Source organism: Dermochelys coriacea, chromosome 7 (assembly GCF_009764565.3).
Source record: "Dermochelys coriacea isolate rDerCor1 chromosome 7, rDerCor1.pri.v4, whole genome shotgun sequence".
NCBI classification, from domain to species: domain Eukaryota; kingdom Metazoa; phylum Chordata; order Testudines; family Dermochelyidae; genus Dermochelys; species Dermochelys coriacea.
The window spans coordinates 52748158-52892336 of record NC_050074.1 but is presented as its reverse complement, the minus strand read 5'-3'; the positions used below and the strand labels follow the sequence as shown (position 1 = coordinate 52892336).

Sequence of the window (144179 nt, the reverse complement as noted above, 5' to 3'; positions counted from 1 at the left end):
ATTAAGAACTATAACATCCAGTGGGGTAAGAACATTGCTTGATCTAAATACTATCTAGTGTGATAAGGCTTAAGATTTAGATTGTGCACATATTTTTATTTTCTTTGGTAACCATCTCTGTCCTTTTATGCCCTTATAATCACTTAAAACCTATCTTTGTGTAATTAATAAACCTATTTTATATTTTACCTATGTAACCATTCTGCTAGGTGGAGCTGGCAGCAAACAGGGCTGGGTTCAATATCTAGGGGTTCCTTTCCATCAGTACCACACAGAACTGGCTCGAGCCCCAATCCAGTAACCTGGGAAAATTACACACCACTCCTGGGTGCCTCTGAGAGGCGATACTTCCCCACTTGGAAGCACAGAGTCTGAGTGTCGAAAAGAAATTTTTAATGAAAGGAGGGAAGTCACCCAACATTAATTAGGGAAAATTCCACAAGCAGGATTCATAACCATAGAACTGTGAGCAGGACACCTACCCCAGAGTGCATGGGGCAGTGCCTTCCACCTCATGTTCTTGAGTTCTACAACTAAAAGTTCCTTTTCTGTGCCCCTCTCTGCTCCCTTGCCATACCTCACTCACAGGGTTCAGAGGCGCATCTATGTGAGTTCACCTCCCACCTGGGGAAGAAGGCACCTTGCTTGCTCCAGCATCTGAGCACTTGCTTTGGCTGGCCTCCCTGACAGCCACTGCTCCTCGCTGCCTGACCACCCCGCCAGCCGTGGTTCCTCTCCGCTGGCCATCCCACCAGCTGCTGTTCCTCTCTGCTGGCTGACCTGCCAGCCGCTCGTTCTCCTCACCAGCCACTCCGCCAGCCGACTGTCAGTCACCTTCTGGTGTCATTTGCCTCTCTGCTGTGACCTCTGCACATCAGTCTCTTAGTAATTTTCAGCTCTTAGCAGGCTGGGTAGAAACACAGTCCCACCACAACTGATTTCAGCTCTGATTGAGCATTTAAAATAACAAAGAGGCTCCTATGAAGCCTGTTTAGCTCTTTCTTTGAACAGTGTGCCGGGGTGGGGTGGGGTGGGGGAGACAGGTTAAACCAGTTCGGGGACCCCTAGAGAAAGAGAAAGAGAGAGAGAGTCCACATCTCCTGACTGGGATACCTGTCCTTACCTCTCTTACTTTCACAGGGCTTTGGCATTTGAGCCCCTGGCTTAACAAGGCCCTTTGAGCTGAGGGTGATCCCTTCATTGGTACCGGTTAAGCACAGTTCTGCTCCCCTTCGTTCATACAATAATGACACCACACTGATTACAGAATTTCACTACCCCTGCATTCAGAAGTGATTTGTAACCCAAAACTAGACAAAACTGATTATTTTGAGCCACTCTATCTGCTGGATATCTAAGCAGAGTAGGTGTGTTTATGTAAATAGAGTTTGTTCCTGAAGTCTCTCCCCCGCCCCCGCCCCAAGCTAGCTGTCAGGGGAGAGTTCATTCAGATCCTGCTTACACCTAAAACAGTGTATTTTGCTTGAAGTGCTTGGTAATTCTCAGATCAGTTACAAAGGCATATGTGTGTCCTCTCCACATGGAGATGGGGCAGACTGCGTTATAAATTTACACCGATCAGGCTCCTGCTCAGTGCAGGATGGTACAGCTCTGGGGTCCTAGGCTGGGAAGCTGGGGGGAATTGGCTGGAGCCTCTCTGTTGTTGGTTCATGAGTGGCTGGGAGAAGCATACATGTAACTCAGGTGGGTGTGTCCCTGCCTATGGATGGCTATATAAGTGCAGGACCTGGAGAGGTTTGTAGTTTGTCACAGCATCACAGTGTGAGAGGGAGCCTCGGTTGGTAAAACAGAGGGCTCAGTGGTACCCAGTTCCAGGTTACACCCTAGGGAACTCCTCACAGTGGCCCAACGAGCAGGGTGAAATGCACAGCTTGTTATTCTAAGGGAGATTTGCACTTCATACACTGGTGTAGAGATTTTAAGAGTGGTCGCTGAGAACAGTCCAAGAGAAGGTTACTGGTTTGTTATTTTCTGTTTGCTTATTTCAGGAAAGGGAAATGGGGACAGAAAAGCAGCAAGATGAGTGAAAGCAGTGAAGCAGTTACAAAGGTAGACCTGTTCAGACTGCAGGCAGCAGAAAAAGAGAGAGACTATGAGCACAAGTTGAGACTGAAAGAACTGGAGGTAAAAGAGAAGGAAGTAGAGGCAGCCGGAGAAGCCAAAGCCCAGAAGCAAGCCAAAGAGGCTGCGGAGATAGCACACCAGAGGACTATGGAACTGAAATGACAAGAAACTGAGGAAAGAGAGAGAGTGAAAGCAACCATTGGACTTAGTAGATAAGCAGAACCAGAACTCTCCCCACCCGCCACAACCACCACTAACTCCCACCTTTCCTAAAATCCACAAATGGGAACAATTGTGTCCTGCATACGCCAAGATCAGCGATATTGCAGATTATTTCACTATCTTTGAAAGGCTGTGTGTGATTCACCAGATTCCTAATGACACAAAAATCCCCACTTTGATTGCCAAGTTAACTGGTAAATCTCTGGATATATTCAATGAAATGCCAATTGAGGATGCTTAAGATTATTGTAAATTCAAAGAAATGGTTTTGAAGCAATTTCAGATTACCCTAAAACATATAAAGTAAAATTTAGAAATCTTAAGGGGGTGCTGACATGAGTAAAAGGGAATATGTAAACAAGATGAAAGATTTGATGGGAAAGTTGGTGAGGGGAAAAGGGGTTACAAGCTTTGAAGGACTATTTGACCCGGTTGCTCAGGAACATTTCCTAAGCATATGTAAAGATGATGTGAAACAGTTTCTATGGGACAAAAATGTGAAAACTGTGGATGAAATGGCTTCTCTAGATGATGCCTTTGAGCAAATATAGGCATCTATTATGGATAAACCACATAAAGGGAGGTTTAAAGGGAGGGAAGCAGGGTTATGTTTTACTCCTTGGAGAAAGAGGGTGCCTGGGAGTCTGGGCACTCACCACCCCAAAACCATCCTCTCTACTCGCTGTCCCAAATCTCCTGTGAAAACAGAGGAGCCCAAAAGGTGCTATCATTGTAATTCTACTGACCACCTGAGGAATAGATGCTCTGTACTAGGAGGAAGCAGGCAACCAATAGCTCATGACAATTCTAGTGTCCTCAACACAGAAAACTCCCAGGTGATTGAGACATATCCTATTGGTTTTGTAAGATTAGCCTCTGCAGAGCCAGAGAGGAAACACATAAAGGCTGTCAGGATTAATGGCAGGGCATATTTTGGGTGGGAATATACAGATGCTGAGATTTCTGTGGTCAAGTGGAGTATAATTCGGAAAGGTGACCTATTACTAGGACAGATGGCAGAGTTTTTATTAGAAGGAGTTTACAGGATTCATTCAGGATGCCTTTGGTGAAAACACACATAGATATTCAGGGGTTTAGAAAGTTTATTGACAGCAGGGGTGGTGGACGATAATCCTATTTTCATACTAATTGGCAATGATTTTTTCTGTGTAGCTCAGGCTGTTAAGGTGTTGGCCTGCAGCAAGAAGGAGCATTCTGCTGGGACCCCAGAGGGAAAGTGTAAAGTCCCAGGAACTGCTGAAGGAATGGGAGAGAGTCTTCTTGATTTCTATGCAGCAGGGGGAAGCAGCATGCTTCCAGGTGTGGGGATGGTTGAGACCAGCTCCTGCACTGTAGCTGAAGGCAACAGCACTTCAGGAAGGGAGGGGGGTATAGTTCCTGTCATTGAGACAACTGTCCAGGCTGTTAGCTATGAGCCCTTCACAGCTGAACAGGGGATAGATCCTACTGTAGAGAACATACAGGAATGTGTCTTAGAGGGGGGCCCAGAGGAGGAAATTGGGGAAGGAATAGTGGGGGTACAAGAATGTCTCCACAATGATCATGGGATGAGGATGCCCAGGACAGAATGGCTGATTCAGCATCTGTACACCCAGGCACCCAGCCTGTGACTCAGGTTTTGAAAGGAAACTGTGTAACTGATCTCCTGGAGGGGAGCAGTCACACAGTTGACCTCTTGGGGACAGAGAAAGGGGTGACAGAGAGTAGCCTAACCCAGGTCTGAATTTTTCAGGACGCTGGTCCTGATAAGCTTTTGGAAAGTAACTGTGTCTCTTTAAATCAAGATGCAACCCTAATGCCTGTGATAACAGAGGGAAGGCTGCTAGGTGCATTTGGGTAGCCACTATTAGCTCAGAGAGCACAAATCATAACCCTTTAGGAAAAGGATGTGGGGAAGGTCCGAGTGCTGGGAGTGGGGATCACAGGGTAACCCCAAGTAGAGAGATGGATTTTTGGCACATGTCCTGGGGTTGGGAGACAGCTCCGCCCCTACTGCCTGCCAGTGCCACTGCCTCATTAACCACTTCTGCCCCATCACCCCCGCTGCCTGATCGGGTCACCTTCCCATTAACCTCTTTCGCCCCATCCTCCCCTCCACTGCCTGCAGGGGCCATTTCCCCATTAACCCCTTCCATGCCATCACCCCTCACTGCCCGCTGGGGCCACCATCCCATTAACCCCTTTTGCCCCATCTCCTGTCCGGTCCACCAGGGCCATCACCCCATTAACCCCTTCTGCACGTTCACACACCCCAGTTCACCAGGGTCATCAAACCATTAACCCCTTCCACCTAGCAGCTACCACTCTGCTCTGACCCACCAGTTGCCATCATACCATTAACCTCTTCCATAGCAAATATAGGCAAATATACACTAGAACAATCAAGGGAATTTGCAGAGCCACAAAGACTTGGGCAATAGATTATGACTCAGAATCTCTCAAGAACATTATTTCTTGCATCAGCAAGGCCCCAATCCTGCAGGCACCTCATAGCAAGGTTGGGGCATGACTCCTAAAATCTCTCTTTATACTAGGCAAAGGCCCAGCACAAGAAACCATGCTAGCTCTATGTTGGGAACAAACAGCCATTACATTAATAGAATCATAGGAAAGTAGGACTGGAAGGGACTTATGCACTGACACATGGTGCAATACAGCTAGACCATCCCTGATCGCTGTTTGTGCCCTACCATTTCCCCCCACGGTACTTCGGACAGTACCATATCAGTGGCCACTGTGAGCCTTCGTGATTGTCACTGTGCTGCACTCCACAGCCACTCAGAACGTCAGTAGCTGCAGGGACAGTGCACAGATCCTCTGACTCCAAACTGTAGACCTTCATCATTTGAATCCATTGGCTAGCTCTAACCATTGTCAGGATCTAGTATCAGTCGAGTTGTTCTCATTCAATCCAGGAGAGGGCAGCAGGACACTTACACATTAGCCAGATCAGTGCAAAAAGCTTAACAACCCCCTTGTGCCTAATACAGCGTAAGATTTTACAAACACCAATCTCCTGAACAAATTGGTTGGTTATACAAACCAACTTTCCCCATGTAAAAAAAAAAGTCAAATAATGACGATGTTGCTGAAATTATGTTGCTGAATAACAAGTCAGCGTTTCTTCACATTTGGATGCCTTCAGTGCATTTGAAGTTGCTTTGCAGTGGTTTGACTAACAAGATGAAAGTGCTGGTGGGCACCAGACTACAACGTCCGTGCTGCACCTACCGCAGCCGTATGAAATGTTCAGCTTTATGAACTCCTCAATCCCCAGTTACTTCATAACATAGGGGTTAACGGTATATAGTTCACAGTATGAACACTTAAACCTAAAACGATTAACACCAGCGATCAAAAGGATTTAAAGATGGCTAATTGCTTGTAATTTCTAGCTCCCCACTGTCAAATAGATACTGCTGAGTATTATTGCTATTAAACTTACCAGAGCTGCTGGAGGAAGAACAAATTTGGTATTAACGAAGGCTCCTTGTGTTCAGCTGCAGCACATTCTTCCCATGCCTCCAGGCCGTCGGGGCAAATCCTGGATGCTGTAATGTAGCTCAGGGAAAGGTGGTAATGCTGCTTTGCCACACATAATTCAGATGCTAACAAGAGAGCCATTTGTCAGGTCTATTGCCCTGGGGTTCTCAGTATGTTACAGAGGAAAGGTTTAAAGGGATGAACCTGAACTTTTAACAAAGACACTGCTCTGTAACTTTCCCAAGAACATTTTATCAACCATGTTGTAGTTTAATAGTTATTTTGGGGGCTCAAATCTCTTTTCCATTTTTCCCATATTTAATGAGTCACCTGAATAGGGGGAACTGCAATACACAAACAACAACAATAATAATAATAATTTAAATGTCTATAGCACCTTTCAATCTGTAAGATCCCAAAGCACTTTCCAAATTCTACCGTTAGAGTACAGCATCACTTTTCTTACTATTGAAATGCAGCCATGTCCAGGGTGGAATGTGGTGGCTGGTGAAGCAACTCCAAACAACAGTTTAGGGCAGGAAGTGAAGATGAAGGTCCAACTGAAACTGCAGGGGAATTTAGGGAAGCTGAATGTAACTGTATGAGTTGATGGCTGTGGCCTTAGGCCCCAATGTTAACAGTTCCTATTTTATGAAAAGGGCCATCAGATCTTTAATGGCCAGAAAATGTAATGACCCAGAACACAGTTTACATCTCATCTGAGAAATAGAATGTCCAGTAAAACATATTATACCCACCACACCACACCCCTCTTTCTCTACACTCACATTATTTTGTAACCTCATCAAAAATAATTTCTGGGACTGCAAGACATGTGCTAAATTTCAACAAAGACTTTGCTTCATGTACTCCCTGCTGCTCTCCCAACCCATTTGTCTAGACATGGATCTCATGCTACACATTCATCTCATTGGCTTCAAGGGAACTATTTGTCCCTGGAAAATGGGGTTTGCAGGTTGAGGCCCTCCAATTGGGAGCTCTTTTGGGCAGGGACATTGTCTTCTTGTAATTGTGGGTAAAATACTAAGAAGCAATAAATGATCAAATAATAGCTAATGAGTAATAGCAATAACACGTTGCTTGTGTACTGCTCATGCACCTCATCTCCATGTAACTTGCAGCAAAAGACTCCCTGTTTTGAGTGTGCCCTTTAGAGAAATATCTCAGGCAAATGCTCCTAGACTGCTTGGCAGTAGGTTGGTACCTGGAGTACACAGCATGATCAGCATTTCACATACCACAAGTGGAAACCTACGAAGGGAGTATGTATCAATTTCATGCCCAATCCTCCAGGCAAGCACACTTAATATACTGGTTTGGTGTATATGATTAAGCCCTCTCCTGCCCCCTGTGAACAGTCCTAGCAAATCATCTGCAGGTTGTAACTTCTACTCAACAAGGTCTCCTTTATAGCAGGTGGTAGGGACTTGATTTTTGGTGCTGAAGGGTCTCTGGTTCAATCCCCACTAATGACCATGATAGCTGTATGTGTGTGGTCACTGTTTTTTATAGGTTTCAGAGTAGCAGCCGGGTTAGTCTGTATTCGCAAAAAGAAAAGGAGTACTTGTGGCACCTTAGAGACTAACAAATTTATTAGAGCATAAGCTTTCGATGAAGTGAGCTGTAGCTCACGAAAGCTTATGCTCTAATAAATTTGTTAGTCTCTAAGGTGCCACAAGTACTCCTTTTCTTTTTACTGTTTTTTATGTTATGGCAAAATGCCAAAGGAGACTTGAGATTGAGGGGAGAGCTCTGACCATTTGAGACCCCATCAAGTACAGTATGCCACCTCCAGTGCCCATTGCCTTATGTTTCAGAGGAAGGTGAAAGGCACTCATAACACACCTAGCTATTTATGCAAGGTGCAGGGCAGGGAACTTGTTAGCAAGGAGAAAATGACAGTAAAGAGGAAGAGATAAAAGTCAGCAACAAGCAAGTACTGTGAACAAAGACACACTTGTTCTCAGGAAAGGCAAATGGGTGCTGCTAAGTCACAAATCTCCCGGATCCTTGTCTTTGAAGTTTGTCTGTCAATCTGATAAATGACACAATGAGAATTTGTGTGTTGCTTCATCATGCTCTTCTAGAACTGGTTTTCCTAGCCAACCATCCATCACCATAGTAGCTACAAACTGCGCTAACTGTGCAAATGAAAAGCTGTGACTTTTCAGCAGGATGATTTTAATGTTGGGAGAGAAATGAGTGAGACAGAATCTTTCTTTCTTGCCTTCTTTATTCACAGGATGGACGCAGACTTTCCTCATCTTGAGCAAAGATGGCCAAACCAGAAAGGTTCCAAAAGGATTTAAAACTCCTGAGCCAGTTCATCACTGGCAGAATTCTATTGGTTTCCATGGAGTCCCTCCCACTTACCACCAAATCTGAGTTTGGCCTACTTTGTATCAACCGTACACCACTAAAATGCAGCCACTTCTGCAGTAGCCATTCTCCCCCAGTAGTGCACCTACTGCCCCTACATTTTCTGTAGCTGGGTGGGGAGCAAGGGCCAGATCATCTCATTTCCCACTGACATCTGGAGGGAGGTCTGACATTTCTTGAGCTGGCTTGAAATTTGCCAAACGTTATCAAGATCAGTGGGTTAGCAGGTTTGATTTAAATCTCCTGTAACTCAGAGCTAAGTATCTACAAAGCCAGGCAAGTCAGCAGAAAAAATCTCAATTGTCTTGGGGGCTCACAAGGTTACCTTGATTTGTTGCAGCGGATTAAGTTTACAGGAGAGGTTCTGTAGCATGTTGTATACACAAGAATAGCTGCACAGTCTCTTAGGAATTACTTTAGCCTTTGGATTAGTGTATGTAGCTTGTAGGCCTGAGTATATAAAGCAGACTCACCTTGTTAGTCAATGACACTGGAATGTGTTTTCTTTGTGTCTGTGTCTCTTTCCATCAGCAAATAGAGCAAGATTTTTTCCAGTTTAGGAGCCAGCGAAGTTGGAGCTGCAGAATATTAAAAAGTGTTGGGAAAAGCTTACTAGGACTTTGCTTATGGTTGAACTGAGACATCTGCCAAATGACAAGGGCACCTCAGCTGTGTAATAAGAGCCTTTACACCTTGTTTCTTGGAGGGGCTGAGCTGTGTCCTTTCACTGTTATCTAATGATACCGTTCTCACAGATGTGTACAGAAAAGGAAATCTATGCAAGATATTGGATCCTATTTATGGCCTTGGTTCAGCAAAGCAGTTAGGCGCATGCAGAACTTTAAGCATGTGCTTAAATCCCATTTAATCCTATCTCCAAATTTTCCCGTGTTTCCTTCTTCCATTCTTAGGGCTGGTCTATACTAGAAAATGAGATTGACCCAGCTACATTACTCAGGGGTATGAAAAATCCACACCCCTGAATGACGTTTTTAAATCCCTGCTTAGACAGCACTAGGTGGATAGAAGAATTATTCTGTTGACCTACTTGCCGCCTATCGTGGACATGGATTAACTACTACAGTAATGGGAGGACGCCTCCTGTCAGCGTAGGTAGTGGCTCCACTACCTACTCCACAGCTGCACCATTTCAAACGTAGGCAAAGCCATTAGCTTTGTGCCTTTTTTATGCCACCCCTATACCTGGAAGAAGCTTCTCACTTCCTAGACATTAGTTCCCCTCCTTTTCTCCATTCAAATCCTTCCTCAAAACTCACTGCTTTTGCAAAACCTTCAATATCACCAGTGATATTTGTGCCCCTGAACTCTTATCCCATATGTTGCATTTGCCTGAGTTAGACTATATGTGCTTTGGGCGAGAAAGACCTTCTCTTTGCGTGTTTTATAAACCACAGTATACATGAGAGAGGAGAATGGACTTATAGCTAAAGCACAGTATTGGGCATCAGGAAATCCTGGTTCTAGCCTTGACTCTGTCATGAACTGAGACCTTAAGCAAGTGATGTAACTATCTTTGCCTCAATTTCTCCATCTGAAAAATGAGGATAATTCCTACCACATAGAGGAGGGTTTATGAGGCTTAATTAAATATTTCTAAAGTTGCTGTAGCTCCTCTGGTGGAAGATGCTGCAAATTGTTATTTATGGTCCAAAATAAAGAACAGTACCCAACATGTCTGAATGTGTCCTGGTACACAGATCACTTCTTCAGCTTCCCAGTTCTTGTCAAAGCACACAGCCTACATGACCAGGGCTGGATGAAGGCTGTCAGGAGTCAGGATTGATGATGTGATGTTGTGTTCCAGTGGGTAGGCTGTTATCCTGGGGCCTTTCAGAGTGTGAAGCTAGGGGATGTGGGCCCCTGGATACTCCCTTAAAATTTGTCGATGAAAATGGCAAACGGTTCACTGTGTTTTCTGTCGCTCCTTTCACCCTGGTCAATACAGAACAGAAGAATTCAGCATTACTAGGACACTCTTTGATGCAAACCTAAGTACCCTGTTTACTCAAGCTGGTTTATTGCTCCATTGGTCATTCTTCTCACTGTGTCTAGATCTGGGTATTATTGTACTTGTTGATAAACCTGAGAACATGAGCACTACATAATGAGGAGAGTCTTGTCCAAATTAATTCCTGGTGTAAACACTTTGATTTTAAGGGAATTGTACCAGACATGAGTTTAGTGCTCTGTGTTCAGGGAGCATAGTAACAAAATCACCTTCAGCTTCTCTGACCATAATTGTGCCTTCCTAATGATGTGTGACTGCATATTCACACAAACACAGAATTGTAAACTGTGGTATGGGAAACAGAACTTATTGGGATACCCTTCTGCTCCAAAACCACAGGCCTCTACCACTTGAGATGAAGAAGGAAGTCTGTCAGCAGCATCAGAGAGTATCGCTTCTTTTCAAGCCATCAAAAGAGGGCAAGACAGTTACCAACCTAGGATCAAGTCTGATTCCATAGAGCAGAGGGTAGAAATATACTCACACATGCCCTCTAGCCCCTAAACAGCAATCATAGTAAATCAGCAATCAAGGATGAGTTTGTCCCTGAGCAGGGCGGCATTGCATGAGTTCAATTCAATAGTCAGGTGCTAATTTATTGGTCTCACGCATACAGCTTTCCGAGTTGTAATCAAAACTGCATACATGCATCAGGAGCAATAGAATTAATGACTTTTACTGCCAGAAAAAAGCCTTTGTTATTGGCACTAAAGCGGGAGCTTTGAAAACTCTCAAATTGTAGTGGCACTTCAGGCCAACCACCAGCATGTGAGAAAACTATAACCTGATCAAAGTTGGAACCATTTCAGAGAGGGCCAGAGTGCACACAATTATGTCTGTACATTAGTTATGCACCAAACATCTGAAACTGTGTGATCTAGTGGACAGAGCATAAGACTGGGAGTCAAGAGTTTGAGTTCTAATCCCGGCTCCAACCCACACTTGGAATCTGACCCAAGGCACATTGAAGTCAATGAGACCCTTGCCATGGGCTTTGGATCAGGCTCTTCTTTTGTACCCTGGGCAACAGGTTTCTTTTAATCATTACAGTCCTGTCAGTCCATGGGATAGTTGGTTTACATCAACTACTAAAGTCTTTTTGCAGTTGTTTCAAAAGGGGAATAAATTAGTAATGTCTAGATTATATAAGAACATAAGAACGGCCATACGGGGTCAGACCAATGGTCCATCTACCTCAGTATCCTGTCTTCTAATAGTGGCCAATGCTAGGTGCTTCAGAGGGAATGAACAGAACATGTAATCATCAAGTGATCCATCCACTATCGCCCATTCCCAGCTTCTGGCAAACAGAGGCTAGGAACACCATCCCTGCCCATCCTGACTAATAGCCATTGATGGACCTATCCTCCATGAACTTATCTAGTTCTTTTTTGAACCATATTATAGTCTTGGCTTTCACAACATCCTCTGGCAAAGAGTTCCACAGGTTGACTGTGCATTGTGTGAAGAAATACTTCCTTTTATTTGTTTTAAACCTGCTGCCTCTTAATTTCATTTGCTGACCCCTCTAGTTCTTGTGTTATAAGAAGGAGTAAATAACACTTCCTTATTTACTTTTTCCACACCAGTCATGATTTTATAGACCTCTATCATATCCCCCCTTAGTCATCTTTTTTCCAAACTGAAAAATCCCAGTCGTATTAATTTCTCCTCATATGGAAGCTGTTCCATACTCCTAATTGTTGTTGCCCTTCTCTGTAGTTTTTCCAATTCCAATATATCTTTTTTGAGGTGGGGAGATCAGATCTGCAGACAATACAGTATTCAAAATGTGGATGTACCATGGATTTAGATAGAGCCATTATGGTATTTTCTGTCTTATTATCTATCCCTTTCTTAATGGTTCCTAACATTCTGTTAGCTTTTCTGACTGCCGCTGCACACTGAGTGGATGTTTTCAGAGAACTATCCACAATGACTCCAAGATCTCTTTCTTGAGTGGTAACAGCGAATTTAGACCCAATAATTTTATATAAATAGTTGGGATTATGTTTTCCAATGTGCATTACTTTGCATTGATCAACATTGAATTTCATCAGCCATTTTGTTGCCATATAATGGAAGGTAAATCTATACACCCTCATCTTCTATATTTTTTTGCCCATTGATGGTTTTTACAAACATTTCCCAGTAGAGCTGTCAATGTTTGAAAATTGTGGAGCCTTAAAGGACCAAGGATCCTGAAATATACCTAGGGACTGATTCTTATTTACACTAAGGTCTCTTTACATTACTCACAGTGCTAGAGCAGCATAAATGGCCTTAAGGAGAATCAGGTGCCCGGGTTATAACTTTGTTCTCTAACATGCTTTTTCTGGCCCAAGAGGAAAAGATAAACCTTGTTCTAACACAGTCTGGCCACAACCATGTTTATAAATATGATTTTGGGCAGGGTAGACAGGACCTAAAATTTACTTCATTCACACAAATAGGAAGCCAATAAAGGCGAGCCACCACCTTGTTTAAAATTCCATTCCTTTTGATCCCTCCCTCCCTAGCATTCTAGTGATTCACCGGGACGGGAGGGGGGGCGGACATGGGAGGAGGTTCAATGTTACAATAATTTGATACACTTCCATTCAACAATGTAATTCACAGATAAATGCCAAATTCTCTGGTCTGCTAACTCCACTTCGTGCCACTAAAGTGGCAGCGTGGAATCAGGTAGCTGCAGCTGGCTTCCTGCAGCTGCCCCCTCCACTCTGTCTGAGAAGAGGTTGGGTGGGGTGAAGAATCCAGCCCATAATAGAAATTTTTTCAAAATCTTCTGATGAATGAAACATGCATCCCTCACACTCACCTCAGCACGAAGGCACTTTGAACTCTGACAATGGTATGCAAATAAGCAAGCTCTTTTCTAATAATAATAACAAATGAGGAATTCAACATATTTGGTCCGTTGGGCGCCAGGGGGAAGATGATTAATTACCAAAGAGGGAGTGACTGAAAAGTGCAAGCCAGCATCTCTAGATAATTTGTTTTTGTTCTCTCTCTTTTTTAAGCAAATCTTTATTGGATAGGACTCTAGTGTAAATAATTCCAAGAGCTTTGGAATCTTCTCTGAAGTCAAGGGCTGCCACGTTTTCTGCCAGTGTTCAGACACTACGCGTGGGAGAGCCTTCCTTCAGGATTGGACAAAGAGCATTGCTGTGCAGGAGTCATGATGCGTGTAATAGAGTCATAACACGCACTATAAAGTTTTGGTGTGATATCCTGGCCCCACTGGAGACCAAGATATCACCCTAGATATTTATCTCAATCTCTGGAGCCTGCTGTTTTGTAATGGAAACTTCTGCTGAGATCCCATCAGACTGCCCAAGCCAAGCATGACTGAGATAGGTTAGTATGTGGATGGAAGACCACTGAGGCAGTGTATTACAGCAAGTGATGCTGGTAGTAACTCAGTGGCACTCTTCTATCTAAGTCAGTGTTGAGCTAATTGTCCTAGGCGGTGCCATCCTTGGGTTTAAATGTAAGTCTGAAGTCCTAACACATGCATAGTCATTAAGGATCTGATGATATTTATTGGAAGAGAGGAGATGTTAAGCTTGGAATCCTGGCCAAATTCCATCTCAGATTACTAACTTCTGTCTTCCTAAATATGCCTTACAGTTTCATAGAATCATAGAAGATTAGGGTTGGAAGAGACCTCAGGAGGTCATCTAGTCCAACCCCCAGCTCAAAGCAGGACCAACCCCAACTAAATCATCCCAGCCAGGGCTTTGTCAAGTCGGGTCTTAAAAACCTCTAAGGATGGAGATTCCATTACTTTCCTAGGTAACCCATTCCAGTGCTTCACCACGCTCCTAGTGAAATAGTTTTTCCTAATATCTAACCTACACCTCCCCCACTGCAACTTCAGGCCATTGCTTCTTGTTCTGTCATCTGCCACCACTGAGAACAGCCTAGCTCCATCCTCTTTGGAACCCCATTTCAGATAGTTGAAGGCTGCTATCAAATCCCACCTCACTCTACTCTTCTGCAGACTAAATAAGCCCAATTCCCTCAGCCTCTCCTCATAAGTCATGTGCCCCAGCCCCCTGATCATTTCCATTGCCCTCTCCTGGACTCTCTCCAATTTGTCCACATCCTTTCTGTAGTGGGGGGGGGGGACTAAAACTGGATGCAATATTCCAAATGTGGCCTCACCATTGCTAAATAGAGGGGAATAATCACTTCCCTCGATCTGCTGGCAATGCTCCTACTAATGCAGCCCAATATGCCGTTAGCCTTCTTGGCAACAAGGGCACACTGTTGACTCATATCCAGCTTCTGAAGAACTGCCGCTTAGCCAGTCAGTCCACAGCCTGTAGAAGTGCATGGGATTCTTCCATCCTAAGTGCAGGATGTCCTCTGCACTTGTCCTTGTTGAACCACATCTGATTTCTTTGGGCCCAATCCTCCAATTTGTCTAGGTCACTTTGGACCCCATCCCTACCCTCCAGCATATCTACCTCTCCCCCCAGCTTAGTGTCATTCACAAACTTGCTGAGGGTGCAATCCATCCCATTATCCAGATCATTAATGAAAATGTTGAACAAAACCAGCCCCAGGACCGACCCTTGGGGCACTCTGCTTGATACCAGCTGCCAACTAGACATTGAGCTGTTGAAAACTACCCGTTGAGCCCAACAATCTAGCCAGCTTTCTATCTACCTTATAGCCCATTCATCCAATCCATACTTCTTTAACTTGCTGGCAAGAATACTGTGCGAGACCGTATCAAAAGCTTTCATAAAGTCAAGTTATATCACATCCACCGCTTTCCCCATATCCATAGAGCCAGTTATCTCATCATAGAAGGCAGTCAGGTTGGTCAGGCATGACTTGCCCTTGGTGAATCCATGTTGACTGTTCCTGATCACCTTCCTCTCCTCCAAGTGCTTCAAAATGGATTTCTTGAGGACCTGCTCCATGATTTTTCCAGGGACAGAGGTGAGGCTGAATGGTCTGTAGTTCCCCCAATTCTCCTTCTTCCCTTTTTTAAAGATCAGCACTATATTTGCCTTTTTCCAATTATCTGGGATCTCCCGTTTGCCATGAGTTTTCAAAGATGTTGATCAATGACTCTGCAATCACATCAGCCAACTCCCTCAGCACCTTTGGATGCATTGCATCCAGCCTCATAGACTTGTGCATGTCCAATTTTTCTAAAGAGTCCTTAACCTGTTCTTTCACCACCGAGGGCTGCTCACCTCCTCCCCATATCATGCTGCCCAGTGCAGCAATCTGGGAGCTGACCTTGTCTGTGAAGACCAAGGCAAAAAAAGCATTGAGTACTTCAGCTTTTTCCATAACATCTGTCACTAGGTTGTCTCCCCCATTCAGTAAGGGTCCCACACTTTCCCTGACCTTCTTCTTGTTGCTAACATACCTGTAGAAACCCTTCATTACCCTTCACATCCCTTGCTAGCTGCAACTCCAATTGTGCTTTGGCCTTCCTGATTATACCCCTGCATGCTTAAGCAATATTTTATACTCCTCCCTAGTCATCTGTTCAAGTTTCCACTTCTCATAAGCTTCCTTTTTGTGTTTAAGCTCATTGAATATTTTACTGTTAAGCCAAGCTGGTCACCTGGCATGTTTGCTATTCTTTCTGCACATTGGGATGGTGTGTGTTCCTGCTCCCTCAATAAGGCTTCTTTAAAATACACCTGGCTCTCCTGGACTTCTTTCCCCCTCAGATTAGCCTCCTAGGGGATCCTACCCATCAGATCCCTGAGGGAGTCAAAGTCTGCTTTTCTGAAGTCCAGGGTCCATATTCTGCTGCTCTCCTTTCTTCCTTTTGTCAGGATCCTGAACTCGACCATCTCATGGTCACTGATGCCCAGGTTGCCACCCACTTCTACTTCCCCTACCAATTCTTTCCTGTTTGTGAGTAGCAGGTCAAGAGGAGCATGGCCCCTAGTTGGTTCCTGCAGCACTTGCACCAGGAAGTGGTCCCCAACACTCTCCAAAAACTTCCTGGATTGTCTGTGCACTGCTGTATTGCTCTCCCAGCAGATGTAAGTGTGATTGAAGTTCCTCGTGGGAACCAGGGCCTATGATCTGGAAACTTCTGTTGTCCGAAGAAAGCCTCGTCTACCTCATCCTGGTGGTCTGTAGCAGACGCCCACCATGACACCACCCTTGTTGCTCTCATCTCTAAACTTAACCCAAAGACTCTCAACAGGCTTTTCTCCAGTTCATACTGTAGCTCTGAGCAATCATGCTGCTCTCTCACATACACTGCAACTCCTACACCTTTTCTCCTCTGCCTGTCCTTCCTGAACAGTTTATACACATCCATGACAGTGCTCCAGTCATGTAAGTTACCCCACCAAGTCTCTGTTATTCCAATCACATCATAGTTCCTTGGCTGTGCCAGGACTTCCAATTCTTTCTGCTTGTTTCACAGGCTTCTTGCATTTGTGTACAGGCACCTAAGATAATTAGCTGATTGTCCTACTTTCTCAGCATGAATCAGGAGGCCTCCCCTGTTGCACCCTCTCCTTGTGTTTCCTCCTGGTATCCCACTTCCCCACTTACCTCAGGGTTTAGGTCTCCATCCTCCCGGCGAACGTAGTTTAAAGCCCTCCTCACTAAGTTAGCAAGTCTGCCTGCGAAGATGCTCTTCCCAGTCTTCCTTAGGTGGATCCCATCTCTTCCTAGCAATCTTTCTTTCTGGAACAACATCCCATGGTCAAAGAATCCAAAGCCCTCTCTCTGACACCACCTGCGTAACCACACATTTACCTCCACAATTCGATGGTCCCTACCTGGACCTTCTCCTTCAACAGGGAGGATGGACGAGAACTGGATACTGTATAAAGTTCCTCCCTTCCTGTCCTAATCTATTGACTGGTATTGATATATGCTGTTAAAAAGCTGCTGCCTTTGACCCAAGAGCTGCATGGCTTGTAAAGCACTTTGGGATAGCAGGGGATGACAGGTGCACCATAAATGTGAGATACTAAATTTCCTAAGATTCCCAACACTTCCTGCTTCTAGTGAGGCCAGAAAAAAACACTTTTCTCAGGTTATTTAGTGCTTTCACTTCTGACTTGGTCTGCAAAGGACAAAAACATCAACAAAGGAAAGTTCAGCTTTTTCAGCTTTTAAGAACAACTGAGGTTTAGTTCACATTTTGAGTGAGTGTTTTGGTCTGGGTCTTATATTATTGAAACATTTTTTTATATTATCTACAACTGTCTCTAGAGTAAAATATCTCCTCTCTACTTTTTTCTATTGATGCCCCATACAGCTCTCCCAATTGGAGCTGTGCAAATAATGGATTTTTCAATTCACTGGGAATTCTGGGAACAAAATAAACAACACCCCTACACATTTCAGGTGGACATGAAAATGGTAATTTTTCAAAAATTTGGGGGGCAATTAAAAAGTTGGGAAAAAATCATTTTGGATCAAACGAACGGTTTTGCTCAACCCGAAAGAAAATGGTTCATTAGAGTGAGCATTTCTTAATATTTTTATTTTGTAAAAATAAAATTAAAATACATTTCAAAATGGAAGGTCATTTTGAATAGGAAAAAGTAAATATTTAAAATGTCAAAAATAAACATTTAAATTATTTTGGGTTTTTGTTTTGCAACTGAAACAATTCAGCAAAATGACACACATTTTGAAGTGTTTCAGGTGACCCAACTTTGCATTTTTCACTGAAAAAATGTTTTGGTCAAAAATTTTGCCCAGCTTTACTACCAACAGCATCTATAGAAACCCCTTGCATAGCCTGAGCACAGAACTTGCTGTGGAGAGTGACAGCATGGAGAACAGATTCCCTAGTACAGATCAAAGTAAATGTTTGAGTGTATATATCATAACAACCTGTGGCTATTTAGGATTTTGCAATTACAGGTATACTGCACTGCTACTGGGAACATAGTAACTGCAGGGCTAGAACTCAGGTCCTCCAGCTCCAGGAGGACAGACCACTACCCCATGAGCTGAAGAAGAATTGCCTTTAGCTGGCACCAGTATAGAGTCTATGACACACAACTGAACAGTCTCACACACACAAACACACACTCAGTGCACATGGAAACAACACAAGATAATTAGATTTGGCTTCAAGTAGAAACCAGGGAAACATGTTTAGGGGCCAGACAGGAGGGCTCAGGATGAAGTGCACAGAATATTTGTAAAAACATGTTCCTGGAATTCTGAGCCCATAAATAATGTTTGTTAGAAGTTATTCAGTATCTTCCCTCAGGGTTGGCAGGGAACAGAAATAAGCAGACCAGAAGGAGCTTAGGCACATTCCAATTTGGGGAGGAGAAAGAGGCTGCAAAGACATCTCCAACTGACTTATTATAGTTCCTTTATGGTACTTTTGCTTTTGCTTTACCCAGAGGGTAGAAAAAACCTGAAAACAAACCCAGTGATTCCTCTCTGACAATGGCTCAGCCATGAAACTCTTGCCTGCTCTGATCCGCCCCTTGAAAGGTATCTTGAGCTAGACTGACACTAGCCAGAGGCTATTCTAGCAATTGCCCATATCGCATGGAAGTGACATTTATGTGAAGCAATTAGATCATTTTAAGCTTTGGAGAAAACGAGTAGCAACAAAGTGGAAGCTGTTTCGGTCTGTGCAAAGGTATCAGCATTTGTTTTGTCCATATTTACACAGTCAATCCAAGGTAAAACGTCATCATTTCTACTGAAGCAAAGAAATAGAAGACAGAAGGGACTGAGGTCCACAGATGTTCCCACTGTGATCCTATAGAAGATTCCCACTGTGATCCTACAGAAGTTCCCACAGTAAAAGGAAATGTATCATGATAAGTGATATGCCCATCAGCTTCTAGTCCTAATGCACCCTGCTCAATAGGTCCAGAAAAAGGACTACCTCCACTCCGTGTCCCTCCTCCTCCCCCAACACTCCTTCCTCAAATTCAAGGGCTCACTGAATAGTCCAAGAGAGAAAATATTCACTCAGCCCCATATTCAGTGATCAGTTTAATCCTGTGCATGTGAGCTGGGATTAGTGTCAACAGAACTAAACTGCATCATATCTCCCTACAATACCACTGGGTTCATTTTCATTCTTGACTCAATTCTGACAATAGAGGTGTTAACCCAGGACCTCTGTCCAGACTATTATTTGGAATAATTAAATTCTGCCTTCCTAAAATTTCCCCAGCCATGTGAATTAGCTACACTGTGGTATTCTTCCTGTGCTAAACTGTCCCTGTCCACTGCTAAACAGCTGCTGGGTTCCACCCCATAAGCAGCTGCATTTCACTGATAGATGAACTAAAGTCTTCATATAGTTCAGTATCTTTTGTTAGGAAAAAGAAAAGGAGTACTTGTGGCACCTTAGAGACTAACAAATTTATTAGAGCATAAGCTTTCGTGAGCCACAGCTCACTTCATCGGATGCATCTGAAACCTCTGAAACCTGTCATTTTGTTAGGAAAGGTACTATATCAATATTTATTATTATTTTCCTCCTTGTGGGGGCAGACAATTGCAAATATCTAGCAGGTGCTGGACAAGCAGACCCAGCCCTGCATTTAATCAAAACCTGGTTTTGCTTTAGTTATAATTATTTCCATCCAATGAACAAACCAGACAATCACTACGCTCTCAAATGAACTCAGACAGGAAAATAATAAAAGACAAAAACACTCTATCACCAGCAGGCAAACACTCTTCCCAAAGCCATCACTCCATATCTGACCTCTCAGTCATCATCCACAAAGGAAAACTTCACAACACAAAAAATCATGGACTGAATAGAGACACTGGTTGTATGGCTCATTACAACAACCTGTAATCCACTAACCCTCCCTTGTCCTATGACTACAGAGTTGTTAACCACCCACTTCACCTCTTATATGTTAACTCCTTATGCTAAACAATCTGTTCCCTCTTGTAGTTAGCTGTGACACTCGGAGTACCTTTCCCAACCTGAGAAAGAGCTCTGTGTAGCTTGAAAGAAAAGCTACAATAAAAGATCTTACCTCATCCATCTTGTGTAACTAAAGATTTTAGTAACAGTAATGCCAACAATTCCCCACCATAGGCAAAAAGCTGAGAATTCTTGTCAGTTTTCTTGCCCCATCTATAAATAAATAAACAAATACAAACCCTCCACATTTCCACAGAGAAACTGGCCTAATTTCACAGACTTGTGTGGAAATATGATTATATTTGGGTTCTGGTAGTCCGTGATTGGGCCCCAGGCACTATACATACATATAATGTTGCCCTCTACCAAAAATCTGCTGAAATAATTGAACCACCAACTTTATTTTTTCCACAAACCCCTAAAAACATGATTGATTTGATTAGGAGTCTATGATTGAGGCAGTGTGGCCTAGTGGAGAGGTCTCTGGACTGAGACCCAGATTTCATTCCCAGCTCTGCCACTGACCTGCTGGATTACCGTGAGAAATTCACTTCACCTCTGTTGTAAAATGGGAATAATTACACTGACTTCCTTTGGAAGATCTGCTGATGGAAAGTGCTAAATAACAGCTAGGTATTGTTATTTATTTGCCAGTTTCATTAGTCACAAGACTTTTCCCCCACAGCTCTCTGAAGACAGCAGAAACCCCAACTGTCTTTTCCCAGCTAGATTATGCCAAACATCCTCTCCAAGTATAATACCAATCAACTGAGCTGCTTCATTACATAGCAAAGTGCTTAGTTTATGGGGCTAGTCTGCAGCAAGGCATTCAGTACTGCAGGATTCTTCACTTGAAAGCAACATGGGGCTTGTCTACACTACTGCATGGGGTCAATCTAAGCACTGGTCTACATTGGGTGGGAGGGAAAGGGAAATCGATTTAAGTTACACAACTTCAGCTACGTGAATAATGAAGCTGAAGTCGACATACTTAGATCGACTTACTGTGGTGTCTTCACCGCGGTAAGTTGACTGCTGCCACTCTCCGGTCAACTCTGCCTGCGCCTCTCGTGGCGCTGGAGTACAGGAGTCGACAGGAGAGCACTCGGGGGTCGATTTATCGCGTCTAGACTAGATGCGATAAATCGATCCACGCTGGAGGGATCGCTGCCCACCGATTTGGTGGGTAGTGAAGACATACCCTTAGATCAGTGGTTCCCAAACTGGGGTTTGTGAACCCCAGGGGGTTCGCGAAATGTTACAGGGGGTTCTCAGGAAAAAATTCCCTAATGGCGGACAGAGCTGTCCCTAGGGACCCTGGGCAGCACCGGGCCAGCAACCTGGAGCCCCTGGATTTCCAAGAGCTAGGCAGATCAAAGCAAGCATATCTATCACACTGAAGAGATTTAAACTTCAAGACTCCTTATAGGAAATGGAAAGGGAGGTGGATATTTTTTTCTGTTTTTAAAATTAAATAGGCAGCTAGTATTGTTTTTAAAATTATTATGAAGAACAAGTTTAAGCTTTGTTGTAATGTGCATTGTTTGCCTGGACTGCTCAAGACCTGAATACTTGTGTAGGAGGAACTCTTTGAGAAGGCTTCTTAAATATCTTCATGCTGTTTCACATCTGATACTCCTTGATGAAACATAGGAGCCTTGTCTTATAACAGGATCATTCAAAGTGATACAAGCTACGAAAGTGAGATCTTGGAAGAGTGTTGCCGTTTTCATAATGTAAAAAATACTGTAATGATGATTAATAATAAGTAGTGTGTAATAAGCATGTCATAAAAACAAATTTTATATTTCCAAGTTTCAGAGTAGCAGCCGTGTTAGTCTGTATTCGCAAAAAGAAAAGGAGTACTTGTGGCACCTTAGAGACTAACAAATTTATTAGAGCATAAGCTTTCGTGAGCTACAGCTCACTTCATCGGATGCATTTGGTGGAAAAAACAGAGGAGAGATTTATATACACACACACAGAGAACATGAAACAATGCATTTATCATACACACTGTAAGGAGAGTGATCACTTAAGATAAGCCATCACCAGCAGCAGGGGGGGGGGGGAAAGGAGGAAAACCTTTCATGGTGACAAGCAAGGTAGGCTAATTCCAGCAGTTAACAAGAATATCAGAGGAACAGTGGGGGTGGGGTGGGAGGGAGAAATAACATGGGGAAATAGTTTTACTTTGTGTAATGACTCATCCATTCCCAGTCTCTATTCAAGCCTAAGTTAATTGTATCCAGTTTGCAAATTAATTCCAATTCAGCAGTCTCTCGTTGGAGTCTGTTTTTGAAGCTTTTTTGTTGAAGTATAGCCACTCTTAGGTCTGTGATCGAGTGACCAGAGAGATTGAAGTGTTCTCCAACTGGTTTTTGAATGTTATAATTCTTGACGTCTGATTTGTGTCCATTCATTCTTTTACATAGAGACTGTCCAGTTTGGCCAATGTACAGGGCAGAGGGGCATTGCTGGCACATGATGGCATATATCACATTGGTAGATGCGCAGGTGAACGAGCCCCTGATAGTGTGGCTGATGTGATTAGGCCCTATGATGGTGTCCCCTGAATAGATATGTGGACAGAGTTGGCAACGGGCTTTGTTGCAAGGATAGGTTCCTGGGTTAGTGGTTCTGTTGTGTGGTGTGTGGTTGCTGGTGAGTATTTGCTTCAGATTGGGGGGCTGTCTGTAAGCAAGGACTGGTCTGTCTCCCAAGATCTGTGAGAGTGATGGCTCGTCCTTCAGGATAGGTTGTAGATCCTTGCTTCAACACCAAATTAGGTGCATGGTACCTCAGGCTCCCTGTTGTCATGTAAACTAGTTGGGCCACAGTTCATATGATGGCCCAGTCCTCTCCATATTGTTACTAGAATGGGGTCACAGCTTTACTCCTGAGACATGCAAGCTAATTAGTGCTAGTACCAGACCCCAGTTCTTTTTACGACCCACAGGATAGACTAGCTCACTCCTCCCTGTGCCAAGATGATGTTACAGGCTCCCTTGCTCTCCACACATACATTCAGTCTGGCCTTACACATTACCTCTGGAGCTTTCAATAATACCTAGAGATGGGGCTGAGCTACAAGGTTTGGGCCTGGATCCACACTTCCCCAAAGTTCAGGGTGTCCACATCTAGGGCTTTGGTTTAGTTAATCTCTAGGAGTAACCAGATTATTAGACTCTCTGATTTGGAGAAAACAAGTGAGTCACTAAGGGTCATCCCATACCTGCAGCACTTGGGGTTTTCCTTAATGGGTTCCCATCCAAATGCTCAGCAGACCCAACCATGCTTAGTTTAGAAGCTCTGAAGATGCCAGCCCATTTAAATAGCCAAGGAGACTACAGCCAGAATAGGTATTCTTCCATACAGCACATCAAACCAGCAAGAGCAATTTGAATGTGAAGTGAGAGGTCATGAAGGTTCAGAATTAAAGACCATTTCCACTCTGTTTAAAATACACAAACTAACATATGAATGCACCTGTGAAGCCTCTAGTTAAGGAAGGACATTCACACAGGGATAAACTCCATTGGCTGACTTTGGCTAGCTGGAATTTAGGAATATTGGTGCCCATAATTGCTGATGCATAATGTTTTAGGGTTGTTTTAAAAGAGTCTGTGGTTGAGGTACCTCATTGAATCCGAGTCTCTTGTGGGGCTGATCTACGGGCTATAATTGGTTAATTTAAAACATTGTTTAACCTTAAGAATACATCAGAGCTCCGAAGAGCAGCCCTTGTTCCATGTGTGTATTGAGTATCACCAGATTTCCATAAGAAGGCGGTTTTTCAAGGGCTCAGCATCCACCATCAAGGCCAGATTTTCAAAGGCACCCAACATACTGAGGTCACTTGCAAATTTGGCCCTTATTTAGGTGCCTAAATGGGAACAGAGCTGTAGTGGCCTTCTGAAAATTCCAGCCAGGGTGCACAGATACTTCATTTTCTTGACACACCTACAACATCTAACCCTTGCTTTCTTTTCACTTCCTGGTTTGTAGAAGATTTTCTATTGTCCTTTTGTTGCAAAATGTGCTCCCAGAGATTTGGGTGAGGACAGCATTAGGACAAATGAGGGAGTGATAGTTCCCATGTTTCAGCCTTGCTGTTACAGTAGGAAATTACATTTTTACAGCTATGTGGCTCAGACAAGGTCATTTGAGGAGGTACCAGAAATAAACAAGTACAATAATACAATCTCCAGCTTCACAGAGATTATGGACACAGACTGTTCTTGCTAATACAATCAGTGGCAGAATTTGGTGGGAGCGATGCGTTCAGAAGACAATTGGCTCTGAAGAATTTATGACTCAGCTTCTACCAAGAAACAAGGGCTTTCCATGGAATAGCAAGTGTAGTCATTTGACCAGGCATTTGGATTTCCTGATGCTTAGCATATACTTATGACATACGTGGCACTTCTATGCCTGGGTAACATTTTAAGTGCTTCCACCCATTTATGCTCGGATCAGGAACTTAAAACACAAGGAAGCCCACACTAAATTCCTCTTATTCTTAACATCAGTGGTAGCTGGTGCCCAAAAGAAGGGGTGGGGCTCCTGGCAGCAGGTTGATATTTTCAAAGTGAAAGACTGGGACACTGTAGTGGGAGTTGTCATGGGGAAGTGTTTGGTGGGGGGGATGTGTGAGGAAAGAAAAAAGGACTCTTTTCGCCTTTCAGAATGCAAAACTGGGACACTTGACTGTGAAAGGCAGGTGGTGAGAACACATCCTTTACCCATTTGTGGCCCCTTTATGGTTCTCTCCAATTCCCAGCCTCTCCCACTCCAAGCTAGCTCTTACCCTACCAGCCCTTCCCTGCTCTCCTCTTCACTCTGATTCTCAAATATCAGCTCACCACTGAGCATGTCTCTCCCGCTGCCCCCGACTCCCTGCCCCTAATATATAGAGAGGGAGGAAAAGGAGGACAAAGACAAGGGAAGTTACTTCCCTCCCCACATTTCCTCCCACATCAGCCATGATCCTTCTTCCTCCTCCCTCTCCCTTTTCTTTTCACATTTTATCCATTCCTCAAATTGCCCACTGTATTGTGAGTCTCTTTTGGGCATGCTTGGAAAGCACAGATCAGGAATTCCACACAAGCTTCCAATCATTCCTATCAGTTCTGAGCCACAGTTATTCATATCTAAGACCTTTGGCTTCAGGACAGCTGCCCCTAAACTGCTCTGGGGAAGTACACACAGCCTCACACCCACAGAGCTGCTTGGGATATCTGCAAGTTACATGACCCAGGACTGTATATAGTATCAGGTAGCTACTCTACTTTATTCCCTTGTTCCTGATGTAACACAATAATTTCCTTACATTCACCTGCATTTATGCCCCACTGTTTTTGTTTTGTGACATTCTTATTTCACCTAACACTGCAAATTGACATCCTCAGCTGCTACCATGTTTACATGGAATAAGGGTCAGGGTTTCAAAACAGCTCACAGCCACAATTGCAGCCAGATTTCTGAAAGCACTAAACACTTATTAGGACACCAAAATGAGTGGATAGATTTTTCCAGAGAGCTTGGCACGTTGGGTACTGAGCTGCTCTGAAAATCTAGCCATAAGCGTAACCTCCCCTTTCCTCCCTGGGTTACTCGGGAGCAGGCAACACTCACCTGTGTGCCTGGGCACCTGATGTTATTGACATTATAGGAGATTCTGAGTATCCCAGTGGCGATGTTGGATAGGTGGGAGTCCTCTATCCATCGCTCTGCTGCAGTCCCTTTACTCCTAAAGGAATTTAAAATTGGGGGTGCCTTTACCTGACTGGCCCCTGTACACACTCAGTGGTGTGCTTTGGGAACCTCCAGGAATAAACCTCTTCTGATAATAATAATGATCTGTGACATGGGTCGCACACAAAAATACCAATTATAAATAGTATACATCCAATATACTTAAATTAGAGTTAACACACCTTTACTTAACAATTTAAAGAAACAGGGTATAACAGACTAAGATTATATGTCACTACTAATTTAAATCCACAGGGGGCAGTTGAAAAAATCAATTAACAAATATAGTATACAGTAATAAATTAAACTTATCTAACTGGCATTTACGACACCCCATCGTGGCCACTCCTCTGGATTTCAGAGTCATAGAATATCAGGGTTGGAAGGGACCTCAGGAGGTCATCTAGTCCAACCCCCTGCTCAAATCAGGACCAATCCCCAATTTTTTCCCCAGATTCCTAAATGGCCCCCTCAAGGGCTGAACTCACAACTCTGGGTTTAGCAGGCCAATGCTCAAACCACTGAACTATCCCTCCCCCTAGACACTTGTTTGTGTGGGCACACTTGAAGATCTGAAGCTGGAGACAGCACTTTGTTGGTTCTGTGTATCAGTCCAGTCAACACAACAAGCTGCACAACCCCTCTGACAATTGGAGCTGCCCCCCAAAAATGTCAGCAGCTCTGGGTCCTGGTTCAATGGGATGATCATTCTGCCTCTCCTCAGACTCAGTCTCTCTGCTGTGCCCCTTCCCTTGCAAGTACTTTCCCAAACAAGAATGGGGGTTACTCTCAGTTCCTTCACTGCAGGCCCAAGTCAGCTCTAGGTACAGTCATAGTCTCTGCCCTGGCTCCAGTGAAGCCACCAACCATCTCTGAAGCTCCCTGCCTGATCAAAACCCTAGCAAGCTCCCAGCAGCATAGTCTGTTATGGACAGAGGTACACACCAGCAATCTCACTCGTTTCCCAAAATGGAGCCCACTCCTCACAAGAGGAAGTCTTTTGCTCTTTCTCCAAGGCATCGTGGGAGTTCTGGTCTCTAAAGCTAGATTGCAGCACACAAGATCTTCCCAACTGGAACACTCCCAATAAAGTTCAGAGTGAGGCCCCTCTAGGAAAGTGGGCCTACATAAGCATAACAGGAGTAGCTGTGTGCTTGTCACTTTTGAAAATCTGACTCTTATGCAGGTACCTAAATGGGAACTGATACTATTTGAAAATCTGCCCCCTAATCGTTTAGAGCTATTTTCTGGTGCAGTCTCTTCATCTAAACCTGCAGGAACTTGGGTTGTTGGGATAAAATGAAGTCTCAAATCAAACTAATTCTGATTTTGAAAAACCAAAGCACAATTAACCATGGTTTTGAAAAACCAAACCCATGTTCATGTAAGGGGACCCTTGGCTCCTTACTAAAACTCAGGGAAGTTTTTTTTTCAGTTGGCTAGCTCCCAGTACCAAAAGAAAGGGGAAGGGTTGATGGGAAATCAGGACCCTGAGACTGACAGTCCCCAGGGGCAATGGGGAAAGGCCAGTGCTCCAGGTCAGCCTGATTGATAGGGTGGGCAGGCTAATGAGGGAGTCAGGACTCCAGGGGATGGGGGATGAGGTCCCGTCCTCCTCTGTGTGAGCTGGAAATTGCCTGAAACAGAGTGGAATTGAGCTAAGGAGAGAGCAGGGGCCTGAGTAAGATTGCCAGGTTTGGTTGGACATATTCCTGGAGGTTTCATCACATGACATACTTGTTAATTAAAGATTAATTTTTAATTCCTGGAGACTCCAGGACAATCCTGGTGGGTTGGCAAAACCCTAGGCCTGAGCGAGAGAGACCAGAAAAGCAGCCCAGGAAGCAGATCTGTGCTGGGATGTGAGCTGCAGCAACCAGAGCCAGAAGGGCCAGAGAAGTAGCCCAGGGAGTCGCACTGGGAGCAGAGCTGCAGCAGCAGAGTGGAGACACAGTGGAACTGGAGCTGGGGCTGGAGCAGTCTGGAGTCATTTGCAGTGAGCAACTGGGGAGAACGAGGGAGGGATCCTGGGCAGAGGGCTTACCACAGTGAGATGCCCCAACCAAGATTTGGAGGGGGATCATAACCCTAACTGGGAGGGTGGGGGCAAGGGGCTGACGCTGGGAAGAAGAGTCCTACCAGCCACCTAGAGCCTGAGGGTGTGTGGCCACTGCCAGAGCAAGTGTTCGACCTGCAGCATCCCTGCAGCACAGCCAGGGCCTGAGAAGGAGACCTGAGATGTGTGAGGAAGATACTGTGAACTGCCCTGACATTCCAGAGACAGCTGTTTGTGATGTCCCCGTGCCACAGAGCAGGGTTATAAGAACATAAGAACGGCCCTACTGGATCAGACCAAAGGTCCATCTAGCCCAGTATCCGGTCTTCCAACAGTGGCCAGTGCCAGGTGCCCCAGAGGGAATGAACAGAGCAGGTAATCAACAAGTGATCCATCCCCTGTCACCCATTCCCAGCTTCTGGCAAACAGAGGTTAGGGACACCATCCCGGCCATCCTGGCTAATAGCCATTGATGGGCCTATCCTCCATTAACTTATCTAGTTCTTTTTGAACCCTGTTATAGTCTTGGCCTTCACAAAATCCTCTGGCAAAGAGTTCCACATACTGAATATGCATTGTGTGAAAAAATAACTCCTTTTGTTTGTTTTAAACCTGCTGCCTATTAATTTCATTTGGTGACCCTCAGTTCTTGTGTTATGAGAAGAAGTAAATAACACTTCCTTATTTACTTTTTCCACTCCTGTCACGATTTTATAGACCTCAATCATATCCCCCCTTAGTCATCTCTTTTCCAAGCTGAAAAGTCCTAGTCTTATTAATCGCTCCTTGTACAGAAGCCGTTCCATACCGCTAATCATTTTTGTTGCCCTTTTCTGAACCTTTTCCAATTCCAATATATCTTTTTTGTGATGGGGTGACCACATCTGCACACAGTATTCAAGATGCGGGTGTACCATGGATTTATATAGAGGCAATATGATATTTTCTGTCTTATTATCTACCCCTTTCTTGATGATTCCCAACATTCTGTTTGCTTTTTTGACTGCCGCTGGACATTGTGTGGATGTTTTCAGAGAACTATCCACAATGACTCCAAGATGGGGGTTGGACTAGATGGGGGTTGGACTAGATGACCTCCTGAGGTCCCTTCCAACCCTGATATTCTATGATTCTATGATCTCTTTCTTAAGTGATAACATCTAATATAGACCCCATCATTTTATATGTATAGTTGGGATTATGTTTTCCAATGTGCATTACTTTGCATTTATTATCATTGAATTTCATCTGCCATTTTATTGCCCAGTCACCCAGTTTTGTGAGATCCTTTTGTAGCTCTTCGCACTCTGCCTGGGACTTAACTATCTTGAGTAGTTTTGTATCATCTGCAAATTTTGCCACCTCCCTGTTTATCCCTTTTTCCAGATCATTTATGAATATGTTGAATAGGACTGGAGCCAGTACAGACCCCTGGGGGATACCACTGTTTACCGCTCTCCATTCTGAAAACTAACCATTTATTCCTACCCTTTGTTTCCTGCCTTATAACCAGTTACCAATCCATGAGAGGACCTTCCCTCTTATCCCATGACAGCTTACTTTGCTTAAGAGCCTTGGTGAGGGACCTTGTCAAAGGCTTTCTGAAAATCTAAGTACACTATATCCACTGAATCCCCCTTGTCCACATGCTTGTTGACCCCCTCAAAGAATTCTAGTAGATTGGTCTGGGTGGATTTGATTGAAATCAAATTGATTTAAATCACTAGTCAGGAAGACTCGATTTAATCATGGTTTTCTACATAAAAGTGCATTCTTGTTGGTTGTTATAACCTTAATACATATTCTTCACAATTCAGAGATAGATGTAGGTTTCATTTTTAGAAGGTACATACTATACATTTTTAAACAGTGATTTATTTTGAAAACTTTTCAGTTTAATTTTACAGTTATATCAGAAAATGAATTATTGTTTGGCTATTTCATTTACCAAAGGTAATTGAAGCAGATATTTATGAAGTCATTGGGAGGTGAACTATCTTCAGTTGAACAGGTTAATCATTAATATTTGAAGGATTTTCTTGCCATGCTGTATTAGGAGGAGAACATCATCAGACAGACATTTAAATTGTTTTAGTTAACTAAAACAACAATATTAAGTATTCTGGATTTTTTTCTTCAACAGCAAACATATAATATTTTAACAAAACAAGCATATGTCCCTCGCCTCTCACATTTATCTCCAGACTTCTTCTCCTTGTCCTGATCTATTCTGCCCCCAACAATCTTCTATTCATTGAACTTTTTGAAACTTTGCACTTTTAGAGAGAGGTAAGGGATTGACTCTGCATACACAAATTTGCAGAGGGACAATAGAGTTGAGGTCTGTTATTTCTCACCTCTTATACATTATTTATTTATTTTAAAACATTTTTGTGGTTAACAAGCATGAAGTCAGAACATGTAGGGACAAAGTGAGAAAGGCCAAAAGCCATGTAGAGTTGGACCTTGCAAAGGGAATTAAAACCAATAGTACAAGGTTCTATAGCCATATAGATATGAAGAAAATAAAGAAAGAAAAAGTGGGACTGCTAAACACTGAGGAGGGAGTAAAGGTTAAGGATAATCTAGGCATGGCCCAATATCTAAACAAATACTTTGCCTCAGTCTTTAATGAGGCTAATGAGGAGCTTAGGGATAATGGTAGGATGACAAATGGGAATGAGGATATGGAGGTAGATATTACCACATCCGAGGTAGAAGCCAAACTTGAACAGCTTAATGCGACTAAATCGGAGGACCCATCCAAGAATATTGAAGGAACTGGCACATGAAATTGTAAGCCCATTAGCAAGAATTTTTAATGAATCTGTAAACTCAGGGGTTGTACTGTATGACTGGAGAATTGCTAACATAGTTCCTATTTTTAAGAAAGGAAAAAAAGGTGATCTGGATAACTACAGGCCTGTTCGTTTGACATCTGTAGTATGCAAGGTCTTGGAAAAATTTTTGAAGGAGAAAGTAGTTAAGGACATTGAGGTCAATGGTAATTGAGACAAAATACAACATGATTTTACAAAAGGTAGATCATGCCAAACCAACCTGATCTCCTTCTTTGAGAAGTTAACAGATTTTTTAGACAAAGGAAATGCAATGGATCTAATTTACCTCGATTTGATATGGTTCCACATGGAGAATTATTGCTAAATTGGAAAAGATGTGGATCAATATTAAAATTGAAAGGTGGATAAGGAACTGGTTAAAGGAGAGACTACAACAGGTCATACTGAAAGGTGAACTGTCAGGCTGGAAGGAGGTTACTAGTGGAGTTCCTCAGGGATCGGTTTTGGGAGCAATTTTATTTAATCTTTTTATTATTGACCTTGGCACAAAAAGTGAGAATGTGCTAATCAAGTTTGTGGATGACATGAAGCTGGGAGGTATTGCCAATACAGAGAGGGACCGGGATATCATTTTACAAGATCTGGATGACCTTGTAAACTGGAGTAATAGTAATAGGATGAAATTTAAGAGTGAAAAGTGCAAGGTCATGCATTTAGGGATTAATAACAAGAATTTTTGTTATAAACTGGGGACGCATCACTTGGAAGTAACAGAGGAGGAGAAGGACCACCGAATATTGGTTGATCAGAGGATGACTATGAGCTGCCAATGTGATATGGCTGTGAAAAAAGCTAATGCGGTCTTGGGATGCATCATGCAAGGTATTTCCAGTAGAGATAAGGAGGTGTTAGTACCGTTATACAAGGCACTGGTGAGACCTCATCTGGAATATTGTGTGCAGTTCTGGTCTCCCATGTTTAAGAAGGATGAATTCAAACTGGAACAGGTACAGAAAAGGGCTACTAGGAATGAGCTGAGGAATGGAAAACCTGTCTTACGAAAGGAGACTCAAAGAACTTGGCTTGTTTAGCCTAACCAAAAGAAGGCTCAGGGGAGATATGATTGCTCTCAATAAATATATCAGAGGGATAAATACCAGGGAGGGAGAGGAATTATTTAAGCTCAGTACCAGTGTGGACACAAGAACAAATAGATATAAACTGGTCATTGGGAAGTTTAGACTTGAAATTAGACAAAGTTTTCTAACCATCAGAGGAGTGAAGTTCTGGAATATCCTTCCAAGGGGAACAGTGGAAGCAAAAGACATATCTGGCTTCAAGACTAAGTTTGATAAATTTATGGAGGGGATGGTATGATGGGATAGCCTAATTTTGGCAATTAATTGATCTTTGACTATTAGTGGTAAATATGCCCAATGGCCTGTGATGGGACACTAGATAGGGTGGGATCTGAGTTACTAGAGAGAATGCTTTCCTGGGTGTCTGGCTGGTGAGTCTTGCCCACATGCTCAGGGTTTAGCTGATCGCCATATTTGGGGTTGGGAAGGAATTTTCCTCCAGGGCAGATTGGCAGAGGCCCTGGGGGGTTTTCGCCTTCCTCTGTAGCATGGGGCACGGGTCACTTGCTGGATGATTCTCTGCACCTTGAAGTCTTTAAACCACAATTTGAGGACTTCAGTATCTCAGACATAGGTCAGGGGTTTGTTACAGGAGTGGGTGGCTGAGATTCGGTGGCCTGCATTGTGCAGGTGGTCAGACTAGACGATCATAATGGTCCCTTCTGACCTTAAAGTCTATGATTCTATGGTTCTGTGTTACCTCTGGAGACACAAATCCACAGTTTGAGAACTACAAAACTAAGCATCTCTGATGGTATCTTCTAGACTGAGCATGAGTCCAATTGGGTAGATAGAAAGATTAACCTAAATAATCTATACCGAAGCCTGTGGAACCCCATAAAATTCGGTCCCTAATCCATGAACTATTGGAGCTCATTTACAAAACTTTTCTTAAACATTACATGAATATTTTGTCTCATATTATAGAATTAGAATTTATAATCCCTATTTCATGATGATATATCTTTGAGCTATAATGTACCTTAATTAAAACTATCTTTAGATAGGTTTTTCCTCAAAAAGCATTATATAAAAAAATCCGATTTAAATTTAAAAATCAGATTTTTTTTTAAAAAATAATTGATTTTTATCCACCCTGAAATTGGTGAGGCATGATTTCCATTTACAAAAACCATGTTGACTCTTCCCCAACAAATTATATTAATCTATGTGTCTGACAATTTTGTTCTTTACTATAGTTTTTAATATGTGTTTTCCTTTAACTTTTCCCATTTTATTCTTATTTTTTAAAAAATTGATTGCTCTTTAATACATTGTATTTGCTTTGAACTGTATGTAATTATCAGTAGGTCAGGGAAGTGTCCAGTGTGCAGAAAGCACCCCAGAGTAGGGACACCTTAGCCCCTGTCCTAAGTGATCATGACAAGGTTGGAGTTCAGCGCCCCAGGAATCTTGGGCCCAGTCTTGTTGGGGTTACGAGGACTTAGCCACAAAGGAGAGTGGAAGGGGAGCCCTCGAGGTCAGGCAGGTCTCTGGGTAAAGGAAGTGGGAGCAAGGACTGAGATCTTTTCGCTAGCCCATTTTACGGGGGTAATTTATAAGCCAGAAGGGTTCCCCAATTTTGGGACCATTCCCCCACTTACATTCATCTTCTCTTTCACTGTCCTTTGTCTTAGAACCAAAGAACTGGGAGTGAGGAAACGGTACTAGTGCAATTGCAAATCATTGAGAGTCTAAGCTGGGTCATTTGCAGGTCAATATTTTCTCTCCCTTTTTTTTTTTAAAGCACTGCCAGGAATTGTTTTGGAAGGCACTAAAGGAAGCTGTCTTGATGCAAATCCAGTTTAAAATACCACATATTTCAATTTTTTTTAATTTATTTTTTAAGTTGACACAGGAAAAGTAGCTGCCTTGAACACAGCGGTTATCTTATTGGCAGTGAATTTGGGTCACCTTGTAGGATCAATCTGTCACACCGACTATTTGTGTGCTACAGCGTTATGGCACTGTGTTTGTGTATCACAAGGCAACGTCATGCAGTGCTACTTGTTCTTTTGGGATGGGTAAGTATCTCACCAGATGTGCATGTAAAATGGGTTTTTGGCATGAGTGAACTGGGAAGAGCCCAGAACAATCAGGATGAGTGGCAGCCCTAAATTAATAAGCACAATTAAGTTTAAACTAGAATAGCACAAACTGTCCCACTATTCCTACAGGAAACAGAACTATAAACCTAACTGCACGCTGTTTTTCTAAGTAGAAGTTCGGAAGCACTATCAAGATGAGAGATCATATGGGACCAGATCCTAAAGCCTTTGAAGTCAGTGGGAGTTTTTCCATTGCTTCTCTGGGCTTTGCATCAGGCCTGAATTGAGGGGCCAGCATTGCTGATGCTAAGCTAAACCTGGCCCCTGAGAAGCCCCGGATGGTGGAAGTCATAATGTTACTTGATGATGAGCTAGCCAGGTTCCTTGGTTACATTGCTATGTGACAGGTTTCCCAATGCAACTCACATTGTTGTATTTACTGTACACTATCAACCCCCATTTCCTAGTTTTTTTAATAGTGGATATATAGCACTATATGCCCTAAGTGGGAGACAGTAAGTAGTTCTACAAGTTCTGAAAGTAAGAGAATTAATAGTCCAATTAGGGTGAACTCTTAGCCCCATTAGAAGTTGACTGGAGTTTTGTCATTAATTTGGGCTTCACCCCGAGTCTCAGGTGATCAGTTATTAAACAATCACTATGACAATATCTTGCTATCATGATCCAATGTTCAGGAAATGTTTAGTTTACTCAAATCCAGTTAAATTGCTACATAAGAAAAATATTTAGTTTTACTGATCTGTGTCCATGAGCACAAGGGGTAGCAATGCAAACTAGCCACAAGCTCATTCATTGGAATTTGTACTGCTTATTGGGCTATGCTCTGATGATGGGCTCATCTTTAGCATATCTGTGTGTACCAAACCTAATCTCTCTTCTCCATATGGTGAAACATGCAAAAGAAGATTCCCAAACAGAAACCGTATAATCTATAATTGGACAATTGAGGGAGAGTTTGCCAAATCGTGAAGTCTTAAATGGCATATCCAACAAAACTATGCCTGAGATGTTCTAGCAATAAAAAGCACACTGTCCCAGTGTAAAGGATGTGCCCAGATATTTATATACTCCAACTTCTGTCTAATTGCAACTAATCTATTGAAATGTAAAAGTCAGACTCCACCCATCCCCTTTCACCAGTACTGCAACCTCATTAAACAATTTGTGGAGCTAAAGAATGGGAGAGAAACCAGAAGACTATATTAACCCTATACAGGCAGGGTAGTCTAATGGCTAGGATGCCTGGGTTCTATTATTGGGCTCTGCCACTGACCTCAGTGTGACCCTGAGCAAGTCACTTCTGCTCTGCTTCCCTTCCCCCACCCTTTGTGAATTAGCTCATATATTCTTTGGGGCAGGGGCTGTTGGTTAATATATATTAGTGCAGTACTTAGTACCAGTGCTTTTCTAGGTGCTACAGTAATAACACATTCACAGTGAGGGAAACATAAAAAGGAGAGTGAAGAGGATATTTTGGGGTGGGTAGATCAGGGAGCCGCCACTACGCAAGTCATTTTAAATAATTCCTTCCTCTCAGGTACTGCTAGACAGTTATTATAGTTCCTTTGTCAGCTTTTCCCTAGTGATGGCATGGCAGGCTCCTTTACCCTCGCCTCACATCCTCTGACCCTTTCAGCATCTTGGTCAGATGCTGTTGGCTTCCCATCTCATCCCAGCCTCCTGGTAATAACACTGAGCCACAGAGGTGTATGTAGTGTCTCCAGCATGGCCTGGCCAAGGTTCTGTAGAGGGGAATTATTATTATTTCTCCTGTTTTACACATGACACTGTCTATTGAGGTTCTATACTGTGCTCTCACCAGGGTGTCTGAGCACCTTCCTCCCTACCCTCCATAGGTATATTCCAGGCAGCAAATCACTCTTCTCTCAAAGACCTGACATGTAAGAGACAGCCATGTTTATTCTTTCAGGCAGGAGGGGGTGTTTCAAAGGAGGTCTTCAGCTGCCCTTGAACTTCAGTGGGGGCTGGGCACCAACTCCCAGCAGCCCCTTTTGAAAATCCCAGCTGTGGTTTGCACACACTGCGCCTGTCTCTCAGTGCCAGGGGCAGCAGTAATTCACTTTTTAAGCATATTTGACAGGGCAATTTGCACTGCTCCCAGTCTATCCTCAAACCACCTTTGCAGCCTACAATCACTGTATGAGGCTCCCCACTCAGCCACTCAGACCCACTCTCAGAAATAGCTTGGATAGGTAATTAGGTGTGTAACAGTACGTCTCCATTGCAATAAAAACATGCGGCACCACATCTCAGAGCCCGAGTCAGCTGCTCTGGGCCAGCCGCAGCTGTGCCATGGGGCTTTTACTGCAGTGCAGACATTGCCTTCCATGCTCTGAAGTTGCCAGACCAGGTGTCTGTCTAACCCAAACGCACAGAACAAAATCCTGGTTTACAGTGTCAGCCTGGGCTACTTATACACATTGTAGCTGTAAGCTGCAGAGGCTAGGCTTCATCTTGCCTTAAGGCCTGTTTTGCTTTTAGATTAGCTGCTACTACACTTTAACTGGGATTAACAGCAGAGCAGGAAGGTTTCTGGGGCTCTGGTGTGCTTCACATTTGCTGCTGATACTGACTGTCAGGAGATAACCATGGCCCAACATTCACCTGCACAAAGGATCCCTCTGGTCAGAGTGCCTTGGAGCTATGATTTCCCTAGGGTTAGCAGGCTGCCTGGTCTGTCTTTACCCCTGAGGATTAATAAGAGGACAGTTCGAGAGAAAATTCTCCCTATGTTAGGCCCAGAGTCCACCCTCAATAGCGGGGTGGAGGGGAGGTCTCTGAAAAGGGGCATGGGAGATGGGTGGGGGTTTAGTGGTCACACTGGTGTGCTGGAGGCAAATTAGGATGTAATGGGCAGCAGTTGTGTAGGCCTAGGAGGCTGGAGTTGCTCACACAGAGTAAGTGCATAGCATATCTATGAGGGATGGACTATTGTCCTTTCATTTGTTTGTTAAGTTCTGTTTGGATGCACCAATAAGCCACCGGTGACCGAGGCAATGAGTATGACCAGCTCATTTCCTGCTAAACTGGAGCATCACCACAGCTACACATTATAATTAGAGCTGTGGAAGGCAGGGCCCTAAAGCATAAAGTTAAAGAGCTTAAAAGAAAAAAGTAGACATTTATCTGAATAAGAGCAGCAGTTGCAGTCACCCCGGTGAGGTTAGCATTATAAGGGCTATCAAGCTCAGGGTTCATAGAAACAGAGCTGGGGCAGAGAACAGACATTCCATTTCACAGAGGGGTTTGAGAGTTTGACATTTATTTTTGTTCCAATGATGAATGAAATCTGAACATTTTGAAATTCTCTGCAAAAGAAAATTCCAGAAAAAAAATTAGTTTCAGGTTGATCATAATGTTTCAGCAACAGCATTTCATTTCAAGTTCAGCTCCTTCATTTATATGTTAGAATACAAAAGTAAAACCAGTTGGAAACGAAAAGTTGTTTCAAAAGTAAAAATCAAAACATGATGTCTCAAAATGTCACCATTTCACCATTGTCTCAGGCACTTTTGAAGAGCCCAATAAATATCTAACTGCATCTTTAAGTGCCTAAGTAACTTTAAAAATCTGGCCCTAAGTACTCGTTCTATTGATTTCAATGGTAGAACTCCCATCCACATCAACAGGGACAGGATTCGTGCTCTTCTGAAAGGAGATCATGTCATGGACAAAGAAGGTGAGGGATTGGGTCAGAGGGCACCTGCTGAACAATAATCCATGCATTTCTTTTATACCAGAAGCATGTTGAGAAATTGGTGAAAACCTGGAGAAGAACAAAAGGAAAAAATGCAAGGAGGACTTGACTGATGAGGAAAGTGTATGTACAGTGCAGCAGTGGGAGAAGGTATTGCAAAGGAACAATAACTGTTCTCCCACATCTGAAGGGTACAAACCTCCAGTTTTAAATTAATCCCAGAGAGGGCAATGGAACTGTGCTGATCTCCACCATCTAAAAACCTTGTCCATTGACTCTAGATAGAGACTAGAGGCCTCATTCACCCCCCTCTATTATGGCAGTTTTAGGCAAGTAACAATCACTAGGGAGCTATAATGGTACAAATCTGGAGGATGGAGTGAAGAATCAGGCCTTAGGGCTCTAGATAGCTACTTGGGAGCATTAGAAATCGCACACAGGGAGCATAATTATGGTGCTACCTGCAGGAACCGCTGTTTGCAAGGCAGGGAAAACACACACATTTTACAACCAACTTGTTTCAACTCTTTAATTGCTCCAAGCTGTTCAGTATGGCATCTGACATGGAAACTGTCACATGGCAACATGGGAATGGATGTATGCTCATACCATTCTCTACTGATTAAGATGGATCTGTCATTAGGCTTTTCTGTAGACTATTTTAAAAAGATGGATTAAGCAGATCTTTTTAACAAGGGTCAGACTGGAAATCACTGATGGAATAACCCCTAACACTGAAAAGACTTTCAGGTTCAGATCCATCTACACTGACTCTCGTAAATATCCAAGAAACATGCTTCATGGAGCACTTCAAGGCTGTCTATAGAGCTGCTTATTCCACATTCGTGAAGCAGCTCTTAGTCTTCAAGCAAGTTATATCCCAGTCTAGGACTCTTTGAGTGCTTCCACAGGGTTTTTTGACCAACGTAACCAACCAAACATTTCTCTGTACCTTGCATTTATTTCCAGGCCAAACATTCCGGAACACTCAACTGTGATCAAATTTGCTGATGACTCTAAAATTGCTTGGGAGTGGCAAATGCACAGGGAGGACAGAACTAGTCTGCAAAGTGATCTGGAGAGAGTAGAGCCAAGGGATGCAGGCAGGTGAGTGGAACTTCAGCCCTAACAAATGTAAAGTCCTAGACTCAAGAGGAAATAAACATCACAAATACAAAACAGAGGGGCTCCAATTATAGCCAATACTGATGGCTACAGAAGAAGGCTTCAGCCCATGATGGATCTAACTGTAATATGTGGCTGGAAAATTCCTTTCTGACCCCCCAGTGTGGTGGTCAACTAGGACCCTGAAGCATCTTGGTGGAGATCCTTTGTAGTTTTTATCCTAGCTAATGTAACTGCAAATAATATTCTCATCCCCTTCATGTTTCTCAAAGTATCAGATATGTTCAGAAAATGTATCTCTCTTGGAATTCAAACAGCACCTGGTTCATCGCAACCTTCCCCTTATTCAAATGGATGTTCTATATGTAACCCTTCTGCCCACTGGAATTGGCAGTAACAAGGGACAGGTTCTATATCTGTGGGTTTCTCTTCAACAATACAACACAAAACCAGCTAGAACCTCCACCCAGTAACCTGGGACAATTACATACCACTCTTTGGACGCCTCTAAGAGGCAATACTTCCCGTCTCGCAAGCAAGTCTGAGTGTAGAAAAGAAACTTTTAATAAAAGGAGGGAAGTAACCCGGCATTAATTTGGGAAAACACTGCAAACAGCATCTGCAGAAAGAAAAGGAGTACTTGTGGCACCTTGTGGATGCATCCGATGAAGTGAGCTGTAGCTCACGAAAGCTTATGCTCTAATAAATTTGTTAGTCTCTAAGGTGCCACAAGTACTCCTTTTCTTTTTGCGAATACAGACTAACACGGCTGCTACTCTGGAGCATCTGCAGAGTTCACCTCCCACCCTGGGTAGAGGGGGGAGGTAAGAAGGCACTTTACTTACTCCCACTGCCTGGGCACTCACTCTCTGTTCCCCTTCGCCAGCTGATCGGTGCTCCACACCTCTTTGCTGGCCGCCCTGCTAGCCCATCAGCACTTCGCTCCTCTTCACCAGCTGCCCTACTGGCCGATCATCACACCTCCCTGCCAGACACCTTGCTGGCTAACCACTGCACCTCTCCACCATCCAATCTCTACACCTCTCTGCTGGCTGCCCTGCTAGCCGCTCAACAATCTGCTAGGATTATCTTCAGGTCCCACCTCTAACACAGCTCTCAGTGATTTCAGTTGTTAGTAGGGGGAGCCTTACTGGTGGTGCATACGGTGCTATCTCTTGTATCAGAGACACTGTCCCAAAGCAGGTCTAACACTTATATCTAGGTATCAGTGATTTCAGCTCTGTAGTGCCTAACAAGACTCTCAATTGAATCTAAATTAGTTCTGTTATTAAACAGTGGACAAAGAAAGAGTCAAATCACATCTAGTGCCCTTAAGCAGAGCCCACACCACCAAGTACAAGTACCTACCCTCCCCACTCTCAACTTTGGAACCCATATCCCCTCCCTAGCGAGTGCCATTTAGTTGAGGGTGATTCCCTCAATTGGGCTATGCCAAGGACAGTTCTGCTGTCCTGGATTCACACAACAAGGATAACAACCCTTTATTACTCCTGCCAAATAACAAGGAGACTGGGGATCCAATACTAGCCAAAAGTGATCATTTGGGCAAGCAATCACATCGTGCTGAGCCCCTAGGCAGGGTGGGTGTTCCCATGCAGATGAGATCAGCTCCTGAAGTCCTCTTCCACAGTTCATCACTAGATGTCAGGGGAGAGCTCATTCAGACTCTGCTTACATATATATACACAATGACATAGTCTAGGAGGTGCCACTGTTTTGAGCTGGGTTGTTGCCAAGTTGTTTTGTACTTGTTTCTTTGCCTGAAGATTGTGTTTGTGATCATAGGTGTGTGTACGGGGTGTGCCAGTGTGCCCAGGCACACCCTAATGCAGGGGTCAGCAACCTATGGCACGCATGCCAAAGATGGCATGCGAGCCAATTTTTAATGGCACGCTGCTGCCTGCTGGGTCCCAGCCACTGGCCTTGCTTAGCCTGCTGCCGAACCCAGGCCGACAGCAGGTTGAGTGGGGCCTGCGGCTGGGACCCCGGCAGGCAGCAGCGTGCCATTAAAAATCCTGCCTGCCCCGGCCCGCTCTTCTCCGCCACCCTCCCATGGGGGCAGGATGAAGAAGCTTGGTCCTGCTGGCTGCTGCTGCAGGGCAGGCAAGCTCCCCCCTCTCCCACCTCTTCCCCCAGCATGCTGGATTCCTGCCCCTCCTTCTCTCCCTCCCTGCTGCAGATCTGCTGATGGCCTTTGCGAGGGAGGGGGAGAAGCGGAGCCTCAGCACACTCGCTGCTCCAGGGAGGAGGCGGAGAAGAGGTGGGGACAGGGCCTTGGGGAAGGGGGGTGGAATCAGGGCATATCCCCTCCAGCCCCCTGCCATGAGTAATGTTCCTTCTAATTTTTGACAGACTGTGCGCACAAAAAATTTCTTCTGTGCTAATTTTTGATAGGCCGTGTGCACAAAAAATTTCTTCTGTGCAAATTCTTGTGCTTCTGCGCAAATTTTTGTGCACGCCGTGTTTCGTCGTGTGCACAGGGTTTACGATCTGTGTGCATGTGCACATACGCACAGCTTAGAGGGAACAGTGGCCGTGAGCCGCTCTGGACAGGGAGCTGGGAGCACCCCCATGACCCTAGCCCACACCCCCAGCCCTCTGCCCTGACCCCTATGCCCCCCACACACACCCCAGCCCCCCTGCCCGACCTCTGCACCCCCCACACACTCCCAGCCCTTTGCCCTGATCCCCCCTCACACACCCCCAGCCCTCTGCCCTGTCCCCTGAACCCCCCCACACCCCAGCCTCCTGCCCTGACACCTGCACCCCCCACGACCCCAGCCCTGACTCCAGCACCCCCCCACATACTCATCCCCTCCACATCCCATGCCCTGATTCCTGCACCCTCCTCACACACCCCCAGCCCCCTGCCCTGACTCCTGCACCCCCCCACATACCCAGCCCCCCCATGCCCTGACTCTTGCACCCCCCACATTCCCACCTCCATTCTGAGCACCAAACAGGAGCTCCTGCACCCCCCCGCCACATTCCCACCTGCACCCCTCGCACCAAATGGGAGCTGCCCAGGTAAGCACTCCACACCCAAACCTCCTGCCCCAACTCTGAGCCCCCTCCTTCATTCTAGCTCCTGGCCAGACCCTACACCCCAACCACCAGCCAGCTCCTTCACCCCCAGCCCTGTGCTCAGTGCACTCCCACCTTCAGCTCAGTGCAGAGAGAGAGGAAGAGAATAGGCTAGAACCAGGGAGAAGGTAGGTACCCACTCCATGTGGGCAGGGCCGGGATCCTAGACCAGCAGGGAGCTGAGTGGGGCTGGCAGCTGGGACCCTGGCTGGCAGGAGCCGGCGGCCGGAACCCCAGACCAGCAGCGGGCTGAGCGAGCTGGCGGCGTAAGATCAGCATTTTAATTTAATTTTAAATGAAGCTTCCTAAACATTTTGAAAACCTTGTTTACTTTACATATGACAATAGTTTAGTTATATAATATATTGACTTATAGAAAGAGACCTTCTAAAAAATGTTAAAATGTATTACTGGCATGCGAAACCTTAAATTAAAGTGAATAAATGAAGACTTGGCACACCACTTCTGAAAGGTTGCTGACCCCTGCCCTAATGTCTCAAATAAAAGTGGCTTTGCGTTTTAATTTAATCGCATGATACGCTCTTTTAGTTTTAAAGTATGGATTGTTGTATTATGCAATAAGCGCCGAATTGCATAACATAGAAGTTGTAGAAATGTATAGAAAGCCCGCATTCGTTCGCAGCATGTGTCCCCACTATTGCGGCACTGAATTACCATTGGTCCTCCCCTCCCCTTCCGACTACTACTCTAGAAAATTCTTTGACCTATATAAGCGGCCGCATCAGGCGTGCACAGCGTAGTGTCTACAGTGTTTGTAATCTTTGTCGTGTGTACTCAACTGAAATAGCATAACAAGCCCATGGCTTTACACTTTAATTCAATCATATGATACCCCCTTTTAATTTTAAAATATGGATTGGTTCGTTGTTAAGATAAGAAAAGGAGCAGACAAACTGAATTATAATGAATATGCTGATAGTAGTGCAAATACCTCGGACTCCTAGGTTAAGAACTTACATGAAGATAATGCTGCCACCAGTTCCAGTGCATGCAATAAACTGAGTAATGACCAACAGAAACAGACTTTGTCTCTTAGTCCAGGTCAGTGTAGTTCCTATTCAAAGCCATCAAACATTCCATCTGATGACCCAGTCTGTGATATTCCAAAAAATAGATTAGAACGCCAGTCTCGATTATCTAGAGGTCCTTATCAGCCTAGATTGAGCATGTTTCCTAGAAGTAAAATAGGGAATAAACAAAGAAGTGTTCAGTCCAATTGGTATGAAAAGTATAGGTGGTTAGAATATAGCCCATCAAAGGACGCAGCATTTTGCTTTTACTGCCGTTTCTTCTTCTCTAATGATGCAGCAAACAAAGGTCACACTGATCCAGCATTTATAGATAAGGGATTCAGAAACGGGCATAGGGCTAAGGAATGTTTTAAAAACCACCAACTGTCAAAATCTCATGTGTTGAGCTGTTCTTCATGGTCAGGTTTTAATGAAGGGAAACCTATTGATGTATTGTTGGATGAGGGCAAGCAGGCTTATCTGTCTAAACAAGAAGAAGAACGGTGCCGTAACCGAAGTGTAATGGAGTGACTGATTGACATTGTTCTGTGTTTGGTGAAAGGTGGGAGACCATTCAGGGGTCACAATGAAAAAGCTGACAGTTTTGAGAAAGGTTTATTTCTAAATCTTGTCGATATGCTCCAAAATATGATCCCGTCATGGCAAAGCATGTGCAACAATCTCCTCGAAACGCTACCTATCTGAGTAATCCATCCAAAATAATTTAATTGTAGCCTTGCACAACGTTGTGCAACAAAAGATTGTGTCTTCACTAAATGGAAAAATGGTCTCAATAATTGCCAATGACACAACTGACTGTGGACACCATGAACAGATGTCCATTGTGGTGTGGTATTTTGACAATGAAAAACATAGTCCAGCTGAACATTTTGTGTCTGTTCAGAGACTATTAACAATTGATGCTCAGTCTATTTTTGACCAGTTAAATGACGTCTTTGGTATTCTTAAAATTGACTGGTCATCAGTGATGTCTGTCTGTTTTGATGGTGCATCTACTATATCTGGATGTACTGTGGGAGTTCAAATGAAATGTAAAGAAAGAAACAGTGAAATACTCTATGTACACTGCTATGCGCATTGCTTGAACCTTGTCCTAGTAGATGCATGCACTTCAAGTAAACAAAACAGAACTGTCTTTGATTTTTTTGGTGTTATTTAGATTCTTTATGCCTTCATGGACGGGAGTCCTGTGCGACATGCAGTAATGGAGAAGATTTCACAAGAAGTAGGATCCCAGTTGAAGACTTTGAAGTCCCTGTCAAACATAAGATTGGCATGCAGAGCAGAAGCAGTGGCTGCTGTAAAACAAAACTACTCCATCATTTTACAAGCTTTACAAGAGATTATCAAAACAACTCGCCTTGCTGATGCTAAAATAAAAGCCAGGGGCTTATCCATGAACTAAATTCATTCAAGTTAATCTTTGCCCTTCACATGATGCACCCTATTCTCGAGATGGTGGTAAGAGTGAGTAAGGCTCTTCAAGCTTCAGATCTCAACTTACTTACTGCAATGACAGGGGTGAAAAGCTTGTGTAACTCTTTGGCTGCGATGAGAAGTGGCCCAGAATATTTTCAATCTATTTTCAATGACAGTGTGAAAATGTGTGTAGCGAATGATATATTGACTCCCCCAGTTAAGAAGAGAAAAACGTCCACTCGTATTGATGACACATTTGAGTTCCAGCATCACTTTGATATAAAAGAGGAGCAGGAGAGGTTAACTTCATTTTACCCACTCCTAGACTCAATGATTACTGGCATTGACCAGCGATTTGAACAGGAAACTTGTAAAATTGTGACTGCAATGGGAAAACTGCTGAGCTTAGACATTGGCAGGGATGATATGAGAATCATTGCCAACAAATTTAAAGTGTCCTTGGATGAGTTGGAAGCTGAAGTCGGATTGCTGCAGGGTTATGATGGATCCGTTCCTAAAGGTTGCACTACGAACACCACCAGAGAGTGGCTTGATTGGCTAAAGGAATCGGATGGGTCTTCCATGTTCCAGGCCTTTTACAAATCTATGCAATGCTTTGCAGTCTTACCTGTTACAAGCTGTTCATGTGAAAGAGCCTTTTCAAAACTAGCATATGTAAAAAACAAACTAAGAAGTACAATGTCCCAGCAGCACCTCGACTCACTCATGATTTTGTACATTGAACAAGAATTGGCTTCGTCAGTTAATCACAATGATATGATTGAGGAATTTAAGTCCATAACATCTGGTGAGCAATGTCTCATTCTCTAGGACAGGAAGATGAAGAAACCTAAATCTGTTTTTGTCAATTTGGGTTAGCTCATTATCTGGTTAAAGATAAAGATCATGAAAATTGACTGAATCTTTGTATACGCCTGGTTATCACTACAGCAAAAATTTGGTATTTTGTGTCTCATTTTTTAAGTAAAGTTTAGTTGTTAATTTAAAAAAAAGTAAGTTTAGTTAAGTTTTAGTTTCTTTCATTTGTTTGATGAATAAAAATAATGCCCTTTATGACTGAGTATTCAATAAACGTTCGCCTTTGAGAAAAAAAATTCCCTGGGTGCGCACCCTCATGGAATGTGCTGCGCACACCTATGTTTGTGATCACAAACACTCACTAGTGGAGAAAGGAAATGGGGAGGCCAAAAGAAATACTTTAAAGACACCTTCAGGATAAACATCGAGAGATGTGGCATCGACACGGCACACTGGGAGACAGCAGCCCAGGATAGGGATAACTGGCCAAGACTTCTCAGAGAGGGAACATCCACTTCTAAGGAAAACCGCCTTGCCCTAATTACAGAAAAATGCCAGAAAAGAAAGAAAAGACAATGGTCACACAGCAATCGGGGCCCAACCCTGACTTCCAACACCACCTGCAATGTCTGCCAATGAGCCTTTGGCTCAAGGATCGGACTCTTCAGTCACCAAAGGACCCATGAAAAATAAAACCTGTGAAAGAGATCATCCTCGACCTCGAGGGATCGCCACCGCCAACATATATTGTAGTGACTAGGAATAGGGAAGTATTCCTCTAAGCAGGGGTTCTCAAACTGGGGGTTGAGACCCCTCAGGGAGTCATGAGGTTATTATGTGGGGGGTCACGAGCTGTCAGCTTCCACCCCAAGTCCCGCTTTGCCTCCAGCATTTATAATGGTGTTAAATATGTAAAAAAGTGTTTTTAATTCATAAGTGGGGGTCGCATTCAGAGGCTTGCTATGTGAAAGGGGTCACCAGTACAAAAGTTTGAGAATCATTGCTCTAAGTCAGGGGTGGGCAAACTTTTTGGCCTGAGGGCCACATCTGGGTATAGAAATTGTATAGCGGGCCATGAATGCTCATGAAATTGGGGGTTGGAGTGCGGGAGGGGGGTGAGAGGTCCAGCTGGGGGAGTGAGCTCTGGGGCAGGGCTGGGGATGAGGGATTTAGGGTGCAGGAGGATGCTCCAGGTTGGGATGGAGGGGTTTGGAAGGCGGGAGGGGGATCAGGGTTAGGGCAGGGGGTTGGGGCGTAGGGGGAGTTGAGGGCTCCAGCTGGGGAAGCAAGCTCTGGGGTGGGGCTGGGGATGAGGGGTTTGAGGTGTGAGAGGATGCTCTGGGTTGGGACTGAGGGGTTCGAAGTGGGGGAGGGAGATCAGGGCTGGGGCAGGTGATTCCGGTGCGGGGGCTCAGGGGTGCAAGCTCCAGGTGGTGCTTACCTCAAGCAGCTCCCAGAAGCAGCAGCATGTCCCCCCTCCGGCTCCTACACAGAGGTGCAGCACCAGCCAGGCAGTTCTGCACACTGCCCTGTCCGCAGGTGCTGGCCCTGCAGTTCCCATTGGTCATGGTTCCCAGTCAATGGGAGCTGTGGGGGTGGCACTTGGGGAGGGGGCAGCGTGCGGAGCCGCCTGGCTGCTCCTATGCATAGGAGCCGGAGGGGGGGGCATGCTGCTGCTTGCGGGAGCTGTGCTGAAAACCCCTGACCCAACTGCCCAGTGGGAGCTTGACGGCCAGATTAAAAGTTCTGATGGGCCGGATGTGGCCCACAGGCTGTAGTTTGCCCACCTCTGCTCTATGTTGTTTGTGAGCCCTCTAATGGTGTTTACTATGTTTTGTTCCAGAAACCAGCCAGAGCAGCAGTGTGTGTCTATAGTTAAGTCTTGTCTGTTGTGTATATTTGGTAAGAATGGTTATTTGGATCCCTTATATAAATGGCAAAAGACACCATACATTGATTGAGACATGTAGAAATGAAGGGGTTAATGCTTTACAGCTACCAGACCTGAGATACTCACAGAAATCCCAGTGCTCTATTTTTTGCACTGTAAGTGGTTTGTAATAGAACAACCTTCACCTAGGCATACTTTACACATGTGAGCCACTGCCAAGTTAGCAAGAGAACTAGTCCACAGGAAACCAATGTCTTCTGAAAACCTTTTGTTTACAGGAATGAATCCTCATTTTATTTCCTCTACAATTTTTTTTGGAAGTTGATCTTTGAGAGAGGCCACATGTCACAGCTCTGCCAAGCTGAATTGTTAGCTGAAGATATTTACAGTCATCCTGAGCTTTATTTCCTACATGCCCAATGGAGATTGCAGCTCCACTGCACTGAGCACTGTACATACATATAGCGAGAGACAGTCCCTGCCCCAGAGAGATCACCATCTAAATAGAAAGACAGACAAAGGGTGGAGTGGATATTGGCACAGAGAGGGGAAGAGACTTGCCCAAGGTCACACAGCAGTTCAGTGGCAGAGCAAGCAAATGAAACAAAGTCTTTTGCATCCCACTTCAGTGCTCCATCCATCGGATTATACTGCCTCTCTAGATCTATCATACATACCTCACACTGAATGTGCTCAAAGAGTAGTTACCAGTGTTTCACTGTCAAACTGGAAAGGCATATCTAGTGGAGTCTGGTCTGGTGCTGGCTCTAGTACTATTCAATATTTCCATTAATGACTTGGATAATGGACTGTAGAGTATGCTTACAGAATCTGCAGATTACACTAAGATGGGAGAGGGTGGTTTGAAATCAACACTGAAATTAAATAAAGACAGGTGTAAAGTATTATACTTAGGCAGGAAAAATCAAATGTACAGTTACAAAATGGGGAATAACTGGCTAGACGGTGGTACTGCTGAAAAGAATCTGGGGTTATAGTGGATCACAAATTGAATATGAGCCAATAATGTGAAGCAGTTGTGAAAAAAGGCTGATACCACTCTGGAGTATACGAACTGGAGTGTTGTGTGTAAGACTTGGAGGGTAATTGTCCTGCACTACTTGGCACTGGTGAGGCCTCAGCCAGAGTACTGTGTCAGTTCTGGACACCACACTTTAGTGCACAAATCGGAGAGAATCCAGAGGAGAGCAATAAAAATGATAAAAGGGTTAAAAAAACTTGACCTCGGAGGAAGGTTAAAAAAAAACTGGTATTTTTAGCCTTGAGAAAAGAGACTGAGGGAAGACCTGAGAATAGTCTTCAAATATGTTAAGGGCTGTTATAATGAGGCTGAGGATGATTAATTGTTTTCTATGTCCACTGAAGGTAGGACAAGAAGCAATTGGCTTAATCTGCAGCAAGGGAGCAATAGGTTAGGTATTAGGAAAAACTTTATAACTCTAACAGTAGTTAAGCTCTGGAACAGGCTTCCAAATGAGGTTGTAAGACCTCCCATTTTTAAGAAGAGGTTGGACAAACAAGTCAGAATGGTCTCAGGTTCCTTGGTCCTGCCTCAGTGCAGGGGGCTGGACTAGGTGACCTTTCCCTTCCATCCCTACATTTCTATGATTTCAATGACCTGCTACTACTGCATTCCCCACAGAAATCAATGAGCCATTATTGTCATGACAAACTGTACAGATGTTGTCAACATGTAAGAAAGAGACTGACCCCATCAGGTATTTGTCAGACGCAAGTACAGCTGGCCCACGATGGAGTTACACAGTGTTTGATCTCCTGTGTCTGTCATTGTTGTCCATTCCCCGTCCTGTGGCAGGTTGCTCCATAACGTGATGTTGTCTCTGCCTTCTCTCAGGTCAGGCATCATACTGATCCAAATCTAACAGTCTCATAATGAAGGCAGCTTTGCCTCGGGAAGAGGTTTTTGAGCAGAATGGTGAGAACACACGTACAAGTTGAGTGGCTGTGTGACAGACGTATTGCTCTGAGTCACTCTCTCAGCCAGACCTTTACATTGCTCTGACCCATCACCACCTGGGCTGGCCACAAAACTCTTTCAAAATAAAATTACTTCAAACATGAAATCTTGATAGTGAAAGTCTTTTTGGCCAGTATTCTTCTAGGAAGTGGGGGTGTTCCATCCCTCTGCTGAAGCCTGGGAAGGGGCCTCCCAGTCACCCCTTCGGTCCCAGGGCCCACTGGCAAACAGTCCTTTGCTATTTCCCTCTCTTCTTGCAGAGTGTGAGCAAGGAGATCTTTGTGTTGTTTTTCCCCCAAGGGATTTTTATTGATTGATTGATTGATGGGCAAGGCTCCCCTCTGTCCCAGCCCTACACTACAAGGCTTCTGGCTCTTAAAGAAATGGTTGTCTCTTCTCCCTGAGACAAGTCTTCCCCTGGGACCATTTCCTCACTCCCACACCTGCCCACCCCTGCTGTCACCACGGTCCTCATTCTGCTCAGACTACTTGGAATAGGGTAGCCTGGACCCCCACCCTTCTTTTCCTTAAAGTATACCCCATTATAGGTTGGTTGTCTATTGTGTTCAGGCTCATTTATGACATGCTGGTGGAGTACAAAAACCAGCAGAAATGGCTCTTTGGGAATGCTCCTGCCTAAATCCGTTGGCACCCACAAGAGAGCTCAGCTCCAGCACAGGTACAAACCAGGTGCTAAGGCCCCCGTGGCAAGTCCACCAAGAGAAGGGTATAGCTGTGCAAGCTGCCCATAAATCCAGTTCCACCAGATAAAGTGTGGCAAGCAGAGGTGATGTGAGTTGTCCAAGTGACTTGCACAGCGCACAACAGTGGTAGAAGCCCTTAGCCTACACTAGTAATGCTATACAAGTGTGGCTTTCCTACCATTACAATACAACAGGGCCCTGGGGCTTTTTCAAAGTGTGGACTACATTTTAATTTAGAGATTGTCCTGGATCACCCACCCTCATGTTTACAACTGTCTAGCAGCCCTGTGGAGACAGCAATTGCCTGAATGGAAAAGCTTCAGGAAATAGTTAGCCACCCTCCTGCAGTGTATACGATTGGAAAAAGGCAAATATAGTGCCCATCTTTAAAAAAGGGAAGAAGGAGAACCCGGGAAACTACAGACCGGTTAGCCTCACCTCAGTCCCTGGAAAAATCATGGAGCAGGTCCTCAAGGAATCCATTTTGAAGCACTTGGAGGAGAGGAAGGTGATCAGGAACAGTCAACATAGATTCACCAAGGGCAAGTCATGCCTGACCAACCTGTTTGCTTTCTGTGATGAGATAACTGGCTCTGTGGATATGGGGAAAATGGTGGACGTGATATATCTTGACTTTAGCAAAGCTTTTGTATGGTCTCCCACAGTATTCTTGCCAGCAAGTTAAAGAGTATGGATTGGATGAATGGACTATAAGGTGGATAGAAAGCTGGCTAGATTGTCGGGCTCAACGGGTAGTGATCAACGGCTCGATGTCTAGTTGGCAGCTGGTATCAAGCAGAGTGCGCCAGGGGTTGGTCCTGGGGCTGGTTTTGTTCAACATCATTAATGATCTGGACAATGGGATGGATTGCACCCTCAGCAAGTTCGCAGATGACACTAAGCTTGGGGGAGAGGTAGATATGCTGGAGGGTAGGGACAGTATCCAGAGTGACCTAGACAAATTGGAGGATTGGGCCATGGAGCAAGGCTGAGACTCACTGGTGCGGCACCTCCCACTGGTTGTCTTGGGAATTAGCTCTCTAGTCTCCAGAGCGCCCTCTGCAGGCTGGTGTCCCACTTGCCTCTGGCCCCCACGTCCCTCCCGGACCCCGGTGCCCCTTCCCTCAGGGTTCTGCCCTCTGCAGTCCCCCCGCAGTTTCTGGGTCTCCCCGCCCCAGGGAATCCCCATCCTCTATCCCCACCTTGCCTCAGCAGCTACTGCCAGTCCTCATCTAGCCCCCACTCACTGGAGCAGACTGCAGTCTGTACCACTCATCATCATCAAGGAGGGTTTGGACCTGCTGCCTTTGCCTAATCTTGGGCTGCCCCTCTGTAACCCCAGTACTTGCCATAGGCCTTCAACAAGGCCAGTAGGCTGGGGGTTTTCCAGCCTGGAGCTACCCAGCTCCTCTGGCCTTTCCCCAGCCCTGCTTCACTCTAGGTATCCTGGTGAGCTCCCAAGCAGCCAGGCCCATCTCTCCCCACAGTTAGAGAGAGACTGCCTGAGCACCTGGCTCACAGCCTTTTATAAGGCCAGCTGTGGCCTGATTGGGGCATGGCCCCAGCTCTGGCTGCCTTCCCCATCAGCCTAGCCTTTGGCTTCTCCGGGGCAGCCCTGTCCCCGGGCTGTTTTAACCCCGTCAGGGCCAGAGCGGGTGACCACCCCGCTACAGGCCAAAAGAAATCTGATGAGGTTCAGCAAGGACAAATGCAGAGTCCTGCACTTAGGATGGAAGAATCTCATGCACCACTACAGGCTGGGGACCGACTAGCTAAGCAGCGGTTCTGCAGAAAAGGACCTGGGGATCACAGTGGATGAAAAGCAGCCTTCAACTACCTGAAGGGGAGTTCCAAAGAGGATGGAGCTCGGCTGTTCTCAGTGGTGGCAGATGACAGAACAAGAAGGAATGGTCTCAAGTTGCAGTGGGGGAGGTCTAGGTTGGATATTAGGAAACACTATTTCACTAGGAGGGTGATGAAGCACTGAAATGGGTTACCTAGGGCGGTGGTGGAATCTCTAATCTTAGAGGTTTTTAAGACCCGGCTTGACAAAGCCCTGGCTGGGATGATTTATTTGGGGATTGGTCATGCTTTGAGCAGGGTGTTGGACTAGATGACCTCCTGAGGTCTCTTCCAGTCCTAATCTTCTATGATTCTATGTAGGACCTGGGAATAAGGAGGAACCTGCAGCAAGGCCTACATTTTCCAAAGTGGAAATCAAAGTTAGATGCTTCATTTTTTGGGTGCCCAGCTTGAGCCACCTTTGGGCCTGTGTAACAATGCTGGTTCTGGTGGGACCCAACTGAGAGTGCCAATTCAGGACCAATTGCTTAAAGCAGGGGCAGTTACTGCCCAAGGCTCAGGTTTTTCCACCTCTAAGGCAAATCAAACCAGCCAAACAGAGAGGACTTTGGTTTTACCCCACTGGTTAACCACATGTCACACAAGCAATTCCCCTAGATACTCCAGTTTCCCAGTATCACCACCAGTGCCACTTGTTATGGGGACGAATGGTTATGAAAAGCAATACCCCAGTAAAAGAAAAAAGGTTCTCTCGATCCCAGAGGACCAAGCCCCAGACCCAGGTCAATAAACAAGTTAGATCTTACCCACAAATCATGTTGTTGCTAATCCTTTAGAATCTAAAATCTAAAGGTTTATTCATAAAAGGAAAAAGATATAGATGAGAGCTAAAATTGGTTAAATGGAATCAATTACATACAGTAATGGCAAAGTTCTTGGTTCAGGCTTATAGTAGTGATGGAATAAGCTGCAGGTTCAAATCAAGTCTCTGAAGTACATCCACAGATAGGATGGGTCATCAGTCCTTTGTGTAGAGCTTCCCTTTGTAGCAAAGTCCCTCCAGAGGTAAGAAGCAGGATTGAAGACAAGATGGAGGAGCTGCAGCAGCTTTTTATAGTCTCTTGCCATGTGGTCTCTGCTTTCTTTGTCCCAAGGACAAGCTGTTCATCACATGGCATGGAAAAACCTCAGAGTTCTGTCCATAGGCATGTCCCTGCATACCTTGCTGAGTGACAAGGTTTGTCTGCCTTCTCTCAATGGGTCAGTTGTACAGCTGATGGTCCTTAATGGGCCATCAAGCAGGCTAGGCAGACCTGACACCAACTTGTCTGGGGTGTCACCCAGAAGCATAGCGAAAGTTTGAAATACAGATAGTATAGAGCCAATATTCATAACTTCAACTACAAAAATGATACACATATACAGATAGCATAATCATAACCAGAAAACCATAACCTTGTCTTAGACACCTTATTTGACCCACTTTATACAAGATTTGGTGCCACCACAGGACTTTGGCTGCAACAATGATCTATACGGTTACAGATTCTGTCAATAACGTCACAGCCTGATTTTCCGGTGTGTTGAGCATCTAAAAGGCCTATTAAAGTCAGCCAAAGCTGCAAGTGCTCCCTGCACCTCTGAAAATGAGGCCCAAAATCTCCAAATTGGGCACCCAAAACCCAAGGCACCCCATATTATAGGCGACTTTGGAAACCTTGGGTCTATATGACTTGCCAGCTCTTTGCAGAACCCCAGCTAATGCTCCAAGGAGTACAGGCTGAGAATCCCTGACAAAGAGGGTGTTTTATTTAAGTAGGGAAGTTTTGACTTCTGGAATGTCTGCTCTTGTGCTTGCTCCGTACTTGCTCCAAGTCACACAAAGGTGAAGAGAACAAGAGGATGCAGCTGTATACACAGGGGATACAGGAACACAACAATCTTCCATGTTCAGTGGCCTCTCTGGGTGGAGGGCTTTCCCATGGCAGAGGAAACTGATGCATTCATCAGAAGTGCAGCAGGAGCTGACTAAGGTTTTTCCTCTTCCTGTTACATCCTGTGAGATCTAAGAGTGAATTTCCTGCCTGCTGTGGCATTCACAGAATTCATCACCCAGCTACAGTACAGAGGTTATGAAAGGAAAATATTTTAGGCTCAAAACCTGCCCTTACTAGTAGGAGCTCACTGGGAGTGGGATCTGGGAAAAAACAGTAGTATGTTCTAGTAACTGCAGCATGCTCTCTAGGTGGTTGGAAACCTAGCCATGTTCCTTAGCCAGCAGTTGTCACCCTCTTGGGGCCATCAGCTCAGGTAACTGGGTCCCCCTTATTGCTCTTTCTTGAGCAATCATTACATTCTCTTACCCTAGCATACCAATGTGTAAAGTTATGTTTACTTGCAGTGTATTACTCTACCACCAGATGTCGATATGTGTTGTGAAGAGTTTCAGGCGCAGTGTGGTGCCTGGGCAACAAAGAAAACAAAGCTGGGACTCAAAACATGTGGGAACTTGTTTGTGTATATAGTTGTAGCTGTATCGCTTAATAAACACCTCAAGCTTCAGGAGATCTGTGATTCATAAAATCATAGAATATTAGGGTTGGAAGAGACCTCAGGAAGTCATCTAGTCCAATCCCCTGCTCAGAGCAGAACCAACCCCAACTAAATCATCCGAGACAGGGCTTTGTCAAGCCGGGCCTTAAAAACTTCTAAGGATGCAGATTCCACCACCTCCCTAGGTAACCCATTCCAGTGCTTCACCACCCTCCTAGTGAAATAGCCTTTACTCATATCCAACCTAGACCTCCCCCACTGCAACTTGAGACCATTGCTTCTTGTTCTGTCATCTGCCACCACTGAGAACAGCCGAGATCCATCCTCTTTGGAATCCCCCTTCAAGTAGTTGAAGGCTGCTATCAAATCCCCCCTTACTCTTTTCTTCTGCAGACTAAATAACCTCAGTTCCCTCAGCCTCTCCTCGTAAGTCATGTGCCCCAGCCTCCTAATCATTTCCGTTGCCCTCCACTGGATTCGCTCCAATTTGTCCACATCCCTTCTGTAGTGGGGGGCCGAAAACTGGATTCAATATTCCAGGTGTGGCCTCAACATTGCCGAACAGAGGGGAATAATCACTTCCCTACATCTGCTGGCAATGCTCCTACTAATACAGCCTAATATGCCGTTGGCTTTGGTAACAAGGGCACACTGTTGACTCATATCCAGCTGCTCGTCCACTGTAATCCCCAGGTCCTTTTCTGCAGAACTGCTGCTTAACCAGTCGGTCCCCTGCCTGTAGCGGTGCATGGGATTCTTCCTTCTTAAGTGCAGGACTCTGCACTTGTCCTTGTTGAACCTCATCAGATTTTTTTTGGCCCAATCCTCCAATCTGTCTAGTTCACTCTGGACCCTATCCCTACCCTCCAGCATATCTACCTCTCCCCCCAACTTAGTGTTATCTGCGAATTCATCCCATCATCCAGACCATTAATAAAGATGTTAAACAAAACCAGCCCCAGAACCGACTCCTGGGGCACTCTGCTTGATACTGGCTGCCAACTAGACATCAAGCCGTTGATCACTGCCCATTGAGCCTGACAATCTAGCCAGCTTTCTATCCACTTTATAGTTCATTCATCCAATTCATACTTTTTTAACTTCCACATATCATGACACTATGTGACTCAGGGCACCAGCTGGTCCCAGCTATGATGGCATGGCTTACCTTGCATTTGAGAAATGTGCTTCTGTTATATGAAGTGGCCTCAAAGGATGGGGATGGAACCAGACATTTTAGCCTACTGGCTCGAAGGCCTTGATTATGTGCATTGCTGAGGTGCTCTCTGTTTTCTGCAACTCTTAAACATGCTCCTTAAAGGGAAGCTTTCCCTATGTTGTATGTGGGTCTGTGTTATCAGAGGTTTGGTTAAAGAGATGCTGTTGGGAGACTAAACAATAATGGACCAGATTATGCTTTTTAGGATTGGAGGAGAGGTGGAGCTGCCCCACAGGGAGCTATGGGACAGCGCCAGTGCCTCAGGCACACACACCTCTCCAGCTCCTGGAAAATGCAGTGCCTCTGCAGCCCTAGAGGTGTGAACGTTGTCTTCCCCACATAGCTACATGGTTATGTTATGACCCCACCTCCTTCTATGCCTATCCCAGTCCTTTTGCATTGGACAGCAGCACCCAGTGGGGCAGTAGGAAGGAGTGGGCCCTGGACTAAGAAGAATGCAAGAACTGCAACTATGCATTCCCTCTACAGTATTGCCAAACTCAAGTGTTTGAAAATCATGAGGCAGGCCCTGAAAATCAAGAGATTTCATTCAAATAATAAATATTTCCTTTTGATCTGCCTCCTGCATTTTAAGCCTTTAGTGTGAACTCCACCTCTCCTCCAATCTCTAGTGCTGGTTGGAAAATTCTTGTCAACATTTTCCACAGGAAAATAAACTTTTTAAAAAAAATTTCCTCAACATTTTCCAGGGAAAATTTTGAGTTTTCATCAGTATTTGTTGGCCAAAAGTGAAATATTTCAGCCAAATAAAGATACTTTTTGGATGAAATATTGAAGGGTTTTTGTTTTTTTGAAGAAAGGAGACACTCTTTGCAAAAAAACCCCAATTTTCTACTGAAAAACATTTTTTGATGGAAATTTTTCAACCACCTGTATATGCTTCAACATTTCCAGCTTTTCTCTGCAGCCAGGAGGGCTCGAAACTTGCCTTTTAAAAAAAAATGAAAACAGATTCTCATGTAATCTCTTGAGTCTGGCAGCTCGTGCTTTAAGAAAACAAGCAATTATTGCAAAAGTCATAAAAAACTGTGGGACTTGGCAATACTATCTTTGCAGGGTTGTTGGGCTATACCTCCCACTCCTTTGCAAAGACTGAGCAACAATCTGGCCCCATATATTTTATTACAAACCAGAAAGCACCTTTCCCAAAGTTAAGGACACCCACAATGATTAAAAATGAAAGAATTTTTAATAATCTTTCTTTTTTGCACTTTACTCAACTTTGAAAAGAGGCAAGTCACCTTCAAGTTTTGTTTGTAGGCTCTTCAGTTAGGAGCTGGACTCAGGACTTGTCTTCTACACTTAAAAGTTTTGGTTCTACCAGCATGGCTAAACCTAGTGTGGATGCAGTCGTGCCAGTATAAAGCTTAGAATGGTATAGATTATTCTGATTTAGGAACCAAAAGTAGCTATATCAGTTTAAAGCTCCTTTATACTGCTATAACCATGACTATATTAGGTCTATTATAGGTATAACTATGCCAGAAAAAAAATCACACTCCTACTTTGACCAATGTTGCACAATATGTGCCAATAGATGGTGCTATTTATATTAAAGATCTTCATTTACACATATAGTAGGACTCAGAGTTATGAATACCAGAGTTACAAACTGATCAATCAACCACACACCTCATTTGGAACTGGAAATGCACAATCAGGCAGCAGCAGAGAAAAAATAATAATAAAAAGCAAATACAGTACAGTACTGTGTTAAACGCAAACTACTAAAAAAATAAAGGGAAAGCAGCATTTTTCTTCGGCCTAGTAAAGTTTCAAAGCTGTATTAAGTCAATGTTCAGTTGTAAACTTTTGAAAGAACAACCATAATGTTTTGTTCAGAGTTACAAACAACCTCCATTCCCGAGGTGTTTGTAACTGTGAGGTTCTACTGTACATGTACCTTGGATATAAAACACTCCTGATAATGTCTACGCATTTTCACTTTCAGGTTCTTATGCACTAGCTTAATGCTGAATTGTGTGGGTGGTCATCACTGCAGAGAAATATTTATTGTTGTTTTGGTTTTTAAAACTTAGTGCCACTGGAATTTAGAAAAAAATGGAATAATTTCCCTTGGTTGTGATGAGTTTCTTAGACATAAGGGGCAAATCATCCGGGCCAAGATTTTCAAAGATGATTAGGGATTTTGGGTTCTCATCCTGAGACATCTTAAAGGAGCCTGATTTCCACAAAGTGCTGAGCACCTGCCCTCTGCCAATCAGGATCATTGGTCTCAAACTGGGCACCCAACAACTGTGACACCCAAATCACGAGTCACTTTTGGATCTTGGCTGAGGTTCTTAGCACCTCTCCAATTTGGCCTTGAATTTGGGGCTAAATGTGACCTGAAAGAGTGTCTCTTTAAGAAGGGCTGGATGTGGCTTGGAGAACATTTGCAAGGGATGAAAAGCCTATGGGCTTGTCTTCACTTACAGCGATGCAGTGAAGCAGAGTCTTTCCCATCAGTGCAGGTACTCCACCTCACCCAGAGGGGTAGCTATGTTGATGCGAAAAGCCCTCCCATTGATACAGCTGTGTGTGTAAACCGGGGGTTAGGTTGGTACAACTATGTCACTCAGGGGTGTGATTTTCCATGCCACTGAGCGACGTACTGACATAAGTTGGTATCATAGACCAAGCCTAAATATTATTAAAAAGGCAATATTCCATGACAGGGTGTGGAACCATAATCACCTTCTGTGCTTATTGCCCATAGCCCTTTGAATCACAATCACAAATAGACGTCAGCACTGCGGCTCGTTTTTCAAGCTAATTACTTTGAAAATAGGCCCCGAGGGTAGTCACATTGTAGAGGAAACAAATGAGCTTTATGAAGCTATAAACAGAGTGAAGGAGTACTTGTGGCACCTTAGAGACTAACAAATTTATTAGAAACCTATAAACAGAGTGAGTGAGTGAGTTGAGGAAAGGGGAGCTATGTGCTGTGATGGGGGGGTCTTTGTTTCCAAAACTTGGCTGGCAGTAAACAATGCTGGTGATGTCATTCTCAGGCATCTGCGAATGAGCATTCAGCTGCTCAGACAACTCACCATTCCACCATTTCTTTCCCTCCTCCCCTCCCCCTGCCGCCCCCGGAAGGGATACATCTTCTTACTCAATGGAGTTCCCAGAAGGCTGCACCATTCTAAACCCTCTGTGCCATTCTGAGGGTCTGGCATCAACATAACATGTCTGGAGCCAGAGAACAGCCTTCAGAAAGCTGGCTAGGAATCTATTAAAGCACAGGCCAGTTTTTAAAATACATATAAGTCACTGTTTATTTCTAAGTTCTCCCTTGCGAACTTCCATATGGATCCAATGGGCCAGATCCTCAGCTGGTATAATCAGGGTAGCTCCATCAATGTTGGCTGTTCTCTGCTGATTTGCACCAGCTGAGAATCTGGCCTGGTAAGTTATAACCTCTACTCACTGCTCAGGCAATTCTAACAACACTCACCTGCATTATGTGATCCTTGGCAGGAATAGAGGAAAATTACTGAGCCCCACACCCAGCCCTCCTGCACCCCTCCAGAGAACCATCAGCAACGGCCAAATCACAGATCACTGGGTCATGTTTGTGCCCAAGGTCAGCCTCAGAGAGCACCCAGAAGAGCTGCGGTCAAGAGGAGCAGCCCCTGTACTGAGGCAGACATAGAACAAGGTGAGCAGCTCAGTACAGAGGCAGCTCTGCATTCACATGTTGTGTTGGGAGAAGGTTAGGAATAGATGTGAGGGGAGAGGAGTGGATTACTGTTTTGTGGAAAAGCCTGGGATTTCAAAAATGTTTCCATTTCAAAACAGAACCAAAAAAAAAAATCTAATTTTCCCAGGAAACACAATTTTTAAAAAAGTTTCATTTTGGGCTTATCAAAACATTTCAGTTCGGTACAATTTGTTCCAATTTTGAATTTTTAACATTTTAAAGAATTGTAATATAAAAATAATAAATTTTATTTCAAAGTGTCATTGCAAAATGAAAAATCAAGACATTTCATTGCAAAAATGCCCAAATGGGGCATTCTGACATGATCAAAATACTTCATTTCTGGGGATGGGGGGATGGGAAGGAGTTCTAAACAAAATTTCATCCAAATGGATATGTTTGGATTTTGACAAAAAAAATGTTTTTGTTAAAAAAATGTTTTCATGAAAAATTTCCAAGCCACTTTAGCAGGGAGCCTGTGGGTGTGTACACTGCAATGTATGCCCAGGGTTCAAACTCAGGCTCAAGCCTACTCCCCCGCTTATGTCTACACACAAATTGTGCTAACCTAGGGCTCAGACCCATGATCCCAGGACCCCACAGGGATGGAGGGTCCAATCCTGAGTCAAGCCAGAACTAGAATTCAAGCCCTGTTGCTTTGCAGTGTAGATGCAGCCCCACTGGACTCATCATGCTCTGGGAGTCTGCCAAAATTATTCCACAACCAACTTTCTTTGTCCTCTGGCCAGTCAAATTTGTTTGCCAGTCAAGTTTTCCCACACTGTACTACAAACAAAGGGCTAGAATGGCCACATTTGGGGAGGACATTAGAAAGTCTGGGATATGGGTGGTTGAACTTGGGTCTGCATAATGTGGTGTAGATGATGGAGTCCCATGTTGGGACCCAGGGTTCATCAGTTTCTAAGCTGGGGCTAAAAATGAGTGTAGACACTCAAGCCCTTGGTTAACAAACCCAGGATCTGCTAACTCAAGTTCTACTAACCTTGGGCTTACACTGCAGGGTAGACATATCCAGTGAGGGCTCTGAATCAGGTTTGAGGCCAAACCCCACTTCTGTCCACACACAAACCAGTGTAACTCAGGTCAACAACATTCCGGTCCCAGGTCCTAGGACCTACTTTGGGGTGGGTCAGAGCCTGAGTCCCACTGTGACTCAGGTCCAAGCCCTGTCATTTTGCAGTGTGAATGCAGCCCCTAGTCAGAAAGCCTGTGTAGTGCAGTGTGGACATATTAGCATAGCTGTGAGACCTGGGTCCAGCAATTGTGAGCCCAGGTTTATGATGCAGTGTGGATGCTCAAGCATGTCTTGTAAACACCTAGTCCACAAGCCTGGGTCCTCAGCGCTGGGTTTACAATGCAGTGGAGAAATATGCCTCATGATAAGCAGGTCAACAGGAGGGATGGGATGGGCGGAAGATCCAAGCAGTTAATGGGAGGAGTCTCCCCCCAAAGACTCTGTAGGGCTGTGTAGCCTGTCACCCATAGGAAGGGAAGCTGTCCAAAGAGGGAGGCTGCACTAACAGCAGAGCAAGGCAACAGGGAGACAACACAGAGCGGGCCCCAGTCAACCACTATGACACCTGAGGGTACACTTGTGGGACTGAGGGCCTAACACTCTCCCAACCGACCAGAGCGGGATGGTCCCCAAGGAGGCAGCTTTGAGATGTCTTTTGTAAAGGGACATGATGAGTCACCAATCTATTCGCATTCTTTGAAGAGGTCAACAGGCATGTGGACAAGGGTGATACGGTGGATACAGTGTACTTGGACTGGCAGAAAGTCTTTGACAAGCTCCCTCACCAAAGGCTATTAAGCAAAGTAAGTTGTCATGGGATAAGAGGGAAGGTCTTCTCATGGATTGGTAACTGGTTAAAAGTTAGGAAACAAAGCACAGGAATAAATGGTCAGTTTTCACACTAGAGAGAGGTAAACAGCGAGTATCTGTACTGGGACCAGGGCTGTTCAACATATTCATAAGTGAGCTAGAAAAAGGGGTAAACAGTGAAGAGGCAACATTTGTAGATGATACAAAATTACTCAAGATAGTTAAGTCCAAAACAGACTGTGAAGAGTTACAAAGGGCTCTCACAAAACTAGGTGACTGGGCAACAAAATGGCAGATGAAATTCAAGGTTGATAAATGCAAAGTAATGCATGTTGGAAAACATAATCCCAAATATACATATAAAATGATGGGATCAGTGGCACTGGAACATTTTTAATAGTGGGGGTGCTGAAAGCCTGCCCCTTTGTCCCCCCCCTCCCCCAAGCTGGGGCCAGGAGCAGGGCCGTGTCTCTGGTAGGGAGGGACCCAGACAGAGGTATGGAGGCTGAGGCTGGGGCCACAGCTGGGAGAGGGCGTAGGGCCAGGAGCAGAGCCCCGGGTGCAGGGCCAGCAGCCAGGACCCCGCATAAAACCTGGAGATGTTGCAGCAGCCCCCACACCTCTACTTCCCCTGCATATGGATGGGATCTAAATTAGCTATTACCACTCATTGTGGATAGTTCTCTGAAAAAATCCACTCAATGTGCAGAATCAGTCAAAAAAGCCAACAGAATATTAGGAACCTTTAGGAAAGGGAGAGCAAAATAAGACAGAAAATATCATAAAGCCACTACATAAATCTATGGTACGCCAACATCTTGAATACTGCATGCAGTTCTGGTCGTCCCATCTCACAAAAGATATATTAGAATTAGAACAAGTGCAGAAAAGGGTAACAAAAATGATTAGGGGTATGGAAAGGCTTCTGTATGGGGAGAGACTAAGAGGACTGTTCAGCTTAGAAAAGAGAGGACTATGGTCGAGGTCTATAAAATCATGAATGACATGGAGAAAAAGGATCACTTGACGATTACCTGCTCTGTTCATTCCCTCTGGGGCACCTGGCACTGGCCACTGTCGGAAGACAGGCTACTGGGCTAGATGGACCTTTGGTCTGACCAGTATGGCCGTTCTTATGTTCTAAAAGGGAATAGGGAAGTGTTATTTACCCATTCACATAACACAAGAACCAGGGATCACCAGATGAAGTTAACAGGCAACAGGTTTAAAACATACATAATTTAGTACATCTTCACACAATGCGAAGTCAACCTGTGGAACTCGTTGCCAGGGGATGTTGTGAAGGCCGAAACTATAACCAGGTTCAAAAAAGAATTAGCTAAGTTCATGGAGGGTAGGTCCATCAATGGCAATTAGCCATGATGGCCCGGGATGCAACCCTGTGCTCTGGGTGTCCCTAAACCTCTGACTTCCAGGAGCTGGGACTGGATGACAGGGGATGGATCATTCAATAGTTGCCTTGTTCTGTTCTTTCCCTCTGAAGTGTCTGGCACTGGCCCCTATTGGAAGATTATGATACTGAGCTGGATGGACCATTGGTCTGATCCAATATGGCCATCCTTATATTCTTAAGAGACAGAGTGAAGGAGCCCAAGGGACGGTTTGGGCTGTCCTAGGTGCAGATCATGGAAATTCTTTACTGTTGTAACTAATCTCTAGGCTATGCCTATACTGTACTTTTGTTGTTAAAACTTTGGTTGGTCAGGGGGTGTGAAAAAACACCTCTGACCATCAAAAGTTTTAATGACAAAAAGCACCGGTGTGGACAGCGCTTTGTCAGAGGGAGAGCGACTCCTGCCAACAAAGCTACCACTCCTCATTGGGGTGGGTGGGTATTTTGTTGGCAAGAGAGCTCTTCCCTACTGACAAAGAGCTGCTACACTGTGTGCCTTACGCTGGCAAGGCTTTAGTAGCACAGCTGTACCACTGTAAGCTGCACAGTGTAGACATAGCCTAAGACTTATGCCTAGGTTATTTGCTCCCTTTCCCTCCGGCCTATGTAGAATGTTCCCATAGTTATGAGAAGAGAATGTGCCCATTAGTGCTGGGTGCACCTACACCACTTGCCTTCCAGCCCATGGAGCACAGATCTTGTTGCCACAGATTTTAAAAGGGCCTGGTGTTAGCCAAGTGCTCCCAGTGACCCCCGGCAGTCGGGTCTGAGAGGCTAACCTAGTATCTGGGTGAGGAAGAAGGTGGTGCTGATTAATGGAGCAGTGACATTGATTTCAGAGCAATAATAATACTAAAATGAGACTTTCTTTGGTCTCTGCAATGGAAAGCAATTTTTGATTTCATGTAACGCCCTCTTTAAAAATGTAGCTGGTGTAATCAACACAGCTCCACTGATTTCAATGGAGATAAGCTGATTTCCACTAGCAGAGGATCTGGCCCATGATGTTTATTTCAAGGGAAAGGGATAAAGAAAGGCATCTGGAGGAAAGGGGCATGAGAGCTGGGGGAAGCTAGACTAATCTGGCACCTGGGAAGGAGAAGGGGGAAAGCTGGACTGGATCTTTTCCAACACCTCCCCACCTATTTAATGTTTTCCATTCATTTGCAACTACTAATTCATCTGAGGCCCCCAACCACACCCACCCCAAATTCAGCAACTGGAAAAACGTAACACCTAGCAACAGATCTTGTCTGGGTCTGGCCCCGGGAATTTTCATTCAGGCAAAACTCTCACGGAAGGCAGTAGAGTTGCTATGGTTTGACACTGGTGAAATGGCAGAATACATCCCAAAGGCTTTGAAGTCAATACGAGTTTGGCCGGAGAGGGATGTGGATTGGGGCAAGCGCTTAGCAAATATACAGGAGAGGCTTTGTTTGGATTGAGGTGTATTTTAGGGTTTCCTTTCTTTGTGATTTGTTTTGCACTGTCTTAACCCAGTGTCTGAGGCATGTACATGGACAACACCAGGCCTGTACATATAGCTTTGGTCAGGTACAAATCACAGGGCCCTGCTCCCAGCTATGCAGTTCTCCAGGAAAGCTGTAGGTTAGCACTGTAACTGTTTGGTTATGACCTGAGCCCTTCAGCTCTGCTTTGAGTTTTATAATCATTCCACAGACACTGGATCATTGAGGTTTGCCGTGAACTCTCCAATCACAGCCAGTGGAACTGGACTTAATTTAGCTCTTGCTGCCTCTGCCCCTTTAATAGTGTCCTGTAGCCATGTTAAATCAAGGCAGGGATTTGTATTGCTCAGGAACACACTTACTGTGGAGAAAAAAACCAAACCACATTCCATGCTTTCCCTCCCTGCTCTCCTCTTCGGAACCCACTGGAGATGTGAGTTGTTTGTTGCCCTTATGCAAGGGCTCAGGCATTTCTTTCCCGGGGGTGCTCTGGGATAGTGAAGGTATCAACCCCTCCAGGCACTGGCTTATCAGCCCGGGGAGATGGAAAGGGAGCAGCCTGTGGAATGTCAGGCCCTGCTGGCTGCGCGCCCATACACAGTTCAGCAACCTCGGCGAGAACAGCCCCTGGCTGCTGCTGCGGCTGCTGCTGCGCTGCCACTCGAGTTATTTCCTCTGGGCTCAGCCGCAGCCTGCAGAGCTCTGCAAAGGGGAGGGGTTTCTTCGCTCCCTCCCGAGGGGGTTCCTGCGCCAGCCCCAGCCCCAGCCCCAGCCCCAGCGATGGGCGTCAGGACCAGCTCGGGGCCGGTTTAACTGTGGCGACTCCACGCGCGGCGAGAGCGCTGGCAGGATGCCCCGGCCTGGCGCCCCGGCTCCCAGCAGCTGTCAGTGAAGGAGCGAAGCTTCCTGCGGCCGGGATGTTCAGCTGCCACAAGAGCTTCACCCTGGCAGCTCCGTGGAGAAAAGGTGAGTCCAGGTGTGGCCCGCACCAGCCCGCGGAGGTCGGAGGAAAAGCCGATCGGGGCGCGCCGGGCTGGGGCTGCTGTGACGGAGACAGCGGCTGTGTAGCCTCGCGACGCGGCAGCGCAAGGACAGACTGGGGAGCGGGTCTGAGCGCCTGCGAGCCCCACGGGGATCAATGGCGCTCAGCACCGGGCCGGATTGGGTCCGAAAAGAAGCGACCTCCATGCGTGTCCTTGAGCCAGAGAGCAGGTCCAGAGGCCCCCATCCCGCCCCAGCTGCCTCTTCAGCCGCCCCTTCCCCGCAGAGATTGCGCCAGCCCCTGGCACCAGGGCGAACCTGGCCGTCGACGGCCCTGGGGGCTGGGTCAGGCTGACTGCCAGAGTCGGCACCAGCCTTTCGCTCACATGTGTCCTGACAAAGAGGATCCCGGCCCGCTCGTGGCTCATGGCAAGAAAGCTTCTGGCTTCCCCCTTAAACGCGGCACTGGCGGCGGCTTTGTGCCTGGCTTTGTCGCAGCCCCGGGGAAGCGTGGGCCGGCGCCGCAGCAGCCCCGGCGTGACAAACATTTGCTCAGGGGTTTCCAACCCAGTCGTAGAAGCGCGAGCTCGTGACCCCTGGCCGGACACGAGCCGGCGCGAGAGGGAAGTTTTTTTTCTTTAAAAAATAACTTGCGGAACAAAATTGGTGGACACCCCTTTCCCCCTCCCCAGGGGAAAACCAAAACCACTGGCCAGTGTAGGACTGCAAGGGAGCAGGGGGGAGAAGAGACGCTTTGCAGCTCAAATTGAAATAACTTTCTGTCTCTGGGCGGGTTTTGCAACTAATGTTAAAACTGAAATGCAGTAAGTGCTTAAGGTGGTTATATCACTCCCGCTGACTAAAGAACCCCCACCCCCAAGCAGCCTCGGGGGATAAAAATAAAGGACGAGAATCCAAGCTGTCTTCCTCTGGATTTACACTGGTGTAGCTATATTGACTTACCACCATTTTGTGGCAAGGGAACTCAGATCGGAATGTGGCCCCAGTTGCTCTACTGGGCACTAACATTATCTGTTTCTCCAGGGCGGCGCTGCCTGATTACTTGTGTGCTCCAAGGATGCTTGTAGGGAATTCCAGAAGAGTCTGTTCTCTCAGCCCCTCTGTTCAGTGTATGCCAGGCCTAATCTGGGGGAGACAGTTATGGTACCAGAGTAAATTAGACGCTGCTTTATGTCACCTTCACACAAAAAAGGTGCAGTTACCCTGATTTCACAGTGCTTTGGGACTCAAGTGAGATGCCCATGGCTGAGTCCAGATGTGATGGATGTGGCATGGAGTTTGCCGAACATTTGTTACTGAATTTTGTAATCTTCAAGATCTACAAGTAAGATCCAGGGACAGAAATACTATTTCAGCCTCATTTACCAGGAAATCCTGGGCTAAATCTGCATAGCTCTATTGAAGTCAATAGATTGGGCAGATAGTAACTGACCTATTCCACTGATAAGGCAACACTTCTTTAGTCCCACCCATTGGGTGCTTTTCACCAGCATCAAAAGCCACCTCTTGTTAAAAATAGAGATGAAAGATAATGAAATTGTTTGAGGAAGTGGAAAAAGCAGAGGTGGCTTTGGAGATAGGTTATCTGCATTTAAGTAAATGTTGCGCAAAAGCACTTGCAGGCTAGTAAGTCTAGTGTGACCTCTAGTCCCAGGCTGATTTACACTCTCTGAGAGCTGGCTCCATTCCTCTCTCATATGCACTCCATAACAGTGAGCCAAACTTCTGGGATTTTGGATTACTCTAATGCACTCCACAATGAGTGATTGTTGGCTGCAGCTGGCGTAGAACGTAGCTGCTCACTTTTTTGTGGCATTGGTTGCTGGGATAAATCCTAATGCAAGGTAGAACCCCAATGGGTGGTCAGGACTGCTGCTCTAATAAGCACTGATGGATAATAGTTCCCTAGAGCAATTCTGCTAGCTAGGATTGCTGGAGCACATTGCTAGGCCAGTGTACATCAGAATGTGTTTACCCAGAGGTAGAGAAAGCTGTCTTGAAGAACTTCTAGAGCAAATGCTGGTGTTGCTTCTGCGAGTAGAATCCAAGCCCACGCAGAAACCTGAAAAATGTGTGAATTGTTGCCACTTACAGTGCTGTCTTTTTTTGCCTGGGGGTAATTTGGCCATAAACCAGATTTTTTCCCCCAAACTATAATGTGACCATAACAGCAAAGTCTGCAGGAAGGGAATATTACTAATCCCCATATAAGTGCCACTCACCACATGGACAGCAGTGCATGACTTGGGGGAGATCCTGGCAGGAAAACAGACACCTCACACAGGGCATTGAAAGAGAACCCTGGTCAGAATTTCTGTGAGCTACAGATGGGGCCTGAGGTGTGGAGCTCAGGGTGAATTTCCCTAAGGCTTGGGGGATAGTGGTGATTTAGATTCAGTGCCCTGATTTGGGCCCCATCTCTGCCAAGAGCAGCCAAGAATTTGCTGTGTTTCTTGGAAGTTCTGTATATGGCTATAAAGCCACATCTATGAGCGCAGCTTTGGAGAGAGAATGAAATCCAAACCTCTCCTTTGCTGCCTGCTGGTGTCATCTCTGCATGTCTAGTGCACCTGTCAGCAGCTAGATGCTGCTGGGTAAGAGAAAGTGAGCAAGGAACTTGGAGAGAAAAGTGAACGGGTGTGTGAGGAGCAGAGAATGATGGTGAGGGGAGGAAGGTAAAAGGCTTAAGCCAGGGATAGTCAGTTAGTTTTTATCAAGATCCAGATTTCTTGGTCAAGGTATGGTCAAGGTCCAGACTCCGGTGAAAATAATAAAGAAATAATAACAATAATGATAATAATAAGTAAATAAAAAGATTTTGGGGTCCATTCAAAAGCATCTGGAGGTCTGGATTTGGCCCGCAGTCCTGCTGACTCACCCTGGCTTAAGCCCTCAAACTCCTTAATGCTGTGAAGAAAAGCATGGACAGATCCAGCTATTCTCCAGCATACACCAGTCTCACTCTCAGTCATCATCACAACCATCCCTTTTCAGGAACAGACCCAGGGAAGCAGGTGGGACGGCAGTATTAATACTGGTGGTACCCTCCTTAGAAGGCAGTTTAAGACAATTTGCGGTGGTGAAGTAGCTGTGTCGTCCCAGGATATTAAGAGACAAGGTGAGGGAAGTGTCCAATAGCCTCAGGCAACAATCCCCTTTGTACTCATGTCTCTTCTGTGCAGTAAGACACCACGCTGAGGTTCGGTCTATATTAACTTACCTCAGTATAACCACATTCAAACTTTTCGGTGCTTCCTTGACCTGAAGCCAACCTCCAAACGGCCCTGCCACAGGTCTAGTCCGTCACACATACAGGGCAGATTTTGCTGCACAACAAGGTTTGTGGGTAATAGGAGATGGAGTTTCAGAGTCCGTTAATGGCTAACCTGCATGTTTAAGTAGAGCAACCATGACCCTGTGAGGAGGGAGTTGTAGGGTTCCTGTGACATGCCCAGTTAAGGAGACAGAACGTTTGCTTGCACTGATTTCCTATTTCTTTACCTTGAAAAGGCCCCTGCTCCCCTCTCTCATTTTATGGTGAATTCAGGAAGATCTAGTCATACAGGACTGGAAATCAGAAAGACCTTCCAGATTGTCTAGCCCTGGCACCAAGCACAGAGTAAGAGTTTTATCTGTCCTAGTCCTTCTTGTGCTCCCTCTACCTTCTTCTAGCAATGGTGCCTCATCCACTTCTCTGGACAGATTATTCCAGTGCCCCCCCCCCCCCCCCCCAGCATAAGAAATTAAGAGTGGTCATACTGGATCAGACCAAAGTTTCATTTAGCCCGGTATCCTGTCTTCCGACAGTGACCAATGCCAGGTGCCCCAGAGGGAATGAACAGGTAATCATCAAGTGATCCATCCCCTGTTGCCCATTTTCAGCTTCTGACAAACAGAGGTTAGGGACACCATCCCTACCCATCTGGGCTAATAGCCATTGATGGACCTATCCTTCATGAATTTATCGAGTGCTTTTTTGAACCTTGTTATAGTCTTGGCCTTCACAATATCCTCTGGCAAGGAGTTCCCCAGGTTGACTGTATGTTGTGTGAAGAAATACTTCCTTTTGTTTGTTTTAAACCTGCTACCTGTTCATTTCATTGGGTGACCCCTAGTTCTTGTGTTATGAGAAGGAGTTAATAACACTTCCTTATTTACTTTCTCCACACCAGTCATGATTTTATAGACCTTTATCATATCCCCCCTTAGTCGTTTCTTTTCCAAGCTGAAGAGTCCCAGTCTTATTAATCTCTCCTCATATGGCAGCTGTTCCATACTCCTAATCATTTTAGTTGCCCTTTTCCAATTCTAGTATATCTTTTTTGAGATGGGGTGACCATATCTGTATGCACTATTCAAGATGTGGGCGTACCATGGATTTCTACGGAGGCAAGATGAAATTTTCTGTCTTATTATCTATCCCTTTTTTAATGATTCCCAACTTTCTGTTCACTTTTTTGACTGCCGCTGCACACTGAGTGGTTGTTTTCAGAGAACTATCCACAATGACTCCAAGATCTCTTTCTTGAGTGATAACAGCTAATTTAGACCCCATCATTCTATATGTATAGTTAGGATTACGTTTTCCAATGTGCATTACTTTGCATTGTGCATCACAATCCCTGTCCCCACCCCCAGTCCATTCTACCCATTTCCTTTGTTTAAATTAGCAAACCCTCCCAGTGGAAATTCCACTAGGCTCCATGGTTGGAGAGGTCTGTGTATGTGCTTCCCACCACAATGAATGGGAAGAAAGGAATTTTTGTGACTGGCTGGTTGGCTGAGCCCCTGTTGAAGTTGTCATGATGCTGGCATTTCATGTTGTATGGGATAACTATCTGCTAGGGCACCTAGGAGTCTTTTTCATTATTATTTAGATCTAAATAAATAAATGAGTGATGGGCTTGATGCAGAAGTTATTGGGTAAGGTTCTATGGTGGAGGTCAGATTAGATGATCAGACTAGGCCCTTCTGACTTTAAAAGCGATGACTCTATTAATCAATAAATTAGGACTTATTCCAGTAATAAACAGGGTAATCTAGCTGAGCAGTGTTGGTTCCTGCTGTGCACTGATGGCTTCAGCTAGAGGGTCAGTAACTCAACAGACCCATTGCCCTGCTCCAAGAAACTAGTTGGCCAGCTGAAAAACCTCAAGTGGGTTTTCCACTCAGGAAGCCATTTCCTCTTTTATTCCACTATCTATCTATGCCTATAAACTTTTCATCTCCCTTTCCCCAGTGTCACTGCCTCTCAAGTTTTTGTATACAGTGTTCACTCTCTCAGTCTCTTGTAAGCTGTACACGTTGTTAACTTAACACCTCATATGTAAAATCCCCTTATCATTTTTGTCACCCTTCACTAACCCCCACTCCCCCCCAGTGTTTTCCCCAGGAATTGAAATTAGGGGGGTGTTTGAATATAGAGGGGTGTTTGAATATACTGAAGGGGTGACAGCTGTCCTGATCACATAGCAGCCACATTGCTGATAGTGCCTCACTCTCCACTCAACTGTCTGTGTTTTATAAGACAGGCATCTGTAAAAGCTATGTAAAGGTTGAGTAGAATCCAAAAGTTGCTGTTGTAGATTTGTAAGAATCAAATCTGTGTACTTTTTCAGCTGGCTTGACAAGTAGCATTTGTTCTCTTCACTTAAGGAGTCAGTATTAAGTGCCTTAATTAGTCAACTTCTGAACTGAAATCCTTAGAATCATAGAATCATAGAATCATAGAATATCAGGGTTGGAAGGGACCTCAGGAGGTCATCTAGTCCAACCCCCTGCTCAAAGCAGGACCAATCCCAAACTAAATCGTCCCAGCCACGGCTTTGTCAAGCCTGACCTTAAAAACTTCAAAGGAAGGAGATTCCACCACCTACCTAGGTAACCCATTCCAGAGCTTCACCACCTTTCTAGTGAAAAAGTTTTTCCTAATATCCAACCTAAACCTCCCCCACTGCAACCTGAGACCATTACTCCTCATTCTGTCATCTGCTATCACTGAGAACAGTCTAGATCCATCCTCTTTGAAACCCCTTTTCAGGTAGTTGAAAGCAGCTATCATATCCCCCCTCATTCTTCTCTTCCGCAGACTAAATAATCCCAGTTCTCTCAGCCTCTCCTTATAAATCATGTGTTCCAGTCACCTAATAATTTTTGTTTCCCTCCGCTGGTCACTTTCCAATTTTTTTACATCCTTTTTGTAGTGTGGGGTCCAAAACTGGACACAGTACTCCAGAGGAGGCCTCACCTATATTGAACAGAGCGGAACGATCACATCCCTCGATCTGCTGGCAATGCCCCTACTTATACATCCCAAAATGCCATTGGCCTTCTTGGCAACAAGGGCACACTGTTGACTCATATCCAGCTTCCCGTCCACTGTAACCCCTAGGTTCTTTTCTGCAGAACTGCTGCCGAGCCACTCGGCCCCTAGTCTGTAGCAGTGCATGGGATTCTTCCGTCCTAAGTGCAGGTCTCTGCACTTGTCCTTGTTGAACCTCATCAGATTTCTTTTGGCCCAATCCTCTAATTTGTCTAGGTCCCTCTGTATCCTATCCCTACCCTCCAGCGTATCTATTTCTCCTCCCAGTTTAGTGTCATCTGCAAACTTGCTGATGGTGCACTCCACGCCATCCTCCAGATCATTAATGAAGATATTGAACAAAATCGGCCCCAGAACCGACCCTTGGGGCACTCCGCTTGATACCGGCTGCTAACTAGACATGGAGCCATTGATCACTACCTGTTGAGCCAGACGATCTAGCCAGCTTTCTATCCACCTTATAGTCCATTCATCCAGCCCATATTTCTTTAATTTGCTGGCAAGAATACTGTGGGAGACTATGTCAACAGCTTTGCTAAGGTCAAGGAATTACACGTCCACTGCTTTCCCCTCATCCATAGAGCCAGTTATCTCATCATAGAAGGCAATTAGATTAGTCAGGCATGATTTGCCCTTGGTGAATCCATGCTGACTATTCCTGATCACTTCCCTCTCCTCCAAGTGCTTCAGAATTGATTCCGTGAGGACCTGCTCCATGATTTTTCCAGGGACTGAGGTGAGGCTGACTGGCCTGTAGTTCCCCGGATCCTCCTCCTTCCCTTTTTTAAAGATGGGCACTACATTAGCCTTTTTCCAGTCATCTGGGACCTCCCCCGACTGCCATGAGTTTTCAAAGATAATGGCCAATGGCTCTGCAATCACATCCGCCAACTCCTTTCGCACTCTGGGATGCAGCGCATCCGGCCCCATGGACTTGTGCTCATCCAGCTTTTCTAAATAGACCTGAACCACTTCTTTCTCCACAGAGGGCTGGTCACCTCCTCCCCATGCTGTGCTGCCCAGTGCAGTAGTCTGGGAGCTGACCTTGTTCATGAAGACAGAGGCAAAAAAAGCATTGAGTACATTAGCTTTTTCCACATCCTCTGTCATTAGGTTGCCTCCCTCACTCAGTAAGGGGCCCAAACTTACCTTGACTTTCTTCTTGTTACTCTTAACATCTCTTGCTAGTTGCAACTCCAAGTGTGGATTTGGCCTTCCTGATTTTACTTTTGCATGCCTGAGCAATATTTTTATACTCCTCCCTGGTCATTTGTCCAATCTTCCACTTTTTGTAAGCTTCTTTTTTTGTGTTCAAGATCAGCAAGGATTTAACTGTTAAGCCAAGCTGGTTGCCTGCCACATTTACTATTCTTTCTACACATCGGGATGGTTTGTCCCTGTAACCGCAATAAGGATTCTTTAAAATACAGCCAGTTCTCCTGGACTCCTTTTCCCCTCATGTTATTCTCCATGGGGATCCTGCCCATCAGTTCCCTGAGGGAGTCAAAGTTTGCTTTTCTGAAGTCTAGGGTCTGTATGCTGCTTCTCTCCTTTCTTCCGTGTCAGGATTCTGAACTCTACCATCTCAGGGTCACTGCCTCCCAGGTTCCCATCCACTTTTGCTTCCCCCACTAATTCTTTCTGGTTGTGAGCAGCAGGTCAAGAAGAGCTCTTCCCAGTGATGAGCTGCCAAAATCTTAACAACCAGTTCCCTATAAAAAGTTCTGATTTAAGGGATGTGCCCCAGTATGTATTTTTTGTACCAACAGGGTTATCATAAGTCCTTGCTTCTTCCAGTACATTTTCAATGGCTATCTCTCTGTTTCATCCAAGTGTAGCTTCTATTGCGGAACAAAGATCTACTACTGTTGTAGCAGATGCCTGGACGGCATTGTTTAATGACCCAAGTGGTTTCAGCAGCAGACTTACAAGAGAGAGAATGGCAATAGTCTTCTCTGAATGCAGTAGCAAAAGTAGTCCACCAGCCTTACTACTTAGATCCATCTGATCTAGGTAGATCCTTTCCAAAGCCAATAATAATGGTTGCAGTAATTTTAAGACAACAGCCATGGGTCGTTTATGAGAAAGCCAGCGGGTTTTCCCAGGTTGGACTCATTTGAACTTTAAGATGTTCAGCCCTTTTGGACTCTTGCTGAAAAAAAGACTATAATGAAGAAATTAAATTTATGGCTTTTAAAATGTCTTTTGAAGATGCTGCAGCTCGTATTAGTACTAGCTGGAACTGATGACCTCTGCAGTGCGTATAGGAGAGATTAGGGATATACTTTTCTCTGAGCAAAGCTTGTACTCCACTGCCTTCCAGAGAGGTCTGCAACTTCATCAAATGCACAAGCAACCATCTCTTTGGGATTCAGTCTACAAACATTTAACTCTTCTAAGATGTGGGTTGTCACAGATGCAGCCGATGTGTCTTCTATAACCTGAACATCTAGAAATGTACCTACTGGCCTACCACTGACATCAAGATAACGTACACAATGACTTAATACTTGATGCCCATTTACATTGGTGCATTCATTGGCCAGTATGCAAATTTTCTGAATGCAGTGAGAGAGTTCTTCACTTTTTAAACTGCTGAGTCTTTCGCTGTTGCACCATATGCTTCTAACCAGTCAGTTGAGTTTCTTGCAGAAAGTCAGTGAGCATTTGCCGGTCTTGGTCAGAACCAGTGCCCAACTTCAGCATTAACAAGTGACAATACACTTAACATTGACTTCCAGTTTGTAGTATGTGGTATCTCTTGCTTAAATAGAAAGTATGATGTGACAGCCATGTTTGTTTGCATAAACTGTCTTTTGTCTCTAGAATTCTTAACAGCCTCATTAAGTACTTCTAAAATTGGCTTTGACAGTAACTGGCTTATAAAGTTTTCTGCATATTGATGCAGTCCAAAGGTTTGGTGTTTTGCAGCCTTTACACTGGTTTTCAGCATTGGTTTGCTGATCAGTCTGGCAAACCAAACTCCTCCACTTTTATTATATAAATCCATGGTATGCCCACATCTTGAATACTGTGTGCAGTTCTGATTGCCCCAGCTCAAAAAAGATATATTGGAGTTGGAAAAGGTACACAGAGAAGGGCAACTAAAATGATTAGGAACACCTTCAATATGAGGAGAGATTAAGAAGACTGGGACTTTTCAGCTTGGAAAAGAGAAGACTAAGAGGGGATATGATAGAGGTGGAGAAGGTGAATAGGGAAGTGTAATTTACTCCTTCAGATAACACAAGAACTAGGGGTCATGCAATGAAATTAATAGGCAGCAGGTTTAAAACAAACAAAAGGAAATACTTCTTCACACAACACACAGTCAACCTGTGGAACTCGTTGCCAGAAGATGTTGTGAAGGTCAAAACTATAACAGGGTTCAAAAAAGAACTAGATAAGTTCATGGAGGATAGGTCCATCAATGGCTATTAGCAGGATGGGCAGGAATGCAATACTCTGAGTGCCCATAGCCTCTGTTTGCCAGAAGCTGGGAGTGGACAACAGGGGATGGATCACTTGATAATTGCCCTGTTCTGTTCATTCCCTTTGAAGCACCTGGCATTGGCCACTGTCAGAAGACAGGATCCTGGGCTAGATGGACCTTTGGTCTGACCCAGTATGGCCATTCTTATGTTCTTATGTAAAAAGTAATTATAATATAATAAAAATGTTTAGTACAGAAACTCCCCAAGATAATGACCTCTCGAGATAGCGACAATGTGAGATAATGACCTTGGCAAATAATACATTTTAAAAATCTTGGCCCTCTAGGAATGTATATTTATATAAGTTTCCTAGACACAAATCTAGCATTCTGGACCAAAGTCACTAAAACATAGTCCAACAATGAAATGTTCCTTTAATATGCCTATCCTTCTCCCTCCACCCCACCCCACTCATAGTTTGGTGTCCTGGGTCAGTGAAGACCCAGAATTCAGAGATGCTTTCACATGAGTTCACCTCTCACCCTGGGAGGGGTTGGGGGAGGGATGAAGGCACCTTGCTTGTTCCTTCAGCCACTTGCTGCTTGCCACTCACTCTGGCCTCTTGCTCTGGCCGTTGTTCATCATGCCACCATTCACTCCACTGCTCCATCGCTGATGGCCCTGTGCCATCACCTTCTGCTGCCACCTGCCACTGTGACCTTGGTGAGTCGGTCTATTGAGGTTCTACCCAGCTTTTAGTGATTTCAGCTCTCAGTGGGGGAACCTCACTGCTAGTGCAGGCTGGGCAGGGTCTTCCACAGAAATGTTGTCACACAGCAGGTCTAAGCACCAACCTTATGATTATCAGTGATTTCAGCTCCAGTGGTCACTTCAAAAACAAAAGACTCTTTATGGTGCCTAATCATCGTAATTTTAAACAAAGGATGGGGGCAGGTCAAATAGTGCCTGTGACTCTTAGGTAGAGCCCACACCACCAAGAAAAACACCTGTCTCCACCCTCTCTCTCTCTCTCTCTCTCCCCACCATCCAAAACCCTTGAGTAGGGAGTGCAGTTCAATTGAGCATGATCAATGCTTAATTTGTAATGAAAGAGGTGCCAGGGCTCAAGCAAGTTTTTTATTTATAACTGATGTGGCAAGTCCAGAGGTCCTGGGGCTATGAACACCAAGCCTAGATGTGCCAGGGCTCAGACTTGGCACAAATTAAGCACTGAAGGTGACTCCCTTAACCAGGACAGGCTAAGTACAGTTCTGGTGCCCTTTACTCATACAGTAACAAGATTTCATTATCCCTGCATTCAGTACTAAAGTGATTTGTAACCCAACACCAGCCAAAACTGATCTCTTGGGCAATACATCTCTGTCTGCTGGATACCAAGGCAGGATAGATATGTTCATCTAAATACAGTCTGGTCCTGAAGCCTCTCCCTCCTCCCCCCGGCTCATTACTTGCTGTCAGGGGAGAGCTCATTCAGATCTTGCTTACAAATCATAATTTGAAATTCTTAGATTGGTCAACATCACCAAAATGAATGCACCGACACTGTCAAAAAAACCCTGGTGTGTGAGGAAGCTAATCTTTGTTCATACTTTTCAAACCTGTTATGCTTTTTCAAGTACAAGTATTTTATCAAATACTGTACATGCTTTTAAAGTGTGTATTAATGTTTCAATTTCAATTCAAATTTCCAACCAATGACTAAATTGGCAACATTGTAAATGTAGCTAGTTGACCACTGGGAGGCTGTTGGGGAAATTCAGGGGCAGTGTAGGGAAATCCCTGTTTCCCCCTCTAATTTATCAATGTCCATTTTAAACTGAATTTAACACTATCCCCCGAGTGTGTCTCTCTTGTGAACCAAGCGGCATCATTATGTCCCTGGACCTACAAGAAAAGATATTGGCAGTTCAGAGATCATCTTTCACCCCAAAGTGCTTTGTTACCTTTGCTGAGAGACCAACTTTGTAACACTCTGAATTTCATCTGAAATTCACTCTGAATTAATCATTTAGTGAATTTCATCCTTCACCTCTGGTCCATAAATCAATCACCATCTTCTCAAAATGATTTATTCTGAATCTGAAGTTTGAGCTAATTTGAAATGGACACCAGTCACATGGTATATCTCAGTTTCCTGATTAGATGAGCATAACTCTCACACTCAGGTTTCTGGTGTAAATGTTCACAATTATGAATCGGTAATTTGCATCCTGCAAACATACTACACTATGTGGTTAAAATGCACTGTGGCAGTAGACACCATTATTAGGACAGTGGTTCTCAAACCTGTTCCCTTTCTCAGCACATACAGCAAAGGCAGTCAGAGGCAAAAAATGCCTTTTGGTTCAGAAAGGAAGTGACCCTTTTAAAAAAAATTCTAGAAATGCAAATCTCATTGTTTGGGGGCTGGGGTAGGGTGGGGGGGATTCCACTTTTTTTCTGATGAAAGGGCTTTTAATGAAGGGAAATGCCACCTGTGCCAAAACCTAATACATGACAGGGAACAAGAAGCTAAGGATAAAGTGTGTTTAAAAGGAAAGGGAAATGGATGGGTGAGAGAATGGGAAATGGAAACTTTCACCTCTAGGTCATTTGCCTGAATCTAAGTCACTAGTGACTTAACATCCTCATCATCTGCAGACAGCTGTGCACAAGTGAGGCAGTGTGGCCTAGTGAAGAGCACCCTGGATGGGGACTTGGGAGACCCAGGTTCTAGTCTTAGCCCTGCCACCACTTTGCTGGGTCACTTTCTCTCTTGGTATTGCAGGGTCCCTATTTGTAAAATGGAGATACTAATACTGAGGTCCTCTGTGACGTGGTTTGAGATCTGCTGATGGGGAAGCTAGGTATGATTATTATTTATTTACTGTGGTACCTGGCATGTGATCAGAGTCAGATTAAGGTTTCCTGGGGTCCTGGGCCAGAGCAAATGGGGGGCACCTTTCTGCCTGTGGCCCCACCCACTACCCCTTCCTTGGGGCCTGCCCCTGTTCCACCCAGGGTCCCCCCATCCCAGCCCCACAACCCCTTTTGCTCCGTTCTCCCACCCACAGTGCAGCCCCAAGACTGGAGAAGCTCTGTCCCTGAGTCTTGACCTGGGACACAGCGGGAAGTGAGAGCTCCTCCAGTCCCAGGGCTGCAGCAGGGGTCCAGGTGTTGAGGCTTCCCCCACTCCCTGCTCTCCCCACTTCTGTGGGGGACCAGAGTCGGGCACTGGGGCTTTTCCTGCCCTGCCTCTGCAGTGTTTCTGCTGGCAAGTGGGGTTGGGCATGGGGGCTTCCCCTGCCACCCCGTGGCTTCTGTTTGGAATGAATGGGGGCTCTGGGGCTTCCCTCACCTGGGGGCTTCTGCTGTGGATGGTGTTGGAGGCTGCTGGGGGGTGCTACTGGATGTGAGAGATGGAGTTAAGGGGTCTTAGTAGGCAACAGCCACATCACAGGATGTGCATTTGATGGCAGCATCAGCATCATGGCCAAGGACTGAAGCAGCCCCTCATTCCTAGGGTAGGTGCCTCCGGGAAAGGTATGAGGCATACAGTAGGACGTATGTACACATTCACTGTTTTGTCGACAAAAGTTGCATTTTGTCGACAAAACTCTGTAGTGTAGACAAGGCCTAATGGAGCCTTGAAGCTGGAGTTGTAATGAGGATCTCTACACTGAAAAGTCTTAACCTCATCTTCCAGGGTTTTACAAACTGACAGCCCACAGGTAGGTATCCTACTTAGTTATTTGAAATGGACAGCAAGGGGTAAAAAGTTAGTGAATCACCTGAGAGGTATGTGTTCCTTTCACTGCAGTTTACACAGAGCCTGTAATGCTTAATAGCTTCAATTATTAACTAATCAACCCTCATAATAGTCCTGGGAGGTAGATATCATTACCCCCATTTATTTTGCAGATGCAGACATTTCAGGGAGTTGCCCAAGGTCATATGTATCCATAGCAGGCACAGTATCAGAACTCAGGAGTTCATATGTCCCAGAACCATGCTTTATTCACTAGACCATACTGCCTCTTGCACTATAGTCTATCTGAGAGATAGCACAAGTTAGGCTGAGACAATACTTGGCTAGGGGCTCCCCAAGGAAAGTCATCACTGCAAGAAGTGGTATCAGTAACTAAGTAGGTACAGACAATATTCTGTCATTATTGGTTGGATTCTCTCTAGCAGTGTTGAACCACTGCCACAGCCTCCTGGTAGAAGGCTGTGTGTGTCTGGCAACGCCATCTCTCAGATGGGATCTGAAACCAAGACCTCTTGGCAGCTTTCACAGGGAGTGTTGATCGTGGTAGCCTGGCCAAATCCAACAGGGGTAAATATGTTCTACCACTGTTAATTTGCTTTGTAGCACTAACTGGAGAAGTTATGCCTCACGTCTGTGTTTAAAAACTTTTGTGCAGTGTGGTTGCTTTATTCTGTCCCAGAGGTGCTTTGCTACAGAGGTAGGTGAATGATCCATCTTCTCTACTTAACTTTGGAGTTGCAGTGGGCCAGATTATCAGTTGGTGTTAACTACCACAGCTCCATTGACTTCAGTAGAATGATGTTAATTTACACCAGCTGAAGATCTGGCCCTTTGCTAATATTCAAATATATGAGCTGTTATTGTACCACTCTTGTATTCATTGCTTAAAAGCTTTGAGAAGCAGAAAAGTCTGCATGGCTCTCTTCACTCTTTTGGCAAATTGGAGTAGCTCCTTGGAAGGATGAAGTTTTCAGGCTCAGAACCATTAAGTGAAAACGAAAAAGAAATTGTTCCTCCAGAAAGGAGAAACAGGATGATCTTGTGGTTGAGGTGCTAGCCTGGAATGCACGAGAGTTGGGGTAAATTCCTGCCTCTATGGAGGGATTTCCTGTGGGACCTTGGGCATGTTACTGAGGCTATGTACACACCACAGCTTACAGCAGTATAAGTTATGTTGCTCAGGGATGTGAATAAGCAATCCTCATGCGTGTCGTAAATTACACCGACCTAAGTGCTGATGTGGACAGTGCTATGTTAGCAGATAGCTTCTCCCGCTGACATAGCTACTGCCGCTTACGGGGTCTGGAGTAATTAAGTCAATGGAAGAGCTCTCTCCTGTCAGTGTAGAGCATCTGCACTAGCAGTGCTGCAGCTGCGCCGCTGTAAGCTCTGTCCTGTAGCTATAGCCTGAGTCTCTGTCCTGCATCTGTAAAATGGGGATAGCATCTTCCTAGCTCTGAGAGGTATTGAAGGAAAATTCGAGATTTTGAGGTTCTCAGGCTCAGCTTCTATGGTGACAGGAGCCCCATAAGCACCCTAAATGGTCAGATTTCATCTTCTGTATTTGTTCATTTGCTTCTGCCACCACCAGCCTGTCTACACTATACAGTGTTCTTAGAGTCATCTAACATTATGAATGAGCACATCTGACAGCAACTTTGGTATGAAGGGAGATCTCAATTTATTATGGCGCTTCCCCATTTCCGACAAAAATGTTTGTGGGTAGACTAGGGGAAAAGTTCAGCAAGAAATAAGGAACACATTGAAAGAACATGAGGGACTCTCCAGTGAAGCAAATCATGGCCTGATTAACAGTCAGATGCAATGCAGAAGCCTATTGGAAAGGAATGTTATTGTCCATAATAACTCTTTCTCTCTGGTGGAAAGATGATGGCTGCATAATTTGTTCTTAAAAATAAAACCCAGCACTAACTTTCCTCTCTTCCTGATTCTAACTTGTTTTTTATGTGGGGTTTAAGGTGCCATTCGGCATAGTGCTGCCATCAATTATGCCCACTATCCTTTTATTCCACGTGCGATAATGGTGCAATGTCATTGGGTCAGTAAAGAGGAGGTTGTGATTGAGAAGGTGGCATGCTTCCAACTCAGCAATGAATCAACCCTTCTCCAGCTCAGCAGTGTGAGGCACTCTGTTGCTGGAAGTGCTTTTATTTGGGTGAAATATAAAACTTAGTTCCTGATCCCTTGTGGTCCATTACATTCTTGGGGCATTTGTGACAGGAGTAAGGGTGTTAGCCCAGCTCAGGTAGCTCCCTAGCTAAGTTTCCCCTGGAATTTCAATAGGATATGGCATTCCTCTTGTCCTAAATCACTGTGTAGTGTTGCTGTACATTGCTGCATAGGTGCCAGGCTCCACCCCAGAGCTAGCTGCATTTCAGTGGCAAGTGAGAGAAATTCCGTAAAGACAGGGACAAGTGGCAAAACCTCCATTGCCTTCAATGGGTATAGGTTCAGTTCCTTCGTTGGTAATACCGACATCTTCATAGGGGACTAGAGTTAAGAACACAATTTCTCCTGAATGTCAATGGGATTTGGACCCCATACTCCCTAAAACACCTTTGAAAATCTCAGTCTGAAACCTGCTACTACATATACAATATCAGATGATGTTATTAAACTGGAGCAGGGAATCCTGATGAAAGGCACATCAGTAAAACTGAAAAAAGTTCTTGTAATATCCAGCTTGGCCTTATTGAGGCCCAGTGACTCTGTTAGCAAGGAAAGCTGGAGCAATGGGCAAAGCAGGAGGAGGAATGAACGAGAGCAGGGTGCTGAGATGGGTCTCTGGTCATTCTGAGACGTGTCTACACTACTGAACTCTCCTCCTTCTAGCTGTAGTTTGTTCTTCCCTTCCTTCCTAGTGAAGAACCATCACATCATCAGGAAAAGCAGTCTGACGTGGCTGATAGTTTGTGAAAAAAGGAAGGAAGAGAGTACAGGGAATGGAAGGAAATGAAACAGGATGTAAAATGTCAGGTGTATTTATGTGTGGCCTGGGGTATTGTAGCCCCTCTCTGTGTTGTGTCACAATGACCTAAACATTATATTTCAATGAGTGATGGCCCCAAGAGGCAAAGTTCAGTGACAGATGCAGGATCTGGGCTTTTGCAGAGTTCACCAGGAGTTGGACTGCGGCTTTAGTTTGCATCCATCTTGGATTGAAATGGGCATTTTGGGTTGTAAAACATTAGCTGGAAAGACACAAAAGAAATGGAGGTTCAGATCCTCAGCTGGTGCAAGTCAGCCCGGCTCCCATGAAAGCTATGTCGATTTGCACCAGAGGGGGCCTGGTGCAGAAGGGAAGTGAAAAGTGAGCAAATTCTAGACTGTGACAAACATTTCATTTTCTTCTCCAGCCACTGTTTGCTATAGCTATCACAGTTTATTATTGGTATTGTACTACAAGGAGCCCCAGTCACGGCCCAAGATCCCATTGCTCTCGGCCCTGTACAAACCAGAATAAAAGATTGTCAGCTCTTTGGTGCAGGGCCTATCTTAGTGACCTCTTCGTTACACGCTTGGGACCTGACCGCCTTCTCACTTACAGTGGTGTAAATCTGGAACAAAGTGAGAGGAGAATCAGGCACTAAATGTCACTGACTGGCATTAAGAGGTATTGTTCCTACTGTAAAACAGCAACTGGTATCAAAGGCAAATGGAGATTGCCAATTGCCAGAGGCCATTCACCAAGGACACTGTGATACCCCAACACTGATTAGAAAAGCAATTTGTGATGTGTGATCCAATGCAGTGTACATGGAAGTATCACAACCTGACCCCATGTGTAGGAACAACATCCCTCACTTCCAAGGGGAATGTTGTGGGGCTCTGATCTGAAGGTGCTCTTTGTGTAACACTGGATGCATGAACCTTGGGTTTTCTGGCTTTCCCTGACCCCGTCCCCTCATGTGGGAGGAGATCACACGTTCTCCTCCACAGCCTGAGGGCCCTCACACCAATGAAAATTGCCCTAAGGCAGTGACCTATTCCCACTTGCTCAAAGATCCCTCCTTCTATTTCTATCTGGATCCTTCTGAGTATCCTCCAAGGGTTAATACTTTTGTCTGCCACTGGAAAGTTTGGAAAACTGCCCTAGACATAGCTGGCGATCATTTACCTGTTCATGCTTCAGTGCAGTGCCCAGAGAGGATATAAAAGCATGTAAAGTTAGCAACAAATGGGTTTAACGGAATGTAAGGGAGCCTAAACTGGCATAGGGTTCTTCAATATATTTCCGAGCATTTGGCCCGGTCTATTTTGAAATGACTCCTGCGATGGGTTTCCAGCATGGCCTTCAGGAGACAATTCCACAGTTCAATAAATCCTGCTCCTAGGATGTTCTCACTCTATGAAACATTCTCCATGAAAGCAAAGCTTCTTCATTCATATGCAAACACTGATGGTCAAGTCTGCTCTCATGTCATTTCTCTTTAAATGAACTACTCTCACTCCTGGGGAGAACTTCATACCTAAATCATACAGAGAGTAGCAAGCACCCAAAGATCATAGTTCATATTCCAAGTCACTGCCTGTTACTATGGCTTTCCGCACTGCAACCCAAATGGCTTGCAAATTATTCATTTTAACCCAAAATACATGTGAGTGGCTGGAAGAACCAGATTTGGTTGTGCTCATTTCTGCTTTTAGGGCGTGACAAAGACAGGTGAATGGGAGGAAAAATTCTGAGTTTAAGTTAATGCTGATCTTACCTTAAATTACTTGGACTCTTCATCATCTGCATGTGTATAATCACTAAGGGGTTGTCTGATTACATGTCCTTTTTTCACAACTGTCAGCTAAGTCCTATACCCACATGAAAAATTCAGCATTCGGGAACATTATGTGCGATTATGATTCTCCCTGAAGGATATTGTGTCCATAAAACACAAGACTGCTGATGTAGTAGGTCTATAAGAGACTTGCTTATAGGCTGTCGGTACACAGACCTGTGCTGCCCCTAATACTGCGTTGCTGTGGAGAGCCTTTGCGTTGCATACAAATAACCTGTATTTGTGGCACGAGACATTTTCTCTCTGCATATAATAGAATGTGCTGGGAAAAGGCTCCCTCCCTCACACACACACACACACATCATTGGAACTTACTCTCAGGCACCTGAAGTTTGTCTAATGCCTGCACAAGCCATGAATGTAACAAGCAGCTGTGCCACATTCTGAAGCTGTGACTTCCAGAATAAGTGTTGCCCGCTATTGATTTGTTTTGAAAGAGTGTAAGGAGACGATTTGCCATTTCTTCCCCAAAGTGGAAACTTTATGAAGCAGACTGAATTTTGCCATTTTTTGTGACTGTCAGCTTGCTTGTGTTTTAGCAGGCAAGATGAACCCACCATCCAAGGGCAAGGTAGTGCTGACCAACATGAAGATACTGAGCAACGAAGGGAGTCAAACCCAGGGATTGACACGAGAGCCACCTGCAGCCATGGACTTTGCAGCAGAATCCAGGCTTCCCAAAGTCGACATCCTATTAGAATGCCAGGGAAATCTGGGCACAAGAGACACTTCTGCAAAAACAGACTATGTGGCCACCCTGTCTGACCTCAGCACCTTAGAGTCTAAGTGCCAGCTTCACAGATTCTCCAAATTTGAATCAGAGGATTCTGGGGTTGAATTGCCAAGTGGAGCTAATTCTCCGTCTACACCAACGGGCTCCGAGAAGAGCTTTGTGCTTCACACCAGAGACTCGTCTTGTGACTCCGGAGTGCTTAGCACCTCTTCTTCTCCGGGAACTGACCATGTCATAATGAGAAAGTGTAAAGACATCAGAGAAGCCAGCCAGTGTGCTTCAGAGAGTGAAAAGCAAGTTGAATATTACAGCCAGGCAGCAGACGTGGTGCAGATCCCTACAGCTTCCCTGGAAGATTTCAGGGACTGTCAGGAGGGAGAAAGTCCTAATAAACTTTTTGGCCAAAGTGAAGGACAATATTTGGAAGAGAAACCCAGGAAAGAGATAGACCTTTCCATTAACGTCACTCCTCCAGCTGCTGCCCCCATAGAAAAGCAAAGGCCAACCACCAACCATTACAAAGAGACCTTTGGGAGCATGCAAGATCTTCAGCTCCATGGACATCAGCTCAAAAAATATCCCACAAGCGACAGCCTGGATGAGTACATGGATGAGTGCTGTCGATTAAGTGAGGTAAGAAACCAGACATGCAAATTGGAATGCTAGAGATGGGATTTTCAAATTAGTCTAAGCTGCATAGGTAAAAATCCCATTGACTTCAATGGGAGCAGAGTTAGGCCAACTCTGAATGCTTTGTAAACCCCCACTCTAAAGTATTATGGTCTGCGGAGAACTGCAGTTGATTTTAAGGGACTGTAATTTACATGAAATGACATTTTTGAGGAACTTATGAGCATAAGGGCCAGAGTCTCAGCTGGTGAAGATCAACACAGAGTGAATAGCGCTAGGCCAATTTACACCAGCTGAGGCTCTGGCTCAGAGAGTCTTGTGCTGAAGGGTAGAGTTGCTGCTGCTATTAAAAGCACACACATTTTGAAGGGTGGTGGAGTGGTGAGCATGCTAGCCCATCTCATGGTTAGCACTACCTGGGTTACTATGAGGTGGAGGTCACAGGCCTAGAAATTTAATAATACAGTGCACCTTCAGGGACAGGTCATACCTATTACTGGAAACAGTGTATAGTGAGTGAACGCGGGCTAAATGCATGAGAGGAATACTGCAGAGCTGCTTGCATACATGCTTTAAGACAAAGATCGCATTTTAAGTAGCAAATATCACACAAGAGCAGCAGAAACCTAAGTGCTTTGAGATCAGCAGGTGGAAGGTGCTGCATACGCATAGAGCATTCTCGTCCTCGAAAGCTTGGCCAGTTTCATGGACTTATTTGCTTCTCCATCCCAGCACAGAATGTGCACCTGCTGAGTCTGAAATGCAGCTAGAAAAATGTTTCAGTCACTGAGTATAAGAAGACTTTTTCTGCTGCTGCTCTTTGTTGGGAAGAGTTTGCTCTAGTGCTTTGCTTCATGTGCTGACAGACTACTGACTTGCTACCTTGTGCATCTGCTTTCAAGATCCAGCAATGAGAAAATATAATCAAGTAATTAATTCTTGAGAGAGAGACCAAAGTGTACTGTGATCAAAAGGAAGGAGCTATACGGCCTTGTCAAACAATAATCCTGCAAACACACTGAACATGCTGAAAGATGCACAATGGAGAAACTCTTCTACTGATGCCCTTCTCCCCTGACCACAGCTCATCTATTATGCCTGGTCTACACTACGCGGTTAGGTTGATGTATGCTGCCTTGTGCCAACCTAGCTGTGGAAGTGTCTTCGCTTGAATTTTGTTCTTGCTGTCTTACGTACCTCTCTGCGCTGATTTAGTAATACCACCTCCCTGAGCAGCTTAGAGTCACAGTTGATGTAGTTAGGTCGATGCAGTGTCAGTGTACACACTGCATTTTGTACGTTGACTTGTTACTAGTCTTCAGGAGCCGTCCCACAATGTCCCACATTGACAATACAATCGATAAAAGTGTTCCTGGTGAGGACATACACCGCCAACACAAGAAGCCAAAGTGTACGCTCACAAGTGATTTAATAACTGCAGTGGCTGTGTAATGCTGTAAGTTAGGTAGACAATTTTATAGTGTAGACATGGCCTTAGACAAGCACCAGAGCAGTGCGAAGACCTGCCATTTGCCTAATTCTCATTTATTCTAGTGAGGGTTGGGTCTCTAAATCCCTTTGAGATCTGGGTTTAAGCACCCACGCCAAGATTTTCAAGTGTGACTAGTGGTTCTGGGTGCCTCCATTTTTGGAGGGTTCAACTTGAGACACTAAAGGGACCTGAGATTTCAGAAAGTGCTGTGCACCCACTCTATCAAAATTCAGCCCCAGGAGGTGTCCCATGTTGGGCACCCTAAATCACTAATCAATTTGTGGGAATCTTAATCTTTAAACTTAGATTGTGAGGTCTTTGGGGCAGTCTTCTCATGATGTGTGTGTACAGAACCTAGCAAAATGGGGCCTCCAATAAACAGACTACATTTAAAAGGAAAGGTAGTGATGGATCATGGCTTTAGCCTACACCCGCACTTTCCCCACCAGGTAGGTGCTGTACACATACATCATAAATGCACTTTATTTGGAACCCGCATAAAGATATTGTTTAACTGCTAAGATCTGTACTCAAACCTCCTAGCTATCTCCTGTCTCCATAATGAGCCAGACAGTCCTGAACATTGAGGAAGTTCATAACAGACTGACCCACTGGATCCAGCTATGTTCATGGCATACTTGCAGGGAAGTCAGATAAAAATATCAAATACTTCTGCTGGAAGGTTGCACTGTAACACTACTTTATTTTTTAGAATCCAGAAGAACAATACACAGTAATCAAAAGTAGAGAAACAAAGCTGGATGCTTCCTGAGGCAGAGAGGCACAGCTCTCCCCATCTTATTCTAGGCTGCCTGCTTGCTTCAGCTCCCTAGCCTGCAGGTAGATCAGGAAACAGTCCCCCACCCCTGCCCACTCTTAAAGTGACAACTTGCAATTCCAACAGTCCTCAACACAAGACAGGTTCTCCTCTTTGATGTACACAGCATACATGCCATGTTGTAGTACTGAACAGCCCCTTGCTCCCTGGAGCTAACAGCCTTCTCTGACAAGGCACCAATATAAAAACACATTAAGCAATATTTTCTAAAGTAACAGAGGCCTACTGGTTGGATGGACCTTTCAAAAGGGGCTGGCACAGGGCAGTTTAGGGGCAAGGAATTGAGGGGCGGCTACAAGAGCAGGAGAGTTCTGCAGAAACTGGGCTGGTGACCCCATCAGACAGCCACATTAATTGCCTGAAAATTACTTTAAATACTTTGTGAAATGGAGCCTCAGTTTCCCACTAAAGGGAACATTGACATAAACCCAAGAGTAAATTCTAAAGAGGCTTAAGAGGAAATGAAGCTGCCTCTGTGGTTTGTTCTTCCTTTTTAATAACCTCACTGGCTGAATGGTGAAGCTCTAAGTCAATGCCAAGAAGCTAATTTTTTTGTTGCTGTACTAATGCAGCAGTGATTTATGCTAGAAGAGGGTACAGTGCATATTAATGGAATAGATAAATAATGCAGCATGTCAAGAACAGCAGCTACTAGAACTAGGATGATGCAAGATAAAAACTGTATGTTAGGCCACAAGGAAGGTTTTGTACAACAAATGGAGGATAGACTGAAAACCTTTTAAAAGCCGTGGCCCAGATGTTTAGCTGTTGTAAGTAATGTAGTCCCATTGAAGTGATTATATTTACACCAACTGAGCCTGTGGCTCCTGACCTCTGTTTTGTTGATCAAGGCTCCCTGGATACAACATGGAGCTCAGTATCCAAACTCCACTCTAGATCCAGACTGACCTTAAGGGCCCAAATGTCCTTTAAATGCAATCTCCTTGTTAGAAAGATACCACTAGGGGGCATTTCAGTGTATCCTGATCTGCTTGGCTAGCTTGGCAAAGTGAGCTCCCTATTGTCTGGCCAATTCTAAATAGAATGGGGGGTTGGTTTGGTTTTTCCATTTCATGCTGGTGAAAAGTGCCAGGATGACAGTCCTGCACCTCCATGTAGCTACAGGACAAGCATAGTCTGGGTAGCAGTAGCCCAAGCGTCCTCTCTTCTGCAAATCTTCCTTGGAGGGGCCACCTGCCTCCATGGCCGGCCTTTCTACTGCAACTGCCAACATAGGGGGTAGCTGTGGTGGCAGTGTTTGTGACGTGGACACTTGTCCACTGAGAAGTGATCTGCAAGCCATCAAACAGCCATATCAGATGGTGATTAATTTTGACTTTGGCTGGATTCATCTCATCAACTCAAGCTGATTACATTGTTACCAATCCCCTGATTCAACCCAGTCCCTTGGAATATTTCTCTTTAGACACCGGTAGGGTACAGGACAGAAGGAGAAAGCCACAGGAGGCCATCACAGTCAAGTACCACTTCCATAGCGTGGGTGTGCCACACAGAGGAAGCTGCAGGCTATCAGTGAGCATGGCTGTTCCTGGAAAGCAACATAAAATACAGGGTGGGGAAGATTAGAAAAGTACAGAATGAGTCCTCTGTTTCCTGTTATTCAGGAGTCTTAACAAAGCCGTCAGCTTCCACTGACAAGTGTTTTCCACTCAGCCTATGACATCACTAATTGAGTATTCCAAGCCCAGGATGTGCTGTTTGCAATAACATTCCAGGGCTGTTGAAATGTTGCCTTGCACATTCTTTGGGATCCTGGAGCGCTGTGGGTAAAAGAGCCACATGCAATAGAAAGGGGTGAGCTGAGCAAGGTGCAGAGGAGAACCAAAGCCTGTAGTAAGAGCACAGCCTCCAAGCTAATCCTGCCTGAGAGTAGGAGCAAGACGACACCTATTATTACGTTAGTACCTCACGACCCTGAGCTTGATTGGGGCCCTGCTGTACTGTGTGCTGTACAAATCCCAACTGTGGACATTCCATACCCAAAGAGCTTACAGTCCCAAGAGACAAGAACGGCAATGGGTGGCAGAGCCAGGATTAGAATCCAAGTGTCCTGACTCCCCGTGCAGTTCAATGCCCTATCTGCTATACCCAAACTGCTTTCCCAGAGGGCTACAAACTCATTGGTTTTACTATCTTCAGACACACCCACATATTTGATTCTGTTCTCTGGGAAGTAAGAGAGCAGAAGCACTACTGCTCACCCCAGTGGGTGGTGCCTAGCACTTGACTTTGCTTGTATCCATGTGTGCATCCATGAGTGCATCCTTCACTCACATTCGTCCTAACACGCAACACACCGTGCAAAGTTTACAAGATTATGGACTGATCCTGAGTTCAGTGGGAGTTCAGAGGTGAGTGGGTGAAGGGGTCCAAGCCTCTCGGGGCACTCAGCACCTTTTCTGGGAAGCTTTGAATAAATCTAAGCCTTGTGTGACCTTTATAATAGCTGGCTCAGGACTCCAGAACATCCTCCCATTGGCGACCTGGAAAAGCCTCCCCATGCCAACTTCAGATCATGCCATAAGATCCAGCTCTTCCCCAGAGCACTCTCCAAAGAGCCATAATGGAAGAAAATCCCAGGGTATGCACCAAACTAAGAGCCTATGGTTGAGCCCAGAGCAGGACAGAGCATTGATGAGATGCTCACAATCACGAGTCCTGATTACACCTAGATTAGGCAAGGGAGGTCCTTGTCCCCTGGCAGCACCAACTGCACTTAAACCTCTTACAGCCACAGGTGGTAGGCAAATAGCTAGAGACTGAGGGACAGATTTGCAGCTAGTGTAGCTCCACCAATGTCCAAAGAGCTAGGGTGAGTTGCACCCAACCCGCTGAAGATCTTGCCCAGAGACTGTAGCTATAATTTTAAACGTTTCCCCTGTGGATGCTCAGCCCTGCATTTTCAGATATTTATCATTTTAAAAACAAGGGCCAAGCCCAAAGGGCTATGATTCACACTAGCTCATTTCAGGCACCCAAATGTTTAGGGCTCGGTCGGTGAGGAAGTCTAGGCCAGCTTCTGTTCTCAGTTACATCAATCTGGAGTAATGCCTTGAATTCACAGTAGAGTTGCTGGGTTGGATCTTCAGCTGGTGTAAATCAGCATAGCTCTGTTGAAATCAATGGATCCATGTTGATTTACACAGCATAAGATCTGATCCACTCAGTATTTAAGCCAATGTATCTGAAAGCAGGATCTCGTCCCCCTAAATTCCCAAAACTCAGCTGTTTTTTATTTTGCCCCTTGTCTGTCCATCCCTGTCTCCTCATCCCAGAACAGCAGTGGATATATTTTTTTACTGCTATATATTTATCACCATGTCAAAAATGGCTTTTGCTCAAACATTATTAAAAAATAATCACCTTCAGGTAGGAATAATGGAAAATTTCAGCTCTGATGATGAACATTTCAAGGAAGCTACAATCATATGGAATTGGAAGAAGGGGCACTTGCAATGGAATCTGTTTTGTAATTGTACAGTGGCACAACAGTAAGCTAGCCTAGCTCTCTCTCTAGCTTTTAGAAAGATTGACCCCAGGATATCATACAGCAGGTTCCGAGCAGCACGCTGCATGAGCCAGATGATGATATTTAGGGAGTGCTGCTTAAATATTTCCAGTCTATTGAAAGAAATTCCTGGAAAGGCCACATGGCGTTTCTTGCTGAGCAATCATTAGGGAGGCAATTTGCTCTATTACCAAATCAAAAATTTTCTGTGCTTGACATCAGTTCTGTCAGTTTCAGGCACATCAAAAATTAACAGACATAACCCTAATCCAAATCAGGTATATTGCACAGCAGGGCAGCGAAGGCACCCATTTCCAGGTATATCCCCCACTGCTGAAGGACAGAGGCAGTGAACTTGCATTGTAACTGCAGGGCAGTTGCAATACATTTTAGGACTTGCCTGATGCTTAAAATCCTTCAGTCCTCATTTTCTCCTCTAGTATGATGAACAAATGTTTTGGAGCTCTGGGAGCTATCAGCAAAGAGAGGCACTGAAATGTAAAGGCCTGTTCTAAGCCCCTTAAAGAAAGCCTTCTAATGATTTCGAGGGGCTTTGGCTCAGACCTTAAATACCCATAAAAACAGAATGTTTAATTTTGCTGGCGGGAGCAGCAGGCCCTGTGTACTAAGGTGTTAGACAAATCATCTTTTCTGCATTTGCATTTGCTAGGATAGCTATAGGATGATGCTAATCACTTAAATTGAAGATTACTCAAGATGATAAGTCAGATTACCTGCACTCTGAAGAATTGTTTGGGAATCTGAGTGGCCAGCATGCCAGCCTAGTTAGATCTGATCTTTAATCTGATTTAGATCCTCAGCTGGGTTGTCACCCTAACTCCATGGATCTCTCGGGCGCGGCTAGAGCACACTGCACTGCAGCTATTCTCTCCTTCCGAGGGCCAATGAGGGCTCATAGGCAGCAGAGCGTTAGTTTTAGCACCCTAAGGGTGCTGCCATAAGGTCACCATCTCAGAGCGCCCCCCCCACCCCTTGGTTTCCCCATTGCCAGCGCTCCGTTAGGCTAAGAAAACCTACTAATATGCAGATCTCAGATCACAAAATAAAGTTCAATGCCATAACTCAAAAGATTCTGGCTCCTCCCCTTTTTGTGACTCAAGGTTCTTCATGAGTCTCAATCATCCTTCAGCCTGGAGGGCTCAACCCCAGAAGCCCCTGCTAGAGTTCAAATGGGCCAAAGGAAGGATCCACATAAATAGCATCCACACACCCTGTGCTTATTGTTATTATCACAGCCCTCCTGGGATATCTCCCCATTTCCCTGGGCATTCCTCTGGCACTGACAATCATCCAGGCCTCCCTGCACCTGGCCTACTATCCTTCTTCCTGGCTCCCAAGATTCTTTATCTATCTCTTGAGTAGGGTTGCCAACACTCCAGGATTGTCCTGGAGTCATCAAGAATTAAAGATTAATCTTTAATTAAAGATTATGTCATGTGATGAAATCTCCAGGAATTCATCCAACCAAAGTTGGCAGCCCTACTCTTGAGCTGAGGTGCTACCCTGCCTGCTAATTGGGCCTCGCCAAGGCACAACTGCTCGTTCACAGAAGGACTGAGATCCTCTTCCTTAAAGGGGCGCAATCACCCTGGGACAGTTGGTCTGACTTGCACTGAGGGCCAGGTAGGCCCCTGGCTGCCCCATAGCATAGGGAGCACAAATGCATGGCTTCCCATGAGCCCAGGAAAGGAGAGAATAGCTGTAGTGCAGTGTGTTCCAGACACAACCCTTTAGGTAAATGGAGGTAGGGCAATTTACCCCAGCTGAAAATCTAAGCCGGATGACTCCTGATCCCTTCTTGCCCCAAGCACACAGTATGTGAGCATCTGGGTTTTCTTTCCTCTTTTTTTTCCCTAAATGATTTTACAAACAAAAAAAAACCAATAGACTATTTCAACTGACATATTATGCACTACTACTGATATGGTAGGAAATAAATATAAAAATGGGGGGAAGTCAAATAAGTTTTTCAGAAATTCCAATTTGCAGGAAATTTCAGTGATATTTGGTTTTGTCCTGATTCAGACCAAAACCTGTTTTCAGAATGTCAAAATTTTGTGCAAACTACAAATTTCAAGTGTCAAACATGTCTAGTGCCCAGCAATTTTGAGGAGCCCATCTTGAGGCAGCTTAAAGGGGCCTGATTTCAGAGGGTGGGTGCTCAGAACTTTCTGAAATTGTGTGTCTCAAGTTGGGCACCCAAAAATCACTAGTCATTTTTGAAAATTGTGGCTAGAGTCCATAGAACACAGGGCTTTTTCTTTTTTTCTAAAAGGAACACATTGATTCTCTGTTCTCTGAATGCTCTTGGATCCCTGTCTCCCTCCTGCTACACTGATGTTTTAAACATACATTTTTTATATTAGATCAAAATCCATCCTGACTCCTTTTTTAATAGTTCTGCCCACAAAAGAGTGCAACCAATCATAAGGAAAGTGAGCTAATATTCCTGATTTATTCAGTGTCACATTATTTAATATGATTTCACAGTATTTACATCACGGACTCAGACTTAAAACCATTTGAACATAAGAACAGATTTTATAAATAACATTGTATCATTGTTTATTTTAAAATAATCCTGATGCTGATTAGTTTTTGAACCCACCAAGAACTTTTTGACATAATGGAAAGACAGGAAGAGACCCGAGGTTTGTATTTCCCCCCAAAATGTGTACTGCTGTGAGAAAGGACACAGAGTGAGCTTCCCACTTTTGTAGAGGCAACTAACCTTCTGACGTAAGATAAACTTTAGAGCAGAGGCTTTTGTAAAAATCTGGGTTTATTTTACTTACTGATATCACATGCCCATCGACAGGCAGAGCCAATGTGTAAATGAGCTTCTGTGTGTATTTGTTAGTGGGATGTTCAACAGATTATTACAATAAAGAAGACTAATGCGTTTGCCAGACAAGGCAGCCAGATGCAGAATATGCAACTGGACAAAATTGTTACCTTTCTTCTGAGACCAGCTTCTCACGCTGGAACCAGAGTGGCCCCTCTGCTGAGTGACAGTGGAATTGTGGGGCCTTCCAAGTCAGCCTCCCAGTGGAAGAGAAATCAGTAATGCAGAATCGGGTTATAGTCTGAGTCTATTTTGCTACATAGTGTGGAATAGAGGCAGTCACAAACAGCATGCAGGCAATCCCCTCTTCCAGAAGTTACAGCTCACCCACCAATGCTTGCTTCAAGTTGCTCTGTCCCAAGAATTGCCACCAAATATAGAGAATAAAGCAGAGGGCAAACCTTTTCTATTTGTCATGGTGTCTCCCAAAGGACAACAGCAAAACAAAACCTAATGACAATACAGCATTTCTTCCAAAGACTGAACATTTACTCTCATGCTAAGAAATGGAACATGTAAGTCTATGTGTATGTCAAAGGGTGTGCTCCTCTGCAGTGACCCCCTATTGGCCAAATGTGGCTCTGCAGCCCATCACCTCAGTTTCTCTTTCAAAGTCGCAGAAATAACCCACAGAGATTTATATACAATAACAACCTCTTTCTTGGGGACTGGTTTGTTCACATATAAAGCAAAGTAAACCCAAAGTAAAGTCTCTTCCATCTATTCCTTTCACAGTCTCCCACTGGGCACAGCCCCTTCCTCTCCCTGAGGTCTGGCTGGCTCCAAGCCTCTCCTCCAGGCACACTTTTGAGTCATCTCAGGGCTCTATCCCTCAACGTACCCTAGATGCATCCATTCCCAGACTGTAGTCTCTCCTCTTTGCAGTCAGGGTGTTGCACGGGACTCTTTGGACCAGCGTTTCTGGACTCTCAGCCACTCCTCCAGCAGCTTCCTTCAGGAGCCCTCTTCAGCAGCTCCCACAGCTGCTGTCTTTCCCTTCATGAGGCCAAGGTGCCTTCCCTTAAGCCCAGTTGGGTGGCAGGTAATTAGTCACAGATGCACTGCTCCCAACCCCCATTAAACAGACCAGTCACCCTTTGACAGTGGAATAGACTCATCTAATTCTTGCCATAACCATATAGGGGGCCTAATCCTGCATACTTTCCTCAAGACAAACACCCATCGCCACCTAGGTAAGGAGCTCAGGGGACCTGATCCAAAGCCTGCTGGAGCCAATGGAAAGACTCTTGTTGACTTCAGTGGCTTGGGTTAGGCCCAGAATGAAGTTCACTGCCTAACTAGTGACATAAGGCTAAATCAGCAGTGATATAGATGTTGGCATAGGTTACAAACCTACAGCCTGGTTCTCTGTCGCCTTCGACATTGTGTCCTTGTGTCATTGTGTACATACACCTATGCCATGCCACCCAATCAGACTTCCCTACTCACTTATACTGGGGTAGTGTCTTCCACCCACTCTGCATAGCTGCAAATGACTCCGCAAGGTGCAAAGGCAGCAGAGATCTTGTCCCCCAGACTAGATTAGTCCCAGAGTGGCAAAGCACTGTAGCTTGCTCTGGCTAAGCAATAGTTCTTCAGAAAAGGACGTGCGGATTACAGTGGTCGAGAAGCTGGATATGAGTCAGCAGTGTGCCCTTGTTGCCAAGAAGGCTAACAGCATATTGGGCTGCATTAGTAAGAGCATTGCCAATAGATCGAGGGAAATGATTATTCCCCTCTGTTCGGCACTGGTAAGGCCACATCTGGAGTACTGCGTCCAGTTTTGGGCCCCCCTCTACAGAAAGAATGTGGACAAACTGGAGAGAGTCCAGCTGAGGGCAATGAAAATTATCAGGGGGCTGGGGCACGTGCCTTATGAGGAGACGCTGAGGGAACTGGGCTTGTTTAGTCTGCAGAAGAGAAGAGTGAGGGGGGTTTGATAGCAGCCTTCAGTTACCTGAAGGGGGTTTCAAAGATGATGGAGCTCAGCTGTTCTCAGTGGTGGCAGATGACAGAACAAGGAGCAATGGTCTCAAGTTGCAGTGTGGGAAATCTAAGTTGGATATTAGGAAACACTATTGCACTAGGAGGGTGGTGAAGCACTGGAATGGGTTACCTAGGAAGGTGATGGAATCTCCATCCTTAGAGATTTTTAAGGCCCGGCTTGAGAAAGCCCTTGCTGGGATGATTTAGTTGGGATTGGTCCTGCTTTGAGCAGGGGGTTGGACTAGATGACCTCCTGAGGTCTCTTCCAACCCTAATATTCTATGATTCTATGATCAGACAGTTGGAGGGGCCCAAAATCGGCCCTGATGCAGACAGATGCAACTCACATTGATGTCAATGGGCTAAATTCCTCCAGGGTGCAGCTCCATTGATTTCAGTGGAGCTACATCAGGGATGAATTTGGACCCAGGAGTGTGACTGCATATGTTCTAGGCCCAGATTCTCACTTATGCTATGGGACTTTTACACCACTCTGGAAGGATAACTGTGGGTGTAAATGAAATATATGGAGACGAGCACCTAGTAGTTTGGCTGCCCACTGAAATCTGCTCCATCTGAATCTTGAGCCTGAAAGTTTGGGCTGGAAATAGCCTCTCTCCCTGCTCTTCCAGTTCATGCAGCAATGCTGTAAGATGACGCATTTTGGGGCTATCATAAGGTGAAATTTCATTTTACTGGGACTCCTTAGGTAGCACTGAAAACCTTAGCACTGCTGGTTCTGAGTGGAGAGAGATGGGGGTGCAGCATAGGCTGAAAAAAGTGAACCAAACAGACTTTTTCTAACCTCAAAGATAAGGTTTGGGGTTGGGATAAAGGCCTGGGCCAGTTCTCATTTTACCCACACTGCTTGCCCGGTGTATTTTTGGTGGCCTGTGAAACTGTAACAGGGGAGGTAGGGCAATAGCTGCTCGGAATGATTTTGCCACTGTTGGTCTGTGCTCTGAACGGCTTTGTCATTGCAGGTGAACCAAGGGAACACCAAGGCTCTCGGCTCTGGCCTTGGGTATCTGGAACACATCTGTCAGCTGATAGAGAAAATCGGGCAGCTGCAGGAACACAATCTGCGACTCCAAAAGCAAGTGTGTGGTTTGCAGAAGGAACAGAAGATGAGCCAGATAAAGGAGGTAAGAACAGGTAATCAGGTGCTGTCTGGGTTATGGGAAAATGCTGCCAACCTCAGCCCTAGCAAGAGGGTACAAAACCCTAAAGCAGGATTTATAGTCCCCACATTCCAACTGCAGTTACCGGGGTTTTTCCTTATTTACTTCAGGATAATAATATTATTAATATTATAGAGCATAAGCTTTCGTGAGCTACAGCTCACTTCATCGGATGCATTTGGTGGAAAAAACAGAGGAGAGATTTATAGCCGTCTAAGGTGCCACAAGTACTCCTTTTCTTTTTGCGAATACAGACTAACACGGCTGCTACTCTGAAACCTGTCATTAATATTATATAATGTTATTATTAATTTGTTGAAATTTTTATTTTTGGGTGGCAAGTATGGCTTTTTGACTTAGTGGAAATTGGAAAACATTTCTGTTTTTGTCAAAAATATTAGGGTTGTCATCCAAGCCCCCCACCCACACCCCAAAAACACCCCTCCTACTACTCCCAAATGTTTGGTTTTAAACCTAAACATTTTGTTTTTGGTTGCTGTAAACTGAAGTTTTTTTTGATGTTTGGCTGCCAAACAAAAATGAAATATGTTCTTTTTCATCAGTTTGTTTGGCCGGGGGGTGGGGTAGGGGTTGAAACATTATTTCACAAATAGCTGTATCGCTGGGTGCTTCTCTCTGAGAATCTCAGTGTGATTTACAAATGGTAATAAATTAAGCTTTACAACTCCCCTGTGAGGCAGGCTAGCATTATCTTCCCCACTTTAAATAGAGGGAAACTGAGGTACAGAGATGACATGACCTGTCCGGGGTTTCACAGGAAGGTGGCATCAGAAATGGGAACAGACCCCAGATGTCCTGACTTCCAGTCTCATGCTTTAGCCATACAATCATCCTTCCATGTTTTTTTTTTTAACCTATCACCATCAATTCAATAGCAGAGGTTTGTCAGACTCAGTGCTCAGCAATTTGGTTTTTTTTGGGGGGGGGAGCAGGGGAGGAGGAATCCTTTATTCTTTTGACTACATTCTCCCCCCCACCCCCGTGCTTCTCACCCACCTGCTTGGGCTGCAACTGGAATAGGTGACTTGCCCCCTTTCAGAAACAAAGCCAATGTGGCATTGTGAGTCAGCAAAACGGCACTTTCAGTAATCTCCTTGTGCCCAGCTCTCTCCCTCAGACCAATGCTGCCTCCTACACAGGGCCCAGGAATGGTTAGCACATTTCCTGAAATCTTTACAATTGTGAGTCATTGTTTGCAGCAACCCTTAGCATCTGCATTACCAAGGCCAAATCTTCAGCATAGCCTCTCCATTGACATTAAAGGAGCTACCCCGATTTATACCAGCTGAGGATCTGGCCCTACATTTTTAACCTACATGCATTTGTATTTTTAAAGATCCCTTGGCAGAATCTCCCTATCTGCTAATGTAATGCACCCACCAATGGGGTATCTAGTTCACAGTAGTAATATGCTCTTTGTATTTTCCAAGCACTTTACAAACACTAACTAATTACCTGCCCTTAGTATTTAAGGGACCTCCCCAACACCATAACATCTCACCATCCTCAATGTATTAATCCTCACAACCCTTCTGTGATGTAGGAAATACTGTTATCCCCAACTGCAAAAGGACCAGCTCCTCAAAGGTATTTAGACGCCTAACTCCCGTCCCTTTGAGGATCTGGGCCAGGGAGACTAAGGGTAACATTTTCAAAAGCATCCAAGTGACTTAGGAATCTATGTCCTATTGAAGTCAACAGAACTCTGCTGATTTATTAGGTTCTGCTGGGAGTTGAGGGTGCTCAGCAGCTCACAGCATTGGATCCTAAGTGCACAAGAGATCTGACAAGAAAGCCCCCTTTTTATCATAAGGCTTCTAAGCTCTTCCTCCCCAGAGAGTCCTTTAATCCTTTGGAAAGTACCAAGAGATGAAAAAGCAACACATCAGTTAGAGGACACATGGACTCCTGGAGAAAGAGAGCTGTGTCTCCCAGTGCAGTATCAAAGGGTGGCAGAATGCTACCTGCACCACCTTCTCCTAGGATCCTAGCAGATCTCATCAGCTGAGCAGCCACAAACAGTGCTTGGGGGAGATGTGTCCAAGGAATATCCACAGCAGATGCTGCAGGGATGCTGTTTGAGCTGGGATTTCCAAAGGGGGCTAAGGGAATTAGGCACCCAACTCCCACTGACTCGCAAGGGATTCCTTTAAGCCCCAGTGAAAAATCCCAGTCTAAGAAGGTGGCACTCTTCCCTCTGCTCTGCAAAGCAGCATCCCGGCCTGGAGGCATTATAGAGCACTATGCTGTTGGGTAAACAGCTTTCAGACGAGAGGATTAACTTAGGGTTAAATTGACTGCTTGTTGTTCTTAAAAGGAGCTTACCCTGGTGTCCTGGTCAAATGCCAACACCAGTAAGGATCTACTTCTACCTAGTTACATTCCCCTGCAGTTGCAAATGGATAAAGCACTCTTCACGTCTTGTCCTAAACTCTTGTGTAGCATTCCTGGGCATTTTTAAACAACGACCGCATTCCACACACGTGACAAGATTATAAATTATGGGGAAAATGATATTGAATTTAAAATCACAGTTCACTTAGGTGCAAAACAGCCTTACGCTGATACATGAAACTTCTTCACAGAGTCAGTTACAAGCAATCAAGATCACAGGTTTCAGAGTAGCAGCCGTGTTAGTCTGTATTCGCAAAAAGAAAAGGAGTACTTGTGGCACCTTAAAGACTAACAAATTTATTAGAGCATAAGCTTTCGTGAGCTACATCCGATGAAGTGAGCTGTAGCTCACGAAAGCTTATGCTCTAATAAGCAATCAAGATGTCACTGCTTTGGCAAGTAACTGAATACCACCTACAGCATATTTGTTTAGCAACATTTTATCTGACTCTGGCATCCCGGCTATAAAAACACAAGATACTATTGTTTGTGCATGTTCCTACAGAAATAATATTATCTTAAATTGTGAGTCACTTCTATAGTAGGATGTGTTTATTTACACACACAGTGTCTTGGTTGAGCAGCTGTGAATTTGGAAATGTGAATTCAATTTCTTTTTGGAAGAGATGTTAAAATATGTTGACTATCAGTCAATGTCTATAAGTTTTCAGCAGGATGCTGATGCAGGGATCAAAATATTAATCACTAACAGGTACGCTTACACCTGTCAGGCCTTTAGTACAAACCACTATTTCCAAAGCACTCAGAGTCTTTAGGGATCAGCTGCTAGAGAAAACATGGAATAACCCTGGACATCTCTAGTTTGGAATCCTTACAATTTGTCCACAATATCTCCCTGCCCCAGTTACCTTGTAACAGCCCGCATACCTTCTCTTTGTCTGATGTAGGAGTATTTTCTGCAGCACTGTTCCTGTGGAGCTGCCAGCATCTTGCTCAACTCGTATCAGGAGGTGAAGAAATTTTTTACTGGGAGGAGCAGACCGCACAGTCTCTTGGTTCAGAGTGGAAACCAGTCCGACCTTTCAATCATCCCAGAAAGAGGTGAGTTTCGGAATTGGTGTTGATGTCTCATGGCGCTGATTCACTCCTACCCTGCAACTTGTGTTGTCATCTACACCTGTGCCAAGTGGGGGTAAAATGCTACTAAATCAGGTGAGTAGGGTTTTGCACTGCTTTTGCACAGGTGTAAATGACTGCACAGGACAATGGAGATCAGGCCCAAAGGGCTCAATCCTGCCTTCATGCTCAAGTGGGATTATCTGAAATTTATAGAAGTTAGAGGTCCCTGAATCTGTGGGTTTATTTTCACTAGGCAAAATGGTGTAATTTTTACCTGTGTTATCCCACATTAAAATCCTAGTTCAGTGCTTCCCAAACCTTTTACTGCCAAGGACCCCTTTGGTATCTAACTTATTGGCCCAGACTCCAACAAGTTTCATGTTACTTTTATTCTATTAGTCAGTATCTGTACTTCTGTTTTTTCCTAAATGGGGGCATTACTTTCCTATCTTGTAGAAGTGTTGTGAATCTTGACACCTTCTAACCCCTCACAGAGAGGGTGTAGTCTTGAATAGGCAAGTTTTGGTACTACCCGAATGCCCATGCCAGTGTGGGAATACCCTTACCAGCTTGACCTCTTATATCTAGTACATGTGAAGTCACACTGCATGTAGGATGCCATTTTGAGAACAAAATGGAGCCTCCATGGGGCAAAAGTGCCAGAACATTGTTCTGACATGTTCTGGCCTTGGCTCAAGGGACAGACCCAGTGGTGAGCTGGAGCCGGTTCACACCGGTTCACTGGAACCAGTTGTTAAATTTAGAAGCCCTTTTAGAACCGGTTGTCCCGCGAGGGACAACCGGTTCTAAAGGGCTTCTAAATTTAACAACTGGCCAAAAGTGGCACCTTAGGTGCTGACTCCGTGGGTGCTCCGGGGCTGAAGCACCCACGGGGAAAATTTGGTGGGTGCAGAGCCCCCACCAGCAGCTCTCTGCCCCGCCCCAGCTCACCTCACCTCCGCTCTGCTCTGCCTCCACCTCCTCCCCTGAACGCACTGCCCCGCTCTGCTTCTCCGCCCCCCCGGCTTCCCGCGAATGAGCTGTTTGAGCTCAGGGAGGCGGAGGGGAGCTGGGGCGGGGGGGGGGAGGAGGGCCACCCACGCTGCAGCAGGTATCCCGGGGGGGGACGCAGGGGAACCGCTCCCTGCCCCAGCTAACCTCTGCCTCCCTGGGCCTGAGTGCAAACAGCTCATTCACAGGAAGTCGGGGGGGGGGCGGAGAAGCAGAGCGGGGTGGTGCGTTCAGGGGAGGAGGCGGAGGCAGAGCGGAGGTGAGGTGAGCTGGGGCCTGGCAGGGAGCCAAATTTTCCCCATGGGTGCTCCAGCCATGCTCCAGCTCCCCCCAGCTTCGCTATCCCGCCCCTAGGAGCCAGAAGGACCTGCTGGATGCTTCCCAGGAGCCGCCCCAGGTAAGCTCCGCAGGGACTCCCCACCTCGCCCCCCAGCAGGTCCCTCTGGCCACTATGGTGACCGACGAGACCCTCCTGCCCAGTTCCAGGGGCAGTCAGGGGACAGGGGAGGTGGGTGGATGGGGTGGGGCAGCATCAAGTAACGCAGGGGGTTGGATGGGGCAGGAGTCCCGGGGGGCGGGGCATAACCCCCTCGTGCGGTGAGGAGGGAAAAAGTTGTTAAGATTTTTGCATCTCATCACTGGACAGACCCCCCACCCCATAGTCCCTAGCAGATCTCTAGGAGCCGGGGACCCCACTTTGGGAACCACTCTCCTAGTGTATACAAGGCCCGGTGTAGTTTTACCATATTAGCTGGTTGGGGTCAATCCTATGGGGTAACCCAGAGTGTTACCTTGACCAGCTAACATGTTTTAAAACAATTGCCTTGTCTACTCTAGGATTTTAATATGGGTTAGCTAACCTGTAGACATGGTGAGAGGAGCTAAGGGAAGTGTACTCATTAAACTGTCCTTTCAAGGAACTCAACATTCCTTAGCCCGTGTGTTAGGATAGTTCTTCACTGGCACCTTAATATATCCAAAACAAGATGTGATTTGACCTAATGTGGGAAGCCTTAGCCCCGTGCCCCAATTATGAGCATCCTACCATCTCAAACAGGCACAGAGCACATGCTAGCTGAGACAGAGCTAAGCCCTATCTGTGCAATTTGGATTCCAATACAAATTTTCCCACAGATTTGGAGGGATTGGGCTCAGCCTGTTATGAAGAACACAGTCAGCTGGGAAGTTTGGATCCATAGGAGAATCTGAACTAACCCAAATTCTGAGGCTGTTTGGTTTCACTGTGAAGTTTGGGCTCAGGCCCATCTCTCAGACTATGACACCACTGCCAGTCATCCCCTGCACACAACAGACATGAGCCTTCTCAGATGTATTCAGACAGAGAGGAGAGCCCTTTTAAGCAAGTTCTGCTCTGCTCCCCTGGTTTGGAAGGAGGCTTGTCTAGATTAACACCACAGGGGTTTGAATCAGTTTGGAAACAACTGAGAAATCTCCCAAACCCTGACTTATTTCTAGAACGAAACTTGAACCCAACATTCTGAAGCCAGGATGGGCCCGAGACAGAACATGTGGATTCAGGGGATGTTTTATCTGGGGTTTTGGTCCAGCCCATCTCCAGTTTTAAGGTTCTGAAATGCTCCAGTATTTCCCTCCCTCCCACATACACACTTGTGGTTTCTGACCACTGAAATCAATGGGAGTTTTGTCATTGATTTAAACAGGGCCAGGATTTCATGCCTTATATCCAAGTGAATTCCAAAATCCTCTGAGGGTGAGGAGGAGCTATCCAGATCTATCCTACCTTAGAACAGTACCTTGTTCCATAGGGGGCTGCAGCAGCAAAGCTAGGACATTTCTTGTTTCTTGTAAGACAAGGAACTCAGGCACTTAAAGAGAGAATGAATGTCTCCAGCGTTCTGTTTCCAAGGCTAGTAGTTCACAGCCTACTGATAACACTGCCCATAGGGACCCTGCTGGGCCATTTGTGTGAATAAATCTGACCATTGAATTGCAGGAAGTGACACACACCTGGAATCAGGAGATAGACAGCTGGTGCTGGGGCTCAGGAAGACCTGGAGTAAAAGGAGCAATGAGGAGAATGACCTCAGAGATGCCTATAATCTGACTGATGGCCAAGCTTTCCTGCTAAAGGACCCAATGACGAAAAAGGTGACTGATAAGCTAACACTCAGAGAGACTGACAAAGCTGTGATGATAGTGTTGAGACAGCAAGGGGAGCAACCATCAGCCAAATGCTAGGGGATCAAAGTGGGGTTTTGGAGACTACAAAATTAGGGACAGAGAAAAATCTGCTGAGAAATGGGAGTCAATAAGAGCTGTGACTGGGTGCTCAGCGCCAGGCCTGAAATCAATACACTTGATGTGAGGCTTAGAATGTGGTGGTGTAACAACAAGCCTCCAGCCCAAATGCAAACCCAACCCATGCTGACGTGAAGCCCTTGTGAAGTCAAAGAAACTCTGGGAGGGTGTTTTTCCTCTCCAGCACTTTTCCATGTTTACAGCATCTCTGCACTTTCAGGTTCCAGTGGGGATCAGAAGTGCTGGGATGCTGGGCGAGAGGCAGTGTTACAGCTTCACAGGAGAGAGGAAGCATTGGGAATCTTACAGGAAAGTCTGCCTGTAGGAAATTTCCAGCCAATGTTGCACACCTAAGTGGTTCAGATAGTTTGCATGAGCTTCAGAGACACATTCAAGGCTTGATCCTGAAAGGTGCTGTGTACTCTGACCCTGACCCAGCAAAGCATTTAAGCACAACCTTAACATTAAGCACATGAGAAGCCCTTGTGATTTCAGTGGGCTACAGGATCAAGCTCTCACAATTTAGGTGCCTATTGAAACAGACCTGTTTGGAGATCCTACTATTATTGACATGTGGATGCCATTAAAACATAATCAGCATTTTCCACACCACCGCATTTCACCTTTCTATTGTCTCCATGGGATACCCAGCAATCAGAATGGGAAATGCAGCATTAAATGTAACTGAAGATGGTAAATGCTGATCTTTGTCAGTCAGTCAGTACTTCATCCTCAACCTAAGTGAAAGTAAAGCAAAAAATCCGAGCTAGGATACACTTACATTATTGTAGTTATGTCAGCAGGCCTGGTGGAGCCAACCAAGATGTGTTAGGCACTGAATACTTGAGTTTACAGTCCTAATAGACATGAAAGACAAAGGATGGGAGTAAGGAAGGTGTATGATCCCCATTTTACTGATGGAGGACAGAGAGATTGATTGACTTGACCATGGTGAAGCAGGGAGTGTGTGGCAGAACTGGGGAACTGAGCCCAGATTAGTGCCCTTTCCACAAGATCAGCTCTCGCTCCGGCTAATTCTGATTTTTCTTTTGCCTTTGTTTTCAGGGGGCTGACCTCGGTAAGAGTATCCCGGTAAGTAATGACGTTGTTACATGCATTTCCCTTTCACATACTATTTATGTGCGTTATCAATCATAGTGCCTACCAGCCTCAGTCATGGCCCGGGAGCCCATGATGCTAGGTGCCGTACACACACAGAACAAAAAAAATTATCCTTGTCCCCAAAAGTTTACAACCTAGTAATAGAGCCAATAGTGCCACAGTCCCATCTGCTGATTGTTACCCCTTCTGAGTGTTCTTCACTGGAGTTGCCTCAGCTGTCCTCCATCGTCACTACAGATAACCCAATTGTCCAACGCATCCTTCACAAGGAAAGAGATTGAACAATTTGTATTGGGACTTTCTTTAACGTAGACAGTTTAAGCTTTTCTGAGCAGAAGCTGTCATATACTCTATGTTTGTACAGCACCTGACACAATGGGGCCTCAACCTAGCTGAGGCCTTCAGACCCTACTACAATATAAATAAATAATAATAAATATGGTGATTTTCTATTTTAGCTATTAACCTGGCCTCATTTAAGGAAAGTTAACTTGGTATCAGTGAAATTAATATTTCAATCTTCATCTGAGCCTACAACAGATGGTATGAAACTTAGTAGACCCTGAATAAGATTAACAGTGATAAAGTCTCCTCTCCTGAACTTGTTGTGCAGCACTGGGATGTGCTGGTGAATAGTTGTCTGATTCCACTCCAGAGGTGGCTGCAATTCAGTACTTTCCTCACTCAATTACGTAGCATATTAAAGCACTTCAGGAGCCTTTCAATTAACATGGCAAATATTTTTCTTCTGTTCCAAAGGTTTCCCAGCAATGGTTTTGTGAATTTTATAACAAGGTGGTGTTGGACATCAAGGCTTTTGAAACAGGACTAACAAAAGCAGTACCCCATGTGAACTTAGGATGAGTTCAGCCCCAGACGGAACATTAGAAAACTGTTAACAAGAGGCCTTGATTTTTAAAAATAAAAACAAATTGTAATTAGCATTTAGAAATGAAGTTTTGAATTGGTGTTGGTTGCTGATATGAAAGGAAAAAAATCTGATTCTTATCTCATTTACATCAGGATAAACCAAGAGCAACTCTATTGAAACCAGTTGAGTTACACTAGTGTAACCTACACTAGTGTAAATGAGACAGGAGTCAAGCTGTGATTTTTAGGATGATTTTTTTGTAAAGCCTCCCTGGGTAGGTGTAAGTGGGCAAGGAATCAATCAGTTGAACTAATTTTGTCCTTCATAGAGTTAAACAGTGAGGTGAAATGTGCCCTAAGGCAGCTCCCCAGCACCACCCACCAACCACCAAATACCTTTCACTCTCTAAAACATTAACTTGGGAAGCTCTACCATGGGCACAGCAATGTAACTGGGGGAAAATGGCAGTAGTAGAAATTTACTGGAGGCTACAGGAACCTCTACTTCCATGTCATGTTCAAGCCACACTACATAATGGTCATAACTGCAGACTGAATACCAAGAATTGGGGGAAATTGCTAACTATAAAGTCTGTGGAATAATCTCCCAAGGACTATTATAATCAATTTGTTTGACCTGAAACTAGACAACTAATTTTTTTGAAGAAAGAACAGTCCTGTATTGGCACCAAGAGGGACAATAACTCTGATGTTCTGGCTAAGTTAGTATTTTAAGCAGAAATCTCCCCTCTAAATCATTCGTCCTGGAAGCACCCTTTAGTACTTCCCACTGGACAGGGAATTTTCTCTAGGTATCAGCCTAAGTTGTGGCTTGGTTTGTACTGCCCAGGGTGAAAGCCACGCTTGGGGCAGAATGAGGGATCTCATGAAGAAGACCAGGCTGAGGAACCAAAGCAAGTTGGGGCTGTCATCGGCAGCTCTGAAGAGGTCCTGTCCACAACTCTACAGGTAATACCTGCCAGGACTGGGATGTTCATGGGAGTCTTTGGTTTGTAATTGAGAGGATGCAGTGAGGGGGCTTAATTAATATTTCTCTATGACTGCTCTGGCAGAAGAGTACTTTTCTGAACCAGACAACTCCCTCCTCATCTCTAGCCATTGCAGTTTGCTGCTGGTTCTGGTAAAAGTACAAGCTATTTGTGTCTTCTCTTGTCCAGTCGATTTAAGTTTCCACCTGGCCTGTAAAGATTTCCTGCTGTGCTGGCTGAATGCCATTGGATAACATTGAAGTGCTGTAAAACAGATCCTTTTTCCTAGCATGGCAGAGGAACCTTCAGACTTCTGGACAGTTCACCCGAGACATACAGCGTGTAACTAGCCATGGCCAATTCAAATCCAGCCCATACACCAATTTTTATTCCAAATCCTTTTGAGCTATATGCTGCCTTCAATCCCCCAATGCGTCTCCCTTCAAGGGGAATGGTAACCCCATGTTGTACCCAATCTAGTTTGGAGATGCAGGGTGGAAAAATCAGAATTGGTGTAAAGATTTCCATTCAGCTGAGAGGCAGATAACCATTTGCTGATTGTGTGTGTACTTGGATGGTTTCTATTCATTGTTATGGTTGGGTAATTGAGCAGAAAGCAGAGCATCCCACCTCTGCTACATAACCTGTGCTGGTTACTTGGATGGGAACTAATAACACATTTATATTGCATGGTCTATCTCTACATATCACCATGTAGTATGGGTGAGTCAAATACAATGACACCACTGCCAGTCATCCCCTGCATGGATATTCCTTTAGTTTTCCAAGCTCTCTCATCTCTATTGATTTTTGTATGTAACTGGGTAACAGGAAAAGCCTGGATATCTTACTCACAAGAGCGGGAGGATTACATGGCACTGTGCAATCCCCTCTTGTTTTTTCAGCTGGGGACTCAGTAGTACTGACAGCAATTGCTGTAAAGAATGCAGGCTATTTTCAATTTTCAGCTGGCAGAACAGCTGTTTAATTCAGGAATGTCCCAGTGTTCCTGGAGGTAGGGTGCACCTACATTATGAAGACACATTTGAATTAGGCTCCATGTAGTTACAGCTGGAAAATCCTCTAATGGTTCACAGAATGGCTTTTCCAGCTGGAAAAAACCTGGTGTGGGACCAAATCCACGCAACAGGCAAGCTTCCTGCTATTGTTTGGGAAACTGAAACAAATACAAAGCAGAAAGAGATCAAAGAGCTTTAGCTACAGTATGTGGCATGGGCAAATCAGCCAGGGAGAAAACAACCCATCCTGAACCTTCGCTCCAAGCTTGAATTGGACCCAAACTGCATTTAGGGTTCAAAAAATTTCTGGCTACATCTTTCTCTTTCTGACTGTAAAATCCTACCTGGTCTTTGCCCTGCTCTGTGTAGTGCTGAGAATATCACCAGTGCTCCATAAATAAGAATTATGCTGGTGTACATCAGCATAGCTCCATTGAAGGCAAGGGAACCAGCTGAGGACTAGGTCCCATAGCTCTTTATACAATTGTTTTATCACTGCTGTACTTACTCGTCCCAGTTGGGACTCACTGGAAATGCTGGGATACCCCAAGAACAGACAGTAAGTCTCATCTGGATGGAACAGGGAAGCACCAGAAATATGTTGATTTTCCACTCCTGTTCCCAAACCTTGTAACCCTTTTTGTCTTTCCTTCCATTAAATCCCTCTCCCCACTCCAAGCCCACTGTCGACCCCTTTCCTCCCCATTTCCAGCTCCCCCTCCACCATCAGTCCTTCACCCCCACCTCCCCTCACCGTACTCACACAGCTCTCCTGCACTCTTTGGGGATGCACTCCCTGCAGCTACTGATGGAGGTGGTGACATGCCACAGCAAGAAGAGATGACTTGGCTAGATTCAGCAGCAAAGGCAGAGCACCCCCTGCTGGTGGAAGTGCAGGGGTTATGCCTGACCAGCATTTATGAACAACACAAGTCTTTTTATATTTTTAAAATCTGGGGGCAATGGCTCTTTTACAAACGCCTGGGGTTTGGCCCCAACCCAGTCTCCACTGGGACCACAGCTATGGGAAATGGAGCATTAGACCGTTATTCCATTTGTAAATATAGTGAAACTGTGATGATCTAATGTTCACTTATCCTAACTTCCCCAGCATCTGAAATAGGGTCAGGTCCCCTGTGATATTGAACTGAAGTGAACTAGACTTTAATTTCCTCTACTAACAGATAGCTCCCAGGGAAGTGAAGACTGTTAGCTTTTTACACATAGTCACACTTGAGTTATTCAGGCAAATAGGGAAAGTCGCTTTGTTTTTGTTTTTCCACCTAGGTCAAAGCAAATCCACTTTCATGGGCCCATTCTGGTTATGATGTATGATCTGCTCTGAGGTGTTTTCACATCCACAGAACAATTCTCCTATTAGAAAAGGAACCCTTTGCTTTACATAACAAGAGATGGGCTCCCATGGCCACAAACAATGTGGTGTGCCTCAAAATGTCCAAAATAGACTAATTTTTGAATTTGCAGTTTTCGTATTGATTCTTTACTCACATAGGGTGAAATTCCGCCCTGTGCACATAGCCTATCCATCACTAGGGAACTCAAGTGGTGCACAGACCTGGGTCTGGTCCTCAGCAAAGGAATGAAGGGATAACTTAGTGGTCCATCCAGTCTAGGAGAGCAACTTATTCACAGAATCATAGAATATCAGGGTTGGAAGGGACCTCAGGAGATCATCTAGTCCAACCCCCTGCTCAAAGCAGGACCAATCCCCAACTTTTGCCCCAGATCCCTAAATGGCCCCCTCAAGGATTGAACTCACAACCCTGGGTTTAGCAGACCAATGCTCAAACCACTGAGCTATTCCAGCCCAGGTGCCCCCTGAGAGGAGAGGTCCTTCCTCATCCCTTTCTCTTTGGCTGGTTTATTGGATTTAAAATGTTCTAAAGTAATGTGTGAACTTCACACAGTCAAATATTTGCTCCAGACAAATAGCTAAACATTGGTGTTTCTTTCAACATTATGGGGAGAATCCAATCTTAGGTGTGGAAAGCTGGGCTGGAAATCTGCCTTGGTATTTTTACTGCACCCATCACCAAGGTATCTGAGCACCATATAATACCGTAAAGCCCGTAGGAGTAGTCTATGATTTGATCTGAATGATCACCTCTTCTAGGGTGACCAGACAGCAAGTGTGACATATGGGGACAGGGGGTTGGGGGTAATAGGCAGCTATATAAGACAAAGCCATGAATATCTGGATTGTTCCGATAAAATCTGGACATCTGGTCACCCTAACCTCTTCCCCCACTCCAGGGGCAAGTACGGTTCCATAGCACGACTGCTTTCTATCCTGCTCTTTCTTAGCCCACTGAGGATAGGCAGAGTGGCAGGATAGGCTCTCACAGCATCACCAATACTTCCTGCTTCTGGGAGAGCTACAGATACAGCAAGAGCAGCTTCTCTCAGGGCTAGAGCCCAGAAACCGCCATGAAAATTGAAAGCAATGGAATCCTCCTATTATTTTCAGGGGCATCCAAGTTTTTCTGAAGCGAGCCCACAAGCCTTTAGAGGCCTGTCTAGAGCTGGATCTGAGCTGTGACGTTTCGGGGAGGGACGGGACCCCACTCACTATTGATTTTTCTGTCTATGTACATATAGAAAGGTAGCATTAATGGAGTTGGGTAGGAGTAAGCTGTCCAGGGGGTTGTTAGGCCTTCTTTCATTGCTAGGATGTCAGTCTGAATTAAGCGCAGGTTGATAGCAACTGAAAGTTGCTACTACTTGATAGCTGTTCTGTGGCCAATGGGATTTGTTGGGGGGCTTGGTATCAGTTCAGTTCCTAATAAATGGATGACCACATCACAAAAGCAACTCTCCTAACTGGGGCCTGTGTTGACACAAAGCCCAAGGATAGAAAGAGCCCTGGAGCCAGAACCTTTTTGCCCGCAGAGCAGGATCTATGCTGCTGCTCATGTGGTACTGTTCTGGGAGGCTATGTCTATGCTGCTGTCACAGAGTATGACTGGAGCTCAGGCAGACATACCACAGCTAGCTTTAGTACTGGAGCAGCGAAGCTGCGGCTGCAGGCACTTCAGCATGGGTTAGCTGTGTGAGTAATTACCCAGGGGGTTGGGTGGGTTTATACAGCTTATGCTGCCACAGCTTCTCTGCTCTAGGACCCAAGATAGCAGGATTAAAAGTAGCTCAGGGATGTCTGCATGAGCTGCACTCACACCCCATGACTGCACTACAGGCATATCCTGAGAGCACTCCATGCCCCAGAGCAGCAATTGGTTACTACATTAAAAACACCTGCATTTGGGGAGAGATTCCATTGCTTTCATTTTGAAGAGTTTGAAACTGATTCATTTTACATAACTGTTCATCATTTTAAAGCAAAATTGTACCAAAATGGTGGTTTTGGGTAACAAAAAATATCTATAACCATTTTGATAATTATTTTGAGTTAAAAAGTCATATTGATGTCAAAAAATTTCATGAACATTTTCATTTTCAAAAAAAGGCTTTCAAAAAAGTTCAAAAAATTTCTGCTGGCTCAGCTGCGATCTTTCACCAGCCACTGTGTCTGATCCAAAGCCCACCAAAATCAATGGGAATCTTTATGGTGACTTCAATGGGCCCTTCAATCAGGCTATACACACATCAAAAAATCTGAAGCCAAGACTCAGCCAAACAGCATTTTTCTGCCCACCAAAAGAACTGGATTTTTAAAGGTGAAACTTCCCAGTAATAGGGTTGATTTGCTATTTTCTGTCTGTCATTCCCACCCCCCATGTGGGGACATACTGCATATTTTCCTGCAGATGGTATGTGTGCCAGCCTGTTTGTTATGCTGGGACTCACTGCCAAGCAAAAATGTTTTATAGGCTCCATTTTTGGATGCTGCCACAAATATTTTGACAGCATGTGTTTTGGAAATTTAGGCTGGAGCTGGAGAAAATAACAGATCTGGATGCAGCTCAGATGTGTGCATGCAGGCCCAGTGAAATATGTGCAAAAACACAACCTGTGTTCTGAGTCCTATAAACATTAATAGCATTTTCCCATTGGTTTAGGCCAGATGTTATGACTTCGGATCAGAGGAAGAGGGAGAGGAACTCCATGATTGTTCTGGGACAAAGCACAAAGAATGAAAAAATCTGGTCTTTCTGAGCATCTGAATCCAATGGACCAAGGTAGAAGAGTTATCAGGGAGGAGGTTTTTCCTTCCTCCAGCAGGGAAATGATTTTGCATCCCATTACCAAGCTATGTTTCCATGGGCAAAGACTTGGGTAAGGTCTGATTGCTGTAAGTAGCCCCAGTAACTAAGTCCACAGAACTACTGTCATTTACAAGAGCTGAGGATCTGGCCCATGTATATTTATTTTAAAATGAAGACTAATTTGGGGTAAAACTACCTAGATTTTTAAGACCAGAAAGGAACAACAGGTAGTGATCAACGCTTCAATGTCTAGTTGGCAGCCGATATCAAGTGGCGTGCCCCAGGGATCAGTCCTAGGGCCGGTTTTGTTCAACATCTTCATTAATGATCTGGAAGATGGGATTGACTGCACCTCAGCAAGTTTGCAGATGACACTAAGCTGTGGGGAGAGGTAGATACGCTGGAGAGTAGGGATAGGGTCCAGAGCGACCTAGACAAATTGGAGGACTGGGCTAAAAGAAATCTGATGAGGTTCAACAAGGACAAGTGCAGAGTCCTGCACTTAGGACAGAAGAATCCCATGCACTGCTACAGGCTGGGACTGACTGGCTAAGCAGCAGTTTTGAAGAACAGGACCTGGGGATTACAGTGAACGAGAAGCTGGATATGAGTCAACAGTGTGCCCTTGTTGCCAAGAAGGCTAACGGCATATTGGGCTGCATTAGTAGGAGCATTGCCAGCAGATCAAGGGAAGTGATTATTCCCCTCTATTTGGCAATGGTGAGGCCACATTTGGAATATTGCATCCAGTTTTAGTCCCCCCCACTACAGAAAGGATGTGGACAAATTGGAGAGAGTCCAGGAGAGGGCAATGGAAATGATCAGGGGGCTGGGGCACATGACTTATGAGGAGAGGCTGAGGGAACTTTACTTATTTAGTCTGCGGAAGAGAAGAGTGAGGGGGAATTTGAGAGCAGCCTTCAACTACCTGAAGGGGAGTTCCAAAGAAGATGGAGCTTGGCTGTTCTCAGTGGTGGCAGATGACAGAACAAGGAGCAGTGGTCTCAAGTTGCAGTGGGGGAGGTCTAGGTTGAATATTAGGAAACAGTATTTCACTAGGAGGGTGGTAAAGCACTGGAATGGGTTACCTGGGAAGGTGGTGGAATCTCCATCCTTAGAGGTTTTTAAGGCCCGGCTTGAAAAAGCCCTTGCTGGGATGATTTAGTTGGGATTGGTCCTGCTTTGAGCAGGGGGTTGGACTAGATGACCTCCTGAGGTCTCTTCCAACCCTAATCTTCTATGATTCTATGAACATTCTGGTCATATTGTCTGCCCTCCTGTACAACTCAGGCCTGAGATACTCACCCAGCAATCCCTGCATTAAATGCACTAACTTGCCATTGAACTAGAGCATATATTTTAGAGTGACATCCAGTCTTGCTTGAAAGATTCCAAGTGATGGAGAATCCACCCCATCCCTCAGCACTTGAGAGCATCTCTGTATTCAAATCTGAATAGAAACAGATTCAGCCCATCCTCTAGGTAGGTCTGTGATGGAAAAGCAATTGACTGTGTAAGGGAGAAGAGTGCCTCCCTTTCTGTTCTACCCCATGAGCTGCTACATTCCACAGCCTACGTTCTTGTTTCAGAGATAAATGAGCTGGGGCGCTCCTGGACATGAAATTGAAAACCATGAGGCTACATTGTGCAGACTACACTCTACAGCAGGATCAACATCAAGGCAGTGGGGAGGGAGGAGAGGTAAAAGGAAGATTTGCTGAAGGGTGGGGTGCTCACTTGTACTAGAGTTTACTTTTGACATGAATGTAAAAGTGAACTTAAAATAATGCTATATACCAGGAATATAGTTACCATCTCAGCAATAATAACCAAGCAGATTTGATACAATTTCATAAACAAGCTATCTTAAGTCCTCCTGCTTGTGAAGTATTATTGATCTCCTTTATTCAGCAGAAATAGGCTAGACCCTCATGGAACTCCAGTGCCTTAATGAAAAACAAAGATTGGAAGACCACATGTAATAGACACTGCTGGGTGTGGGCAGCAGTGCAAGACTCAAGGCATTTTTTATATCTCCACTTGTGGGTATTACTAACAAGTCTGCACAATTTGAAGGTGTCTCCACCCACCAGTGCCTGGCTGGGGAGTTTTACTGAGCTCCCATGTAATGGCCAAGTCATAGAATATCAGGGTTTGAAGGGACCTCAGGAGGTCATCTAGTCCAACCCCCTTCTTAAAGCAGGACCAATCCCCAATTTTTGCCCCAGATCCCTAAATGGCCCCCTCAAGGATTGAACTTACAACCCTGGGTTTAGCAGGCCAATGCTCAAACCACTGAGCTATCCCTCACAGCCAATCAAAGCCACAAGACAAGATTTTCTAAAGCTGGATTTGTAAGTGCATGGTTAGGTCCCAGTCTTGTGTGGTTGACCCCTTTGCCCATCTGTAACTTCATTGACCTCAGTGGGTCCCCATGCAGACAGAGGGTTACAGCCATGCAGAGATTATTGCAGGACACTGGGGCCTTCAGCCGTTCAGCACCTAATAAGTGGCCTGATTTTTAAAAGTGCTGAGTGAGCTGCCCACCCAGGTCCTTGGTTTCACCGGGCACTCAGGACTTTGGAAAGCCAGGCCACTTTATTAGGAGCCAAACGTAGGCTCCTGTTTTTAAGATTATGGTCATGTTGGGTAAAGGCTCCTGGTCTGCTGTTTGGCTGCCTGTCCATCACCATGTGCCATAGGATTTAAGAGGCAAGAAAGCCAGATGAACTTAAACCTATGCCTGTGGATCAAGTGCTGGATTGGGACTCCCTCTGCTGGGAAAGTTAGAATAATAGGGAGATTGGGGATGGAAAGGAAAGTTTTAAGTCTCTAATACAAGCCAGGGTAGTTCTTTTTCCAGCTAAGGTCTATAGGCCTGCCCTCTGTTATCTACTAGATAGCTTTAAAGCTATGCCCAGCTGTTTGGAGGCTGCACTGTTGCCACTCATCCATTGCCCACCTTTAACAGATTCAGAGGACACAGACCATGGTTAAAAAGGTCCCACTGAAGCCATGACTACAGCAGCATCTCTGTGCATGTGCTATAAGCCTACTTTTTTTTTTATAAGCTCAGAATCCAAGGACTCGCCCACATGGAGTGAAAACTAGCCTTTGCCTATTGGGGGAAGGGAATTCTGTCTGCTAAATTGGAATGAGACAGCTGAGCTGTTTAGCTAACAAAGTCCACAGACTCAAGTTACTGCTGACTAAAGCCTTAACTTCACATATATCCGGAACCCTAGGACACTCTCAGAAACTAACAGGCAAACTTCAAAAGATTCAGAGTTTGAATAACTCTCCAAAACCTTAAGTGAATTTCCTCTGCTCATCTGGGCTATCAGGAACATATTGGTTCTACAGAACCGGGTTAAAACTCTCTGGAGGACAGGATCTCTCAGGATACTGCCAGTATTGCTGCCCAAGTGCAGAGCCAAAAGTATAAATCATAGAATCATAGAATCATAGAATATCAGGGTTGGAAGGGACCCCAGAAGGTCATCTAGTCCAACCCCCTGCTCAAAGCAGGACCAAGTCCCAGTTAAATCATCCTAGCCAGGGCTTTGTCAAGCCTGACCTTAAAAACCTCTAAGGAAGGAGATTCTACCACCTCCCTAGGTAACACATTCCAGTATTTCACCACCCTCTTAGTGAAAAAGTTTTTCCTAATATCCAATCTAAACCTCCCCCATTGCAACTTGAGACCATTACTCCTCGTTCTGTCATCTGCTACCATTGAGAACAGTCTAGAGCCATCCTCTTTGAAACCCCCTTTCAGGTAGTTGAAAGCAGCTATCAAATCCCCCCTCATTCTTCTCTTCTGCAGACTAAACAATCCCAGCTCCCTCAGCCTCTCCTCATAAGTCATGTGCTCTAGACCCCTAATCATTTTTGTTGCCCTTCGCTGTACTCTTTCCAATTTATCCACATCCTTCTTGTAGTGTGGGGCCCAAAACTGGACACAGTACTCCAGATGAGGCCTCACCAGTGTCGAATAGAGGGGAACGATCACGTCCCTCGATCTGCTCGCTATGCCCCTACTTATACAGTATAAATAAAGTAGGCTAGCCAAGCTAGAGCTGGACCCAAACTACAAAAGTCAGAGCAGAATCCAGACTTGGAGAGGAAGAGGATGTTAAATCCAAGCAGCTTTAGAACCCACTAACAAAATTCAGATCTGGATCCAAACTTACTCCACATTTTTGGCTGGTTGAGAATATTTTATAGAGAATTTTGTTCTCATGACAGACAATGACCTGAGGTGAAACAGCTGTTATTTATCAGAACCTCTTTGGACATACAGGCCAAAAATACCAAGAATGTTCTCTTATTTGGGGGGGGTGGGGGGAGAGGAGCATCTTGATACACCTTCAAAGGTGCTGAGCACCTACAACTCCAAGGGAACTCATATGAAGCTATGGGAAGCTCAGTACCTCTGAAAATCGGGCCCAAATTGTCTCAGATTGAGCATCCAAAAATGAAAGCACGCAAAAGAAGGTGCTCTGATAGATCTTTCAGCTGTGCAACAAACTCGGCTGCCACTCTGGTTTTCAGTTAGTCAGTGTACGTCCTGCCAGCTTTATCCAGAGCTGGAGAGGTTTTATCTTGATTATTCTGTGAATAATCATTGTGTCTTCATTAATGCAGTGGGCCAAATCCTACATTAATTTACAGCCTCTGTAATCTCATTGACTCCAGGCAGAATTGGGCCATATGTGTTAGGATAAACAGTATCATGAACTGGTTTTTTACACTTAAATGACTTTATGTATAGTTTTTATAAAATGAATTATCACTCTTTTGTTATGATGCTATATGATATATATTCTTACATTTTCAGCAATAAATATATTTATTCCCTGTAACATACTGTGTATTTCCCCATCTTAGGATGCAAATGTAAGGAGCTTAATAAAAGCATCACTATTATGAAATACATTTGATCATAGCATTTTTAAGAGAGACAAATAGGAACAGGGTGAAAGGGTTGGGAAGCTGAAGGATACATTTTATAATTCTGAGCCTCATCTGAGACACCCACCTTGGACATGATTTTCAAAAATATGAAATATCCATAATTCCAATGGTAGTGATGGATGCAGCTGCACATTTTGAAAACAAGGCTCAAGACATATTACAGGGGAACCCAGAAATGCAGACGCTCAAAATTAGAAGCTACTTTTGAAAGTTTCGATGCTATTGCTCAGCTACGGAACAGCCTTTTACAGCAAGAGATGAGACAAGAAGCAATAGTCTCATTTTCTGTTGACTGATGTCACAATACCCTTTCCGAGTTATAAGAAAAGGAGTACTTGTGGTACCTTAGAGACTAACAAATTTATTTGAGCATAAGCTTTCGTGAGCTACAGCTCACTTCAACATGTATCAACATGTATCAACATGGGTTACATGAAGGCCGCTTCCCTCATCCACCAATACACCTTCTCCACTTTTACCCATTCACCCTCATCCACCCATCCAGCCATATTTCCATTTATCCCTTCACCACCAGTTCATGAAAATGCTTCATTATAACCAAGCCACGAGTCACTCCTGATTGTCAGGGGGACAAATTTCTCAGATGTTCATCACTGGAAATTACTTAGCCATCTCTCCTGACAATACAGACGTGATCGATTCGTGAAAATTCTTCATTAAAAACAAAAAAGAAATCCCTGCTGATCCTTCAGGGCAGCAAAGTTCTAAGAGAACTCATCGCAAAGCTATTAGGAATCTCTCCTGACAATTCAGATGATGTCTGTCATGAAAGTTCTTCATTGCAACCAAGCAATCATTCTCTGGTGATCACCCATTTGAAATGCTCTCAATCTTTATTGCAAAGCATCCTGATATTTCAGTGGATATTGGTTCATGAAAGTTCTTCATTGCAACCAAGCAACCATTGAGGGCCAAAAAGTCCTCAGCGAACCTACATTGCAAATCAGTTAGGAATCTCTCCTGACTATTCAGGGGTGATCTCTCTTCAAAATTCTTTACTTCAACCAAGCACTACCTTGGACATGATTTAGGATGACAAAGTTGCTGGAAAATCTGAGTATGAGGGTAAGGGTCAGGGATTGCGGATGAGTGGTTGGGTGGATTGATGGGGAAGGGTGGTTTGGGGGATCAGTGGGGAGGGTGGATGGATGCAGATGAGTGGATGGGTGGGGGAGGGGTTATGAGTATACACCTGGGGAAGGTGGGTAGATGGGTAGCAGAGCATGCATGGGTGGGTAGATATTGGTGCTGGTGGATGTGTGGGTTGCTGGGTGAGGGTGGCTGGGTGAAAGGGTGGGGAGTGTGCATAGGTGACTAAGTGGATGGGTGGGGAAGGGTGGATGGATGGTTGCGTTGGGAGTTGGTGGATAGGTCAATGGGTGGGGGAGCATGGATTGGTGGGTTGGTAGATGGGTGGGAGAGAGTGTATATTTTGATGGCTTTATTGGTTTATGAGTGGATGGGTGTGGATGGATGGGTGAGAGGAGATGTGGATAGGTGATGGAGTGTGTATGGGTAGGGGAGGCTGTATGGTTGTGGGAGAGAATATTGGTGCATGGGTGGACGAGAATCTTTGGGTCAATGGGTATATGGGTGGATGGTGGGAAAGGGTGGCTAGGTGGAAGAGTGGATGGGTTTGATGGGGTGTATGGGGATTGATGGGTGGAAGGGGAAGGTACATACATCAGGGATGGTGTAAGGAGCAGGGTGGCTGGGTGGGGAAGGATGTATCGGGAATGGGAGGATGAGTGGAAGAGTATTGATGGGGACTGATGGGATAATGAGGGAGGGTGTATGGGGTGGTGTATGGGTGTGGGTGGGTGTATTCATGAGGAAGAGTCTAAGGGGCTGGGAGGATTGGTGAGGAATGTATATTGGGATGTGGGGGAGGGTGGGTGATGATGGTTGGGCAAGGTGTATGTGTATTGAGGAGGGTGAATGGTGGGGGATAGGTGGATGGGTGGATGTATGGTGATGGTGGATGAATGTAATGGGTGGAGGAGGCTCCATGGCTGTATGGGTGGGCAAAGGTGTATTGGGGGGATGGGTGAGGGAGGGTGTATTGTTGTATGACTTGGGGACGGTAAATTGGTGGAGGAGTGGATGGGTGTGGGAGGATGCATGGGTGGATGGATGGGTGGGAGGGTGGATGGGTGAGGAAGTTGGATTGGCAGATGGGTGGATGAATGAGGGAAGGTGATAGGTGGGTGAGGGTCTATGGGTGTATGTGTGGGGTTGGGTAAATATGTGAATGTGTGGGGAGGTTGGATGGATCAATGTGTGGAGAAGGTAGATGTGTGGATAGGTTGGGGAGGGGGGAAGGGTGTATTTGTGTATGAGTGGGGAAAAGTGAAATGGTGTACTGGTGGTGGAGGGTGCATGGGTTGATTAGTGTGTGGGGTGGCTCGTCTAGGCTGGCTTCACACACCCTGAAAAGAATGGGAGCTGGCGGCAGCTTTCCTGGGCACAGGACAGGGAATTGCCACCAGCTCAACTTGGAGCAGCCAGCCAAGCCAGCCAAACCCTCCCCCTGCAGCCAGGGAGGCACCGCTTGGCGGTGAGGGAATGGAAAGGTCTCTCTTACCTTCTCTCCAAGTAGTGCCCTCCCAAGGAGCAGGGGCTGGGGCCCAGGAAGGGGCATCTTGGCCAGGCTGGGGTCTCTGCACTGAAGCTCCCAGCAGTAGATTCACCACTCCCAGCAGCAGTCAGGGCTTCAGGGTCTCCAGCAGCAGCCCCCGGGACTTGGGGATCTTGCAAGAAATATGGCATTCCCACAGCATCCCACAGTCACTGCAGGGAGTGAGATTGACTTCCTGCTGCCGGGACTGAGTGACCCCAGTCATCTCTCCCAGAGCCACATCCCAGTTGCTCCTGGGTCCCAGCGATCAACTGGTTGCACTGCAGCCCCCTGCCCCAGCTCCTGCCTCCTGCGGGCCCCACATCCCCTAGGCACGGGCAGCTTCTCTCAGCATTAAGGGGGAATTGTGCATTGAAGCCAACATGTCAATGGGTGCACTCAAAGGAAATGTTGCCAAGTCTCACGAGAATAAAAAATGGCAGTGCCTTTCAAAATTAGCCCAGAACAAGCCCAACCCCTTTCAAGCAAGCCAAAAACAAGCCCAGCCCTTTCCACAGGGAGTGGAGTGGGGGGGTTGATACAAATTCCATTTTTTTAGTAATAATGTAAGTACACAGAAATGTATTATTTTCATATTTTTAATATGTAGCTAAATGCTGTGTGCAGCAAAAACTAGAACTAGAACAAAAAAGGTCATCCTTGCTCTCCCCATTCTCCGTGGTCTCGGTAGCCTCAGTATAGTACATTTCCCTGTTGAACCATTGAAGCTTTTCTCTGTGTAGGACAAAATCCTTACAACAAATTTCCAGTCTTCTTAACCCATAGCAAACATGCAGTAAACTGCTCAGAGTCTGGTGATCCACCCTTTTCCAGTGCTTGGACTTCACATTGTTCATCTGAGAGAACACTTGTTCCACATCAGCATTACTCAGAGACATGGCGAGTAGGGAAAGTGGGCTAGTTCTTTAAAGAACCATTCACCGCTACTGTCTTGAAATTTGTATACTTCCACCCAGAACTGCTCTGCGTTTTTGTCATCCATGCTCTTCCATTACCGGAAGTTGATGGCTTGATACTGTGCATCCAAGGCCCCCAACTCACCTTTGAAAATTTTCAGCATGGAGATGGTCATTAGCTGAGAGAGAACAGCTGATGGACTGAACACTGACCTAGATTTCCACAAATTAATATTTGCTGAAAATCTTGACTGCACTTGTTTAGCAGCTTCAAGAAGGACGTCTCAGCATCTATTCTTTAGATTAGCTTCAACAGCATTGTCAAGCTTTGTGTCTCCTAAAGCAACAGTAAACAGTATGCCAAAATTAACAGCACACAGTGGCAAGTGGGTCCATGGGTCACACAAATTGACTTCAAGGAGTTTACCATCAGCTAAAGGGATCCTTTCTGAAAGAGACACTCTTGATGTAAGAGTACGAAAGAAAGACTGGAGGCAGTCCAGCATTTTGAAGTCATTACCACCAGATTTGAGTTGGAACAGTTTATTGATTCTGGCAAATTCCTGCAGAACTGGTGTTAGAAACTGTTAATACAGTTTAATAGCAGGGTCACAATACATCTGATACAGAACTTCTGCATCATAGCATCGTTGTTCATCTTTGTTCACTTGAAAATGCAACTTTAACTTGTCCCAATGATCTAGTACAGTGGTTTTCAAACTTTTTTTCTGGGGACCCAGCTGAAGAAAATTGTTGATTCCCATGACCTAACAAAGCTGGGGATGCGGGGTTTGAGGTGTGGGAGGGGCTCAGGGCTGGGACAGAGGGTTGGGGTGTGGCGGTGAGGGCTGTGGGGTGGGGCCAGGAAGGAGGGGTTCAGATTGTAGGAGGGGGCTCTGGGCTGGGGGAAGGGGTTGGGGTGCAGGAGGGGGTCAGGGCTCTGGGCTGTAGCCAGGGATGAGGGGTGTGGGATGGAGGAAGGGCTCCAGGTTGGGGGTGGGGACCTCAGGGCTGGGGCAGAGGGTTGGGGTGTGGGAGGGGGTCAGGGCTCTGGGCTGGAATGCAGGCTCTGGGGTGGGGGTGGGGCTGAGGGATTTGGGATGCAGGAAGGGGTTCTGGGTTTGGGAGGGGCTCAGGGCTAGGACAGGGGATTGGGTCGCAGGGTTGGGGTGCAAACTTATCTCCCATGTCTCCTGGTCAGCGGCACAGCTGGGGTGCAGAGGCAGGCTTCCCGCCTGTCCTGGCACCACAGACCATGCTGTGCCCCAGAAGTGGCCAGCACCAGGTCCGGCTCCTAGGCGGAGACACGCAAGCACCTCTCCGCAGCTCTTGCCCGCAGGCACCTCCCTCAGAGTGCAGAACCGGTGCTCAGGACAGCGGCAGTGCATGGAGCCTCGTGGCCTCCCTGCCTAGAAGCTGGACCCGCTGCTGGCCGCTTACAGGGTGCAGCACGGTGTCGGAGCAGGTAGCTGGGCAGCACCGACAACGGGACGTTTAACATCCCAGTCAGCAGAGCGACCCAGTGCCTTACATGCAGTGACCAAGTATTGAGTTGTAACCTGAATGTTGAAAAACGCTGATCTAGTATGTGCACACGACAATCATAAATGGAGAGGTATCTAGTGGCTGATAGCTGAACAAGCTTCAATGGCATGTTACTGTGATTTATCTTTGCATATTCATGCTGTCTCAGAGGCCTGTGAAAAAAGCAGCTTTAGGAATGGGAGGCTAAAAGCTCTAGATTGCATGGCAGTGTTTTTACAGCTTTACTGGCACACACCTGGATTGTGTGACATATATATTTGATCAGCCTAAGATTCTCATTCCTTTGGAAGAGATGTATGTAGATGGAATTTTCCTTCCCGACCATGATGCTACAGCCATTAGTCCCAATCTCAATACACTTGCTGAAATCCAGACCAACACTGTCAAGAAACTGAATCAGTGCTGTAGCAATTGCTTCTGCTGTTTCACTTTCCAAAATGACTAGTCCCAAAAATGTAGACACAATTTTCTTTAAGCAGGAGCTGAAGTAGCGCAATGCTGCTTTACTGCAGCAACATCTGTGCTCTCATCTATAACCAGTGAATACTGAGACTCACCAATGTCTTTGATGAGGTCAGAGAACATGCAGGGAGCACTAAGATTGTTTATTAACGCTGTGCATTTTGTGTGATGCAGACTTACAGCTCTCTTAAAAGCTGATCTAAGAAGTTCCCCGAGGTGATTCACGGAACTAACCACTGAGCGGCAGGCAATGTAGCAGGCCAGTTTTAGCTCCACTTAGTGCATCGTGATTGACGGTTTCGGTACTGTAAAACCAACATCTGTCAGGTGCATAGAAGAAAATGGCGTTTTATTTCTTTTAGGTTTGTCAGTTCCTGCATGCTGCACAAGGTCTGCATGATGTGCCCAGATCACCCCTTTTCTTTTTCCCATGCCTTTCTGTATTTTTCCATACTTTGCCCATTTTGTTGATGACATACTGGTCTTTCGTTGGGTTAGCCTCAAAATGGCGTCCAAGCCTGCCTAAATTGGAACACGATAGGATGTGTCAAGTGGGTTGGCCAGAAAGTTGACGAATTTTCCCCCCACCCACAGAGGAGCTCAGGGAGTGGGACTTGCAGGGAGTGGGACTTTTGATTATTCCTTGATGTCCACCCTATGGACTGTCATGGTACTGTTCAAAGAATTATAGGGCTTGTTTCATGGTGTGCAAAATGACAGCCTTTCTTCCTTTGGCAGAATGGAAAAGCGCAGAATGGAAAAGTGTCCCCTCTGATAATCAGAGAAGATGGAGATGTGGTGATGACATCAACTGTTGTGCTTAAGCAATTATCAAATATTTTCAAAGTCATAGATTCATTATAAGGCATACACGTTTACAAGATATCTGAATACAGAATGGGTTGTCCAGCCTTTGGTAAGGGGGAGGGGGAGGGGAAGGGTTCAATATATGACTAAGTAGATGTTAAAAAAAAAAACTAGAAGTCATTGCTCATGGACTGTTGTTGTTTGTAGGATACAGTGGATAATGTACTTGAGAAATAAAGATAAATGTTAGGCTTTTTTGGTAATATTTATAGTTCATACTCTTTTGGCATGTAACTGAGAAATACATTGTTACTGCGCCTACATATGTAGGCAAAGAAGATTTTCTTGGAAATGTGAAGAAGACTAGTGATCCTAATCCTGGTTCCAGTGAAGGTAAATTTAACACTTAAAATAATCCCAGTGTTGGGGGATCAGGACCATCATGTATATGCTGAAGATTCCATTGTGTTCTCTGTCTTTATTACATGAGAAGAAGAATTGCTTACCTTCCAAAGAAAAGTTGGCAGCAAATCAACTCAGGTTAAATCTGCCTGCTTTATTCATTCCTTCAGGATATGTGTTGCTCCTCTTATATGTCAGACCTTTGCAATTTTTTTCTCAAAAGATTTCACTAAGCATTGATCACAGAAGAGAACTTTACACACTGTTAACATTCACAAATATCAATATCAAAATATCAAATATCTATGCTTATAATAATCAGAGTTTACGTTGTAGGTATGACATGAAAATTGCAGACATATAAGAAGGGAAAGCCAAACTCAACAAACTCCACAATGCAGCATCATTCATCGGCCAATCACAAGGGCTAAATAAATGCATTTGAGCTAAGTGCATAAGTTCCAAGTATTTCTGGCTTACAAAGTCTGGCAGTATTTGATCCATGGAAATCACATTTCATTTGAAATAATGAGATCACCTGTAACATTTTAACAAAGTAAAATCATAGTAACTCAGGATAGGAAATATAACTGCACAAGAATATGAATTTAAAAAAAAGCACAAGCAGGGGTGTTTGCAGACACTGTTTAATATATTCAGAAATCAACAGAATATATATATGGAAACCCTCTTCTTACCCGCCTTATATGGCATATTGATGTTTATTACAGGGAATTTCTTTCCTTTTTTTTTTTAAAAATCAATTTTCTGAAATTCTGAAGAATCTGAAATATATAAACCCATATAACACACACGTCTATGTATCATGATGATAGCAGGCATGAAAAACCTTTAAAAAGCAAAAGTAAGCATTTGTACAAAAAAATCTCAATCATATGAGAATTCTTAATTAGGGTGGTTGAGGATCAGAGTGTCACAGCCTTATGTGCATGATGTTTATTACTCAAGAAATCATAAGTGACACTTTATCTGTATGAGAAGATGCTTAGGCAACATTCTCACAGTACCTATTAGACAACACTTAATACCAAACAAATTTTTGGAATAGAGCCCACATTCCTATCTTTTCAGGACTATTTAAAACGCATTTTGCAAGTGGAATTTCATGGCTATTGCATGAAAAACTCTTAATGAAAGTCTGAGCATTTAAAAAGAAATCTTTATTAGTCCCTTTCCACTGCATAGTAAGTCACAGTCTATTAATAAAGAAAAATTGAATGCACACAAAACATTAAGAGTAGTGAAAAGCATTATAAATAGTACTTGAAATACTTATGAATTCCTTTTGAAAGCAAGCTCATAGGCAGAAAATCTGCCATTGTGTTTTATACAGACTTCCACTTTTGCCACTGTTACACATATATAGAGCAACAAGGTATCACCATAAAAATTACACTCAGAACCGTGGTACTCACATGCCGCCTCATTGCTGTCTGATTTAATTTTTGAGACATTTTCTTGAGCCTTTTCCCTCACTGTTAAAACTTAATTTCTCTTGTCTTGTTTTCATTAGTTTTTTATCAGTGAGGAAAAGGCCTATGTCTACATAATGTAGACATAACATATACTGTACATACCTGGATTCTTCAGTGGTTGATAATGTCAGATCCTTCTCCTTCTCAGTATCCTGATCTGTACCACAACAGTGGTACCCCTAACCCACCCAGCAATATCGTCAATCTATCCATCTACACACTCAGCCTGGCAGAAGAGTCTGTCCTATCTTGGGGACTCTCTTTCTGCCCTGCCACCCTCACAAACATGATACTGTTCTGCGGTGATCTGGAAGCGGGGGTTGGACTAGATGACCTTCTGGGGTCCCTTCCAACCCTGATATTCTATGATTCTATGATTCTATGATAAGCCTACTTTCGCCTGACTCAAAGAATACTTTCAAGATAACACTGAACAGCACACTGATACACAGATACCCTCCCACCAACAGCACAAGAAGAACTCCACATGGCCTCCTCCTGAGGGTCGAAATGACAGTCTGGACTTATTCATAGGATGCTTCCGCCGATATGCACAGGCAGAAATTGTGGAAAAACAACATCGCTTGCCTCATAACCTAAGTCGTGCAGAACGTAATGCCATCTACAGCCTCAGAAACAACCCTGACATTATAATCAAAGAGGCTGATAAAGGAGGTGCTGTTGTCATTATGAACAGATCTGACTACCAAAAGGAGGCTGCCATACGACTCTCCAGTACCAAATTCTACAGGCCACTTTCCTCAGATCCCACTGAGGAATACACTAAGAAACTGCACCATCTACTCAGGACATTCCCTACACTAACACAGGAACAAATCAACATACCCTTAGAACCCCGACCGGGGTTATTCTATCAACTACCCACAATCCACAAAGCTGGAAATCCTGGATGCCCCATCATCTCAGGCATTGGCACTCTCACTGAAGGATTGTCTGGATATGTGGACTCTCTACTCAGACACTATGCCACCAGCACTCCCAGCTATCTCCGTGACACCACTGATTTCCTGAGAAAACTACAATGCATTGGTGATCTTTCAGAAAACACCATCTTAGCCACCATGGATTTAGAGGCTCTCTACACAAACATCCTACACAGATGGAATACAGGCTGTCAGGAACAGTATCCCTGATGATGCCACAGCACAACTGGTTGCTGAGCTCTGTGACTTTATCCTCACACACAATTATTTCAAATTTGGTGACAATATACACCTCCAGACCAGTGGCACCACTATAGGCACCCGCATGGCCCCACCATATGCCAACATTTTTATTGCTGACCTGGAACAATGCTCAGCTCTTGTCTACTCATGCCCCTTCTCTACCTACACTACATTGATGACATCTTCATCATCTGGACCCATGGGAAGGAAACCCTGGAAGAATTCCACCACGATTTCAATAGCTTCCACCTCACCATCAACCTCAGCCTTGGCACGGGAGGTCCACTTCCTAGACAACACAGTGCAAATAAGTGACGGTCACTTTAACACCACCCTATACCAAAAACCCACCGACTGCTATGCCTACCTTCATGCCTCCAACTTCCATCCCAGACACACTACACCATTGTCTACAGCCAAGCGCTGAGGTACAATCTCATTTGCTCCAACCCGTCAGACAGAGACCAACACCTACAAGATCTTCACCAAGCATTCTCAAAACTACGATACCCACACGAGGAAGTAAGGAAACAGATCAACAGAGCCAGATGTGTACCCAGAAGCCTCCTGCTGCAAGACAAGCCCAAGAAAGAAACCAACAGAACTCCACTGGCCATCACATAACGTCCGCAGCTAAAACCTCTCCAATGCATCATCAGTGATCTACAACCCATCCTGGACAACGATCCCTCACTTTCACAGGCCTTGGGAGGCAGTGCAGTCCTCGCCCACAGACAACCCGCCAACCTGAAGCATATTCTCACCAGCAACTACACACCGCACCATAGTAACTCTTAACTCAGGAACCAAACCATGCAACAAACCTTGATGCCAACTCTGCCCACATATCTACTCCAGCAACACCATCACAGGACCTAACCAGATCAGCCACACCATCACCGGTTCATTCACCTGCATGTCCACCAATGTAAAATACGCCATCATGTGCCAGCAATGCCCTTCGGCTATGTACATTGGCCAAACTGGACAGTCCCTATGTAAAAGGATAAATGGACACAAATCAGATATTAGGAATGGCAATATACAAAAACCTGTAGGAGAACACTTCAACATCCCTGGACACAATAGCAGATTTAAAGGTAGCCATCCTGCAGTAAAAAAAACTTCAGGACCAGACTTCAAAGAGAAACTGCTGAGCTTCTGTTCATTTGCAACTTTGACACCATCAGCTCAGGATTAAACCAAGACTGAATGGCTAGCCAACTACAAAAGCAGTTTCTCCTCCTTTGGTGTTCACACCTCAACTGCTAGAAGAGGGCCTCAACCTTCCTGATTGAACTAACCTCATTATCCCTAGCCTGATTCTTGCTTGCATATTTATACCTGCCTCTGGAAATTTCTTCTACATGCATGCAACGAAGTGGGTATTCACCAACGAAAGCTTATGCCCCAATACGTCTGTTAGTATATAAGGTACCACAGGACTCTTTGTCACTTTTACAGATCTAGACTAACATGGCTACCCCTCTGATCTGAAGTGTTTGTCTTTCCAGTGTCCAGGTTGCTTCCAGCAAAGGTGGGTGAAGATATTGAGGCAAATGCATGAGTTTAAGTATGTGTGCCTGGAAAATACTTGCCCCGACAGGTGCTGATGGGATTTGCAGAGTGAAATTATTCATAAATACCCTTGGTATGGTCTGTCATTGAATTGAAAATCCACTGATTACAACTCCCATTGACAAGTAATGGCTGGCAATGATCATTCAGTGTCCACCCATCTGTACATTTCCTCTTTTGTTGTCACTGTAGAGCAATTCCCAAACTTACTTCAGTAACAACCATATTTCAGTAACGACCATACAGCAAAATTTCATAACTTCTGTTAGAGGGCTTTCCCTTCACCCTCTCACTTCCCTGATTTTTGTCATGCAAACAGTAAGCAGCAAAAGACCAGAAATCCAAAACGCAGACAATGCGATGTCTATTGGGGTTAGTTTCTGTCACAACAGGGTCGCCTGGGCCTTCTCTCCTCTCAGTTGTCCTCTGACCCCCTCTGGCTGAAACCAGCTAGTCAGGTCACCGGGATCCTCTCTCCACAGCATATTGTCTTCCCACTGGCCAGAATCGGCTGTGACTCCTGAGCTGAGCCTCCCGGTCACCAGGTCACCAGTTGCTGGGGTATCCATTCTCCAGGCCATTGGCTAGGGTCCCAAGTTCCCTGGCTGGTCCTCTGTAACAACAAACTCCCTCTCCCATCACCTCGTTAAACCAGTAACACCCAGGGAAACAGTCCCACATCATCTGCATGCAAACCATTGAAAAAATCAAGAAAACCCCCCACTTCGCAACAGTTTCCAAGCAAGCATACTCTGAAACCCTTCACACCAGTCAGGCTTATCTCTATACGCCAGTATAGTCTGTTCCTCAGTGTTCCATTCCCAGCTCTGATGCTGCAGAGTGTTTACTCCGTGTCCCCCTTCCCAGCTCTGACACCGCAGAGCCTTGCCTGTGTCCCTGTTCCCTATTCACTGTTCCTGTCCCCTCCCCCCAGCTTAGCAAGCATGATTCCAATTTCCCTTCCACTTCCTGTTTGACCCCAGTTTATATAGTAATATTCTCAGCTATATTGTAACCAGTCATTTAACTGAAATTTAACTAACCAATCCTAATATATTGTAACATAATTCTCTAACCAATTATATCCCACTACCCTAATTAACTTACACCTAGCAAAATTAATTATACAGCAGACAGAAACAATTAGAGAACCAGACAGATTAACAATAGAAAAGTGGGTGCCATAAAGATAAAACAATACAGAAATGAGGGTTTCACAACCACAACCATTGATAAGTGATTTCTTGCCAGATAGGATGCTATCAAACTAAGTTTTCTTTAACCATCTTAAGATCTGTTTCTTTAGCTGGTGATGATGGGCACTATCAGGACAGGATCGTCTTCCTAGCAGCCCAATACCACCTTATTTCAACGTGACTGGTTTGGGATGTGAGGATGTGACCATACGCTTCCCAGCTTATGGCTGCCCCTGCTGCTTGGCCAAAGGCCTTAGCCTAAGAACCAGGCCTCAGACTGTCCTAGTGAGAGAAGGCCCATACACAAGCGGACTTGTGATTTTGATTCTTTGTTTTATACTTCTATAACTAGCTAAGTGATCAAAATACACCTAAATTCTTAAATTATAAGCCTTTACAGAGAGGCCTGAATATCTATATTCTAACAACTTCATACGCACTAATGATACACGTACTCTGACAAAACAATGGGTTTCAGCAGATCCTGACATTCTTTCTATGAAATATAGCATATTTCTGTGTGAGATGGCAGACAGTGAGGAGGGTCAGGCAGCTTTGTGGGTTTAGAAAAGAATGTGCAAAGTTATGTATAAGTTTACATATGGGATACATATAAAATTAGGGGATGGTTAACAATGCATTATGGGAAGTTGATCCCATGATCACAATCACCCCTGTGCTATCTGTTTGGGCCCCAGCATACAATGCCAAACCAAAGCTTCCCAAAATATAGTGCAGATGAATTGCACAGTGGATATCTATTCATGGTGCACCTCACTCTGAATTGATACAAGTGCTTCTGGTGAGTACCCTCACTTCCAAGACAAGGAGTCTAGTAGGCATGCGCTCAAGTGATACAGTAACTGTAGCGAGCCTATGCTGACATAACTTGAGTTAACATAAGCTTGTGGTGTAGATATAGCCTTAAGTATACAAAATGTTTGGGAGAGGTAACAGGAAAAGTATTAGGGTAGACCAAAAGATTCATTCAGGTGTTTAGGCTCCAGCTTTTGTGGAACTGGCCTTACTGCACCCTAAAGGCTCAGGAACAAAGAGGCACATAAGAACAAAATATCATGTATTTATTAAAATTTCTTGACTTCAGGGTGTATACTGATGTTTTTAGAATTCTTGTGGTTGTCAAGCTATCTTGGGGTTGTAGATGTGTATTCATTATGTTTTGAAGGCTGGGAGAGTGGACAGTGGGATGGTTCACTAAGTGATTGCCTGTTCTGTTCATTCACTCTGAAGGACCTGGCACTGGCCGCTGTCAGAAAGCAGGATATTGGATTAAACGGACTATTGGTCTGACCCACTATGGCAGTTCTAATGTTCAAAAAAATTACAATAGATTTTTGTCTTTGAGAAGGATGTTACATGAGATAGTATACTGCCTTTATTGAATATTTGAGAATCAAGTTCTACACAATGGCATGCGGAAAAACACTAAGGATTGGATTGAGAGGCAAAATAACAGTTGCAAAAGGCAATCACCATTGGTGGATTGAATGAAAACAAAGTTTTGAGACCAGGCCAGAAATTCAGTCAGACTGGAAGTCAGATGATCCAACAGAATAAACTTCTGCTCTAAAAATAAGAAGAAAAAGTTTGAATTAAAAATTCCAAATTAGAAATCACAGTAAAAAACATAGTAAGTGCCATATGAGAAACACAGATGTCATTGCTAAAACTACTAGCTAAAACTACCTACTTATATGTATTTTCAATTAGTATTTGCTGTTAGAATATAGATTAAATAGCACAGTGACATGCATCTGCACAATAACAAAGCTAAATGATGAAGTGCTAAAAGTAATTCAAGGAATGAGGGAATTCAGGGAATCCTAACCGCAGATACGACAAATTTGTGAACTGCTATGAGACTTTATGCAATCAGATACACTGATAAGAAATTCTTTGTTTCTGAGGGGGTATATGTAAAATATTTCACTGAATTAAATCTCGTGTAGCCCCTCAATAGATTACATCAGACAAAGAGGAGCTGCACTGACTAGGCACTGGGATGCCTGTGCCTTTAAGAACCCAGCCCTGGGAAGGCCATGCTGAGAGGTACTGTCTGTGAGAGGGGAAATAAAAAAGCTCCTCTGCCTCCCTCACCCCACCCCCAATCTTTTGCAAACACTGGTGTCTCAGTCCACAGGGGTAACTGTTACCCCCTGTGCCCCTGCTTGTGCCCAGGTTTTACCCTCTGGCAGCGCCTCTCCCCTAGGCTTAAGTCAAGCTCCTTCCCCCCACAATTCCTAATTTTGCCCCTCAGCCCCTATCCTAAACCTGCCTCCAGCTGCTTCACCCCCAAGGCCAATCAATTCCCCCCACCCCCATTCAGACCCTGGCCACACTTCTCCTCTGATTTGTCTCCTTTGCCCCTTTTTAATCCCTGTAAAAAGAAGTCAGCAGAATTTTATACCTAGTAAGGGAAAGGTGAAGGGCAGTGGCTTCAGCAGATGTTACTGAACATACTCAGTTCTTGTGAGAATGCTCAGTACACCTTAAGTAGCAAATTCCTACAGGTAGCAAAAAAGAAAAGGAGTACTTGTGGCACCTTAGAGACTAACAAATTTATTTGAGTGTAAGCTTTTGTGAGCTACAGCTCAGCTCATGAAAGCTTATGCTCAAATACATTTGTTAGTCTCTAAGGTGCTACAAGTACTCCTTTTCTTTTTTTTGCAAATACAGACTAACACAGCTGCTACTCTGAAACCTGTTATTATACAGGTAGCAGTTTCTCTCTGCACTACAGCCCTAGTAGCCCCCTCCCTACACCCTGTGCTACCCCCTCCCTGCACCCTGAGCTACTTCCCTGTCCATACACAGCCCCAACCTACCTCCTCCCTGCAACCTGAGCTACCTCCTGCCCATGCTTAGCCCCTAGCTAAACTCCTGCCTGCACTCTAAGCTGTTTTCAACCTTTTTGAGTTGAGCCCCCGACCTTTGAGTTACAATTTTTGTTGTGCCCCCTCCCCAACCAAGACAGGCTGGATGGCCTCCTGAGTGAGTCAGGGGGTGGAGGTGGCACTCCCTCCCTGGACCCTGCCATGCAGAGCTGGCTAGAGCCCTGCAGGCCCGTGCCCCCGCAAAATAGAAGTAAAACTATGACTATGCCCAAGGGTCTTGCCCTGAGGCCATCCACCCCTGCTGGGCCCTGGAGATTTTATAGCATGTTGGGGGGTGCCTCAGAAAGAAAAAGGTTGAGAACCCCTTCTGACATGCTATACTTTTGGGGAGCATCCTGTAACCCCCATATTCCTCATTTATATTTAATTTTGATATTGCATATAAAGCAGGCCATGTGAGGTATCAGGGGAAAGGTTATGATCTGCTGAAAGTTATTTTTCTATTTAAATATGTATATCATTAATGCATATGAAGTTATGAGAATGTGTTGTATGGTTGTCATTAAAATATACTGTGGGTTTGGTAAAAAGAAAAGGAGTACATGTGGCACCTTAGAGACTAACAAATTTATTAGAGCATAAGCTTTCGTGAGCTACAGTTCACTTCATCGGATGCTGTAGCTCACAAAAGCTTATGCTCAAATAAATTTGTTAGTCTCTAAGGTGCCACAAGTACTCCTTTTCTTTTTGCGAATACAGACTAACACAGCTGCTACTCTGAAACCTGTCATTATGTGGATTTGGGAAGCTCCCAGATACTAGCTCTCCAGAGACAATGACAAAGGAGGTAACCAACACCTGGGTGGGTGCTAAAGAGACATCAACAGCCATTGTCCAGCAGAGGAATTACAATGCAATGACTCACTTGCAAAAGAACACCTCCTGCTCCTCTCAGCCCCCAGGCTGGACTCCAGTGCACCTCCAGCTCTGGGCAGTCTCTACTTTCCACCACCTGTGGGGCCCCACCTGTCTCCCTTGAGCTGCGCCACCTGGGGCTGGTGCAGAAGTCTGGCCAGTCTTGGCCAGATGTGGGGGGAGACAGTGCGGAGGGCTGGCTGGGTGCCTCCAGGCAAATGCGTCTTGAGGGAGCCCCACCGGGGCTGGCCCTGGTCTGGCTGATCGTGCCACTCCCGAGGGGCCGGAGCGATTCCTGGCCCTGGGACCAGACCAGGCTGCTGGCTCAGCCCGGCAGACACAGTCACCTCCCAGCAGGGCCAGTGAGTGCGGCCAGGAGACAGGGCTTGGGGGAGAGGGTCTGTGGGGAGTATGGGGACGTGCTGGGTTGTGAAGGGCTGGGGAGGATCTGTGTGTGTTGGGGAACTACGGAGTGGGGGTTCTGTAGGGGATGCTGGCAGTTGTGGTGGGGCTGTGGGCAGGGGTGGTGTTGTGCATGGTGCTGTGCATTTGTGGGTGGGTCTGGGGGAGCACTGGGCATAGTGGGTCTGAGGGGCCTCTGGACATAGGGAGTTGGGGGGTGTTGGGTGGAGGGGCTGCATTGCATGGGCCCGTCCCTGAAGGGAAGGGGCATCCTGGCAGCACAGGGCCGGGGAGGCCACTGTGCATCTAGCAACTGCCGGTTTGTAAATAGTGCCCTCGCATTGGGTGGAGCAGGGCCGCCCCTCCCATGCCATGCCTCATTGTCTCTGGCTGGCCCCACGCTTCAGGGACTGATCTCCCCGTGCCATGCTCCACTGCCTCCATCGGGGTCCACAAATATGTTTGGAGCTGGGCCTACAAAAGGTTAATCCGGTCCTGCCTATGCTTGGTCTTTCTCTTGCCCCCACCTATGTTGCAAGCAACAAAGACACTCAGAAGACTGAAGATTCCAGCAGAGGAGACTGGCCCAGGTTTAAGGGACAAACCTGTATATTAAGGACAGCAATATTCAGTGCAGTGAGAAAAACTGCTTAATCTAGATGTTGCCCAATCTAATAGGGTTGAGAGTTTATATTCCATGCTTATATTTTATTTTATTTTGGTAACTAAGGGTATGTTTACACTTGCGGAGTTTTTGCACTGTAAGTTTCACCGGTGATAGAGAACCGGTGAAAGTAAAGCGCTGGTTTGTGTACTCACTTAATTCCTCAGGTGTCAGAGAGTGTTTACATTAGCAGCACTTCCATCCCCGATGAAAGCGGCGCTCTAAGGCAGCTATCCCACAGTGCAGCTCTTTCCATTTGATGATTGGTCTTGTGGGAAGGTGGGTGTGTGATTGCAGGGCATCCTGGGTCTCTGCACACTCTCCTCTCCCCAAACACTGATCAGCTCCAGTAGCTCAGCATTGCTCCAAGCAGGGGATTGTTTGGCTCTGTGGAACAGGCATTGTCACCTGGCCAGATGATAAATGAGCACTTGCCAAGAAAACAGGAAGGGGAGTTTCAAAGTTCCCGAGGCTTTACATGGGGAGGGGTAGATGTCTGTTTACCTGGCATCAGAGCAGTAGAGTTGCTGGTTAGAGTGGTCACCTAGGCACTGTGGGATATCCTCAGGAGGCTAAAAGCTGTGTAAACAGGAAGAACGTGTCTTCACTTGTACATCACCGCAAAAGCATCTCCGATAAGAGCTGTACACCTCTCGTGGAGGTGGTCATTGGCAAGTGTAGATGCTCCCATGGTTTTTGCACAAAAAAGACACTTTTTCTGCTTTAAATGGCAAGTGTAGATGTGCCCAAACTCTGACTTTTTGCCTATCACTTATCATGGAATCATAGAATATCATGGTTGGAAGGGACCTCAGGAGATCATCTAGTCCAAACCCCTGCTCAAAGCAGGACCAATCCCCAATTTTTGCCCCAGATCCCTAAATGCCCCCCTCAAGGATTGAACTCACAACTCTGGGTTTAGCAGGCCAATGCTCAAACCACTGAGCTATCCCTCCCCCCTTTTTTTATAAAAAGTGATTTTATAATCACTTAAAATCTATCTTTTGTAGTCAATAAATTTGTTTTATTGTTTATCTTTACCAGTGAGTTTGCCTGAAGTGTGTGATAAATCTGCTCAGGTTTGCAAAGGCTAGTGTATATCGACTTTCGATTGATGAAGTGGTGAATCAATTAATAAATTTGCACTGCTCATCAATAGAGAAGTGGGGACCATAAAGACAAAACAATAAAGATTTCACACCCATTACTATTGATAAGTGAGTCCTTGCCAGACAGAATGCCATCAAACAATGTTTTTTTTAACCATCTTAAGATCTGTTTTTTTATCTGCTGATAGTGGGTGCTATTAGGACAGGATCACCTTCTTAACAGCCCAATATTACATTGTTTTACTGTAATTTAGATGGAACGTGAGGATATGACTTTGTGCTTCTTCGGTCATGGCTGGTGCTCTCCTAATACGGCTGCAGGAAAAGGCCTCACCCTTACAGTATAATGTGGACATAATATATACTGTACACACCTGGCTTCTTCAGTTGTTATAACAACATCAGTTCCTACTTCTTTGCAAAATACAGCAGTGTTGTCACCAAATTAAGCCCTCTCAGCAGACACGTGCTTGTTCCTGCAGGGAAGAAGAGCCACTGGGTTAGCTGGCTGTGTTAAGATGACTGATTTCTTACATTTCCCCGCCTTGCAACCTGGTTGGCTCAGATATCAAGTGACTACACAGGAATGATCTGGAAGATGGATTGCCCACAACAAGAACTGCCTATGCAAAAAAAAAAAAAAATAAGGCATGTGTATTAACTGCCATCACCCTACAGTTTCTGGAAAACTGATAACTCTGCACATGTGCAGACACACAGCATCACAGAGTTATAAGTGAGTTGCAAACATCTTTCTTGCAGCCTTTCAGAATGTGTCCTACGACCTTTGAGGCTATCACAATCATCAACTCATAAATATTGCTAAGGAAACTTAAGAAAGTTGTAAGAGACAATAGTCTGAAACCCACTAACAGTGCTTTGTTGTTCTGTGATTGGAGAGGTGTTAACAGGCCACTGAACATGAAAGGGTCTGTTACAATATGTGCTAACTACTTATTTACAATAAAGAAATTCATTCCACCTTGTGTGTAGTAGAGAGACCTCTGACTGACTGATAGCAATCTGGTGTTGCAAGTTCCCATAGTGCAATCTATATTCGCTTCTCCACTGTCAGTGCAGCTTTCATTTTGGCAAGTTTGGCACACAGATCCAGGAATGTGGCCTTGTCCATCCAAAAGTTCTGCAGCCACTCCTCATCATCCCAAACCTGCATTACGATGTGATCCCACCAGTTGGTACTAGTTTCTCGGACCCAGAACTGGAGATCCACCATCTGCAGCTGCTCTGTGAATGCCATCAACAATTTTCAATTGGTTGTTGCTATATCCCACAGCAATCTGTTCTGGATGGAAATATCATGTCCACCATGTATATTCTTGTGGCTCAGTAAATACTGCAGGGTCCTGCACCCTGGGCTTGCAATGCTCATGACAATAGTGCAGAGCCATACAGGTTGCATGCTTCTGTCAGAGATGGCAGAGCATGAGGAGGGCCACATGGGTTTGGGGGATTTAGGAAAAAAAGGTGCACAAATTATGTATAATTGTATGTATGTGATACGTATAAAATTAGGGGATGGTGAACACTGCACTATGTAAAGTTGATCCCTTTGTGACTCATTTTGGCCCCAGCATGCATTGCCAAATCTCCAAAAATACAGTATGGTGGTGAGTTGCACAGTGGGATACTTACACTATGCACCACACTGTGGATTGATACAAACATTTCTAGTGAGTACACTCAGCGCTGGCACAAGGAGTCAAGTAGGCATGCACACATGTGACATACTAACTGTGGTGATTCTAAGGTGATGTAAGTAAGTTTGTAGTTTGGATATGGTCTTAGCTATATGAAATATTTGGGAGAGGTAACAGGAAAAGTATGAGGATAGTCCAAGATTCACTCAGATGTTTAGGCTCCTGCTTTTGTGGAACTGGGCCTACTACACCTAAAGGCTCAGGAACAAAGAGGCACATAAAAAGAACCCAATATCATTTCTTTCTTTTTATATGTATATATAATTTCATGACTTGTGGGTTTATAACTCATGATTTTCAAATTCTTGTGGTTGTCAAGCTATCTTGGGATTATAGATGTGTGTTCATTATGTTATGAGGGCCAAAACTATAATTGGGTTCAAAAAAGAATTAGATCAGTTCCTCACACTAGGTCCATCAATGGTTATTAGCCAAGATGATGAAGGATGCAACCCCATTCTCTGGATGTTCCTAATCACTCAATGATTGCCTGTTCTGTTCATTCCCTCTGAAGCACCTGGCACTGGCCACTGTAGGAAGACAGGATACTGGGCTAGATTGACCATTGGTCTGATCCACTATGGCCGTTGTTATGTTCAGCAAAAGTTGTAGAAGATTTTTGCCCTTGGGAAGGATGTAACATGAGACAGTATAATGCCCTTATTGAATATTTGAGAATCAAGTTCTACACACAAGCAATGACATGTGAAAAAGCACTAAGGTCTGGACTGAGAGGCAAGATAACTATAGCAAAAGGCAATCCCCATTGGTGGATCAAATGCAAACGAAGTTTTGACAACAGGCAAGGAAATCAGTCATACTGGAAGTCACATGACCCAACAGAATAAACGTGTGCTATAAAAAGAAAAAGAAAGTTAGAATTAAAAACTCCAAATTAAAAATCACAGTCAATTGCTAAAACTACTAGCAACTAATTACGTATAAATATTTTTGATGAGCATTAGCTATTAAAATAAAAATAAATAGCACAATGATATGCATCTGCACAATGATAAAGATAAATGATGACATGATCAGAGTAATAAGAGTAATAGAAATAACATTTTAATAGGAGCAAAGCTATAATTAAAATGGATTACAAGGAAGGGAGCGCAATTCAGGGAATCACAGCAGGAGATAAGACAAATTTGTGAACTGTTGTGAGACTTCATGTAGACATAAAGTGATAAGATATTCTTTTAAATACTCAGAATGTGTGATACATAGTTTTTGAGGGGGTATATGTAAAATATTTCACTGCATCAAGTCTCCTGTAGCACCTCTGCACGTTATATCAGACAGAGAGAAGCTGCTCTGTCTAGGCACTGACGGTCTAGGAATTGGGATGCCTGTGCCTTTCAGAGCCCAGCCCTGGGAAGCCTGTGCTCTGGAAAGCTTGTGCTGAGAAGCAGGGCTGGCTCCAGGCCCCAGCATTCCAAGCAGGTGCTTGGGGCGGCAGTTAGCAAGGGGCGGCAGTGTTTCTGCGGCAGTGGCAATTCGGCGGCAGCCCCACCAGCCACAGCTTCTCTATTCCGCTGCCTGCAGCGGCAAATCGGCGGCAGCTTCTTCCCTTTGCCATCTGCGGCGGCAGTATTTTTCACTGCTTGGGGCGGCAAAAACTGTAGAGCAGCCCCGGTGAGAAGTAGTGTCCTGTGAGAGGGGAAATAAAAAAGCCCCTCTGCCTCCCCATACCTATTTTTGCAAACGTGACAGGTGGCTCACCCCGCTGGGGTAACTGTTACCTCCTCTGCCCCTCCTTGTGTGGGGATTTTACCCTCTGCCACTGTCTGGCAGCATCTCCCACTGGGCTTAACCCCATCTCCTACCCCCGCTCCCTGATTTTGCCCCTCAGCCCCTCTCCTGCCACCAGGGGTGGCAAGTTATATGGGTCCATGTGCCCATGCTCCAGCAATATTCAGGGCCCAGGAGCCTGGCTCCACCAATGTTCAGGGCCTCGTCTCTTTCCTGGCCCCACCTTCTGCCCCCATGTGCCTACCCCAAGCATCCCTGCCTGCTCCCTGGGCAGTGGGCCCCCTGCAGCTCCACGCTGCATTCTGCTGTGCTGGCTCCTGGCATCAACTGCTGCCACAGGGTCCTAGCATCCCCCAACCACTAGTGCCAGGGCAGGCTGACCCTGACCCTGCCCTTCCACCTCAGATGGACCCTTCCCTTTTCCGGCAGGACCCTCCACCAGCACAGGGGGCCCCCCTGCCCACAGTCACCACTCCTGCCCCATGCTGGGCAAGGGGCGGCTCCATCCTCCACCCCCAGTGAGGCTACAGTGAGGGGCAGCAGCAGGGGAGGAGGAGCACATATGAGGGCAGCCCACCCCCCACACCCACCACAGGGGAGGTGAGGGGGTCTTCCTGGACCTCAGAGGGGCCCTAGGAGCACATGCAGTGACAGTGGTGTGAGGTGAGTGTGCTGCCAGCGGGGAGAGGGAGCCCCTCCCCCAGAGCTGCCGGTGGGGGAAGGGCTGGGGGGAGTCCTCCTCTCTGGCCTTAGCTGGGGACAGCCTGCCTGCACCCCAAACTCCTAATCCTCAGTCCTGACCCACCCCAGAAACCACACCCCCAGCAGAGCCCTGAGCCCCCCCAATCCTCTGCCCCAGCCCTGAGCCCCCCCCGCACCATAACCCCTCATCCCCGGCCTCACCCTGCAGCCCTCACTCCCACACCCCAAACCCCCTCATCCCCAGCCCCACCCCAGGGTCCTCACATTTTTACATTATTTTAAAAAACATATATCGGCTTACAAGGCAAGTGTGTGTGTGTGGGAGAGGACTTGGACCTTTTCTGGGCACCATCAAAAATTATACAAACCTACCGCCCCTGCCTGTCACTACCCACAACTGCTTGACCCCAAGGCCAGTAATTTTCCACCCTCTGCTCTGACCCTGACCATCCCCCACTCTGATTTGCTCCCTTTGCCCCTTTTTAAGCCCTCTGAAGAGCAAGCAGCAGTCCAAGTAAGGGCAGAATAAGGGCAGCAACTTCAGCAGATGTTACTGAGCATGCTCAGTTCATGTGAGCATGCTTAATGCAACCTAGATAGGAACTTCTGCCTAGGCATAATTTGCTACCAGTAGCAATTACTGATTCATATGGTTGTTATTTGTGGATTTGTGGAACTTCTGCCTAGGCATAATTTGCTACCTCTCACCTTTTAGCATCACCTGGTCCAGGGATAGCTAATTGTGACCAATGGGGGAATTACATCTATCACAATTTGCTGTCTCTCACCTTTCCCAGCTTCTGGTACAGGGACAGCATATTGTGACTTATGGGGTGTTACACCTATCACAATTTGCTATATCTCACCTTTCCCGGCTTCTGATATAAGGGTAGTATATTGTGACAGATAGGGCACTTGTCATAAAGTTGCTACCTTTCACCTTGTAGGACTCTATAGGTTGCATTTAGCCCATGGGCTCTACTTCAGCCATAACAGGCTGAACTAACTCTCCTTTATATGCAACAAAGTGTGTCTAAAGAAAAAACTTGACACTGTTGTGTGATGGAAGCAATAAGCCTTCAGCTTCCAAACAACCCTGCCTGGTGTACATATGTATCAATCACCTCTTCACAGAGTGAGGTCATATAAACATAATTTATTATGCAGCTTCATTTACAATGCTCTTATTATTAGGCCCCTGTTATAAATATAAAGGGAAGGGTAACCACCTTTCTGTATACAGTGCTATAAAATCCCTCCTGGCCAGAGGCAAAGCCCTTTTACCTGTAAAGGGTTAAGCAGCTCAGTTAGCCTGTCTGGCCCCTGACCCAAAATGACCAATGAGGGGACAAGATACTTTCAAATTTGGAGGGGGTGGGGAAGGCTTTTCTCTGTCTGTGTGATAGTTTTGTCGGGAACAGATCAAGGATGCAAGCCCTTCAACTCCTGTAAAGTTAGTAAGTAATCTAGCTAGAAAATGCATTAGGTTTTTTTGTTTTGGCTTGTGAAATTTGCTGTGCTGAAGGAAATGTGTATGCCTGTTTTTGTGTCTTTTTGTAACTTAAGGTTTTGCCTACAGGGATTCTCTATGTTTTGAATCTGACTGCCTGTAAGATTATCTTCTATTCTGATCCTACAGAGTTGTTCTCTTATCTTTTTTTGTTCTTCTAATAAAGTTCTGATTTTTAAGAATCTGATTCAATTTTTTGGGTCTTAAAAAGCCAAGGCTGGTTTGTGCTTATCTTGTTTATTCTCAAGCCTCCCCAGGAAAGGGGGTGTAAGGGCTTGGGGGGATATTTTGGGGAAATAGGAACTCCAAGTGGTCCCTTCCCTGTTCTTTGTCTAAATCACTTGGTGGTGGCAGCATACTGTTCAAGAACAAGGCAAAGTTTGTGCCTTGGGAAAGTTTTTAACCTAAGCTGGTAAAAATAAGCTTGGGGGTCTTTCATGTGGGTCTCCACATCTGTACCCCAGAGTTCAGAGTGGGGAGGGAACCCTGACAACCCCCAATTCCATCATGTGCTCTGCCAAATGCAGATGAGTAAGGCTATGATTATGTCATGGAAGTCATGGAATCCATTGCTTCCAGTGACCTCCATGACAATGGGGACCCCTGCAGTTGACCAGTCACCCTGTAGTGTGAAAAACTGCTATGTAAGGTGTACTGAATATGCTCACACAAATTGAGTATGCTCAGTAACATATGCTGAAGCCAGCAGTGGGGGACTTCTGCAGGCTATGGTGGACCTGCAGGCGGTGGGACACCCTGCAACTGACTGGCCACTGATACCAGTGGGGACCCCGAGCTCTCCAGCCACCACCACCGGCAGGCCCCCCCCCCCGCAGCTGCTTAGTCTCTGAGAGCAGCCAACCCCCATGCCCCAGCATCTCCCAGGTGCCTCCAACGGCGGCAGAGGGACCCCAGAGCTGCTCAGCAGCTGCTGGAAGGGGCCACCCACAGCCCCCCTGCCTCAGCTCCAGCCCTGCAGGTCAATGGGGACCCTGCAGCTCCTAGCTGCTGCAGGCGGGGGGGGGGGGAAGAGGGCAGGATGCTGGATCCTTCTGCCTCCCCATTTTGTCAGGGATGTTTTTAGAGAAGTCAGGGACAGGTCATGGCTTCCGTGATTTTCTGTTTATTGCCCGTGACCTGTCCATGACTTTTACTAAAAATACCCATGACAAAAATCACAGCCTTACGGATGAGCCATTTCACTGAATCAAGCCTCCTGTAGCATCTCAATAGGTTATATCAGATAGAGAGGAGCTGTGGTGATTAGGCATTGGGATGCCTGTGCCTTTAAGAACCTAATCCTGGGAAGCCCAGCCCATACAGAGTATGGGAAGCCCATGCTGAGACAGTGTCCTGTGGGAAATAATAAAGCCTTTTATTATTTTAAATTTTTACCCTTCTGCCCCCCACCCTATTTTTGCAAACACTCATGTCAGTCCACCGGGGTAACTGTTACCCCTCTGCCCCTGCCTGTGCCAGAATTTTACCCTCTGTCACCACCTAACCCTGGGCCTAACCTTGGCTCCTCTCTCCCCCACCCTGTCCCTGATTTTGCCCCTCACCCCCTATCCTTACTCTGCCTCTAGCTGCCTGAAGCCCTGGCCAGTCAATTTCCACCTCCCACTCAGACCTGGCCACCCCCTCCTCCAATTTGCTCCCTTTGCCCCCTGTTAAAAGCAGTCAGTAGAATCTGATGTCAGGTAAGGGCATTGGCTTCAGCAGATGTTACGGAGCATGCTCAGATCATGTGAGTGTCTTACACTACACAACAGCTCCCACTCCCCTCTGTCCCCACAGGTCTTGCTGTCCCACCTCTTTCCATGGCGCGAGCTGGCTTCACATGCCCTGCAAATAATGGGAGCTGGTGGCAGCTTTCATAGAATATCAGGGTTGGAAGAGACCTCAGGAGGTCATCTAGTCCAATCCCCTGCTCAAAGCAGGACCAACCTCAACTAAATCATTACAGTCAAGGCTTTGTCAAGCCTGACTTAAAAACCTTTAAGGATGGAGATTCCACCACCTCCCTAGGTAACCCATTCCAGTGCTTCACCACGCTCCTAGTGAAATAGTCTTTACTCATATCCAACCTAGACCTCCCCCACTGCAACTTGAGACCATTGCTTCTTGTTCTGTCATCTGCCACCACTGAGAAGAGCCTAGCTCCATCCTCTTTGGAACCCCCCTTCAGGTAATTGAAGGCTGCTATCAAATCCCCACTCACTCTTCCCTTCTGCAGACTAAATAACCCCAGTTCCCTCAGCCTCTCCTTGTAAGTCATGTGCCCCAGCCCCCTAATAATTTTTGCAGCCCTTCACTGGACTCCAATTTGCCCACATCCCGTCTGCAGTGGGGGGCGGGGGGGAGCAAAACTGGAAGCAATACTCCAGGTGTGGCCTCACCAGTGCCGAATAGAGAGGAATAATCACTTTCCTTGGTCTGCTGGCAATGTTCCTACTAATACAGCCGAATATGCCATTGGCCTTCCTGGCAACAAGGGCACACTGCTGACTCATATCCAGCTTCTTGTCCACTGTAATCTCCAGGTCCTTTTCTGCAGAACTGCTGCTTAGCCAGTCAGTCCCCAGCTTGTAGTGGTGCATGGGATTCTTCCTTCCTAAATGCAGAACTCTGCACTTGTCCTTGTTGAACCTCATCAGATTTCGTTTGGCCCAATCCTCCAATTTGTCATGGTCACTCTGGACCCTATCTACCTCTCCCCACAGCTTAGTGTCATCTGTGAACTTGCTGAGGGTGCAATTAATCCCATCATCCAGATCATTAATAAAGATGTTGAACAAAACTGGCCCCAGGACCGAACCCTGGGGTACTCCACTTGATACCGGCTCCCAACTAGACATCAAGCCGTTAATCACTACCCATTGAGCCCGACAATCTAGCCAGCTTTCTATCCACTGTGACAGGGTAAGGCCAGATGGCTACAGGAGAGTGTTCCTATTGGGATCCAGGAAGTGGTCGGGCAAAAGCTTGCCCACTGCTAAAGGATCCCTCACCCCAGCCTAAGGACAGGACCTGGAAGCCAAGTGATTTTGGGGGACAACTAATAAAATAACAGAAACAGGAGTGCAGTCAAAGGGTGAAACAAAGGGAACCTGACAGGGACACCGAACAGAGAACCCCAGACAGCACCCACTGCTCCTTGAAGGCGTCAAGAGAGTCAGTGGATGCCACCAAGGAACTCTGCCCGGATGCGTGAATGGACGGAGGATCGGAAATAGGCTTCACAGTCACAGGAGACTCCATCGGCCAACCTCCTCGCCCTGGTTTTATAGATGGCCATTTTAGCCAGGGCCAGGAGGAGGCTGACCAGGAGGTCCTGTGGCTTTATAGGGCCACAGATAGGGAGTGCATAGATAAGGAGGTGAGGGGAACTTAAAATATTTGTGAGGAGCTGGAATAGGGGTTGCAACCTGGCGCAGTCCAAGTAAACAGAAGGGGCAGGTGTCGGGACAGGGGTAAACCATGCTAAGTATACGCCCGTGCTCACAGCCCCATGAAGGAGCTGCCAACTGATATTCCAGAGGGCTTCAGAACCAGGGTGGAGTATAGGCTGGCCCACTGGGGCTCCTCACTCTCTAGAGGTGGCAGGAGGTCCTGCCACTTTGTGTCAGGGTAGAACATGAGGGTGAGGAAGTGAAGGGTGTGTAGCATGAGCATGTATAGATGTTTCCTTGGCGAGTCTGGAAATGAACCGGCTGCAAGTTGTGCAACCGGCTCACGGTGAAGGGGCGGGGCAGTTGGGTTCACTGGACAGGGTCCCTATGAAAAGGCCTGGAGTGGAGGTTGGGCGAGGCGTGCGCTCTCCCAGGACCCGGTTGAGGTAGGCCCAAGCAGCAGGCGGTTAAGTAGCCCTCACCTCCTGAAGTACGTGCCGGGGAGTACGAGGTCGGGAGAGCCCCATGCACCAAGTGAGTGTCAGGGGATACAGCCAGTCTCCCCGGTCGTAGTCCAGGAGGTCTCTGACTCT

The 144179-nt window shown here is 45.3% G+C and overlaps 1 protein-coding gene across 5 annotated transcripts; it reads left to right on the top strand.

Annotated features, from left to right (window-relative positions):
- Nucleotides 1-64337: 64337 nt before the first annotated feature.
- Nucleotides 64338-123015, top strand: LOC119858574. Of its 5 annotated transcripts, none has more exons than XM_038409543.2 (9): nucleotides 64338-64765; nucleotides 83680-84503; nucleotides 96195-96356; nucleotides 99716-99869; nucleotides 102874-103028; nucleotides 104244-104270; nucleotides 106021-106139; nucleotides 111216-111335; nucleotides 122076-123015. In XM_038409543.2, the coding sequence occupies exons 1-8, from the start codon at nucleotides 64366-64368 to the stop codon at nucleotides 111310-111312; spliced, it is 1938 nt and encodes a 645-aa protein (XP_038265471.1). In that variant the 5' UTR covers nucleotides 64338-64365; the 3' UTR covers nucleotides 111313-111335; nucleotides 122076-123015. The 5 variants fall into 5 exon arrangements, with proteins under 5 accessions (XP_038265471.1, XP_043374370.1, XP_043374368.1 ...); XM_043518435.1 differs by lacking the exon at nucleotides 122076-123015 and adding an exon at nucleotides 112952-114932 and having other exon boundaries at nucleotides 64341-64765; XM_043518433.1 differs by having other exon boundaries at nucleotides 64345-64765; nucleotides 83677-84503; nucleotides 122076-123014.
- The last annotated feature ends 21164 nt before the right edge of the window (nucleotides 123016-144179 follow it).

Bases quoted from the DNA above. Each gene is read 5' to 3' on its own strand.
- LOC119858574 (XM_043518433.1), top strand. From the start codon at position 64,366: ATGTCAGGCCCTGCTGGCTGCGCGCCCATACACAGTTCAGCAACCTCG. The intron at 96,357-99,715 runs GTAAGAACAGGT...TGTCTGATGTAG, and splicing joins AGATGAGCCAGATAAAGGAG to GAGTATTTTCTGCAGCACTG. The intron at 106,140-111,215 runs GTAATACCTGCC...CCATTGGTTTAG, and splicing joins TCCTGTCCACAACTCTACAG to GCCAGATGTTATGACTTCGG.